The sequence below is a fragment of the Solanum verrucosum genome, unplaced genomic scaffold (assembly GCF_900185275.1).
Source record: "Solanum verrucosum unplaced genomic scaffold, falcon-dt-bn FXZP01000229.1, whole genome shotgun sequence".
Taxonomy (NCBI): Eukaryota; Viridiplantae; Streptophyta; class Magnoliopsida; order Solanales; family Solanaceae; genus Solanum; species Solanum verrucosum.
This window is the reverse complement of record NW_026020011.1, coordinates 3,485,558-3,629,736: the sequence shown is the minus strand read 5'-3', so window position 1 is coordinate 3,629,736 and position 144,179 is coordinate 3,485,558. Positions and strand designations below refer to the sequence as shown.

Sequence of the window (144,179 nt, the reverse complement as noted above, 5' to 3'; positions counted from 1 at the left end):
TCTTGACAAACTTAACCTTTTAAAATTATTTATGATAATCCTTTATATACTTAAATAATTTGTACCTCAAAAAAAAACATTGACTTAGTAGTTTATATGTGATTATTACTCAACTTTCACATATAGCAAACATAAAAATTATATTTATATGTTATAGCTATAATTTGCATAATTGCGCTCCATAACAAATTTTATGATTGTTATGGAGCTTTTGATTTGTATAATTCGCTACAAACATCCAATTTTATACAAATTGTTCAGTTTTGTATAAATTCATTTATATATTGTAATTTGTATAATAAGATCTATATTTATATAATTATAAGTGTATAGGACGAAAATATATGTATTTGTATTTGTCTATACACTTCTCTCTCCCTTTATACAAACACAAACACATTTTATACATTTTATACCGAAATGTATAAAATGGCTAATTGTATACCAAATCAAATGGCAAAAAAGGAGATATTTACTGCGAATTACAATTAAAATAAACTATGACTATAACATTTAATTTGAATTAATAGTTTGTTATTTCATATAATTTTCCCTTATTACTTCCAACAAAACTACTGATTTAAAAATAGATTTGGGATTCTTGTATAAAGGAAAATATTAAAATAGGTTTAGATTTTACTTATTTTCTTATGTTTGGTATGTAAGTATAATATATATATTTTTTTAAAAGATATATCAATTACTAATTTAAACAAATACTATAAAAGGTAGAGTTATTAAGAGCAGGGTTGTGGGGCTGTGGCGCGGGCTATACATGTGGAAGTGAAGACGATGTGTATTACAAGGTAAATAACACAATCAATATAAAATATCCCTTCTCTACTTCTGTTTTTTTAGGTAGAAAAGTCATTTTTTCTGAAATTATTTTCCTTAAAAAAGAAAAATTCCACAAATTTAAAAGAAAAAGTTTACATCATTCATTCCTTATTTCCTTTCTCATTCTATATGAAACTTTTTAATACTCGTCAACTTTATATTTGACAGGCTCAAACTTAAAATCTTTGGTTCAAGTTGAAAAATTACTTTATCACTCCATCACGATCTTATTAATTGGTAAATTACTATTTTCTTCTAATGGGTCTGACTATGATGACTAGAAAAATTATTGGAATTATTTATTCTTCTTTCTTTTTTTTTTCCCCCTTTTTGGTCTCTAATTCTTTGTAACAATGAGTAGTACATATTTGGCTTATATTTCGAAATTTAGGTAAAAAATCAACATCAAAGGTATATTTAAAGCAAAATTTGGTAGGTTAGGTCATTAACAGTCTGCTTGCCTAACCATAATTCATTACTTCGCACACCTAAGTTACACACCATGCATGTAGTCATATTTTAGTTTTTGGCCCATATTTGGCAGACCAATAATTTTGGTATAACACATTGTTAGTTGGTTTATTAGCTTAGTCTGTAATTATAATTGATTGAAATTTCGATCCACACGTATTTTCCTCTGGGATTCTTACAATTTTTGGACTTAGTAAGAATAGTTACATCGATGGAACTGTGGAAGGGAGATTGTTTCTTCTATATGACGTACAAGTATTGGCGGAGCCACATTGAAGCAAGGGGTTTCAGATGATATACCCTTGCTCAAGATATTTACTTTTAATACATATATATTATAAATCAAAATAATGAAATGAATGATAAATACGAGAGTTGAATTTTATGACTTGATACACAAACATGATATTGGATATGTTCAGTAGGTAGGAAAGCAAATTTCACTCAGAATTATTGTTTCGAAAAACAAGTTACTTAAAAAACGCGGGAGACGACTTCTAAAACTAGGAAAAACAAGTTCTATACCAGCGACATTCCATATTTGTATTCTCCTAACACACCATCCCCTACCCCCTCACCCCGTAGCCCCCATCCCCAACACTTATAACCCCTACTTCTCATAATATTTGTCTACAATAAATTGAGTAAAATAAAGTAAAAACCATACATCGACTTATTGATGAGCTATAGTAAACGTTTAACAAGTCTAGTCAATTTAAAAGGACATTATATTGTTGGGAGATGATATTAATTTTTTTTCTCGTTAGTGATATATATGATCAGAGTGAAGCGATATTTATTTATTTTTGGTTAATTTGACCCTCTTTGGAAAAAGTAATTTGGTACTAAAAAGTAAAATTGTTGAAGTTTTAAAATTTGGTCAAGCTTTTAATTTGACTTAATTCATTGAAAAAGGATCAATTTGGCCATAAAAACTATTACCCCATTCGTCTCATATTATGTGACACTGTTTGATTTGACACGATATTTACGGGAAAAAAACAATTTTTTTTTGAATTTGTGCTCTAAAACAATCTTTAGATATTTGTGTGGCGATAAATCATTTTTGTTAAGGATAAAAGTGAAATTTTAAAATTAGATTGTTTCTATAAAAAAGAGTGCTACATAAAATGAGACGGAGGGAGTATTTACTTTTTCTGGTATTTGATAATAAAAATTTCAAAATCAACTTGAATTTGTATATTAAATTTGAAAAATAACTTATAACTCATTTTAATTTAATTTCTAAGGTTATATATAAGTATGAATATATATATTTGATTGTGAAGTTATCGTCCATCGTTTGTTTCCTTTTCTAAAAATGTATTTTATACAAAAGAAGAACAAATTGTTCGAAAAAGATCTAAATATATCTTTCATGTATTTATTTTGGTAAAAATAACATCTTGTTTATATTCTTGACTCATTTATATCCTTTAACTAATGGCCAAAATTGAATTTTAAGAAAATTTATTTAATATGTACGTGATATTTTAGTGTGGTCCCATTATTAGATTGTGACCCCAATTGAATAACTTCACTTGCCCAATATTTTTTTAATTATCCAATCCAAACTCTTACATGACTTTTTTTTTACTTTTTTTTATGCTTATTAAATTTATTTTTTGCGAAAAAAATAGACCTCCGAAAATCGAAAGAAATCGTGAAAAGAAGAATATATTTTAAAATTATTTCTAACTTAATCGACCTCTATGGGTAGATTTTTTTTGCGCCAAGAGCCTCAAAAAAATTGCAAATCTACCTCTCAAGGTCCATATATTTTAGAGCCAAAAAATGAAGAAAAAGAAATGTAAACTGACCTTTGGAGATCGATTATCGACTTTCAAATGTCGATTGTAGTGTTCTAATAATTAATTTACTGATCAGAGTTTAAATTGGACTAATAATACAATATCACGTAAATTTTAAATATTTTTTTAAAATTCTATGTTGATCAATAGTCAAAGGACATTAATGAGCGAATAATGTAATCAGAGAGATACTTTTAACAAAATATGTGAATGAAGGATATGTTTATTGATTAAACAATCAAAAGGGCATTAGTGAGCTATATAAAACATAGCCATAGGAGCAACAAGGACAAGAGTGAGAAATAATAACATCAATTTTGTAGCAAAAATTTCCATTTTCTTGTGACTAAATATAATGCATAGTGTGTATAATCTTGGTCAAGCCACTTGGCTTTAATTGTGTTAGTTACCACTTGAGCAATTTGACACAATTTATAGCCAAAAATTTAAATTAGTATTTAGTATTGAAGGCTAAGACGTTGTTATTATAATTGACAATTCAGAATCATTATTATACCTTGACATATACGTAATCTAAGAGAAGTATTGTATCCATATTTATCACTTGACGTTAGGGATTAATGATCTTTTTAATATGATTTGGATAATTTTTATTTATCTAATTTTTAGAATTGAGTTAGGTTCAAAATTCATAACATGCATGATATAAAAAGCAAAATCCAGCTCAATTTTATTTTTCGATATTAGTCTCACATATACTAGTCCTAGGCGTGGGGAGAAGGGATGGGGTAAGAGTCCCGCATATCGGGCCTTTAGAAGACGATTACTGCGATATTGATCTTTTGAATATGATGTGAACAATCTTGACCTCTCTCTATATATATACTTTCAAATATTATGTATTTTATCATTAATTAAGAGTTTTCTATCATATATTATAAGAATATATAAGTACTTTTGCTACCAGATACACTGAAAATAGGAAGAGAAGCGAGTGAGATTTATTATGTATTTCAGATACATGTGAATTCACTTGAATAAAATATATCTAAAATAAATTACATCTAATTTTAACCTCACGTATTCGAGATATATATATATCTGAATGTATCTGAACATATCTAGACACCAAAATCTAGTAAGATATATAATATTATTGTAAACTAAAGTGTATCTAAATAATTAGCTCCTAAACTAGTGGAATTTATATAAGCTCTCCTTAATACTGTTGTAAATTGTCCACACATACGATGCTAATATTTGACTAGATGAAGGGCAGAAATCAGAATAATAAATAGGAAGATTTTCACAAATAGCCAATATAATAAAGTTAATTATGTTTCATACTTATAGTTCGCATATTTCACGATAAACATTAATTTTAAAATTTATTAAATTGTTGCTTTTTATTTTTTTTTAATATAGAAAACTGCTGAGTAAATATCTTAAAAGGTCACTCAACTTTGAAGAATTATGTTGTAAAGTCATTCAACTTTGTTTTGTATCAATAAAATCACTCAACTTTGAATATTTCTTTTATAAAATCACTTTATCAAATTTACCATAAAAACTTTTTAACATGATAAAATAAATTAATTGCTCTCCCACAAATCTCAATCTTTTATATGTTTTTCTTCTTTTCTGCAATAATTACAAAAATAAATAAATTACTCTCCATTTTAAAAAATTACGATCATGGATCAATAAAATCAAGTGTAAGATATGAATTTTTAGAAAAATTATTGGTGAAATTATTTTTAATATAATACGAACAATATAAAATGGGAAGAGATGAAAGTCGATAGCTCAACATTGTCAGTTTTCATAAGTTCCCTCGAATGGGTTTGATAGATGATTAGCAATGACATTTGATTAATATATTAGTTTAATTAATTAAATGATTCATCTGCCTCTAATAACAATCTGCAATCAAAACACATCAAAAAGAGATTCGACACGCTCCACAAATTTACTAAAAAGTTCAAAATTCATGTCAATTGTTTTTAATTTCATGACTTATAAATATTTCAAGAAGTTTTTCACAAATATATATACTTTAAAAAATAATGATTTTATCTTGTAAAATTATTTTTATGGTAATTTTGATTGAGTGATTTTGTAAAAGAAATATTCAAAGTTGAGTGATTTTATTGATATAAAACAAAGTTGAATGACTTTACAACATAATTTCTCAAAGTTGAATGACCTTTTAAGATATTTACTCAAAAACTGCTATATCAGATTGACAAACCCACATCGACAATTTCCAGAGCAGCCGTAAGTCGGTCCAATTAATTCGTTGTCGTAGTCGTTTGGTAGCTGATACTAATTTAAGATTGCGAGATTAATTTGGTTCGATTTTAAAGTTTATCGATTTGAATTATTGAGAATATTTGTATTCAAGAAAATAATTATAGAATTATTAAAATATTAGCCTATTAATTTATCAATTATTAATTATTATTGGTTTAGTTATTGATTAAATCGTTAAGATTTGATATAAAAATTTATTAAAAATCACTTAAAAATAAAGTGACAAACTAAATAAATTATACACAAGAGTTGACATATTACATCTTGCTTAAAAACAAATACTGACACATTATAGAATAATCAAGAGTGTCTGACAGCTAGAAATAAAAGTAGGAAATAAATTCTAAGTCAGTGAACTTTTTATACCTAGTGATATAAATATGATTTATTAAGAAAAACTTACATAGGTATATAATATTAAAAAAATATTTATCATATATAACAATAACATTTTTTCACTAGACACTTATAATACATTTATAATATAGTTTTAATATATATTATAGAGAAAAAAATTATAAAACACATATAACACAAGTTTTATTAATTATATGTAAAATTTAAATCGTAAAAAATCGATAACCTAACAATTTAAAAAAACTAAAATTTTCACCGAAATCATTAGACCAATAACTCACTATTGGTAAACCAATACTTTTTTTTCAATTCAAATTATCAATTTCAATTTGATTTTGAACAACTTTAGATACTATAATGATAAATTACTTGAATCATTAAAAATTATTATCGAGTGATAAGTATTTTTTATTTTTCAACAAAAAATTCAAATTCGAGCTATATATAGAGAGAGTATTTCATAAAGAGCATTTTGTTCCGAAGATGAGATTTTTTTATTAGTAAAATTTAAATTAATCAAACTTCAAAATAAATAACAAACGCTAAACAAAAAGAAAGAAAAGAAAAAGCTTCCTCGATGTACGTAACTGCTTTGTAGGGGATTGATCATCGTCGACGTGGTCTTTTCTTTTTGCTTCTTTTTTTTGGCCAATGGTGCACGCCGAACACTTCTTTCTTTCTAATTTGTTTATTTAGAAATAAAATATTCTTAGCTCACAATTTACGTGACACATTTTACTTATAAAGATACATATTATATAAATTTTGATTAATATTTATAAATATTTTTATGCGATTAAACATGATAACTTATAACAATTTATAAATACTAAAATTATTGACAACTCATAGAATTGACAAAAGTATCAAATAAATTGGAAGAGAGAATAATATCTTAGTTTCACTCAAGTATAAAATATATTTAATAAAAAATTACATCAAACTAGTGAATATGTGACAAGTGTTGTATTTAATTAATTAATATATATTTTATTAAATCAAATTTAATGTGACCACCTAGATTTTTACCTATATATAGTTTGTTTGAGTGGCATATGAAGAAGTGTACTGTGGGTGAAATTCATTTCAGAAGAAAGGATGTATTAGATTTCTTCATGAATAATCTGTAAGTTCAACTAACTGATTTCTCTCTTTTTCTAAAGTTTGATTTTAATTTGTTGTTATGGATGACTCAACTTCGGAACGTAAAGTTAGGATTTGAAGTTTATCAGACATTTAATATTTTAATTATTTAAAGATATTAAGTTCTAAAATAAATATAGAATTTTCGTTAAAGTTTACGATCTGGAACCCGTACTTTAGCTTCTAGCTCCACAACTTCCACAGATTGTCTAAAAGACTATGTCTTTTGGTTTATTAAGCATATCTGTTGCTTGTCCTTTCGACTCGCCTGTATTGTTTGTTGCGATAGTAAAATAAGAAACTTCGTTAGAAATGTTCAAGATTTGATATATATATATATATTCAACACTTTATTTCATTGAATTATATTCTGCGTAATCTCAATGGTACTTGTACACTTAATAATAGTCACGTTTCACTTTTTCGTACAAAGTTAAATAGTATTAGTACACTTAATATATATATTATCCATTTATATATATTCAACACTTTATTTCATTGAATTATATTCTGCGTAATCTCAATGGTACTTGTACACTTAATAATAGCCACGTTTCACTTTTTCGTACAAAGTTAAATAGTATTAGTACACTTAATATATATATTATCCATTTATATATATTCAACACTTTATTTCATTGAATTATATTCTGCGTAATCTCAATGGTACTTGTACACTTAATAATAGCCACGTTTCACTTTTTCGTACAAAGTTAAATAGTATTAGTACACTTAATACCAGGCACGTGTCACTAAAATATGTTGTACGAAGGATTTGATTTCACTTTGCAGTAAATATAATATCTAAGCACAGCTCTTATGATTTCACTTTGCAGTAAATATAATATCTAAGCATTGCTCTTAATTTGATTTTTGTTGATATTTATATTTTTCAATTTCGGATATGCTGACAGGGGTGTATCTAGAGGGGGTGTCGGGTTCACGTGAATCCATGCTCCCCTTTCTAGATTATATATAGTAGTGTTATATTTTTTATAAAATATTTAAATATAGATGTGTGAACCCACGTTCAAAGTATCATATAATAATACGACGATGATTGGGTGCACCCATCTAAGTGAAGATATAAATTTTAATCTTATATCTTTCTTGTCTTTTACTAACACCTCTCTAAGTGGTTATTGGTTACACATTTGGTGTTTCAACTAATTATTCTTTTGTTTTTTTCCTTTAATCTTTCAAAATTTTCAAGTGTGTTATATTGAAAATTCCTAAAAAAATTAGCACTGTAAAATTTTTATATAATTAAATCAAATGTGTATATTAAAATTTAAAACTAGTAGCATTATATGTTTTAAACCTATAATTTTTAAAATTTAATCGTTCATATTAAAAATCTAAAAGTCAAACCGATCAAATTTATATTTAAGATACATTTTTTTTGTAATTGTGCACCCATCTTGCGGAAATCCTAGACACGCCTCTGGACAGGCACAAATAAACACATCATCATGGGTATAAAGTTAAATAAACACTTCAACATGTGCATAAAGTTAAATAAATAAATAGACGCAAGCTTCCTACTTGACACTTTGCTTCGAACATATAGGAAAGCTAAGAAACCCAACTTAAATGACACATATATTTACTTTTGCAGTATTCCTCTTCACAAAAAAGTCATAACAATCTCCAAAGAAATAATGTGCAGGGTACTTGTGAAGAATGAATTTCAAATACATTATACAACTTAAAGAGGGAAAAATAGGCATATAAGTCACCCTTTAGTATATGTTCAAAGTAGAGAAATAACTTAATCATCATCCAATGGAAACAAGAACAAGGATGAATAATTAGTTTTATTAAACGAATTTTGCAGGTTCCTCTGGTGCACAAGCAAGGCTTTTCGACGAATACAACGATAATCACTAGAGGAAATTCAGGGTAACTCTCTGTTGTCCACTAATTATGTGGGGTGCTGGAAGGTCAGACATCTCATTCACTTTTGTGTTTTTCTTGATACTAGCTATCTGTATTTGGCATAATGCAATATATTGTTAGTTAGAAAAAGATGAAAAGAGGTTTAATTTGTCACAGCAAATTTTGTGAGGTAATATTTACATTGTCCTCCAGCTGTTTCTTTTCCTCTTGCAGCAGTTTTCCCTGCAATAACTAAAGGGTATCATGTGCAGTCTATTGGAAAAATTAATATGATATTAAAGATATCTGATGAGAACTGACTATTGATTATAAACCTACATAGAGCTGTAGAAAGCATGTAAGCCTATTAACTCCGTCGACTTGTATGAAATTTGAACAAAAGAGACGACTAGTTTATAAGTCCGGTAGTCAATTAAGTCTTAACATACTTTAGACCAGCCTATCAAGAAATGGACGAGGACAAGTGGATGTTTTGTGCCTCCTTTTCCACAATAAGCTAATCGACTATATCAAGATTACATAATTTGTGGTATCAACATGGCATGCAAGCACTAGTGACTAGTACTAGTTGAAACCAAGGATGGTGTGTCCTATAACCCCGGAAAAGAGGAAATGTTTCAACTACAGAATTGTACATGTTGCTCGGATCCTTCAATAATTTCTGCCGCACTCTTGTCAGATCCTTGAAAATGCATAGTTTTTGAAGGACTATCTTTGAAGAGTTTGAGCAAACATAGGATGAAAAGAAGCTATTTTTTTCTGATGTATGAAGGTTTGAATAAGATAAATCTAAATCCAATGCATCTAGATCTGAGAGTCAAAGTTCAGGGAATCAATGCCCTGCTGCGTAGAGAGCTCACAAGACAGAGACGGATAAACCAAACTCAGGACTTCAGGAGAAACTAGCAGTGGAAATGAAAATTTACCTTCTCATGAAGATCCTTAGCACATTCAAGCATCAAATGTGTCTGCACAAAACAAAACTATTTAGTGTTGCTTCATTCTGAGGTACTAATTGATAACCAGATTATAATACTGAAGTCGGAACATTATTTTAAAAAAGAAATGTGAATTCTTGTAGAAGACAGAGCAAAAGTAAGAGGTGTAGCCAGTGGCGGAGCCAAGATTTCCAGAGTTCCGATTGATGCAATTCCTATAGGGGGAAGGTACAGAGGGAAGTAGAAAGACCTTTCTAGATCTGACTTTTATTAGAGCAGTTTGAAGTTCGTTTTCCAAATGCATAAGGTCAGTCACAGTGAGACCATCAGCATTTGTTTCCTCGAGTTGCCTGTCGAATTGAGACAGCAAATAAGTGGTATAAGCTTTAAGAAACAAAAGTGAAGAATAAGATTGGTACCTTTCTGTTGTTTGTAGCAGTTCTCCCATTGTTGTGAACCCTGAGTATTTCGAGTGCTATTTCCACCTCAAAATGATTGGAAAACTTTCAGCGCAAACAATGTAAGTATGATTGTCCAAGATAATATTGAATAACACCCAAATGATTATTGTGGATACATTGCGAAATACATGATGAATCGAGGATAAGTTACTAATCAACCGTAATAACTTAACATGAATGAACAACTATTCAGAGCATGCTTCCAGGATTTGATGAAATACTATGCATGTCTAGCATAACTCATTTTAGTCTAGCAACACTGAGAATTTTTTTGATAGGTACATATACATTTTAGTTGAACAACAACACAAACTTTGATGCACTATGATGAAGAGTAAGCATTATTATAATTTGGCCTTCCCCATTCAGGGAGGTGGAATACCAAAACTATCGTGTATGTATAAAGATTCTATTTGGCCATAGATTTTGGGGGTAGAGTTTCAAAAAAATAATAAATGAAAACATTGCTTGTTCATGAAATTTGTCTTCAATTTTTTTTCAAGTTCCAAAAACTGGTCTATAGCAATTTTTGGATGAAATTTCACTTCCGCTAACAAAACTTCGATTTTTTTTTAAAATAAAATGCATCTTCAATTTTTTTTCAAGTAAAATGTCCATACACAACTTTAAATTCCAAAATTCCAAAAAACTATTTTTCAACAAACTTCAAAAACTCATTTCTTTCAAGTTTCGACTAAATCTATGGCCAAACACTAGCTTAGATCCTGTTTGGATGGTCTTCGTTTTAAGTGCGCTTTTAAGCCAAAATATATTTTAAGTGCACTTGTTTTTAAGTTAAAATAACAAATAAGCCAAAAATCACAAGTCAAAGATTCCTAACTTATGGCTTATGTTTATAAACCATAAGTTATAAATCCATCCAAACAGAGTAACTTCGGACCTCTGGAAATAGTTCCGTCTAGATATTGATCAGTTCCGGAATAGCTCCCCTTTTTTTCAAGGATGCAAGTTCAAAGTTACTTAACATTAGACGGAGGTAACCAAATTAACTGAGAACTTGAACATAAGGACAAACAATGCACTTATTTCATGCATCAAGAAAGGATTCTAATTCATCAGAATATAAGTTGACAGCTGTCAACTAATCAAATACCTCTGCGACCTGGATTTCTGCATTGATCTCTTTTTCGGCATCAACATGACTTTCATATCGTTGAAGCATCCCTGACAGACTGGAAAAAATATTATCAGATATGCTTGTTAGTTGTTGGTGGGTAAGTACAAGGAAAATATCACAGGGAGCAGATCATGTTGTATAGGTTTAAACTTAAGAGTGCACCAGAAAACAAACATATTTTATGGTGTTCATTTTCATTGGGCATTAGGCACTAAACCATCCAAAATACCTTCTTGATGAACAAATAACAAAAGGGAAGCCCTCTTTTAATTAGTAAGATATAGGTGGCGGGGGAGGATTCAAAACTAGGTTTCCTAAAAGCTGAACTACATGATCGCGCAACGGCCAAAAAGCCGTTGCAGCTTGTAGGGTCTCAAATCTTTCTTCCACTTTCAATACCTGTCTCAAATCAGATTCAGTTAGTTTCTCCCTTCGTGCAAGCACTTGGTTCGCCCTTGTTTGTGTTGCATTTTGTGATCTTTTACTTCAATCTGCATTTTCCGGATAGCGGAGACCCAATGTTGATATTTGATTTGAGTGTAAGCTCTCATTTATTCATTCATATGAGATTAACTTTGTATCCAACAGCTTGGCACTATTTGTATATGTAGCTCAAATTAACCCATGAGAAGAATTCTTTTTTACGATATTCTTATAAGAATTCAGGTGTTTGATACGGGTGTGGATCTAGAGGTTTGATCCTCTATGATCTAAATTTTAAGATTTGGGGGTACGGATCCAAGTGTTGGGATTCGGCTAAAAATAAAACTAAGCATATGCCTAAATTGTGGTGGACTAATAAGAAGGAAAGCAATGCACAAATATTTGAGAGCAAGTTTGAATATGTAATTATTAAGTACATATGCATGTCCTTGTTTTTTGGTGTAACATGGTCATTGCAAATGATATAGAGGTCATGATAGACTTCTTGAGTTCATTACAATTACGCAGTGACATTTGACTTGTAAATATCTTTAAAATCACCTTCTGGTCGCGAACTTTTTAATACAAATGTCTTTTTAAGGATAAGAAGAACATATCCCTAAATTATGATTTACCACCCCTAGTTTTTTTTTTTGTTTTTTTTAGAGAAAATGGTCAAAAGCCTCCCTAATCTATATCCAGATTTCCAACTACACATTTTAACTTTATGAGAGTCCTATCACCCACATGAACTGTTTATAACTGTAATAATTACCTCCCTAAATGCTTAGTTGGCAATGTGAGTGTATTTCACTCTCTTTGAGAGAGTGAACATAAAAAACTATTACTAAAATTTTATTTTTAATATCTTTTTTTAATAAATATATGTATAAATATTTATTTTTCTAATTTATTTTCTTTCTTCTCCATAGCAATATAAAACAAATCTCTCCATCATTCACCACCTCTAAATAGGTGTTGCCACCACCATAGTCGTTGCTGCCACCCCATTTTTACCGAATTCTTTATTGTTAATTCCAAACAAATTTTTGAACTCATGTAATACTCTTGCAAAATCAATCTACCTAAATAAGTAGAAAGAATTAGAGGAGGAAAAAAATCATTGGATGGTGGAGATGATGAAACTAATGGGGTTGGAAATCATGAACAACTTGGAGATATTATAAATGAAGATGATAAAGATGTGCTAAGGTGTTGGATTTCGATGTAAATTAGGGAAGTGATAAAGATGGAGGTGGAGGTGGTAACAATGATTTCTCATATGACAATGGTGAAAAGGATGGAGGCCCAACGAATTCACCTTGTGAGGAAGATAAAAAAATAAAAGAAGACCCACAATGTATCCCCTAATATTTTCCCCAAATCAAGCTTTCACAAAAAAAAGTTAGGGCTGCAAAAAGATTGAAGAAGAAAGGATGAAGAAGAAGGAGAAAAAACTTTTTTCAAAAGTTTAATTGGTGAAACACACGTGTCAAGCGTGTGTGCCTCACCACAAGGCAGATTACTGGTTATCACGTTTTAAGGGGGTATTTAATCCATTTTAAAATAGTTTAGGGGGGGGGGGGGGGGTAATAGGACCCCCGTAAAGTATAAGTGTGTAGTTGAAAATCCGAATATAGATTGGAGGGGTATTTGACCATTTTCTCTTCTTTTTTTAAATATTCAGAAGACATTATATGTCTCTAATTTCTCTATCGACTTTGGTCAAAGTACCCAAAATCTATTGACCACACTTGGTACGAATTCCACACCCGCATGCACGTCGTGTCGACACGGGTGCGACACTAAGAATCGGTGCAGTTTAGCATTTAATCAAACAACTACATATGTTTAGTACAAAACTAATAATTATAAGCATGAATGACAAATATATGAAAAAAGAAATTGGATAAAAATTTACGTTAAAGTGAAATATCAATTGTCGTCTCTTCAGAAGAGGCTCATTGTAATGGAAAAGTATGTCTTAGAACCTTAGTGACGATACTAAATCACACATTAGGCGAGACAAAGTGATCAACACGTTTTGCGCCTCGCATCGGGTCTTACGCGCGCCTTTGATAGCACTGCAATTAAGGTATTTGTAGAAGTAATGTACTATATTCTTATGTCGTATGTTGATGAATTTATTATCTTAGTTAATGGTTATATCTCAATATTTGATGGTAATCATCTAAATTCAAGTGTAAAAAGAGGTTTATATGTATTATTTTGTGTTATTTTAACCAAGGGAATTTGGTGTGGCCTTCATTATGATTTGCCTAATATTTTGGTTTTTTCTTTTGATGTAGATATGTTGAGGTCGAGGACGAATCCATTTCATGAGTAAAAAAGTGATACGATTTTAGAACGTCAAGAATAGTCGAGAAGAATGTTGACCCATGCTAAAATCAAAAGTATTCACGGATTGTTGCAAGTTGAAGTGACTTCAAGATATGGTTAAAAGATGCTTAAAGAGCCATATTGAATAATTTTGCGATCTCAATGACTCAACTGAAGATTGGGTTGGGGGTTGGGGGATCCATGGCCTTTGAAACTCAAGTCTAGTACATTGCATTGTGGCTTTGGTTGTGCCCCTTTGTGATGTTGTCGAAGCACCTAAGAGGTACTTGAAAAACTAACGTAGGAATATGAGGCACAAAACTCGAATAAAATTAACAATCTAACTTTGACGCGCCGAGAAATTTATTGAGCAAGTGCGACATGTTGGCATGCTGGCAAAGTGTTGTAAGTGGCTTGAACTAACGCATGCATTAAGCCACATAAATTAAAGCTTCCTAAAATAATCAACTCAGCCCCACACGTTGTGAAAAGTTTATCAAGCAAGGGGTGTGCTAGTCTAGCAAATAGAGGAGAATTTTAGTTTGGAAAGTTTCATCTTTTCTTAGAATAATAGGCTTTATATATGTGTTTGCGTGTGTGAGAGCGAGACTCATTTTTGGGAGGAGATAATTAGATTTTGACGATTGAGAAACCCATTAATCCAGAGGTAAGAAACTATTTATCCTCGAATTAAACTTAAGTGTGTACTTTTATGACGGTGATTCCTTCCATTCTACATCTTTAGGTTCTATTATGATTCTCTTGGTTGATTGACTTTATTAGGATAAACACGTGTTTATCAAGTGGAGCCAAGACTCGGGTTAGAACGGTTGGAGGTGACTCAGAACATTTCCCAGTTGAGATGGGGCTGCACCAAGGATCAGTCCTTAGCCCTTTTCTATTTGCTTTGGTGATGGATGAGTTGACGCGGTCTATTCAGGAGAAGGTCTCATGGTGTATGTTATTTGCGGATGACATAGTACTGATTGATGAGACGCGGAACAGAGTTAATGCGAGGTTGGAGGTGTGGAGACAAACGCTGGAGTCCAAAGGGTTCATGTTAAGTAGGACCAAAACAGAATATTTGGTGTGCAAATTCAGTGATGCGTTGGATGAGGCAGATGTGGAAGTGAGACTTGCCACACAGATCATTCCTAAGAAAGAAAGTTTTAAGTATCTTGGGTCTGTAATCCAAGGAAGTGGCGACATCGACGATGATGTCACACATCGCATTGGGGTTGCTTGGATGAAATGGAGGCTTGCCTCTGGAGTCTTGTGTGATAAGAAAATTCCACCTAGACTTAAAGGTAAGTTCTATAGAGTGGTAGTTAGACCGGCCTTGTTGTATGGAGCGAAGTGTTGGCCAGTCAAGAACTCACATGTTCAAAAAATGCATGTTGCGGAGATGAGGATGTTGAGATGGATATGTGGGCACACTAGGAGCGATAAGATTAGGAATGAGGTTATCCGGGAGAAGGTGGGAGTGGCCTCTATGGTGGACAAGCTGAGGGAAGCGAGACTGAGATGGTTTGGACATGTAAAGAGACGGTGCGCAGACGCCCCAGTGAGGAGGTGTGAGGGGCTGGTTGTAGAGGGTACGCGGAGGGGTAGAGGTAGGCCTAAGAAGTATTAGGGAGAGGTGATTAGATAGGACTTGGCTCAGCTTCACATTACCGAAGACATGACTCTAGATATGAAGGAGTGGAGGTCGCGTATTAAGGTCGAAGGCTAGTAGGGTTAGCGTTTGTAGTAGTCCTAGCCTTGCACTTGCAGTTCTTGTTTGTGATACCTATAGCCTTATGTTGTTTTCTGCGTTTCACTTCTTACATTATTTTATTGATGTTATTGTCTCCTTTGTTGATTATATATTGTCTTTCTTATTGGATGTTATGTTTTATACACTGTTTTCATCTCCTTTTACTTGGATTTGATGTACTTGAGCTAAGGGTCTTTCGGAAACAGCCTCTCTACCTCCAGAGGTAGTGGCAAGGTCTGCGTACACTCTACCCTCCCCAGACCCCACCTAGTGGGATTTCACTGGGTATGTTGTTGTTGATGTTGTTGTTGTACTCAAATGTTATGATTAGATTTAGATTATTTCATTATTTGAATTATTTATCCAATCTCATCTTATAAAGATTAGGTTATGTTAGTTCCTTAAGTTTAGGAGAGTTAGTTGCACTCTTTTGATATTTAGGTGAAAGATATCATTGAATAAAATTCATTCAACTTTTGCTTATATTCTCATAGGCTAAGCCTATCGATCAATTACTCTTATTACCACAAACATTCAATTGAGGTAAAAGATCTTTCTTTTTGGTAAATATCCATTGGAATGTTATCTTATTGTTTTGAGATAATGGTCAAAGCCACATCTAAACTATCACTTTTTCTTGAGTTTCACACCCTAACTATCAGTTGCTCCTTTTTCCTACTTGAACTATCATCATTTGTCTTAAAACACACCTCAACTATTTGTTGATGATGATAGTTTAGATAGGGAAAGGGAAGATCTGGTAGTTAAAGTGTGTTTTAATGCATAATGGTGATAGTTCAGATAGTAAAAAGGAACACCTTATAGTTGTAAAAAGTTGATAATTCTTGTGTGTTTTCGATCATTAACTCTTCTATTTTTATTAAATGATTAGTGTGAATTCTATTTATACCATCAAACTACTTCACCTCAACCAAAGTCTCTCATCAATTGTGGCAAACTTAACTACTTTTGGAGATTGAAGTGAAGTTTGTTCCAAATAGGATTGTCTTATCATAGTTATACATCCTTGAGATACTATTAGAACTAGTTATGGTTGAGTGCAAAGGGATCACCACATCCATATGATCAAGTTCAACATCGAAGCAATTGGTGGTTCACCCTTAGGATGCAATGTTAAATCGTGCACACTTGATATGTTGCAATACATATCTTTCAACACGTTTTGATATTTCATTTGCATTAAACAAGTTATCCCAATTCATCCATGTCATTGAAAGGCGATAAAAAGTGTTGTTCGAAACTCAAATCGACAACAACCTCTTGTCTACTAATGCTTCATCATCCTGATATGAACTTATATATGTATGCCAATGTTGACTACGCGGACGATCCAATTGATAGAATCTCCACTTTAATGTGACTTAGGCAATATGCACTTGAGCAAGATGCATCTCAATTCTCATTTTTGATATTGGCCCACCATATTAAATTGTCCATGCACCAGCCAGATGTTCAACCTTGAACGTAAGAGGGTGGATAGTTCCACATCAGCCCTTAACTTTAAGAGATGGGTGGTGTCTTTAATATGGTTTAGACAATCCTGAGCTAACTTTGGATCTAACTTTGGAGGTTGAGTTAGGTAGCCCAAAATCCATTCCTTTAACCATTGTTATTAGGATTAGATTTAGTTTGATTATTTGAATATTTTTTAATCTAAGCTTAATTATCTATAAGATTAGATTAGGTTAGTTCCTTTAGAGCCTATTTGGATGAGCTTATAAAAAGTAATTTATAAGTCAAAAGTTAAAAATCACAAGTAAACTACTTTTTACTTTTGACTCATTATAAACTTTCCAAACACCTCTTAAACTACAAAAAGTGCTTAAAATCCAAACAAGCACTAAATTTAGGTGAGTTAGTTACACTCTCTTGTTTTTAAGTGATAGTTATGATTGAATAAAATTCATTCAAATTGAGGTAAAGCTCATTGTTTTTCCAAATAGTATTATGTTGACATCATATCACATGCAAAAAATGTAAACTCTCTTATGCAGATCACTACCAAAAACTGCACCGCCAGAAATCACACAGTTAATAAACGTGTCAATTTACAAACTATTCGTCTTCCTAACAGATCAACACGATAATCGAGGAAAAATTGATATGCATATCTGATTATTAATAAATCAAAACCTGTTATTGCTGGAGAATTCATGGAGCCTGCCACGATTCGAGATGATAACAACCGCAACATCGACATCGCAGAGAATGGAAATTTCTTTTGCTTTCTTCAATAAACCTTTTCTCCGTTTACAAAAAGCAACTTGCCTGCAGTTTTTATCTTGGATTCGCTTAATTTCTACCTTTCTTCGCCCCATTTTTTCGCTGATGAAAAGCCCTAATCCACAAATTTCATATCTCTAGAAGTTTTAGTATCATCGCCGTTGCTCCCATCCAGCTCTTTCTTTTTGTTTGTGTGTGTGTTGTTACAGTTACCATTTTTGTTGTTTTACTCTCTGCAGTCTGCACTCCAATTAAATCTCTTGGGTCCCTTTCCGTCCTCCATTTTTTTTTTTTTTTTTTGACTTATATCAGTTACTAACACTTTGTTTGGATCATTGTTACTTATTATTTCATAATGTATTGTATTGTATTATACTATATTGTATTGTGTTATATGATAGATATGATGTTTGGCTAGACTGTATTGTTTGTTATTGTTTAATAACATTTTAATTGTTTGGTTTAATTGTATCGTACTGTATTGTAATTTATAAATTTACTAAAATATCTTTAATTAGTTTAGAGTAGGAGGTTTGACTAGAATTAAATAATATAAAGTAAAGGGTAAAATAGTATTTTGAAATATTATGTAAAAATATAATTGGAAAAAGAAATTAAGTAACAATGGGAACACATCAAATCGGTTGTTCCATAAAATAGGAGTTTTCATTGTTACGTAACAACGAAATTTAACAATATAATACAATACATTTTAAGTAACAATCAAAACAAACGCTGTAGGTATAATAACGATACAATACAATACAATGGATAACAATGATCCAAATCGAGTGTAATTGTAATAATTTGGTGCAAGGCAAGGGGAAATTAGATAACAAAATGACTATTTAAGCTAACACTGGGGTATGAGAGGGAAGTAATAAAAAATATCTTGACAGAATTTATTTATTTTTTTGGAAAATTTATACAAAATACACTCTAATTTGTAATATTATACGTCTTATCGGATTTTAAGGTGTTCAGATACATCTAGATCACATCTATTTCGAAAAATATGAGGTCAATATTACATTTAATTTGTTCTAAATATACTTTAAAATTTAAACCAAGTGAATTCGCATATATTTGAGACATATAACAATTCTCGCCTGCCTTCCTTCCTTCTATCTCGTTAACCACTCTCTATGTACTATATTTCTCATATAGTAGAAAAAAATATTAATAAGTGATAAGATACATAGTATTTTAAAAATAAAAATCTATATCTTCATATTATTATATATTCTATGTATCTAGGTGTATCTTTCTCGTATATTTTGATATTATTATATAATTTAAGTTGAGTCGTTTGATTTCTATAAAATTTATGTTAATTATGAACTTACAAGTTATATCTTAATTTTTTATCTTTAAATATAAGTTGCGGAAGATAATATGTTTTATATTTTAGACACTACATAATTTAAACTAAATATATTCTAAACTTATATGCAAAAAATAAACCATAACCATGAATATCCCAACCCACATTTTTTTATTAAAATAAAAATAACACTAAAAGTTAAACATCACCCAAAATGGATAAATCTGTTCACAAACTTAAAGATAAGTATGTGATTGGCTAACGTTAGTTTTGTACTGGAAATTGGGACTGCTGCAGAAAAAAAGACAGTACTTCCCTGAATTACAGCTTATTGGATGGAATTTGGTCCAAAGAAAGAGAAAAAAAAGACAATTGAAAGTACTTCATCCGTTACATTTATTTTGTCCTTATGCAAAAGTAATAATTTTTCGTCTCAATTTATATGAATTTGTTTGAGGTGAAAAATGACAAAAATATTTTAAATTTTTTTGGCTTAAAATAAATCATAAAAAATTATGTGGTTATGAATCATCTTCCTAATCCTAATAATATTTTTTTCTATATAGATTTTGTTAAATAAATTTCTATAATTTAGTGACATTTTAAGATATTAAGTCGTAAACATCTGCATTTAAATTAATTTATGAAGATTTGTGATCCAGAACAAAAGTTTCGTACGAGTATAATATTCATAATTCAATTACAAAGCAAATGAAAGAAAATTGCGAGGGATGTATGGTTTGCAAGCTATTCATAGTATAGGAGATTTACCCAATATACATAAAATGCTCACTTTAAGGATAAAAATTGTGACAAAAATTACAACGTATATGAATTATCCTGAGGTTAAAAAAAATAATCAAATCTTTTACATAATTGACTAACTTATTAACGAAGGATATATCTTTTTTCCATTTTGAATAATTTGTTGCCTAAATATAATTGTTTGTAAGATGACATTTTCTCCACGAACATTCAATTGTTCTATGCGAGCTTGAACAATCATGCATGCATCCCTCTACATGAATACGTATACAATTCAGTCGCAAGCATGCATCCCTCAACATGAAAATGACAATATAAATACGTTTGAGATCTGAACTAATTCAAATTCAAAATCAAATTTTCATTTCGAAGAGATAATCACAATAAGTTAAGAATATGTTGATAGTACGTAAATAAAACAAGAAGAGGTGTTTAATGAGTAAATTTTTTAAAAAAAATTAGAGTTTATTATTCTCTTTGTTGTATTTTAGGATACTCTCTATAAGAAATTATTTATGATTTTATCTTATAACAATCATAAATAGTTATTCTTTTGAACTACAAACTTCATATAAATTGAGATAGAAAAGTATTACTCTAGTAAAAGTTTTAATTACAGGATAATATTAAAAAAATACTTTTAATTGCTAAATAAACAAGGAAAAAAATCATCTCACATGGCAAATAAATTGGAAGCATGTAACCCAACTACAGTGGACAGTAGTCATCCTCCAAGTTTGTGGACGAATTGCATTTATTTTGGAGTAATATTTAATTTTATATTATTATTTATTTAATAAAAATGATCTAATTAGATGTTTTTTTTAATCTGACATAAGTTATATATACTCTATCTAAATTCATAAAATATAAATTTTAAAAGTTTTTGTCTTCTTCGACACAAATTTTAAGATACAAATAGATTATTATGTATCATAAGACATGAGGGTGTTGGATTGGTTTAAAAGTTGGTTAAACATATTTTTAAGTCAGTTTATGACTTCTAAAAGTGTGACAAATATAAAAAATAACTTAAAATAAATTATGAAGTGTTTGACAAAGTAAAAATTGATTTAAAATAAGTCAGAAATCAAAAGTAGATATCCCCTCTTTTTATTTTTTGACTTAAAAGTCATTTCAGTTTGACTTCTTATTTTTGATTTAAAAGCTATTTTTTTAAACCAATTCAAACGAGCTCATTAACATGTCTATTGAAATTAAACGATATAATTTGTGTTATATATAATAATAATAATATATAAAATATAAACTTTACCTTGCAATATATTTTAGATCATTTGTTTATCGACCACCGATTTGAGGGGCGGCGTCATAGCCCAGTTTTGCCCCCTCTATTTATTATCCATCCTTACGTAATAAAGAAAAGTCCTAATTTATTTAACGAATCAATTTTTTGTATATATATATATATATATATATATATATATATATTATTTAAATTGTTAATATGTAAAATTATATAATATAATTTATCTAAACGTTATATTAATTTTCCCTCTTGCATTTAAAAAACAGAGAGAAGAGGAAAAAGGATGGAGGACGAAAAGGGACCCAAGAGATTTAATTGGAGTGAAGAGAGTAAAACAACAAAAATGGTAACTCTGTAACAAAACACACACACACACACACAAAATAGAGCTGGGTAGGAGTAACGGCGATCATACTAGAAACTTCTAGACATCTGAAATCTGTGGATTAGGGCTTTTCTCCGGCGAAAAAATGGGGCGAAGGAAGGTAGAAATTAAGCGAATTCAAGACAAAAACTGTAGGCAAGTTGCTTTTTGTAAACGGAGGAAAGGTCTATTGAAGAAAGCTAAAGAAATTTCCGTTCTCTGTGATGTCGATGTTGCGGTTGTTATCATCTCCAATCGTGGCAGACTCCATGAATTCTCCAGCAATAACAGGTTCTTTTTCTGATTTAGTTATGTATAATTTTCATAGACTAGATCCATTTTGATACGTGTTGAGTTGTTAGGAAGACAAATAGTTTGTAGGTTGACACGTTTTGATAACTATGAGCTTTCTAGCGGTGCAGTTTTTGGTGTTGATTTTAGTGATATGCATAAGAGAGTTTACCTTTTTGCATGTGAAATGCAGGATGTCAACCTAATACAATTGGGAAAATAACGAGATACCTCAAAGAATATAAGCAACTCTTTTAGGAGTAATAAGTACTTCATAGAGCCTAAAAGAGCTTGAGAATATAAGCAAAACTTAAATGAATTTTATTCAATGATAACAACAACAACAATAGCCCAGTGAAATCCCACAAGTGAGGTCTTGGGGGAAGAATGTATGCAGCCCTTACCACTATCTCGTGGAGGTAGAGAGACTGTTTTCGAAAAACCTTTGACAGCTCAAGTGCAACAGAACTCACAAAACAAGAGAAGGAGACAATGAAGAGAATATAACTAATAAAGGAGAGTGATTACAATCGTTAAAGAAACGGAGGGAACTCGCAAAATCTCGTTCAAGAGATGAGGATTGCCAAAACTATATTAAAGAAACCACCCATCCCGTGAAGGGTCGATGTGGAACTCTACTCTTCACACCCTCTTACGCCTAGGGCTGAATATTTGGTACATCAACAATTTAATATGGGGGCCAACATTAGAAATGAGAATTAAGATGCGTCTTGCTCTGATATCATGTTAAAGAAATGGATCTTGTGCCTAACGCAATCCTTAAGCTAGCTTAAGAGGCGAGGATTGCCTAAACCGCATTAGAGTAAAGATTCTATCATTTGGATCGCTAGTGGTCAACATTGGCATACACATAAAAGTTAATGCCAAATGACGAAGAATTGGTAGGCGAGAGGTCACTAACAATTTGAGATATCGAATACCCTTTTTAACTGCCTTTTAATGTTTCATGCTTGGGACATGCATGAATTGGGATGGTTTGTTAGTGCAAATGAAATATCATGACGTGTTGAAAGATATGTATTGCAACATACCAAGTGAGCACCGATATAGCATTGCATCGGCAAGGGGTGAACAATCTATTGCTTTCGATGGTGAACTTGAACATATGGGTGTGGTGATCCCTTTGCGCTCAATCGTATCTAGTTCTAATAGTTTGTCAAGGATGTATCTTGTCTATGATAAGACAATCCCATTGGGAACATACTTAATTTCAATCTCCTGAAAGTAGTTAAGTTTGACACAATTGACTAGGGATTTCAGTTGAGGTAACATTATCTGATTGTAGAATATATAATCTGGGCTACTCAATTAATAAAAATAAAAGAGTTTATGATCGAATATACACCTAAACTATTGGCATTTCGCGACTTTTAGGCCTTAACTATCTGTTGTTCCTTTTTTCTACTTAAACTATCACCATTATGCATTAAAATGCACCTCAACTATCACTTGTTCCCTTTTCTTACCTAAACTATCACCATCATTCATGTATAGTTGAGGTGTGTTTTAATACATAGATGATGACAGTTTAAGTAGGAACATGGAACATCCGGATAATAATTGATATACACGTGTTTATCCTAAGAAAGCCAACCATCCAAAAGAATCATAAGAAAACACCAAATATATAAAGATGCAAAATGGAAGGAATCATCATAAAAAAAAGTATACTAAGTTCAATTCGAGCGATAGATATTTTCTTACCTCACGAAGGGCTTCTGAATTATCAAAATATTATTATCTCATCCCAAAGATGAGTGCCCCCCCCCCCCCCCCCCCCCCCGCAATATATACAACCCTAATTATTCTAAGAAAATATGAAATTTTCCAAACTAATATTCTCCTCTTCGCGAGACTAGCACACCACTTTAGCTCGATAAAAATTTCTTAATGCATAGGGTTGAATTGTTAACTTCAGTAAGCTTCAATTTATGTGGCTCAATGTCTGCATTAGTTCAAGTTACTTGCAGTGTTTTGCCAACATTCTAGCACGACACACTTGCTCAATAAATTTCCCCAGTGCGTCCAGTTGTATCAATTCTAGTCAACTTTGAGTTTGTGTTCATATTCCTACATTGGTTTTTTAAGCAGCTCTTTGGTGCTTCACCAACATTAAAAAGGAACACCAAAGTCAATGTAATGTACTAGACTTGAGTTTTTACCCAAAGTCTAGGCAATTGCACTCCCCCTCCCGCAACCCAATCTCCAGTTGGTCATTGAGATCGCAACATTATTCAATATGGCTTTCTAAGCATCTTTTAACCATATCTTGAAACATGTAACAACCCATGAATACTTTTGATTTTAGCATGAGTCAACATTCTTCTCGACTGTTCTTGACCTTATGAAATCATATCATTCTTTTTCTCGTACTTCATAAAAAAATATCATTCTTTTTCTCATAAAAAGGATTCATCCTCAAGCTCAGCTTATCTACATCAAAAGGATAAAAAACCAAAATATTAGGCAAATCATAATGAAGGCCACACCAGATTCCCTTGATTGAAATAACACGAAATAATACACATAAGCCTCTTTTTACACTTGAATTTAAATAGTTACCATCAATAAATATTGAGATACAATCATTATCTAAGATAATAAAGTCATCAACATGCGACATAAGAATATAGTACATTACTTCTACAAATACCTTAGATGCAAAGTTATCAAAGGTGTGCTTAAGCCTCGAAACAAGGCTCAAAACGTGTTGAGCGCTTTGCCTCGCTTAATGCGCTTTAGTGTCGTCATCAAGATTTGTAAGACAATACTTTTCTCTTCCAGTGAGCCTCTTCTGAAGAGGTGACACTATACATTGATATTTCACTTTATTGTAAAAATAATTCAATTTCTTTGTTCATATTATTTGTCATTCATGGTTATAATTATTAGTTTGACTAAACTAACATATTTGTATTTTTTCTCCCTTTGCGCCTTTCTTCATTAAAGCCCACACTTTATTTGCGCTGAAACCCAACAAACCTTAGAGCTTTTTGTACTTTTTGATTTTGATAACCACGACTTAGATGTTCAAGGAATCTCAAGCATTATGATGAACCAATTCACATTATAATCCAAGGCTTCCTAAATGAGATTCAAGCTCCATTTCTCGTTCGTGCTACCATTCCAACAGGTGTGTAGCATGAGATGAACTCTTTCGAAGGTTCATTGAATGATTCACACTTAATAAAAAGTAATCAAAGTGCTCGTAACTTCTTTGTTTAGCTATGAGTGGTTTTTTAATACCTGAATATTTGGTTTGATACCTTGCTACTAATTTTTCTTCTGCTTCTGGTAAATCAAAAGGTAATCTTTCATACTTGTCCAGAAAAGAATTTTTTTTTTGATAACCGAGAAATCCGTCTGTGACCCGCCCTTTGGACTAATCACAAACTTCTAAACTCGATGGATAATGGGCCCGCCCCTCAACCCTTCTCCACTTAAATACCGAGCTTCGCTTTGCATGGTGTGGGGCTTGAACCTGCGACCTAAGCCACAAATCCTCCACCTTTTGCCACTTGAGCTAGGCTTTGGGGGCATCTAGAAAAGAAATTAGAAAAACGATAAACCTGATGGGTTACATAAATTCCACCCCCAAAAACCATATTTTGATTGTGCTTCCACTATATTAACTATACTTGAACTGTTAGATAATCATAGTCGATTATAACATCACTGTGCCCATCGCTATTACAAAACTATTTGTGAGATTTTCACCTCATACGGCTCCTCAGAAGTCACAAATAAATCTAAGGGCCCTTCCCTATTCTTCCTCTTGATATGTTTGTCAGGTAGAGTCAAAATCTCTCCTAAGATCCCAAATTAGACCATGGAATTATGTCTGCTATATTTAAAACTAATAAATAAGTGTTTTGGAATTCATTTCAACTTTTAAGAATTTTAAGTTTGCTTTGTGTTGTAGGTGTAGTAGTGTCGGTTTGGGTTATAATCCTCCCCTTAGAAGAAATTCTTCATTTTTACAACAAAATGAGGAAGTCATGCACAAGAGAATCATTAGGAAGATTTGTCTTAATTATAAGCATTATCATTAATGTGCTCATTAGCTTAGAAGGGGCCTTCTACAATAAAGAGACCGTAGAAGCTTGTTTTTTCTTCTTTGTGGAAACCTTTCTCTCAAGTGAATCTAAAATTTGATCATCAGGTTAAAAAATAATTCCCTTTGTTTGTTTGCTTTGGTATTTGTTTTCTCAACTTGCTTTCTAGCAAGTTGCGGAAATGAAGATGTTGCGATGGATATGTGGGCATACCAGGAGAGATAGAATTAGAAATGAGGATATCCAGGATCAGGTGGGACTTGGGTTAAAAAAGAATTCCCTTTGTTTGTTTGCTTTGGTATTTGTTTTCTCAACTTGCTTTCTAGCAAGTTGCGGAAATGAAGATGTTGCGATGGATATGTTGTCATACCAGAAGAGATAGAATTAGAAATGAGGATATCTAGGATTAGGTGGGACTTGGGAGTAGCTTTGTGGAGGAAAAGATGTGGGAAAGCAAGAATGAGATGGTTCGACATGTGAAGAGGAGATGCACTGATAGCTTAGTGCGGAGGTGTCAGAGGTTGGCCATAGATGGTTTCATGAGATGTACAAGTAGACCAAAGAAGTATTAGGGGGAGGTGATTAGACAAGAAATGAGTTACTGGGTTGTACTGTGCAAGCAACTGATGAGGTTGATGATGTTGCCTTGATACTTCGTACGGAAGGTAGTCATTATAGTTTTCTCCAATTAAAATGATAGATTAAGATGATCCATTCCTGACATCAGGTGTAGGCAGAATACCATCTCCATTATGAGCCACATTTGTTATGTGTCGAGGACGATCGTTATTGCATGAAGGCTTACTATGAAGAAGCTCGCATTCCTCTCTTACGTGGCCTCCTGTGTTACAATGAGTGCAATGTAAGAGGACAAGCTGACAATCCTCTCTTACATGTCCTCCCTTATTACAATAGGTGCAACGTTTATTGTTCCTCCACTTTTCTTTTCTGTATCCACCTTGAAAATTGTTAGTTTGGACAAGCATGATAGATGCATTATAGGAATTTACCTCTAGTGGTGCAAATTTGATGGGTAGAAATCTTGCAAATACTTCTTCCAAGGTAGGAACATATGGGCTAGGAAGGATTTGGTCACGAACTGAGATTAGGTCTCCCACAACCCAATCCAATATTATTACTATTTTTGAGTAAGTGATCTTCAAATCCTTGACCTATGAACCACAATTCTACATAGGCTTCCCAAGAGGTGTAATTACCACTACCATCTAACTTTATAGTAGTAATTACATGAGATAGTGTAGATGAAACAAATGACTTAACATTTTCAGAAGTCTGATTATCAATTTATCTATAACCCATTTTTTTCCCACAAAAAAAAGTACGGAGGAACCAAAGAAGTAGAGTCTTTAACAAATATGAGAGTTTGACATTTGAGAATCAAAGATGTAATGAACCAGATGTAAGAATGATTTTTTTCCTTTGAACGAATATTCAGAAAAAACAAAGAGAACCAATTATACCAGAATAAGAGGAGAAAAGGAAATATAGGAATTTGGATAAAATTTAAAGGACACGAAGAAAGAGAGAGTTGAGACTCGACAGCGGTTTGATATGGTTGTTTTAGCAACAAGTTAATCGATTCCTCCGTTTTTTTCTCTCAAATTCTTTTACCAAAAAAGATATGAACATTCAGAGAGAAGGCTAAAACCAGTGCTCGGATACCATGAGAAATTAGAAGAATAAGAGGTGATATTGAAAATTGAATTAATTGATTATTCCCTTAAGTTAATAGGATTAAATAGTTGTTACAACTTACAAATAATGTAAATAAGGAAAGAAACTAATAAATATTAGACAATGTCCTGACTGCCTAATTATAGAGATTAGAGAATATTCTCATATCTACACTATCTAATTATATCATATTTGAATATTCTCATATTTGCATTATCTAATTATACCTTATTTAATAAAATCTAATATCAACATCAAGTTTCCGCTATCCGAAAAATGCAGACTGAAGTAAAAGATCACAAAATGCAACACAAACAAGGCCGAACCAAGTACTACTTGGTCAAAGGGAGAAACTAATTAAATCCAATTTGAGACACGTAGGGAAAGCAAAAGAGAGATTTTCGACCCTACAAGCAACGAGATGGAACGGCTTTTTTGCCGTTGCGCTAACTTGTAGTTTAGCGATATAGTAGGGTTGCCATTTCTCAAACTTTTCTATAATATAGGGTATACTTTTAGGGAACCTAGTTTTGGGTTCCTCCCCCTTCAACCTATACCTTATTAATTAGAAGATGACTTCATTTTTGTTATCCGGAGGTATTTTCGATGGTTTAGTGCCTAATGCCAAAGAGATTGAACACCATTAAATATGTTCGGTTTCTGGTGCAGTCTTAAGTTTAAACCTATACAAATTGATCTGCTCCCCATAATATTTTCCTTATATCTGATAATATCTTTTCCAGTTTGACAGAAATACTTCAACGATATGAAAGCCACGTCGAAGCAGAAAAAGAGAACTCTGCAGAAATTCAGGTGCCAGAGGTATTTGATTAGTTGACTGCTAAGTGCTATCAACTTATGTTCTAGTGAATTACAATCCTCTCTTGATACATGAAATAAGTGCACTGTGTGTCCATATATTTAAGTTATCAATTAATTTGGTTACTCTGATGTTAAGTAACTTTGAACTTGCATCGTTAAAAAGAGGGAGCAGCCTTGAACTGATCAATATCTAGACGGAACTATTCTGGATAAACTTTGAAATACATGTAATTCCTGCTTTATTAAAAGGTCCAAAGATACTAAGAGTTTGTTTGGATTGACTTAAAACTTATGACTCATAAGCATAAGCCATAAGTTAGGAATCTTAACTTATGATTGTTGACTTATTTTTGTTATTTTGACTTAAAAATAAGTCTATCCAAACAAGCTCTAAGCTAGTGTTTATCCATATATTTAAAAATAGTTTTGGAACTTGAGGTTGTATTTGGACAGAGAGATTTGAAGATGCATTTTTTTTGGAAAAAATTGAAGTTCTATGAGTGGAAATGAAATTTCACCCAAGAACTGCTCAAGACCAGTTTATGGAACTTGAATGAAGACAGATTTTCTAAAACTGACCAAATTTCAGGAACAAACAATGTTTCAATTTATTTTTTTCTGAAAATCTACTCTAAAGTCTATGGACATACGGAAGCTATATATACATGTTAGCTTTGATGTGCCACCTCCCGGACTGGAAGGTCCAAATTATAATAATGCTTACTCTTCATCAAAGTCATGCTGCTGTTCGACTGAAATGTACCTACCAATAACACTCAATAGTATTTCATCAAATCGTGGAAGCATGCTCTGACTAGTTGTTCATTCATGTAGCTAATACGGTTGATTAGTAACTTATCACCAATTCATTGCGTATTTTGCAATGTATCCACAAAATCATTTGTGTGTTATTAATGTTAACTTGGATAATCATACTTACATGTTTTGTGCTGAAAGTTTTCCAATCATTTTGAGGTGGAAATAGCACTCTAAATACTCAGGGTTCACAACAATGGGAGAACTGCTACAAACAACAGAAAGGTACTGATCTTATTCTTCACTTTTGTTTCTTAAAGCTTATACCATTGATTCTCTGTCTCAATTTAACAGGCAACTCGAGGAAACTAATGATGATGGTCTTGCTGTGACTGACCTTATCCATTTGGAGAACGAACTTCAAACTGCTCTAATACAAGTCAGATCTAGAAAGGTCTTTCTACTTTCCTCTGTTCCTCGCCTGGTCGCCCCTATTTGAATTGCATCATTTGGAACTCTTGAAAGCTGTCACAACGTCATGTGTTCTAATGCTTTGTTTCATGATTTATTTTCTAATCCAAATAGTATGAAACCATAATTATTTGTTAATCCCTCCAGCTATATCCGGGGACGGAGCCAGCTTGGGCCTATGGGGTTCATCCAAACCCCCTCCGGCAATTTTTTTTACTATTTATATATGGTTAAAATTATTTCTATGTATATAAGTAGATGTGAACCTTCTTCAGCTAGTTCGTGTGATTACTTCTTCACATTTTTAATACAAATCTTGGCTCTGCCACTGGCTATACCTCTTATTTTTGCTTACTTTTGCTTTGTCTTTTATAAGCATTTGCATTTATTTTTTACATAATTTTCGACTTCAGTATTATAATCTGGTTCTCAGTTAGTACCTCAGAATGAAGCAACTCTTAATAGTTTTATTTTCTGCAGACACATTTGTTGCTTGAATCTGCTAAGGGTCTTCATGAGAAGGTACGTTTTCATTTCCACTTGCACATCCCACTGCATCTTCAGGGCAGCATTGATTCCCTGAACTTCGACTCACAGATCAAGGTGCATTGGATTTACGTTTAGCTTATTCAAACCTCATCTGTCAGAAAAAATGTTGCTCGAATTCTTCAAAGGCCGTCCTTCAAAAGCTAAGCATTCTCAATGATACGACAAAAGAGCGGCAGAAATTTTTTGAGGGTTCGAGCAACATATTTTCATTCACTAAACTGTACAATTCTGGTGTTGAATATTTCCTCTTTTCCAGGGTTATAGGACACACCATCCTTGGTTTCAACTGAGGACTAGTCACTAGTGCTTGCATGCTATGTTAAATGTCACAAAACATCCATTTGTCCTCATCAGTTTCTTGATAGGCTGGTCTAAAGTATTAAGTATGTTAAAGACTTAATTGACTACCAGACTTGTAAACTAGGCTTCTCTTTTGATTAAATCTCATACAATTGTCCCCGCTCCTTCAAGTAGACGGAATTAATCAACAGTCAATTCTTATCAGATATCTTTAATATCATGTTAATTTTTCCAATAGACTGCACATGATACCCTTTAGTTATTGCAGGAAAAACTGCTGCAAGAGGAAAAGAAACATCTGGAGGACAATGTAAATATTATCTCACAAAATTTGCTCTTCAGTTCTTGTATGATAAATTAGACCTCTTTCATGTTATTCTAACTAACAACATGCATTATGCCCATAATGCAGATAGCTAGTATCAAGAAAAACAGAGAAGTGAATGAGATGTCTACAGATTTCGCCGACTTTCCAGCACCCCATATAATTTGTGGACAACAGAGAATGACCCTGAATTTCCTCTAGTAATTGTCATTGTACTTGTCAAATAGCTCCTTGTAGAGGCCCCAGGAGAATAATCTAGGAAATGAGCCAAAGTCAAGATGTATCCGGAGATAACTAATACTGTGCAGCGTCAATAAAACTAATTATTGTTTCTATTTGGATGATGAACATTTAGATTTGTACAATCACTTTGTTGGGAACATTTAGATTTCCTCTAAGTAATGCTCGTCTTAAACTTCAAACAAAAATATCGGAAATTTGGATTTGACAAGCCTAACATCAGCAAATATTATCAAGGTTTTCCCTTTTTTTTTTAATGAAGTACTCTTCCGTCGCGATCAACATGGCAGTAGGGAAGGATTAAACTTCTTGCCTTCAAAGTGAAAAAGTATATCAAATGTCTTAAGTTTGGCTTTGACAAGTTAAATTTCAGGCAAAAATGTCTTAAGGTAGACTTAGCTTGAAGAGTAAAGAAGAATTCTCAGGCTATAATATTAAAGGCTTTTTAAAAAATTGAAGAGCAATACTGCAAAATGAATTCAAAATTTAAAATCCTTCATATATTTATATTTGATGACACTTGGCTAGTATCAAGTGTACCAGTACTATTGTACTTCACTCATTACTGTACCAAAAGTTATTGGAGGAAAATCTCCTCCGCTGAGAGTACGTAGGATATAATATCTAATCTAGCAAATCACTAGATGTGAATGCAAGGGTTGGAAGCAGTGGCGGAACCACCTTACTGAACCCTTTGGCGGAAAATTATATTGTACATGGTTAAAATAATTGTATAGGTATATATAGTAGATGTTGAACCACCCCCTTCGGTTACTTCGTGTGTCTAATTTTTTAGATTTTGAAACCCCCTTATTGAAAATTTTGGCTCCACCACTGGTTGAGAGTAGGGGTCCACGGTCAAATAGTCAAGGGTTGCGAAAAAGACTGTACTTAGAGCCCGTTTGGATTGGCTTAAAAGTTGGTCAAATCTACTTTTAAGTCAATTTTTTATTTCTGGAAATGTTTGGCAAATATAAAAAATAATTTAAAATAAGTTATGAAATATTTGACAAGGTAAAAAATGACTTAAAATAAGTCAAAAACCAAAAGTAGGTCTCCCTCTACTTTTTATTTTTTGACTTAAAAATTATTATTTTAAACCAATCCAAACGGGCTCTAATTTTCTAGAATGTTACTTAGTTTGTGAAACTTTTTTTTTTTTTTTTTACTTTCATAGAGAAGTCTTTTTTTATTATTATTTTTATAAAATTTGTTTTTTCTAGAGAATATATTTCAAAATAGTTTTATTAAACAAACATAATTTAAAAAATATCATTTCAAAACTGAAAAGCATTTTCCAGAAAATGCTTATATATATATATATATATATATATATATATATATATATACACCTCTTAAAATTTACAAATTGGAAGCAGTGGGCAATACATTCAAACTGGAATGGAGACTTTGATGGACGGCCTTATAACCTGAGGTAATGGTGGAGAGCTAGAGGCCAAAATATATGATAAAATATTAATTTTTAGAACTTAAAGACTCAATAACTAAAATCTTAAATGGATAAACTTCAAATTCCGACTCTGCTTCTTTTGTTTCAAAGTTTAATCATTCAGAACAATAAAATTCAAACTTTATAAAAAGAACGAGAGTAAAATCAGTTCGTTGAACTTACATATAATTGATGAAGAAATGAAGAAATGTAATGCAGCTTATCTTCTCAAATGATTTTTCCACTATTTTAGACTTTCCTCTCACTGTGGGTTTTCCGTACAAAATACGATTTTTCTTATTGAGAAACCATAATACACTTATTCATGCGCCACATATATAGGTAAACGTGAAGGTTTTTTTTACATTAAATAATAATATAGTTTATTATATTAAATTAATTTAATTTATATATATATATATATATATGTCATGATGAAATGTAATTGTGTTTTGGGTGTAAATTTGAGTGAAAATAGTTATCAAATATACTCTTTACTTGTCACTTTTAACATATAAAAAAACAAGTACAATATATTTTCTCCCTATTTTATATTCGCATTAGTTACTTATTCATCAAATTATTTTTCAGATAGGCTAATATTAAATATCAATTAATAAAGATAGTATGGTAAAATAGTCATATTAATTATTATTTTCTTAATAGACACATTAAATTCAAATGTGATAAGTAAAAATGCGGAGAGAGTATTTGATATTTAAGTGAAATTAATCTATTCTATTAATTGTCAATAATTTAAAATTTAAAAATTAATTATTATATATATATATGTCATGATGAAATGTAATTGTGTTTTGGGTGTAAATTTGAGTGAAATTAGTTATTAAATATACTCTTTACTTGTCACTTTTAACATATAAAAAAACAAGTACAATATATTTTCTCCCTATTTTATTTTCGCATTAGTTACTTATTCATCAAAAAAAATTTCAGAAAGGCTAATATTAAATATCAATTAATAAAGATAGTATGGTAAAATAATCATATTAATCATTATTTTCTTAATAGACATATTAAATTCAAATGTGATAAGTAAAAGTGCACGGAGAAAGTATTTGATATTTAAGTGAAATTAATCTATTCTATTAATTGTCAATAATTTAAAATTTAAAAATTAATTAAAATATTATAATTTATAATTTTTATAGTGTAAAAATACATTGTAAAATATTGATTAAAATTTAATAACTTTAATTTATTTGATTTAAGAGATATACTCTAGATACTCCCTCCGTCCACAATTGTTTGTCAGGGTAAGGTCATGCACACCCCTCGAGGAAAATTTAATACAAGGTGTAATTTTGACTAATATAATTCTACTATACCAAGAATACCAAAAGTCCACATAACTTTTCAATTGAACTACACTATCATTAAGGGCATAATTGAAAAAAAATGACTAATTATTTCTTGATTGTTTAAATTGATAATTAATTTTAGACATCTATTTTTAGTATATCTGTCAAACAATTATGGACGGAGGAAGTAGTTCATAAATGGCAATAAAGATGAATAAATTTAGAAAGAAACAAGTGTTTGGCCTTCGGCGTGCACCTTTTGCCAAAAAAAAAAGAAAAGAAACAACACAAAACACCACGTCGCAACTACGTATATCGAGGAAAACTATCTTTTTTTTTTTCATTTGACGTTTGTTATTTGTATTGAAGTTCAACTAATAAAATTTATATAAATATATTTTATTTCAGAAATAAAATAACTCCTTATGAAAAATGAATTTCATATTTGGAGTTTTTTTAAAAAAATTTTTACTTTAAATAACAAATATTTATCACTCGATAGCAATTTTTAATTATTCGAGATTTCGAGTAATTGACCACTATTGTATGTGACACGTAACAACTACGTAGACAAATTAATGGAGACTTAGCACTACACTGGAAATTGTCAGTGTGGGTTCGTCTATCTGACATAGTAGTTTCCTATTTATTCTTTTTAACAAATTAGTGAGTATTAAAATTAGAATAATTATTGCAAATTAAAGCTTAATTACTAAGTATTATTTCTAAATACTACAAAACTTTATTATTTGAATGGAAAAGAGAATTTAAATTTAAATAGGTTAAATTTGAATGGTTAAAACCGTCTGAATTCTTTAATTTGCATAGAGGTTATTTAGGCCGACTCAAGCCAACTTTTAGATGGATAAATTAGACAAATCAAAATAAATTGAATTAACAAACAAATAGATTATTAACCTGCTTAAATTTGAACGAATTAAATATTTTATATTTTTATGAACTAATTTTATCACCTAAAAAATTATGTTATTCATTGAGAATTTATCCTTAATTAGTCTTTGATGAATTATAGTTAAGTTAGTTTCATCTTAAATAGCACTAAGCCTACTGGGTGATACATATATAATTTATATATTTGGACCTGACAGTTTTAGCTCATAATGAATGGTCACATGTAGAGTTGCAGGCTTACAACAGTGTGAATGTGTGATAATCAGTGACGAAGTCAGAAATTTCACAAAAACTATCTTAAGAAAGGTGAAGATAAAATAAAAATTATTGCTAGTGAGATTTGAATACATGAATATCCATAGCATTAGCTCTTTCAAGGCATCTAAAATCACGTGGCTACAATACACTGTTCTGTCAAAGGTATCCAGAATATGTTATTTAATCACTTCGTATATCATTTTACTTATATTTATGCTATTATTTTCCGACGAACACTATCACATAGCTATACCCCTGGTGATGATATTAGTAAACACAACTTAAACGGAGTTAATATATATATTATTTTTGTTAATACAACTTATCAAACAGCCTTTAATAAAAATATTAAACCTTACATTAAATCCACAAAATTTAAATTCTTGTTATAAAATATTATAGTGTGGATGTCCACCACACCAAGAAATTACGCTCACTCATTATCTCCATTGCTTTCCTCCATTATGAAAATAATCATAACTTTCGTAACCTCCAACTTTATAATCATTATTCTTGTAACATTTCACTTTCATAACCTCCTCCATTATATTCATGTTAATGTCATGTTTATGACTAACCTTTTGTATGCCTATATGTTACACTATAAATAGAGGCATAAGGATTCATATTGTATACACTTGAAGAGTTGGAATAATAAGAAAAACCTTCATCTCTTGTCTCCCTATTTTTATTGCTTTCATCTTTTATATTTCTTGTCTTATTTTTCTTTAGTTTTATCTTCTATTTCTATTGCTTTCATCTTTTATATTTTTTGTCTTATTTTGCTTTAGTTTTATCTTCTATTTCTATTGCTTTAATCTTCTATATTTCTTGTCTTATTTTGCTTTAATTTTATAACAATTCTAAATTTGTCTAATTTGTGTTTGTTGCTTGCGATTATATAAGATATTTTCTTATAATAAAAAAAACCCTGAAAGAAAAGAAGTTATTCTAAGTACGTAGTAATTAAGGACAATTATCTCCAAAAAAAAAACTACCATTCATACGTTGTATATACAATGTGTTATGTGTGTATATGTGTTGCATCTTAATTCTTATGTATCAAAATGTATATACACTACTACATATCATATTATATACTTAAATATATATATATATATATATATATATATATATATATATATATATATATATATATATATATATATATAATGAAGAAATGAAAAAAATTCTACGGTGGCTTGGAGGAAAAAGGTTTTAAAAATATAGAAAGAAATTTGAACTTCTTAAAATTCAATACAAATATATGTTGCTTAATCTAAAGGAATAAAAGTCTGAAAAATATCCCAACGTTGGCCGAATTTGTTGTTACGATACCAAACTTTTATGAGGACCTATTACCCCCTGAACTATTTAATAGTGTATTTTTTACCCCCTGAGCTATTTGATAGTGTATTTTAAAGGTATATATGTGCCCACGTGGACACATTACTATTTATAATTATGCAATATTTTTTATGTCCACGTGGGTACATATATATGTTTAAAATACAGTATTAAATAGTCTAGGGGGTTAATAGGTCCTCATGAAAATTTGGTATCGTAACAGCAATCTCGACTAAAATTAAGGTATTTTTCAGACCCTTATTCCTAATCTAAAGTGAAAGTAATTATAAGACGCTATTTAAGGTGTAAACTATATGATCGGGTAATGAAGTTGTAATATTACCTTTACATATGATTTATAACCTAAATTAAATAACATTTATTAAGAAATTTTATGTACATCATTTCGCGTGACATAAACTTCCTCCGTCTAATAATACGTTTGTTCACTATTGACTTTGCACACTTTTAAGAAACACTTTTAAGAAACTATAAATAGAAAAGTACAATTGCTCCTTTTCTGACCCGACACAACCTTTAGTTGTCCCTTTCACTAATTAATGATATTCAGCTGCCATTCAAATTGATGATTTCGTGTGTTTATACATTATTATATTCAAAGTATATATATTATTTATATTTATACATCATATACAAGATAACCAGTTAATACTTTTGCTCACTATAATTTTGGAGGCTGTAAAACAAGCAAAGATTGGAATAGAACACATGAAAATGCAAGACAGAGAGATGAGTCTTGTAAGTGCATTTTCAGTCTTAAATATGTGATTTTCTTTTAAATGGACCTTATTTCAATTCTTATCAATTTTATTTTGTAAAAATTACTCCCTCAGTCCAATAATGATTGTCCACTACATTAAAAATAGTTGTCCAATAATACTTGTCCAATTTAGAAAATTAAGAGATAATTTATCTTTTGTGTCTATTTATCATCTAACACATTTCTCAAAACATTAAATTTAATAAAGTCAAAGGATAATATAGTAATATTACCCTTATTATTTATTATTTCTTAAGGGGTGTGTCAAATCAATAGTGGACAACTATTTACAAAGTCAAAAGATAATATAGTACTTCCTCTGTCCAACAATATTTGTTCACTATTGACTTTGCACATTTCTTAAAAACTAAAAATAAAAGGGTAATTTTACTATATCATCTTTTAAATATAATAAATACAATGTCATGAAAAATGTAATAAAGAAATAACTATAATTAATTATAAGGGTAAATTAGGAACTAAGTGTAAAATTATCCGTTGATTTCATAAAGTAGACAAGTACTATTGGACATCCCAAAATAATATAGTAGATAACTATTGTTGGACAGAGGGAATAATATTATTCCTATTATTTATTGTTTCTTAAGGGAAGTGTCAAGTTAATATGAACAAATATTATTGCACAGAAAGACTAATACTCAATTTCTTTTTATGTTTTGTTTTTTTCTAGGAAATTTGCACTTTCAATCCTTTGAATATTGATAAAAAAATTTTTTTAAAGATTTGCAGTGTCAATTTGATTGGAACTTGATTGAGCTGGATTTGGTGATTATTGAAGGTGAAAATTCACAAATTTGAAGGTCACCACTGTAAAGATCTCGAAGCCTTGTGTTATTCTAGATATGTAAATCAACATTGAAAAATTGATACCAAGGAGTCCCCCCCTCCCAAAAAAAATAATAATAATAAGGAAAAAGGTGGCTTCTTTGCTCATTTTTCTGAAAGAAAAAGAAATCTAAAACACCCAGAGTCGTTTGATGAAAAGACTGAAGCTATAAAATAATAATCTCAGGAATAAAATGTAGTGCTAAAAAGTGTAAATTGAAATTCAGATACACGGGATAGAAATTTTCCTTTTAAAAAAAAGTGATTCAAGTAACTACTAGCATATGCAAGATTGTGTGTTATGTAGCACAGGAGAACTAGGGTACTTTTCCTACTTCAACTGTGAGTAATCAAGATTTATGTGAAAAACTAGTCTGAAATTATATGTATGTAATTTTAAAAATATTTTATATATAAATATATTTTTTGTGATGTAACTATAAATATTTCTTAAATTTTTTACACTAGCGAATCGAATCGAAGGAAGTTGGAAATAAAGCGAATCGAATCGAAGAGTTGTAGGCAAGTAGCCTTCTGTAAACGCAGAAATGGTTTAATTAAGAAAGCAAAAGACCTTTCCACTCTCTGCGATGTCGATGTTGCTGTTGTTATAATCTCCAATCGTGGCAGCCTCCATGAGTTTGTAATCATTTAAAATTTATTTAAATATAAATTTATTAAATTATTCAGATTATATTAAATTCATGAATATATTAGTCCAAATAAATATTATGGATTAATATAATTGATTTAATTATTTAAATTCAATAAATATGAATTTAATTAAAGCCCGCTCCATAAAGCCCATATGCCATGTCACTTAAATCTGATTGGCCGGGGGGAGTCCTCTTCTAAACACAATTCCTCTATTTTAAAACTATAAATAGGGGTCCTCATAATTCATAATAGAGGACCCAGAATTTTAACAAGAAGCTAGAGAAAGCTCGTGGATCAAAAGCTGCAGATTTCTCTACAAGTTCAAGAGTTCAAGAATTCAAGCATTCAAGATTCAAGAACATTCAAGTCTCAAGAACGATCAAGATTAAGAACGATAAAGATCAAGAACGATCAAGATCAAGAACGATCAAGATCAAGACCGCCGGATTCAAGATCAAGCTCGAAGCCCTTGGATTCAACTAGAAGTCAAGATCAAGATAAAGTTCAAGTCCAAGATCAAGATCAAGATAGAGATCAAGATCGAGATAAATCTCAAGTTCAAGATCAAGCTCAAGAGCCCTTGAATTATATTTGAAAAGGCGAATTCAGAGGAATAATAGAGATTGTAACACTCGCACCTAAATCAATAAAACGATTGTTGCATAATTTTCCGTTCTTGATTATTGTTTTCTCGACGCGAATTTTATTGTCTACAAATTCTGGCACGCCCAGTGGGACAATCTCTACCTCTCATCTCAACTTTTCAAGCATCAAAGAATATCGAGATGACTTCTATGAAGAACAACTCCCGATCAACTGCCTCTAAGGCTACTAGCTCCAAGTTCTCTAATGAAGTTGAAGGCATTTTGGGTGTTACCTTTGGAAGTTTCGGAGCTGTTACAAGAAGCAAGGCTGCTACACTAGGACAACAAACACTTCAAGTGTCATCCGCATCAACTCCAATTTTTGGGTCTACTACTCCAAAAATATCAAGTGTCCCCGCAAACGCTTTGGAAGGAGGAAGCAGTGTTACTGAAAAGATCAAGAAGACATTGTCTCTCCTTGAGCAATCTGGTTCCAAGAACTCTACCACAAGGGAGAGCTATGATTCAACGAACGAGTCAGCTCCACGTGCATCGCGTAATGTGAGTCCACTAAAGATCAACTTACGCGACAATCCATGCTACTCTCCTACATCTCCAATAATCATGCAAACAATGGTGGCTGCTGCTTCTTCCTCTGAGGAACAACTCGCAAATCTGACGAAGTTGGTTGAAGGATTGACAAAGCATGTACAACACCAAGAGTCTAGAATCGATAAGTTGATAGATCGAATGGAAGGACTTTTAGATGGAGAAGCGAGTCATGCGCCCGGAAAATGTGTTGAAGTTCAAGAGATTGGAGATCCTGCAAAGAAAGCACCGATTGTTAATGAGATGCCAGTTTCTTCTGAAGGAATGATCCCACTCGATCGCTTGAAGGAGTTCATTGAAGGCACTATCAAAGATAAGTATGAAGTCTCCACCAAGTCTTCTCATATGTATGCTAAGCTATACACTGCAAGAATTGATAACTTAAAAATGCATGCTGGTTATCAACCCCCCAAATTTCAACAATTTGAGGGTAGAGGAAATCCAAAGCAACATGTTGCACACTTTGTGGAGACATGTAATAATGCTGGAACATATGAAGACTATCTTGTCAAGCAGTTTGTCCGGTCTCTAAAAGGAAATGCCTTTGATTGGTATACAGATCTTGAGCCCAATTCTATTGATAGTTGGGAACAACTAGAGCACGAGTTTCTCAATCGATTCTATAGCACGAGGCGTACTGTAAGCATGGTAGAACTTACGAATACTCGCCAAAGGAAGGATGAACCAGCCATAGACTTCATAAATCGATGGAGGAACGCGAGCCTGAATTGCAAGGATAGGCTTAGTGAAGCTTCTGCAATAGAAATGTGTATCCAAGGGATGCACTGGGAGCTTCTTTATATCTTACAAGGAATAAAACCAAAATCCTTTAAAGATCTAGCTACTCGTGCTCATGATATGGAGTTGAGCATGTCCTCTACAGGAAAGGATATGACGTTTGTCCATGACCCTCGCAAAGGAAGAGACAAGCAGGAACCTAAGAAATGGAGCAAATTTGTGCCCAAGAACGACAACAAAGAGTCAATGAATGTTAACGTGTCACCTGTAAAGTTCACTACGAAGGAAGGGAAGAAGCAAAGTGTGAGAACAAGTTCTCAAGCGCGTTCAGACCAAAAATCAATCCTAAGGGAAATGCAAGAAAAAGAATACCCCTTCTTGGATTCTGATGTTTCTGATATTTTCGATGAGTTGCTTGAATTAAAGCTCATTGAGTTGCCAGAGATGAAGCGGCCTGATGAAGCTGAAAAAGTTGATGACCCAAATTATTGCAAATATCATAGACTTGTGAGTCATCCTCTTGAAAAATGTTTTGTCTTCAAGGATAGAGTGATGCGATTGGTTAGAGAAAAGAAGATTGTCCTTGATGATGAAAAAGCTAGTTCTAATCAAATCTCCATCACATTCGGCTCGCTCAATCCGATCCAAATACATATCGCTAAAAAGCATGAAGAAGAGTCATTGGAGCTAGACAAATCTCAAGTTGATATAGATGGTGATGAAGGCTGGATTCTTGTGACTAGGCGAAGACGCAACAAGTCAAGCTTTCAAAAAGACTCATGTGAGAAACCAAGTAGAAAGAAAATGGTGAAGAAACCGGTGAAGCAGAAATCAATCAAGCGCCCAAAGAAGGCGAAGGTAGAAGTGCATCACTACCAGAAACCCCGACATCCTGTAACTCTAGAAGAATTCTTACCAAGTTGGTTGCGCACAAAGTCTACTCAAGAAAATGTTGAGGCATCATGTTTTAATGCTGATAAAGAAGAAACAATGAAGGTGTCTCCAAGTGACAGAGAAGGAACAACGAGAGAATCCTCACCAAAAGTGTCTCCTAGTGGCGAAGAAAAAGCAACAAGGGAAATCTCGTCAATGATGGCTCCTTCATCTTCTGAAAAGCCTATTGAACCTTCTTCCCAAGAAGCTTATACATGTGATACAAAAATCACATTCACAGATAACGATCTTCTGTTTGGTGAAACACTACACAATCGTCCTTTATATATGGTTGGTCACGTGCGAGAGAAGAAGATAAATAGAATCTTGATAGATGAAGGATCTGGAGTTAACATCCTGCCCATCCATACATTGAAGGAACTCGGCATCACGACCGAAGAACTTAGTGAAAGTCGTTTGTTGATACAAGGATTCAATCAAGGAGGACAGAGGTCTATAGGCTCCATTAAATTAGAAATTCACATGGAAGATTTGCGATCAAGCGCATGGATGCACGTGATCGATGCAAAGACTTCATACAATATATTACTTGGTAGGCCTTGGGTACACGAGAATAGAATTGTCTCATCTTCTTACTATCAATGTTTGAAGTATCTTGAAGAAGGGATTGAAAGGAAGATAGTTGCAGACGATAATCCTTTCACCGAAGTTGAGACGCATTTTGCCGATGCAAAATTCTACTTGAAGAGTTATGTTGTTAAAGGGACAAAATCTAATGATGTCAAATCAACCAAGTCTGACAAGATCACAAGCAAAATAATCGATACAGCTATCGAAAAGGTAAAAGTTGACACTAAAGTACTTTGTCCCAATCTCAATGAAGGGAAGACCATGTCTTCAAAGAAGAATCTGACTTCTAGACTTCGCTATGTTCCAAAAGTAAAGAAAGAAGAAGTCAAATCATCTAACCTTCAAGAAGATGCATTAAGAGGACTAACTTTTCCTATCAGACGGATTGATGCAATAAACTTGCCTTCAAAGCTGTCAATAAAGACAATTGCTCAAAATCAAGTGCGAGATATAGCACTCCCTACAAAACGCACGGGAGAAGGTTTTGATCCTAATGCTTACAAGTTATTTGCGAAGGCTGGATATAACCCTAATGAGCCATCAATGTTAGGGAAACTCCCATCAGTTGATAAAACCAGGCAAACACGTGAGGGCATAGGCTATAACCAACCACCGCCAGTTCGCATCTCCATAAGAAGAGCAAGTAATAATCATATAACTTTTGAAGATGATGTTGCTGCTCCCAATGGAAAGCTTTCCGTCTTTGATCGACTCGGAGAATCGACTGCAAGAACTTCTGTGTTTAAGAGATTACGTCCATTGAAGAAAAACAAGAATCTGAGAAGTTATTTAAAAGTTACAACGCCTGCTTCACAGTTGGTTCGAAAGGGCTTCAAAAGTTTAATTCCTTCTAGAATGAGGCGACGAGTGGAACTTGTAGTTTCATGTAAAGAGGAGCTTAAGGCAAAGGTTCGCACCGTGGTTTACACCAAGGAGCGCGAGGAAGATGAAGAAAGTGTAGGCTCCTCAAATCATGTTACAATCCAAAATGAGTACGATTCTCTGCCTCAAATAAAGATTGATGAAGAGTTAGAAGATATTGTCTGGTGTTGTCATATATCTGTCAACGACAATGATCCTTTAGAAGAGGAAGATGCAGGAGATGCTCCACCGGAACTTGAAGAAGGAGTAAAGACCACAATAGACCCTTTGAAAGAAGTTAACATTGGCACTGATGAAGACCCAAGGCCAACTTACTTGAGTGCCTTTCTAGAAGTTGATGAAGAAATCGCTTATATGAATATACTAAAAGAATATAGGGATGTCTTCGCTTGGAGTTATAAAGAAATGCCTGGATTGAATCCTAAAGTAGCGGTCCATCAGTTGGCAGTCAAAAATGGTTCTCGGCCCATTAAGCAAGCTCAAAGACGCTTTAGGCCAGACTTGGTTCCATTGATAGAAAATGAAGTTAATAAACTCATTGAGGCAGGCTTTATTCGTGAGGTTAAATATCCTACATGGATTTCAAGTATTGTTCCTGTGAAGAAGAAGAATGGTCAAATTCGAGTATGTGTTGACTTTAGAGATCTTAATAATGCATGCCCTAAAGATGAGTTTCCTCTTCCCATTCCAGAGCTGATGATTGATGCCACCACTGGATATGAGGCAATGTCGTTCATGGACGGTTCTTCTGGCTATAATCAAATCCGCATGGCTCCAAAGGATGAAGAACTCACCGCATTTTGCACACCTAAGGGTATTTATTGCTACAAAGTGATGCCATTTGGTTTAAAGAATGCTGGTGCTACATATCAAAGGGCTATGCAAAATATATTTGATGACTTGCTTCATAAAAATGTTGAATGTTATGTTGATGACCTGGTGGTAAAATCCATAAAGAGGAGTGATCATTTGAAAGACTTAAGAATGGTGTTTGAGCTGCTTCGAAGATATCAACTAAGGATGAATCCATTGAAGTGTGCCTTTGGAGTTACTTCTGGAAAGTTCCTTGGCTTCATTGTGAGACATCGAGGAATTAAAATTGATCAAGCCAAAGTTGATGCAATATTGAAGATGCCTGCACCTCAAAACATTCATGAGTTAAAAAGTCTCCAAGGAAAGCTAGCCTACTTGAGGAGGTTCATCTCAAACCTAGCAGGACGATGCCAACCATTCGGTCATCTCATGAAGAAGGGCGCCCCTTTTAATTGGGACGAAACATGTAGCGACGCCTTTAAAAGTATCAAGTCATATCTAGCAAAACCTCCAGTTTTGGCAGCTCCTATACCTGGAAAGCCATTGATACTCTACATTGCGGCACAAGAAAGGTCCGTAGGAGCCCTGTTAGCTCAAGAGAATAGCGAAGGCAAAGAAAACTCTCTTTACTACTTGAGTAGAACGATGACACCAAATGAGCTGAACTATTCATCGATTGAAAAATTATGCTTGGCGCTAGTCTTCTCAATTCAAAAGATGAAGCATTATTTTCAAGCACATGTTGTTCGTCTTATTTCTAGAGCAAATCCCATCAAGTTTGTTATGTCGAAACCTGTCCTTAGTGACCGACTAGCAAGATGGTACCTCCAATTCCAACAGTTTGAGTTCGTGTACATCCCTCAAAAAGCTGTGAAAGGACAAGCATTGGCGGATTTCTTGGCAGACCATCCGATACCGAATGATTGGGATTTAACTGATGAGCTTCCTGATGAAGATGCAATGTTAATTGAAGTTCTACCTCCTTGGAAAATGTACTTTGATGGAGCTGCACATCGTGGCGGAGCTGGTGCTGGTGTAGTGTTCATTACTTCACAAGAAGAGATCCTACCATTCTCATTTTCTTTGAAGCAATGTTGCTCCAATAATGTCGCTGAATACCAAGCGTTGATACTTGGACTTGAGATGGCTGTTGACATGAAGCAATTAAACTTACAAGTCTTTGGTGACTCTCAGTTGGTGATCAACCAACTCTTGGGAAGTTATGAGGTGAAGAAGCCTGAATTGCGTCCTTATCATGATTATGCTCAAAAGTTGATAGGATGGCTTGGAGATGTAACCCTTCAACATGTGCGTAGAACGGAGAATAAGAAAGCTGATGCATTGGCTACTCTAGCTTCAACACTAACCCTTCCTGATCAGATGCAAGTGACTATTTGTCAAAAATGGATAGTACCACCGCCAAATGAAGAAGAATGTATAGAAAATGAGTTTAATCATTTCGTCGCCGTTTCTGAAGCCGCGATGGAAGAGTGGAGACAACTCATTATTGACTACATGTGTTATGGGATACTTCCAGAAGATCCAAAGAGAAGGACTGACATTCGTCGTTGTGCACCTCGCTTCCTTTATTACAAGGACACATTATATAGAAGATCATTTGAGGGTGTACTATTACGATGTTTGGGAGAGGAAGAAACAATTCAAGCTTTACAAGAAGCACACTCGGGAGTGTGTGGATCACATCAATTTGGACCAAAACTCCACTTTCACATAAGGAGGATGGGGTATTATTGGCCAACCATGGTGAAGGATTGCTTAGATTATGCTCGGAGGTGCGATGCTTGTCAATTTCATGCGAATTTTATACATCAACCGCCCGAAGTATTGCACCCAACTATTGCATCTTGGCCATTTGACGCTTGGGGACTGGATGTTGTGGGACCACTACCAAAATCTTCCGGTGGACACTTGTACATCTTGGCTGCAACAGATTACTTCTCAAAATGGGTTGAAGCTGTCGCTCTTAAAGAAGTGAAGAAAGAGAATGTTGCAAATTTTATCCGAGTGAATATCATATATCGCTTTGGCATCCCTCGCTACATTATAAGAGACAATGGCAAGCCATTTGATAATAAGTTAATGAACAAAATTTGTGATCTCTTTAACTTCAAGCAGCGTAAATCTTCTATGTATCATGCTGCCGCCAATGGTCTTGCTGAAACATTTAATAAAACTCTATGCAACCTCCTCAAGAAAGTTGTCTCCAAGTCCAAGCGAGATTGGCATGAAAGAATGGAAGAAGCTTTGTGGGCATATAGAACGACATACCGCACTCCAACTCAAGCAACACCATATTCACTTGCTTTTGGAGTTGAAGCAGTCTTGCCACTTGAGCGTCAAATACCTTCCTTGAGACTCGCTATTCAAGAAGGGCTCACTGAAGAAGAAAATGCTCGACTTCGTCTTGCTGAGTTAGAAGCACTTGATGAAAAGAGGCTAGAAGCCCAACAAAACCTTGAATGTTATCAAGCTCGTCTATCTCGTGCTTTCAATAAGAAGGTTCGCTTGAGGTGCTTCCAAGTTGGAGACCAAGTTCTCGCAGTAAGAAGACCCATCATTACTTCGCACAAGTCTGGGGGCAAATTTACCTCAAAGTGGGATGGACCATATGTCGTACAAGAAGCATATTCACATGGTGCTTACAAGCTTGTTGATGCAGATGGCGTAAGGATCGGTCCTATTAATGCAAAATTCCTAAAGAGGTACTACCCTTGAAGTAAGATGATGCTCCTTAAGGTACGAGCTTAAACTGCATGTCACTCCTGGCCCGCAAGAGTATAAACTGTGTACGGCACATAAAAAAAAAATAAAAAAATTCACTCAATCCCCCAGAACTACGTTGTGACTTGATCCTCTTCACTGAGGTACGTAGGCGCTTAGAATATATCCTAAGTTCAGTTGCATGAGTGTCAAAAAACCACATGTTCCCATTTGATCTGTCACATGACAATCAAAGCGGTAAGTATTTTGTTTTATCTTTTGTCCCATCAAACTTTAGACTTGTACGAAGTATTCATTGGTCAATAGATGAGGCCAAACCTTTAAAAAAAAATGATGAGTTCGGTTAACAACATGCTTGAAGTTTCTTTAAAATTGAAGTCTTCAAATTCTTCAAGTCTGCAAGTTAAAGTCTTCAAATCCTCCAAGTAAGCTGAAGTCTTCAATTCTTCGAGTATGCAAGCTGAAGTCTTCAAATCCTCTAAGTATGCAAATTAAAATCTTCAAAGTCTTCCAAGTATGCAAGTTGAAGTCTTCAAATAATCCAAGTATGCAAACTGAAGTCTTCAAATCTTCCAAGTGTGCAAGTTGAAGTCTTCAAATTCTTCAAGTCTGCAAGTTGAAGTCTTCAAGTCGGATTCTTAAATCAACCCAGCCAGTAAGTTGAAGCCCTCAAAAGTCTTTCAAATTGAAGCATTAAAATTGCAACATTCGCAAGACATATTCGAATGAGTAAACTTAAAGAAATGAGGAACTTCTATTCTTATTGGCATGAATATGGATGGAGTTTGGATTATTCAATCTTGCAATCAAAGAATAAAAAGCAATTGAAGAATGCAATTAAAGATATGTAAGATGAAACAAAAGAATACATTATCCTCATATATATATAAAAAAAAATCGTCTAACATATCAACCAAACTCTAAATCAAATAAATAGATAAATAAAAGCTAATCCAAGCATAATTTGTAATTGATCAGTTCTTGACGCATGGCCTCCAGATGCTCTCTCTTTTGTCCTAGATCATTCGTCAAGTCCACATCAAAACATGCATCAAATTCCTGGGTTGCAAACAAGGTTGCTTGGTTGGCTCCTTCAACTTCACCCTCGGCAGCTGCCAAACGGGCTTGCAAATCTTGCGCCTTTTTGCACAACGCTCTTATCTCCTTCTTCATACTATCCAGCGACTGACGAAGGGAGGACACCTCCTCAACTTTATCTTGCTCTTCGAACATAGAATTTGTGAGACGTTCTCCCGCTGCTACAAACAACTCTTTTCTAGCGCTTTCCACATCCATATCATGAAGGGTTGATCGTGCTTGATCATATGAAGCCGCAAAATCAAAGAAAGAGTTCAATAACTTTTTCAAAGGCGAAACGTCCACGTCCTTGCAGTCCATCTCCTTGATAATTACTTGAATTTCATCTCTAAGAGAAGATGCAGAATCTACGTCACTTCTTGAAAGTTTTCCCTTAATAACATTCCAAAGTGCAGAAATAAAATCTTTCTGAGCATCTAAGATGACTTTCTTCCCATCAAACACGGACATAGCAGGTGGAGGATGCTTGTGTACGTCATACCCAGAGTCGTTTTTAACCTCGTCACAAGAGACATGAGGTGCTCTTTTCACTTGAGTCATAGAAGGTGGTTTCATCAAATCTGAACGAGATATAGACTCACCACTATTTTGTGACTCTTCTCGTTGTGGTGTCGCGACATTGTTCTCCTACATAAAAAAGAGAGAGGGGTAAATAGTCAAGTAAAATAAAAAAAATACTAAGAGATAGTCGATAGAGCAAAGGTCTTAACCACACCTTATTGAGAGAGACTGTTATAGTTCTCGAAGTACTGCTTGCGTTATCACACGACTCAACCACGGGAGGGGTAGCATCATTTAATACCCTTAATCTCCTAAAAAAGACTTCCTTGCTACTACTTTCACTCTCACCCTCAAGCAACCTCTTGGAAACATAATCGGTTTGAGTAGGTGTCTTTCTTTTTGATGCTACCGAAGGCAATTGAGACTTTATTTTACGTTTCTGGGGTACCTTAACACCCAAAGAAGAAGGCATACCAGCATTAAGGACTTCGTTATTTACTTCTGCAGAACCCTCTAAATCTACGAGGGGAATTGGCCTAGCAGCATCCACTAAAGCTTGCAAATGATCATCAAGAAATTTCCCATGAGTTTTTTTCCACCAAGCTTGATAGTCAGATCCAAAAGACTTTCCCGCATTAGGTGTGATAGAAGGAAAAGTTGCTCGTGACGCAGATCGACTCATAGTGCAGATTCTCCAAAATGTAAGACCTTTGTCCAAAGAGGCACTACGAATATCATTCTTCATGATACCAGGGATGTTTTGGTAGAATCCAAATTGACGACCAAAGCGATGTGGGCTATATGGCTCAACAATGAATGAATCTCTACATCGAAGAGGAAGATAATTAAAACGAATACTCATGAAATAGCTCGAATCCTCTTCTGATGCATGATTATTATCCACATAAAAGTGAGGGTACATTTTATCCAACATAGTAGATGTCCAAGCAACATTTTCCCCACCATGAATGCGTTTTCTCGCGTCATCGCTATTAAAATACTTTGAACCACCCTCTCCAGAATATACCACCATAGTGGGAATGAAGGGCCCATTGGAAAATGCATAATGAGTCCTGAAGTAATGAGCAAGCCAACCATAAACATAGTGGATGGGGAAGCAGACTTTAATTTGATTAAGTTGTGATAAAGTCGATATCTTATTTAAACCATTGTAGATGCTGGCTAATACCGGAATCGCAAGGCTGATCTTCCTCCCACTCGCCATAAAGCTTGCCATCTTGAAAGTCCCTGGACGAATAAACTCACCCTCCTTATTAGGAAGGACAAAAGCACACAACCAACAAGATAAGAAAGCGGCTAGATAAGTCTCATCTCTTTTGTCAACTTTCACTCCAAGTCCAGAAAACATTCTTTCTTCGACACGTGACCATCCGGTTGTATCAGGCAAAACCCCACTAGGATTATGGGTCGATTTCGAGCGAGCAGACTTTTTTTCCTCTCTCGGTGGAGCAGCTTCATACCTTTGAGGTTTCTTACACCAAAAGCTTATCCACTTGCTAAAAGGTACTTCTTGATTAGCCCCCCGAAGATGATGAAATGCCGCAAACAAATATTCAAAAGTCCGAGGAATGTACTTGGTCCTCTTCTCGTCGGAGCCCACAAGTTCCTTGACCTCGGGCACTATTTCTTCATAAAGAGAACCCCAAATCGGTAAACCTCCAATAACATGTAAATCCCATAAAGAAATAGATAATTCTCCGACAGATGTAAGAATGTATTGGTTTTTGGACACCAAGCTTCACAGAACGCTTGTAAAATGTTTGAGTTACGATCATAAGTGAATAGAGATGCATAAACGGCATCATAAATTTGAGTCGTACCCAATACCTCTTGGCTCCTACCAAGTATATCCTCGGTCCACTCCCAATACCCTGGAATGTGACGGTACTCTCCCTCAACTGTCATTGTATTCCCCCATCGTATCTCACCTTGAATTATGCGACGACCTAAACTTGGAAGAGGAGTTGCAATATTATCATGATGATGATCTGGCGCTTGAAGAGACCACGATTTGAGCAAATTATTGGAAGCATGAGTGTGTACTGAAGTTCAATTCGCCATATGAAATGGATTTTTCAAAAAAGGCCATTGATTTGCATATTGACCGACTAATGGAGCATGAGTCAAAAATCGTGTTTGCTCTTCCCCTTCTTCAGTCTCAACTATAAGATGCCTAAGTCTGGTGGAGGGAGAGATGTATTGCCTGAAAATCGTCATTTCCTCAAACTGCAAAGTATAAAAGGAGGTTGTTAGTGACAAACTTGGGCATACAATAGCAAAAAAAAAAAAGGGTAAGAGTTGTTGTCAAGAAAGTTTTTTTTTTCTATTCTTAGGGCGGGGATGCGTATCCATCCTCTTTTCGCCTTAAAGAATACATTTAGATTACCTTTCTTAGGGTGGGGATGAGTATCCATCCTCTTTTCACCTTAAAGAATACATTTAGATTACCCTTTTTAGGGCGGGGATGAGTATCCATCCTCTTTTCGCCTTAAGAGAGTACCTTTAGATTACCTTTCTTAGGGCGGGGATGAGTATCCATCCTCTTTTCGCCTTAAAGAATACCTTTCTTAGGGCGGGGATGAGTGTCCATCCTCTTTTCACCTTAAAGAATACATTTATATTACCCTTTTTAGGGCGGGGATGAGTATCCATCCTCTTTTCGCCTTAAGAGAGTACCTTTAGATTACCTTTCTTAGGGCGGGGATGAGTATCCATCCTCTTTTCGCCTTAAAGAATACCTTTCTTAGGGCGGGGATGAGTGTCCATCCTCTTTTCGCCTTAAGAATACCATAAATTACCTTTCTTAGGGCGGGGATGTGTATCTATCCTCTTTCGCCTTAAGAATATCAGCTGCATGACAGAATTTAAAGTTAACTTCAAAAAAATCACCTAGAAAGATTCTGAAGGTATTAAACCTTGAATTTCGGATATGTTGTAGAACTTTGTGTATAGATTCTAAATAATCAAGCGGCTTGTGATTTCGTCGTTCCTACATCAAGACACAAGAGTTTTAGTAAAGCCACACAAGTCTGCAATTTTCAGCATGACAGAATTTAAAGCTAACTTCAAAAAATCATCTAGAAATATTCTGAAGGTGTTAAATTCCGAATTCTGGATATGTTAGAGATCGAGAAGTCTAGTTTCTGGAAAATCAAACCGTTCTTGATTTCGATTTCTCTACAATGAGATATGAATTTTCTACGACAAACATGTCAAGCTGTAAAAAAGGTGACGAAAATCAGAAAAAGGGAGGGAAACTACCTTGAATTATGCCTCTTTCGTCACAGGCTCGTAGCTCACAATCTGTAATTGAAGACAAAATTGTGGATATAATGTGTCTATTTATAGATGTCATGTGATGGGAATAAAATCCTTCTCCTAGTTCAATTACAATTCTTTTTGGCTAGGACAATAGAAAGGGAGATGAACTTGAAATTGAGTAGGATTACAATTCCTAGTTCAATTGCAATTCCTTGTGGGCTATGCTAAAGTAATTGACGGAAATACTCTCCTAGTTGAATTGGTTTACCTATTGCCTTGTAACAAGCGTTTATTTGTCTCCTATCCTGATTCTAATTGATTAGATATATGGTTAAAAGTGACAGGTAAGCCACATAAGATCAAATACTCACATTCCCACTCCAATTACATGTATTGGAGTCGGGCAATGCCTAAATTAAACATTACATGGGCTTGACAAATAAATTACCATTTAATTAATGCTTCAAGTCTAGTCTTTAAATGATAAAATATTTTGACAAGCCTTGAAGCAGGGGGCATTTGTAATCATTTAAAATTTATTTAAATATAAATTTATTAAATGATTCGGATTATATTAAATTCATGAATATATTAGTCCAAATAAATATTATGGATTAATATAATTGATTTAATTATTTAAATTCAATAAATATGAATTTAATTAAAGCCCGCTCCATAAAGCCCATATGCCATGTCACTTAAATCTGATTGGCCGGGGGGAGTCCTCTTCTAAACACAACTCCTCTATTTTAAAACTATAAATAGGGGTCCTCATAATTCATAATAGAGGACCCAGAATTTTAACAAGAAGCTAGAGAAAGCTCGTGGATCAAAAGCTGCAGATTTCTCTACAAGTTCAAGAGTTCAAGAGTTCAAGAATTCAAGCATTCAAGATTCAAGAACATTCAAGTCTCAAGAACGATCAAGATCAAGAACGATAAAGATCAAGAACGATCAAGATCAAGACCGCCGGATTCAAGATCAAGCTCGAAGCCCTTGGATTCAACTAGAAGTCAAGATCAAGATAAAGTTCAAGTCCAAGATCAAGATCAAGATAGAGATCAAGATCGAGATAAATCTCAAGTTCAAGATCAAGCTCAAGAGCCCTTGAATTATATTTGAAAAGGCGAATTCAGAGGAATAATAGAGATTGTAACACTCGCACCTAAATCAATAAAACGATTGTTGCATAATTTTCCGTTCTTGATTATTGTTTTCTCGACGCGAATTTTATTGTCTACAGAGTTCTCCAGCACTAACAGGTTCCTTTTTTCCATTTTTTAAATCATTTCAGGATTCGAAGATATTTCAGGATTAAGTTTGAGATTAGATTAGTTGAAGAGATAAGTCTATCCAGTATCCCATCATATCTGGTTATTTATCTGGGGACACGTTAATCTACTTTTTCTAAGTGGTGCAGTTTTTTGGGATTTATCTCTGATGAGTTTATATTTCTAAGGTTTTTTTTTTTTTTTTTTTTGCATGTGATATGCAAGGATGTCTTGTATAATATGATTGAGAATGAGGACATCCAAATAATTTGAAACTTAAAAATCAATTTTCAACACACACACTATTTTTTTCCAACTGTGGTGGTATTGAAATATTAATTTTAGGAAGATAGATAGAATGTTTGAAAAACAAGCAGTAATGATCGAATCAAATTAGAAATCCTAATCACTCCTAATATAATCAAACTCGAATTCAAGGCAATCAAAATCTCCGAATTCATAACAAGCAGTAATGATCGAATCAAATTAGAAATCCTAATCACTCCTAATATTATCTTTTGTGTCTAATTATCATCTAACACATTTTTCAAAGTATTAAATTTAATAAAGTCAAAGGATAATATAGTAATATTACCCTTATTATTTATTATTTCTTAAGGGGTGTATCAAGTCAATAGTGGACAACTATTTACAAAGTCAAAGGATAATATAGTACTTCCTCTGTCCAACAATATTTGTTCACTATTGACTTTGCACACTTCTTAAAAACTATAAATAAAAGGGTAATTTTACTATATCATCATTTAAATATAATAAATACAATGTCTTGAAAAATGTAATAAAGAAATAACTATAATTAATGATAAGGGTAAATTGGGAACTAAGTGTAAAATTAATTGTTGATTTCATAAAGTGGACAAATACTGTTGGACATCCCAAAATAATATAGTGGACAACTATTATTGGACGGAGGGAATAATATTATCCCTATTATTTATTGTTTCTTAATGGGTGTGTCAAGTCAATAGTGAACAAATATTATTGGACAGAAAGACTAATACTCAATTTCTTTTTATGTTTTGTTTTTTCTTTCTATGTTTTGTTTTTTTCTAGGAAATTTGCACTTTCAATCCTTTGAATATTGATAAAATAATTACGTATCTTACCATTAATTAAGAATTTTTTTACCATATATTGAAGAAAATACACCTAGATAATGTATTCTTGCTACTAGATACACTAAAATAGGAAGAGAGATGAGGAAGAGAGATGAGCGAGATCGGGAGGGAGGCGAGTGAGATAGTCACATATCTCAAATACATACGAATCACACTAGATACAAACATATACTTGGTACTAGATACATAGGAGAGTGGCAAACAAGATGGGAGGGAGGCGAGGGAGACTAGCGAGATTTGTTTATGTATCTCAAATACGTGCAAATTCACTTGGATATAGCATAACTAGAACAAATTTATCATACATATATCTAGGCGTACCTGGACACACTAAACGAGTAAATATCTCAAAAGGTCACTCAAGTATGTGAAATTATTTGAGAAAGTCTTTCAACTTAGTTTTGTATCAATAAAGTCATTCAACTTATGGATTATCTTTTATAAAGTCACTCAAATTAAACTATTTCTTCTACAAAATCATTATAACCAAAAGATAAAAGAGATAATTACATAAATCATCCTTCAAGTTTAGTTTTTTAATATTTACTTCCTCTATAATTTATAATATTATGTTTATCTCTCTTATTTATTTATTTTAAAATAATAATTATCTTAACTTAATTAATAGGGATATATTAATATCATTAATTTTATTTTTGATATTTTTACATTTAAATATTAAAATTATGGAACAGGAACTTAACAACGTTTTTGATTAGCTTATTAACAGTACTCTTACAAAATATTTTCCCTTTAAATTAATGTTTTCTTTTATATTTTTTTTAAAAAAAGACTACAAAAGAATATTTTTTGTAGATATTTTCACGTTTGTAATTCTAATGCATTTTCTATTTTCCATTCTTATTATACGATTCTTTCAACAGTAATAATTTTTTCTTTTATTTTTTTATTTCTCCATATAATATTTTAAAAATACATTTACGAGCACAAAAGGTGATTAAATAATGTACAATATTATTATTTGAATATAAAAATAGAAAATGAAATCAATGGATTCTAAGATTTGTAGGGAATATCTTTTCTTACCAAAGTTAAGAAATTATTTGATCATAATTTATTCACTTAATTATGATTATGATATTGGTTAATATGATATAATCTTGACCTTTAAAATTTAAACAAGACACATTTCTCTCATCTAGATGTGTATGTGACTAGAGGAAAAGAGTAATGAAGGGGAGCCAAATCCGTATTTTTATATTCATATTCATAATAATTAAGTTAAGAAAATAATTATTAATAACAAAATAAGAGAGGTAAGTATAAGATTATAAACTAAAATGAAAGTAAGTATTACAAAATTAAATCAGGTGGTTTATGCAATTATCTTTTTTATCTTTTGGTTATAATGATGTTTTAGAAAAATAATTTAATTTGAATGACTTTATAAAAGAAAATTCGTAAGCTGAGTGACTTTATTGCTACAAAATCAACTTAAATGACTTTTTCAAATAATTTCACAAAATTGAGTGACCTTTTAAGATATTTACTCCACACTAAACTCTAATAAAATTCGTAATATGGCTTGCCGTATGTTGAAGTAGCGGTGCAGTCTTTTTGGTATTTACATCTGTTTACTGAAACGGTTGTTGCTACGTATTGAATCCAACTTGTCATCTAATTTTTCCCCTCTTTTGAGTTTAGTTTTACCAAATTGCTACTCATAACTAAAATCAGAATCTGAATAGAAAAAGGCAGAGAGAAAGCATGAAAAGATGTTGGAGGAAGGGACCCATGGAGATTCGAGCGGGACGAGCAAAACAACAAAAATGGAAACTCAACAATGGTGGTGGTGGTAATGCTACTGAAAATATAAGAAAATTCTGGAAAAGTATTCGATTAGGGCTTCGGAAAAATAGAATGGGTAGAAAGAAGTTGGAAATAAAGCGAATCGAATCGAAGAGTTGTAGGCAAGTAGCCTTCTGTAAACGCAGAAAAGGTTTAATTAAGAAAGCAAAAGACCTTTCCACTCTATGCGATGTCGATGTTGCTGTTGTTATAATCTCCAATCGTGGCACCCTCCATGAATTCTCCAGCACCAACAGGTTCTTTTTTTTTAATAATTTCACGATTCGAAGATATTTCAGGATTAAGTTTGAGATTAGATTAGTTGACAAGACAAGTCTATCCAGTATCCCATCTTATCTGGTTATTTATCTGGGGACAGGTTAATCTACTTTTTCTAAGTGGTGCAGTTTTTTGGGATTTATCTCTGATGAGTTTATATTTCTAAGGTTTTTTTTTTTTTTTTCTTTTGCATGTGATATGCAAGGATGTCTTGTATAATACGATTGGGAATGAGGACATCCAAATAATTTGAAACTTAAAAATCAAGTTTCAACACACTCTTACTTTTTTTTTTTCAACTGGTATTGAAATATTAATCTTAGGAAGATATATAGAATGTTTGAAAAACAAGCAGTAATGATCGAATCGAATTAGAAATCCTCTAATCACTCCTAATATAATTAAACTCGAATTTAAGGCAATCAAAATCTCCGAATTCATAACAAGCTGATAAAAACAAAGTTAGGGTTTACAATATCTACATTAAGGATAGAGTGCTTAATTAGATACCCTAATATAAGAGAAGTAGGCTCTAAAGTGTCTAATATTAGCCACTTTTGGGAAGTTTAATTTCTGTCCAGTTATCACCACTTCATAAAGAGCAATCCAAGTGCTTGTAGCTTATTTGCTTGGGTACAAATTGATGGCGTTGTAGTTATAGATTAGGGGTCATCATCCTCCCATTTCTGCTCTCGGATTTTTATTATTTACAACAAAAGTAGATAAATCATTAATGTTGAACATCCATCTTAAACATGTTACCTAATGCCTATTAGCCATTACATTTTAGGCATTAGTTTGAGGGTGACAAGTAGTATAGAAGGTGCCCAACTTAGTCCATAACCCTTTCCAAAGAGTTAAGTAACATAGAATTCCTATCACTAATAATTGTATACGAAGCCCATGTAATTTAGACACAAAGTAAATGTCAAGAACATCGGTAACATCATCACTTTTATGATAAGAGTATGAAGTGACTCAAAAAATCTATCAACTACCACAAAAAATACTTTCTTCTCCTTTTTTTTTTTAGGTTAAACCAAGCACAAAATTTATGAAAATATCAAATCAAGATGTATTGAGAGTAGGAAGGGGAGTCGAAATTTATGAAAATATCAAATCAAAATGTATCAAGAGTAGGAAGGGGAGTATACAAACCATGAGGTTGTACATTACACTGTGCATGGTTAGTATCAACACAAGGACGACAAATCCTTTCAACATTTTTTTCATCTTAGGCCAAAAGAGTGTTCTTGAAGAATAGCTAAAGCTTTAGGTATACCAAAATGTCTCAGTAAACGCTCACTAGCTATGTGTTTCTCTAATAAGTAACTCTCTCCAAGGATATTGAGGCTCACACACTTTACCATCTCTAAGCAAGTAACCATATCTTAGGAAACCTTCTTTGTTCACTTAACTTTGCTATTTATCTATCTTTTTCTTCAATGTTAACCATGATTACCTAATTTTCTTTCACATCCACTTTTTACCTCTCTTAACATGCTACTCTTCTCACTTCTCTCTCTCTATCTTGCTCACTTTTGCCGTTTTCCTCCGTCCCTTAATTTTCTTGTAATCCTGACTAACTTTAAATAGAGTCGAAGGTAAAAGAGTGAATTTTATGACGATATTTAACATGAGCTCGTCGCACCGAGTTTGCCTAGTGCGGGTTACCTCTCCTATGTGTTTTGCGATCTATTGCATAGGAGCGGAGGTTTTACCCTGTGCGCACCCAAAGGGTAGCGGATGCGGGTTTCCCTTGTCATAAAAAAAAAGTATTGTTCCTAGATTGGTGTTTTTTTCTACTTTTAGTCCCCATTCCTATTCTCAAGTTTGCTTGATAGTCACCTTCCAAATATTCATACTTGTGCAATCTCAAAGGAGAAGAAATTTCTTTGTTTAGCCTCGCAAGGAACCTTAGAACAATGAGGCTCTATTTATTATCAAAGTTAGCTTCAATCTCGTCCTATGAAACTCTTCAAATAAATCATCAACATTTTAAACCCCCTCCCCCCACAGTGTAGAATTTGGGAAGTATGTTTTCTTGAAAGTAGTCTTATACAAATCTTCTTTTCATGACACCCTTCACTTCATTCCATTAAGTAACAAGCTCAAGCATCGTTGGTTTCTTAATTTGTCTCTTGTAGGATTCCCACCAAATAGAGGCAAACTTTTCAAATTGACGGTGTTCGACTTTCTTTTATATTCATCATGGTCGTATGTGGGTTTTCCATAATCTTATCAAAGGTTCTAATCTCATTTCATTTTGAGCGTACCTCTTCAAGGTTGATTGGTTCTTCTTGTGGTGGTTGAGTTCTTGATGAACAAAACTCGTTGCTTGCCTTTTGGGTTATTGTCTTCGTCTTGACATGGTTATTGGTAGGTTGTGCATGTAATGGTGTTGGTTTTTTGGTTTGCTCGTAAGGTTATTATTAGTGTGTTTCTGGTCATGGATAATTGATGGTAAAGGAAGGCTTAGGTAGCCTTAGGGGTATGTCTCTTAATCATGGGTGGTCTGACTTTGTTGCAACATTCGATGTAGTTGGTTGGGTGGTAGTGGAGTGGAAAAAATAGTCTATTCCTGATATTCGTACTGGATTTGAGCAACTCGAGTGTGAACACTGTATCGCTATGCCCCTAAGCAAGGTTATTATTAGTGTGTTTGTGGTCATGGATAGTGTATTGATGGTAAAGGAAGGCTTGAGTAGCCTTAGGGGTTCATCTCTTTAAAATGGGTGGTCTGACTTTGTTGCAATATTCGATGTAGTTGGTTGGGTGGTAGTGGTGTTGAATAAATAGTCTATTCCTGATATTCGTACTCGATTTGAGCAACTCGAGTATAAACATTGTATCGCTATGCCCCTCTCTTAGCCCCGCTTTTTGGTTTAGGATGGATCCGGACCGGGACATGCTTGTGCCAACTCCTTGGTTTTGTTGAAGAGCATTGGTACTAACCGAAGGAGTAACTTCTCTTCCTTACAAATTGATCACCCTTCGATTCATGTTTCAAACTCTCCCTTCAATTTTACAAGAGCTCTTATAACATCACTTGTGGATGGTTCACCTCTAAAGGTTGAGTTTTTCTCTCCACCATTCTTTATACTTGAGTAAACAAATAAGTAATAACAAGTCCATACCAATAACTCCCTTAGTGCATATACGTCACTTCGACTCCAATCAATCACTTGTCTATCACTCTTGCAAATCCTTAGGAAAATTCAAAGTCAACTCCAAGATCACCTTTGAATCTTACAAGTTAAATCTCCAAATTCATAATAAGCTTATCAAAATAAGCTAGGGTTTAGAGTATTAAGGCTAAAATATTATTACATAAAGTGCCTTGACTAAAATAACCTTAATATCTGCCCAAAATGTCATTAGACACTTTTGTAAAGTTTAGCTGCTGCCCAATATGGGTTCCCATCATCATCATTAATTCTTGTAGATTAAAGTCTTAAAGAAGAATTGGTCTGTTGTAGCAATTGTAAGTCGGGAATAAATGTATTTAAGGCAAAACCCTCTCTTTCCCCCTTATGACATACATGACCTCCCGTTCGATGTTTTCCCCTCTTCTATGAGCCTATGTAATCCATGTTTCATGAAATGCTATGAGTTCTCTATTGGATGTATCCTTCATGACTATATATTTCTTAGTTGTAGCTTGTATTTCATGTGCTTATCATGCCTCCATGTCATTTTCATACATACCTCTTATGGAAATGTGTACGTCATGATGTTAAAAACGGCAATTGAGGTAAGAACTTCTTCCTAACTTCGTGCATGAGCTTATACTAAGAATCCAAAACTTATTTTGAGGTCGGGACTCACACTAAGAATCCATGCATCGTGGGGTTTTTGAGCATTTTGGTGTTTGAGAATTACTTGGTTGGCCTTGTAGGAGGTTTGTGTGTTATTGTACGTTGGCTAGGGGAAAGGATGGGTATGGATAAATCCATTGTTTGGGGGTTTGAAGCTTAATGCTCATTGGGTGTTTGGTGGATATGATTCGGGCTCAACATTTAGGTGCTAACATAGTGGTCAAATGTATCGCTATCGCGGTAATCTACCAGAAACACAAAATCTACAACTACTGATTATTGTCCAAGGCTTCCCAAATCAGTTCCAAGCTCCATTTCATGATCTTCCTTCCATTTCAGTAGTGTGTAGCCTAAAATGGAATCCTCTAAGGGATCATTAAACACTTTCCACTTCATAAAAAGTAGTTCAACTACATGTAACCTTTTTGCTTGGCCATGCGTGAATGACCTTGAAGGTGTAGGTATAGGTCCGAGGTCATCACATGGCAAACAACTGAATACCCCATAAACTTCACTTGTAATGTCTATTAGATCTTGTATCTCAATAAGGGGTTATAGAGATCAAATCCTAGAGAAGATCTTACACATTGGGTTTTGTATTCTATGATTTTTATTACCTTTTGAGTTGATGTTTGCTAAAGCTTATTGAATGGCTTCCTTTCTTGTCCTCACAATCCAAACCTGGCACCTAGGTCGTAACAAGATACCCGGTGATCTGCTACTCATAAGGTGAACCCTCTAAGCTAAAGCATATGTGTCTGTAATATGAAGTGCCGGAAGTAAAAGTTAATCATAAGTCTGCCCAACAACCCCAAGTGTACAGGTCATGGAGCTACTAATATCTGGAATACAAGATATGAGATGCAACTAGATAAAAATGAGGTACTGAGTCTACTCCCGCTGCACACACAAACAACAACAAACGTTAGTCTAAAGATCCAGCAAGATCATTGACTCGCCGTCTTTGCTTAATCATGGGGAAGTCTTTAGAAATCGTTGGTAATTTATAATGGCATAAACAAACCAGTACAAGTATTAATAATGATATACAAGTTATAAAGAAATTGAACTGAAATCACTGATACAGACCGTAATTGAGCATAGGTGCATGACTGGTCCGTCCCACTAGGGGGTCCTGCTTTCTCATAAATGTTCTCTTGTCGGCTTTCTAGATTGAGCTTTGTCGATGTTAACTTTGAGTTTCCTCATTTTGTCATCAGATCTTCCCTTAGCCACCACTTCTGAGTTAGAAGTGGCCCTCCCATCTGAATGGGACTGCTGTTGGAGTTTGTTGTAGTAGCTGGGTCCTTAGCATTTCCTCCCGTCTCAACTTTTTTTATCTTGTGCCACTTGCTGATTCTTAGTAATATTCCCAATCAATGTGATTCTTACTCTTAACACTCGCACGCCCAGACTGCCAACTGGAGCACGGATAATATAATATAGGGGTCCAAATAGGGAAACACTTGATTTGACTCAACCCTAAAAGCTAGTTCAGTCCATATAAGCGACCAACAGTTGATTCCAAATCAATGTACTCTAACCTACTCTAGCACCACTTCACACGCCCAGATTGTCACTGGAGTGTGGATAATATAAATGAGCTCAAATAGGGATAGACTCGTCTCTAATATCATGTAAAGATGTGACACTTGAGTCTAACTTACTCAACCCTGATAGTCAGCTTCTGAGAGGAGGATCATCAACTGCCATATCAAGAGACCAACAATCAATGTGTGGATTCCGAATTATAAAAATGGTATATACACAAGTCCATCACTTGAAACTTGAAAGACAACTTCATATTACTATAACATAAAAACGGGATTAATAACTTGAAAATAAGTAATATTATGTATTATAATAAGGGATGATGCATAGAAACACATTTAAATTGTCAATTACACACCTAAACTATGCGAGTCTTGTCAACCCCCTACATAAGAGATTGAACACCATAAAATATGTTCAGAATTTTCTGAAGCACTCTAGTTTAAACCTACACAAATTGATGTGCTCATAACATTTTCCTTATAATTTACTTACCAACAATCGTATCTGACATTATATATTCCAGTCTTACAGGGATCCTTCAACGATACGAAACGCACGTCGAAGCAGAAAAAGAGAACTCTCCAGAAATCCAGGTCACAGAGGTACTTGATTGGTTTACTCTAGTAAATTAGATTCCCTCTCTGGATATACTTGAAATAAGTGCACTATCTTGCATAAAGTTATCAAGTTAAAGGTCTCGATAAATTTGTTACTCTCTGCCTCGCTCTGAACTTTTATAGTACAAAAGAGAAGAAAAAAATGAAGCACCCCTGAACTGGTCAGAGATCAATATATAGCTGGAACTATTTCTGTGAAATCCATGTAAGTTCCTACATTATAAGGTGATTCTTCCCATGTGTCCTAGCCTTGGTGGACTGAGTTACCTGGTACATGTTGCTGATGGGAGGTGGCAGGTATCCCATGGAATTAGTCCAGGTGTGCGAAAGTTGGCCCGAACACCACGGTCATTAAATAAATGTATAGTATATTGGAAAATCCTGGAAGTATGCTGACTAGTTGTTCATTCATATAGCTAATAAGGTTGATTAGTAGCTTATCATCGATGCATTGCGTATTTTGCAATGCTCCGACTATTCAATGTTGTCTTGAATAAACATACTTAACATTTTTGGTGCGGAGAGTTTTTTAATCATTCTGAGGTGAACACAGCACACTAAATACTCGAGCATGACAACGGGAGAACTGCTACAAGAAACAGAAAGGTACTGATCTAGTACTTCACTTACATTTCATAAAGCTTATACCACTGATGCCCCGCGCAATTTGACAGGCAACTCGAGGAAACTAATACTGATGGTCCCGCTGTAACTGACCTTGTCCATTTGGAAAACGAACTTCAAACTGCTCTAATGCAAATCAGATTTAGAAAGGTCTTTCTATACTATGTACCTTGCCCTAAAAGTACCAGCTTCCCTTCTTAATGCCTCTAGCTTTACTCATCAATGTTGTTTGCATTCGCAACTCTATACGATTTCTTTGTTTTTTTAAATAATGTTGCGACACTTCAGTATTATAATCTGATTCCTTTCGAGTTAGTACCTCAGAATGAAGCAACTCTAAATAGTTTTGTTTTGTGTAGACACAGTTGATGCTTGAATATGTTAAGAATCTTCATGACAAGGTACGCGTTTTCATTTCCATCCGCGCGTCCTGTAAACTAGTTTTAGGATGAATTAGTATTATGTTGAACCCTTAATTATTGCAGGAAAAACTGCTACGAGAGGAAAAGAAACAAATGGAAAAAAATGTAATTCTTACCTCACAAACTCTGCTCCTCTGCTATAAAAATAAATAAATTAGACGTCTTCGTGTTTTTTCTAACTAACTAATACGCATACAGAGAGCTCGGATGAAGAAAAACAGAAAAATGAATGAGATATCTGACCTTCCACCACAGAGGGTGACCCTCAATTTTCTCTAGAGACTTTGCCTTTGGTTCCTGTATTTAGTAGTATCATTTTCATACGTTGAAATAAGTATCAAGATTGTGTGGTTTCATTAAAACTAATTATTCATGACCGCGAGAGCGGTACCAAATCAAGGCAAACTCTGAATACTAGTTATGACCTTAAAATTTTATAGGTGAAGATCTCGATTGTGTTTTACTATATATTCAGTTTTCGTTGTACGATCATAATTCATAACCTTATTTTTTATTTTTCTGTAGTTGTATTATAATGTTCAGCAAGCAATAAATAACAACAGTGAAATCTACTAAGATTAATTCAGTCATTCAGAACAACAAAATTCAAACTGTTAAAAGAAAAATAAACAAACAGAGGAAATTTGTACAGTATTTTTTAAAAAAAAGTGTAGAATCGATCAAATAGAGTTGAAAACTCCGAAACGAAAATCGAGAAAAAAAGAGAACAGTCGGAAAAAAAAAATCAGTTAATAGACCTTACTTATTCATGAAGAAATTTGATTTTTCTGTTCATTATCTACTCGAACTTCTCCTCCCCTTTCAAATAAAAAGAATGGATATATATTGTTATGAAAAGTAAGATTTCAATTTTTATTTTTTTTTATCTATATCATTAGTTATGATTTATAGTTGTACTAGATACAAAAGTTCGACAAGTTTGAGCCCAATATATATTATTCCATTTGTTTTTAATTATTTATCCACTTTAAGAAAATAATGATTGACATAGTAAGTTTACTATTTTATTTCTATTAATTATGAAGTGGATGAATTAAAAACTTAAGATTTTCAAAAAGTTCTACCTTTTTCAAAGTAATTAATTGACGGCATAATAGATAAAAAAAAATTGGCATTTCTTGATTTGTCAAAATGGACAAGTAATTAGGAACAATTAAAAAAGAAAAAGTGGACAAGCAATTAGGAACAGAGGGAGTATATTATTTGTTTTAATTTTATAATCTTGTTGTCAATTATATTTATAATATTTTAAACATAATATATATAATACGTATAATATTTTAAGAGTCCTAATTTGTAAGCAATCACAATAAACCTAAAATGACTAAATTATCCTCAAATGTAATGGATATTTTCAAGAAGCACACACATCGATTGAGACGTGTGTGCTTATTCCCTCTTATATATTAATAGTGGATAACTATTTTTAAACTAGTTACATTATATGTTATAATAATAGTTTTTTATTTACATTTATTTATCTGATTTTGATTTAACACAAAATTAAAGATGAATTTGAGGTATGTGGTGCGGATTTTCTAAAACTTATATGAAGAAAAAAAGAATTACTCTTATTATAAATTTAATAACAAAATAGTTACTTGATGGAGCTCATAAGAAGTTCATGTGCACAAGCTTTTGTTCTGCCCATCCCAAGTGCACATGAAAATCGGATAAATTTTCACGCAATTCAATTAATTTTACTAAACACATAAAAAAGCTTCAGTAGAAAGAAATGTAAGCAGTAATATTTGGAAACAACAGATTCAATGACCGATAAAGCTGCCATGTAACGTACTACAAATTCTAATTGATTTTGTCATGGAAACTTTATAGTACTAATTATTTCCACTATCCCTAATTACTTATCCACTTTTGAATTGACACATCTGTTAAGAAAATAATTATTAATAGTGAGTTTATCATTTTATACTCATCTATCTCAACACTAACGCCAAAGAGCAAAACTTATATTCCCTCCTTTTCAAAAAGCAAATAAAGATTTTTTTTAAAATTTTTTAATTCTAAATTAAAGTTATGTTGAATGTATCAAAATATTTTTAAATTTTGGAGCCATCTGCGATCCCTTAAAATTGTTTGCATAATTCACTTAAGCACTTTAATCATGACTTGTACCTATTGAACACCTAAATTATTTAAAACATGTCTCTATTAAGCACAAAGTATTGATGTGGTAAAATAAGTGCATCTCACCGCATAGAAGCACGTGAACATGTCCCAATTTTTTATATATATTTTCTGTATTAATAATAAACTTGTACCTTTTTTCCTTCTAATGACACTTGGCATTGCATTAATTAAAATAACTAAAAATAAACTTTTATTCAAAATATAATGTCTTATAATACTCAAAATGAAAGCAAACCCACCCCACCCATGTAGGCTATACCAGCAATGGTCTTCTTCTTCGCCTCATTTTAATCATTTTAAACTTTGTTTTGGTTCTTCATTTTTGTTTTTCGCTCTTTATAAAAAAAAAATTGAATTTGCTAATCAAATTTGCAAGAATGAAAAAAAAATCGGACATCGGAGTTATAAAGGCAACCTTCGCCCATCTCTATTTTCGGTCACTTCGATCAACAAACATCACCAGCCATTAAAGTTATAAAATAATATCAGAAAATGCGATATAATTCATTTGAATCCTCATGATTTCTCTTCGTCATCGATTTTGAAATAATTTATCAACGTCAACTTATTTTTCACGAAAATCTCAATAATCACTCCATTAATCTATCATGCTTCATAATTTATTTCATTATTTGCATTTGACTTAATTTCCACAGCTCATAATTTATTATAAGAAGAAAAACAAAAGTGAATCTCTTCGGAGGAATAGAAAATGGTGGGCCACATAAATAAAAAAGTTATTCTTTTTAAAATAGACTAAAAAGAAAATTAGGTTCATTATTTCTTAAACGGACGGAGTATTATGTTACTCTACCATATATATATACTCTTCATATATACCACATACTTATATGTCACTGTATTATAATGTATCACACTTTTATTTAGTGAGATACATGTGATATACTGAAATACAATGATAAAATTTGTGCAGCTTCAATTGTTCAGTTTCTATTTTGAATTTTCTTTTATATAATACTTCTCTGGTTTAATTTATTTGTATGGCATTTTTATTTTTATTTTATGGTATTAAACATGTCGCACAGAAAGTCAAAATTAAAGTGTTGTTAAAAAAAAGGGCAAAAGAGATGGTTATTTGTGATTTAAAATAAGTCATAGGATAAAATGAACATTTTAGAGTTAAATTGTTATTTTCTTCGTCCAAATTCATATGCTATTGTATAACTACAGAAAATTTAAGAAAGAAAGATTTTTTTTAAAAAATTATGGTCTAAAATGAATCATAGTTGTTTGTGTGATTATATATCATCTTATTAAAGATAAAATAAACATTCTAAAATTAAATTCTATTAAGTAAATGTATCATTCTTTTTTAGACTGACTAAAAATAAAAAATATATCATATAACTTGAGATATAAATAGATTTAAAAAAAAAAACTTGAGATATAAATATTTATCTTACATCGATTAATTTGAATTTGCATAGAAAATCTTATCTTAAAAATTAAAGTTCTCAATCAAAAAATACTTTTACATCTATATTCACATTCGAAATCTTTTATTAGTATAGTATCAGCCACCCAACGACTACGTGGGAGAATTAATTGGACCGACTTTACACTGCTGGAAATTTATTCTATTGGTTCACAATGTGGACTCCTCCATCTGAACACACTGTAATTTATATAAATATATAATTTTTTACTAAACAAAAGTTTTAAAAATATATGATCAGAATTTCGAAAATTTTAACGTTCAAAATGTACTAGTATACAATTTGAGACACAGAAAGTATAAACCTCCGTATTAATATGATGAAAAAATATTGCTTAAGTCATAGGCGAACTCAGAATTTGAATATTTCGGGTGCACTAATATTATCTTAGCTCAAATATGAACTCTAAGATAAACTTAAAATAAAAACAATGAAAATAGGGGTCTAGCTGGATTCGAATTCAGGTCTCGCAAGTGATACCTTTGGCTTGTACCAGTAGCACACCATCACTCTTATACTCTTATAGGTGCATTGTTAATTATATTTTAATTTATGCCAATTTCTCAAAATAGATATATATACATACAAATAATTTTTTTTTTTGAAATTAACGAATACACGTGCATCCAGGTGAATCCGCCTCTTGCATAAGTTGTCACGAAGGGAGTGGTTTATTCGGTTTAATAAGCGACATAGTCTGTAATATGTTTTGTTCTAAAATAAATTGTCCACTTCATTTCGATCTAAAAGAATGTGTAAATTTTTAAAAGGACGTTCACATTTTGATTCATGAACAATTTTATAAAAATATTATTCCCTCTGTTTTAATTTATGTGACTTACTTTCCTTTTTAGTCATTCCTAAAAAGAATGACACATTTCTATATTCAGTAATAATTTGACTATAAAATGTCTATTTAACCCTTTAATAAAATGATTTACAGTCACACAAATTTTTATCATTATTTTGAATCACAAGTTTTAAAAGTCTTTTTTTCTTTTTTAAACTCCGTTCCGAATCAAAGTACCTCACATAAAATGGGACGAAGAGAGTATAAAGTGAGAAATGACAACTGTCTAAGTCTGAAGACTCATTTTTAAAAGTAAACCATTCTATTTAGAGGATGACTTTATATTCAGATTTAAAATCAATTTTTTTTATTAAGGATGAAGAAATACTTATACGAGTAATTTACTAATATTGTATCGGCCATTTTTAAAGGAAAAAATTTAAAACTATTTTTTGTGGCTATATTATAATTTAAAACTATTTTTTTTTGGATATATTGTAATTTAGTTTTTGTATTTGAAGAAAAAAATTGGGTCATCTATAATAAATTTTAGAAGAATATTAACAAAATTTAAATAAATTTGACCATTAAAATAATAAATCTAAATTAGTCATTGAAACAAAAAAAAAGTTAAAAAATAATAATATATATTTGAGGAGGATTAAATATACCCATATTCATTATATTTTTTTAAAAATAATTAAACTAAAACTATTTTTTCACTTCCGGTAAAGGAAAAGGGTATATGTGAGTCATTTGTATAACAGTAGGAGTATATATGAGTCACTTTTATAACGAGAGATATATCAGCTCTAAATGACAAAATTGAGGGTATATCAGACCATTTTTCCTAAAATTTAAGTTCACTTTTTGAACTGTATCTGCACACTGCACACTGCACACCCACTCAACACGTTACCTAATAATTAAGCATTCTCTCCTTATCTATTACCTTGACTTGACGTACTACGGCTTCCACGTGTCGATAGACACTATTAGAATTTACGAGATTTTATATTTTTTTTCATTCTAATTTATATAAGTTAATTTTATTTGACATATATAATTTAAGACAAAAATAAAAATTTTAAAATTGTGATCTAAAATAAGTTATAGATTATTATTATAGTTATAAATTTTTTTAATAAGAATAAAATTGACATTTAAAATTTAAAATGGTTATTAAATATACAGATATATCATTCTTTTTGAAACTAACTAAAAAGATACCTATCTAGTCTTTGGAGATAGAGTTGAGAGGTTCATTTAATGTAGAAAAACATTATTTTCTGTCCCATTTATATGATTTATTTTTCTTTTTATCCGACTCAAAATGAATGATATAATTTATATTTAATAACAATTTTAACTTTTTAAAATGTCAATTTTACATAACTTATTTTAAACTTTGCGTAAGTTAAATTAAAACAAAAATATTATTAATATATTATTAATTTTCTTTGACTTCTTTTTCGTACTTTTAGTAAAATTTTAACTGTCACCGTGCTTCGTAAAACTCGTACTGCGAATGTTCAAAATCTGTTTGATCTCATATTAATTAATTCTAAACAAAAGCGACTCCGTAATCGAAATTTATCACTCCACCACAGCCACCACAGCCAACGTGATAAATTTCACTATTCTTTATTTATATAATATATACATATGAAGTCCAACAACTGACTCTCCTTTATGTACTGCTCACTGCCTCCAGTTTTGTGAATTTATACACAGCTGAAGCTTACTGATCATTATATACAACTTCAGAGACACAAAAATAAGGTCATGATACGCAACGAAAAAAGTTGAATATATATATAAAATACACAAACATGTGGGCTGAAGATCATCTTCACCCTTTCAATTTTAAGATCATAATTAGTATTTAGACTTAGCCTGGATTTGGTATTTCAGGTACAAATGATACTTTATACAGGGTGCCGCCGGTTATTCACCTGGAGCCAGCCACTGCAAAGGCTATTTTATTTGACAAATACAATGATAAATCACTAGAGAAAACTCAGGGTCACCCTCTGTGGTGGAAGGTCAGACATTTCATTCACTTTTCTGTTTTTCTTCATCCGAGCTCTCTGTATTCGTATTACTTAGTTAATTAGAAGGAAAAAAAAACATGAAAGATATCTATTTTTTTATATCAGAAGAGCAGATTTGTGAGGTAAGATTTACATTTTTCTCCAGATGTTTCTTTTCCTTTTGCAGCAGTTTTTCCTGCAATAATTAAGGGGTATCAATAATCAGAAGCGGAGCCAGAATTAAGAGTTTGAAAGTTCTAAATTTTAGGACAGAAGAGAAAAATATTGTAAAGCATGTTGATAGTGGGGTTTCATACCACCCACAACACTAGTGGTCAGAAGTATTTTCACTTACCATTGAACTGTAAATTAATTTTGTTAGGGATTTACTAGTTAATAACATATATATGTATTTAATTTTCTGATATAAATACAGGGTCTACGATAAGCTAGTGGGTTCGTCCGAACCCATGAACCTCCACCTAGCTCCGCTTCTGTGTATCATGACACATGCGATCTAATGGAAAACTAGTTTTCAGGATGTGCCGATGGAAATGAAAACATACCTTCTCATGAAGAGCCTTAACAAATTCAAGCATCAAATGTGTCTGCACAAAACAAAAACTATTTAGAGTTACTTCATTCTCAGGTACTAACTAACTGAGAATCAGATTATAAAACATTATAATTTAGAAAGACCTTTCTAGATCTGATTTGTATTAGAGAAGTTTGAAGTTCGTTTTCCAAATGGATAAGGTCAGTCACAGTAAGACCATCAGCATTAGTTTTCTCGAGTTGCCTGTCGAATTGAGACAGCGGATCAGTTGTATAAGCTTTAAGAAATAAAAGTGGAGTTTAAGATCAGTACCTTTCTGTTTCTTCTAGTAGTTCTCCCGTTGTCATGCTTGAGTATTTAGAGTGCTATATACACCTCAGAATGATCAGAAAACTTTCAGCATAAAAAATGTATTTGATTATTCAAGACCACATTGAATAACACTCAAATGATAACTGTGGCTACATTGCAAAATACGCAATGAATCGATATGATAACTTACTAATCAACCGTATCAGCTACATGAATGAAAAATCCAGGATTTGACAAAATACTAAACATGTCTAGCATAAGTCATTTTAGTCGGGCAACAAGATCCTTTTTTTTTATAGATATATTTAGTTGAATAGCAGCATGATCTACGATGCACTATGATGAAGAGTAAACATCATTTATAATTTGGACCTTTCAGTCCTAGAGGTGGCACACTAAACCTAACATGTAATTTAGTATCTTCGGACCTAGTAAAAATGCAGGAAATTACATGTATTTCACAACATCTGGAAATAGTTCCAGCTAGATATTGATCTCTGACCAGTTCAGGCAATGCATCATTTATTTTTGGGTAGAATACAAGTTCAGAGTTACTTAATACTCATCAGAGCGAGGCAAAGAATAACCAAATTGATTGAGATCTTTATATATGCAAGATAATGCACTTATTTCAAGTATCTAGAGAAAATCTAATTCACTAGAATATAACTGGATAGCAGTCAACTAATCAAATACCTCTGCAGCCTGGATTTCTGCTTCGACGTGAGTTTCGTATCGTTGAAGGATCCCTGTCAGACTGGAATATATATCATCAGATATGATTGCTGGCGGGTAAGTATAAGGAAAATGTTATGAGCAGACCAATTTGTGTAGGGTTTTAAACTAGAGTGCTTCAGAAAATTCTGAACATATTTTATGATGTTATATCTCTCATTGAGCATTAGGTACTAAACCATCGAAAATACGAGACCCTCTGCATGGATACCAAAAGGGAAGCCCCTTTTAGTTTAGTAGTGTATATCATCAGTCACTTCCACTGGAGAGAGAACGTTAGCTTTCTTTCTACCTTTCCCCTCTTTTATTTTCTTCTATAGGACTCTAATGGTAACATTTAGAGAACTGATTAGTATGGATCTCTTCGTCCAGCCTCCCGACCATCCACTGGCACCCCCTGACCCACCCAATGCTCTAATGCAAGCTTTCGTCCTCTGGTTCAGCAAAATTCCCAATCCATGATTGGCCTAACTCAGCAAATTGGGAATAGTCCCTAGTGTTGATAACACTAGGTGTCGAGGAAAAAAGTTTGTTTACAGCACAGACCATATGACCTAGTGGATGGAAAACCAGTGGTCCGTTTCACGGAGGAGGAACACGCAATGCTTGCTGAAACGTGTCGATGGATTGTCATCGGTAAGCTCCCAAGAAGAAAGAATCTTTTTGGATTTCCGTAGGACCATATCCCTCTGTTCAGATAGGGGACTAGGATCTCAATCACTTCTTGATTGACTTTGCACTAGAAGAAGACCATAGGAGTGTCTATAGTAGGAAGTTTCTCCTAATCCTTGGTATGCAAATGAAGATCTGAAATGGACTACAAACATCCAATTCAATGTGGAAACCATCTTAGTTGCAATATGGATTAAATTTCTAGACCTGAGATGGCATATTTTTGAGTGGGATGCTTTGTGACAAGTTGTGCTTCAATAGGCATACCCATTATAATTGATAAAGCAACACTCGCAAAAACAGGACCTGCTACAGCTAAAACAAAAGTGGAGATTGATATCACCAAGGCCACTTATCTACGAGGTTATGATTGATATCCAAAATGAAACAATACCTGAGATTGGAAAAAGTGAGATACGACATGCACATGCAGATACTAGGAACCAGACCATCCAGGAGACCAAAGATAGGAAAAATAGTAGTACTATGGCAATCAATAAGTATAACCAAGAAATGCAGGCGGACAACAACTTGGGGAATATCTCAGGTAATAGTCAAATAACTACTGTTGGAAAAGGGTAAGGAAAGAAGAATAGGAATATTACTATGAATCAGCACATGGCACAAGAGAGTGATACTCAAACCTCCCCAAAATAAGATAAAAAAAGTTGAGACAATAATAAGTGCTAAGGATCCATCTGCCACAACGAACTCGAACAGTGGTCCCATTCAAATGAAGGACCACTTCCAACTCAGAAGTGGTCGCTAAGGGAAAATCTCATGACAAAATGAGGGAACCCAAAGTCAACATCGACAAAGCTATATGTGTTTCTGTATGTGCATTTAAACCATTTAATTCATGCGAGTGGACAAGCATGAGCCAGGTCAGATAGATTTGGAAGTATTTAGTTGGACCACGAGGGCCGCTTTGTTTGTTTTTGCACTGCTTGATACTTCTTATTGATATGAGCATGTTGTGATGGTTAATTAGATGTTCAGCATTTATCATCACTTGATTGAGTATGCACTGATAATGCTTGGTAAGAGGCTAGTTAACTTGTGTGGAGGATACCAGGTAAGACGGGATAGTTGTTGCACTGCTCGAGATAGATAAGTTAGGAACCTACGCACCGAAGATGGGTATGGACGGACAAGTCATGCACCTATGCTCAATAGCAGTCTGTATCGGTGATTTCTGTTCAGTTGCTTTACTTGTATATCATTATTATACTTATTTATTTTGTTTTATGCCTTTATGAATTACCAATGATTTCTAAAGACTTGCCCAAAGAGTAAGCTTAGAGGCAAGTCAATGATCTTGATGGATCTTTAGTCTAACGTTTGTTGTTGTTTGGGTGTGTGCAGGGGAGCAGATGGTGGTGGTGATCAAGTGGCCGATCAATGACTCCAATGTTGATCAGTCATTCCAGTGGGAACCCACATCCTTAGGAGGAGGTGCACGTGCATCCGCTAACGTTGAAAAAATCATATATATATATATATATATATATATATATATATATATATATATATATTTTGAGAAACTAGCAGAACCTAAAATATAGTGAACAATGCACCCATGAAAAGTATAGGAGTATCCTTGTGTTGTTGGTATAAGCTAGAGAAACCACCCTTGAGATCGGGGTTCAAATCCCAGCTAAAACCCTTTTTCATTATTTTTATTTTAAATTTAGCTTAGAGCTCATATTTGAACTAAGGTAATATTGATGCACCCGAAGCCTTCAAATCCTAGGTTTGCCTCGGATTCCAGTCGAGATGAGCCTCCAATAGATCATGGAGGACTCTTCCTCTTAGTAGACTTAGCACTTCATTATTATATATATATATATATATATATATAGCCGGTTTAAGACTTTATTCCTCTTTATTCTAAGTTATCACATGTTTTAACTTAAGAGGGTTTCACCTTATGAGTAGTATCTCGTTGGATGTCTTACGGCCTAGGTGCCAAATTTGGATCATGACAACAAGAAAGGAAGCCATTCAATAAGCTTAGTAAATATCAACTAAGGTGGTGTAATCATAGAGAACAAAATCCAATATGTAAGCCATTGTGATAATCTTAATAGGATTTGATCTCTATAACCCCTTGTTGAGATACAAAATCGGATAGATTTTACAACTGAAGGTTTATGGAGCATTAAGTCATTTGCCATGTGATGACCTCAGACCTACACCTACACAGTGGCGGATCCAGGATTTCTGTGGAGGGGGTTTGAAATATAAAGAAGTAAACATGTGAAAATTGCAAGATGAAAAACTAAGCGAGATAGGAGGAAACTAGTAATCTGAATCCAATAAGTTTAACTTGCCTTATCATGCCGCGTTTCATATTTTTTGCTTTTACCCTATTTCATTGAGTTTTTTTTAAACATAGTTTTTGTGCTTTTTTCTCTTTTATATTGCAGTGTTCTACTCTATTTTTTGAATTTGTTTAAATTCAACCACTAAGATATTATAATATATATTCATAAGCTAAATAATTGACATCATCGATTTTTTAGTTTATTTAATTCAATTTACTAGGTTAGTCATTCATGAAAAAGACAAATGATGAATAGAACAAATAAGTTTAGTTTAGTTTTCATCTTTTTAAAATTGAACTGAAAAAAAATAAGAAAGAAATACTATAAAATTAAGGGGAGGGGGAATCAATTAATTATATTTTATTAAAAGATTATTCACGACTTTTAAATTTCTTCATTCGATTAACTTTAATTTAATTTATTTTATATAATATTTTTTGTAAATCAATTTTAAATTTAATAATAATTCATCGTTAGTCATGGAAAGAGACTTATGTAGAAATAAAATGAGAAATATAATTAAGAAGAATAAAAGACAAAAGTATCTAAAATATGTCTAATAAATTTAAACAAAGATAAATTGAGAAAAATAAATAGCATTGAGAGAAAAATAATAAAACTTTACATTGAACCAAAAATAGTGAGGCATTTCATTGAGTTGGGATTTGAGCTCGAAACCAGAGCTCATTCCGCCTTTCAAAAACAAAGAAATGGAGTTGGATTTGATCCCAAAACAAGAGCTCATTCAGCCTTTCAAAGCAAAAAAACAACAAATGGGAAAATGTTGCACGTGGGAATGGAACCCAAACCCTCTCGGTCAATGTTGAACCCTTAGTCGTTGAGCCATGTTTCTCTTTTGTTTTGAGGGGGTTCATTTTAATATATGTACTCATAAAATCATAAATAGACCTTATATATACCTTGTAATTTTTCGACGAGGGGGTTCGGGTGAACCCCCTGACCTCCACGTGGGTCCGCCCCTACACCTACACCTTCAAGATCGTTTACGCATGGCCAAGCAAAGGGGATAAAGTATTGGGACTATTATAAATGAAGTGGAAAGTGTTCAATGGTCCGTTAGAGGATCCCATCTTATGCTACACACTACTAGAATGGAAGGAAGACCGAAAGTGGAGTTTGGAAATGATTTGGGAAGCCTTGGACAATTGTCATCAAATGTAGATTTTGTGTTCAGGTAGATTACAGTGATCAAACTCAAACCACTAGTAGCGAGAAACTGGGCATCGTGATCACATCGTCACAGATGCAAGTAAGTAAATACTCCAAGTTGACTTTCTGGCACAAAAGCATCACGAACATGGAACTGCACTAAGCACGAACGCATAAAAGGACCTTATATCACCATATCATGATCTCTATACATTTGACCACTATGCGTTAGCAACAAAACATAGAGCCCAAGTCATATGGGCAATCTACCGAACACATGATAAGCATCAAGCTCCAAAACTCCCAAACAATGGTGTTTCTCTACACCAATCCTTTCCCTTAGCCAACAAAACACACAAACCTCATGTGAGGCCAACCAAGTAGTAAATCCCAAACACCACAATCCTTAAAACAACCTACACGTCTCACATGCAATGGTGTCCATGAGGACTCTTGGCTTTCGATCACCATCTCATGAGTCTCGACCTCAAAATAAGCTTTGGATGCTTAATATAAGCCCATGCAGGAAGTCAAGAAGAAGTGCTAGCCTCAATTGTTATTTTTAGCATTCATGTAGTTAGACATTTCCATAAGAGACGTATGAACTTGACATGGAGTCATGATAAGCACATAGGAATGAAAGCAACAGCTAAGAAATACATAGTCATGAGGGATACATCTCATAGAAAATTCATAGCATTATATGGAACATGGGTTACATAGGCTCATAAAAGAAGGGAAAACATCGATGAGGAAGTCATGTCATAACGGGGAAAGTGAGGGCTAACCTTACATACCTCAACTTTTCTCTTAAAATTACTACAACGGATCAATTCTTCTTTAAGGCTTTAACCTACAACAGTCACCCATACTTGGTAGTAGTTGAACTCTCCAGAAGAGTAATGACACTTTGGGGATAATATTAGGATTATTTTAGGCACTTCATTGAATAATTTTGCTTTAGTATAAATACCCTAAACTCTAGCTTATTTTGATAATCTTGTTATGAATTTGGCGAATCATCTTGTGAGATTTAGAGGTCATCTTATGAATTTTTCCAAGGATTTGCAAGAGGTTAGCTTGCTCTTATGGATTTTAGTAGGTTTTGGTGCTTCTTTGATTGTATTTATAAGCTAATTGATTAAGATTTCTTATTCAAATCATCACTAGCATTTTATCAAATATTGTGTCTAGCTATCTTTTGTTTTCTTAGCTTAAATCTTTATAGGAATTGATTATATGAAGGAAAAAATATCGTTTTTTAGTTTTTCAAATTTGAGTAGAGTTTCTAAAAGATTTTTGGGAGATTTGCTTGTGGATTGTATTGATACTGCAACTAATTTGTGCAAGTAGTTGATTTGTTTTTTGCTAGTAATTTGAATTTGAGCTAGAAAATTGCCAAGACCACCACTATTGAATGCTTCAAAGTTGGTTTGACTTGAATTCAAGGTATAGTGTGGGATTTGAGTGGTGTAAAAATTGGTTGGGAACATTTGTAAGAACTTGTATCCAATGTTTATAGTTGATTGGAATCCATTTGAATCAAATTTGGGTTAAGAAATCTGAAGATGAGACAACTACCTAGGATGACCTAAAGTTACAAACTTGATAAACTTCCAAGATCGTGACATTCAACACCGTGATTGTGAAGGCCAAAGCTTAACTATGGTCTTAAGTGTTGCTACAAAACATTTCGTAGTGAAAACGAGTATCTAGATTGGGTGCCCAAAATTCAAACATTGTGACAAAAATCCAAATTGTCCTCAAAGCGATTAGTTCTCCATTGCCACGAGAAATATTCCACGGTAGCGGAAAATAAATTCCAGCATTGCTGTGATCACATAAGGCAATTCAACACACTATTTTTGGTTTCAAATATGTGATTTCTAACACTTTTTTCAAGTTCTTTGGTTATTCTAAGCTATTAACACCTGGGGGTCATTTGGTACAAACATAGATAATGGAGGGATTAGTAGTGCATGAATTATTTTTTGTCAAGTGTTTGATTCATTACTTTCCACTTAATCTTCTGTTTCATTTAAAACTCTACAAAATTTATTTCCTATTATACCCTTGTGTTATTATAAGATTGTTTATTTCATGTAATTGGGTCAATGTAGATATTATTATTTTTTGTAGGATTTTATATTCCATTTAACTAGTTACGTCAAATATATATATATATATATATATATACATAAAATTATTATTAATTTTAAGGTGTGATGTACAACTAAGGAGATCATTGATGGCACGGTATATTTCTAATTTTTTGTTGGTCAAGTATATCTTAAACTTAACATAGATTTAAGACTACTTAAATTGTTCAATACCTAAAGCTTATTTAAAAAAAAAACACAAATAGTTCAAGTGGTTAATCGACAAACTATCTTGAATAAAAAAAATGGAGAAAAAAATATTAGTAAAATCATTAAATTACACAAAACGGATTTGGAGAATTAAAAAATAACATTTATAACCATTCCAATATAAATAAAAAGGAAATTAAATTACAAAAGAAATTTAGGAAAAGAAATAAGGGGATAGTTTAGTGATTTAGGGGTCTTATCCAAGGTTTGTTAAACCTTGGATTAGTTATCCCTCCATTTTGTAGGGATAAGATAAGACCACATATGGTGAATAAGCAATGCATGGATTAAATTAAATAAAGTAACCAAACAATGTATTAGATGAACTAAATTTTAATCCATGGACTATTCTATCTAATACCGCCTACCAAACGGGTCCTTGGTAACTTATTTCTACTTGTGTTTAACTAGTTCTTCATGTGAAGCTTAGGGCTTGGAAATTTTAGGAGGCAATTTTGGAAAAAAGTCTTGAATGAAGATCCAAAGAGTGAAAAAAAAGTCAAAACTGAAAGAGTGATAGATGAGTGATTGATTGAATCGAATCGGTGTATATGCACCAAGGGGGTAAATGGTGAGGATTTTTGTCTACTCACTTCATACGTATAACTAACGGTGGACAAACCTCAACTTTTAGAGGTGAACCATCCCCAAGTGATGTTATGAGACCTCTTATAAAATTGAAGGGCGTTTGACAACATGAACCGGGGGTGAACAATTTGGAGGAATGAAAAGTTACTCCTTGGGTTAGGTACAACGCTATTCAACAAATCCAAGGAGTTGGCACAAGCATGACCCCGACTATTTTCCCTACCAGCTAGCCAACTACATCGAGTGTTGCAACAAAGGTCAGACCACGTATGTTAAAAGAGATGAACCCTTCTAAGGCTACCCAAGTCGCCCTCCACCATCATCACACTATCCATAACCAACAATCTATGCTGCACTGACTCCCCAAAAAAATTTGTCGCATCAGGTCGAATCCTCCACAAAACACTACTTTTGGAGTATCAGACATGCGCACATCGATATTTTTTAAAAGTCCGAGCAACATAGCCAACAATAACCATATGAACAACCACAATACCAACACCATTACAGATAACCCTACTAACAACTATATCGAACACCAAAACAATTACTTTGAAGGCAAGCAATGGGGTTTGTTCATCAAGAACCTCAACTAGCACAAGAAGAACCAATCAACCTTAAATGAGTAGAAGATAATGCTCAAATATGAAATGAGATATCAAGTTTAACCAAGTTATGGAAAACCTAGGTACAACCATGATGAACATAAAAGAGGGTTGAACAACATCACTGTCACTCAACTATGTTGACTTTGGAAAACACTACCAAATGTGAGCAAGTTGAGGCATATAAGAAATGTAATTAGGCTATATGAGCATTACGTTAATCATGATAACATTGAAGGAAAAGAGAGACAAATAGCAAAGGTTGGTGAATAAAAAAGGCTTTCTAAGATTGATGGTTATTTACTTATAAATGGTAAAGTGTATGAACCTCAATATTCTTGGATAAATATAACTTATAACTAAAGAGGCACATAGTGAGGGTTTAATGAGACATTTTGGTATACTTAAGCTTTAGCTATTCTTTAACAACACCTTTTTTGATATGGGATTTCACTAGGTTTGTTGTTGTTATGTTGAAGTAACAATGCTCAATTTAAGGTACAACCTTAAGGGATTGTATACACTCCCCTTCCTACTCACAACACCTTACATGTTTGACATTTTCATGAATTTTGTGCTTGATTACCTAGCAAGAACAAAAAAGGGAAGAAAGCATTTTTGTGGTAGTTGATAGATTTTTGATCATCATTTCATATTATGTCATAAAAGTGATGATGTGCTCCTAATGTCCTTGATTGCATAGGGTTCATAACACCATTAATAGTGATAGAAATTCTAACTTTCTTAGCTCTTTGGAAAGGGTTATAGATTAAGTTGGGCACCGAATTGAAGTTCAATACTTCTTGTTACGCGCAAACGGATGCCTAAAATGTATTGGTTAATAGGACATTAGATAACATACTTAAGGCCATGGTAAGGGTAAACTTAGTTCTTGGGAGAACCACTTACCTATAGTGGAGCTTGCTTATTATTGTACTATTCATTCTTCTATCGATATGTCACTATTTGAATGTGTGTATGGTTTTAATCTTCTCTTCCCTTCGAATTTGTCTCGAAAAATTATTGTGAGTTTAGATGCCAAGAAGAGAGTTGAAACCATGAAGAAAATTCATGAGAATGCTAGAAGGCAACTTGAGAAAATGAATACCAAAGCAAACAAATTAAGAAAGAGGATAATAGAAGTTTTGACCAAAGTAAGTCACTATTCAAACTAATTCACCAAAATAATATGTTTTTTTGAAAATTTACAAAACTAGACTAAACGTATTTGGTAGTAACATTTTAGGTATTATTTTATTCAAAAACAATCAATGACAAAAAGACAAAATTCTGACAGAGTAAACATATATAAAACATTACTATCAAATACGTTTTATTGATTCGTTATTGACAGTCACGTTTTAAGGCTAAAATGTTACTGACAATAATGACTCTTTAGAATCCAATTTACTCCATTAGTTACTGTCACCACTCTTGTTAAATAATCTCTAATATTCAGGAAGAACGTAATTCATTTTTTCAAGCGCCTCTTTCTTGTTAAATTTTGAATCTTTATCTATTTAAAATTGAGTATTCATAGTAATAGCATTAGGGTTTTGGAGTGAGGATGTCCATCTTGAAGTGCAACGAGAACGTTTGCTTCTTGACCTGCTGTGACACAAGATTCATCGATAGTGAGATTAGTTGGAAAATTACTGAATGAATCTTCTACAAATTTCGATACTCATTCTAACTCTGCTACATATCATCACTCTGTAATGAAAAAGCAGAAAAAAAATGGTACTAAAAACAATAATTTCTCAACACATGACACACAAGAAAATTCTATACTTAATATCAATTTAAGCTTTTAAGATTGAATTGATGTGGTGAATTCAACATGGTATATATAGAAATACACTTTTATTTGGTCGTATTTTAAGTACGGTTGAATAAAGAAGTCTGAAAATTCTTAGAGAAACGCAAGGTTGCCTTTGAAGTCGTCGTCGGAATTGGAAAGAAGAGCGTCGTAAAAATTGGTAGCGGAGTTGTGGGAGTGAGGTTGGTGGTGGCAGACGGGGTGCTATTAATGGAGAAAATTTTGTCATTAGAGAAATCGAGAACGTTTCTACTTAAAGAGTTGTTATTGTCGATAACGTATTAGCTTTAAAAAGTGACTGTGAGTAATGAATTAATAAAACGTATTTGACAATAACGTTTTATATCTGTTTACTCTGTCAGAATTGTCTTTTTGTCATTGATTAATTTTGAATAAAATAATACCTAAAACGTTACTACCAAATACGTTTATTCTAGTTTTGTAAATTTTCAAAAAAACATATTATTTTGGTGAATTAGTTTAAATAGTGGCTTACTTCGGTCAAAAATTCTGATTTTTGAACCCGGAAAATGAGTTTGGAGTCATTTGAAGGGAGAAAGGTTCCCACAAAGAAGAAAATAAGCTACTACTAAGGGAAGAAGGCCCTTCCAAGTTCTTGAACACATTAATGATAAACGCTTGTAAGATTGATTTTCCTAATGAATTTCCTAGGGCATGATTTATTCAAACATTAGTGATTCATCTACTTTTGTTGCAAGTAATACAAATTTGAGGACAAATTTGGATGATGACCCCTAATCTATACCTACAATACCATTCATTCGTACCAGACAAATTAAGAATATACACACACTTGGTTTGCTCTTAATGTAGCAGAAAGTGTTCAATGATGCTTAGGAGGATTCCATCTTATACTACAAGAGTTGGAATGGTAGGAAGACAGGGAAACAAAGCACCATATCGCGATACATATAAACTGCAATAGCAGTGATGATTAGGCAACAATTGAACTTTCCAAAAGTGGCTAATGACACTTTGGGGCCTATCTTAGGGTTATTTAATCAAACACTTTATGTTAGGTGTTTGCTTGATTATATTAGGGATGATTAAGATTTCAGATTCGAGTTATTACTCCTGGTGTATCAAACATTGTTGTTCTATATTTTACTTGTTTTCTGACATTAATAGTTGAAAGTTAAAAATCGATTTAGTTTCAAACAATTTCAGTGCGCGCAACACATCTTTGAATATCACATGCAAAAATAAAATAAAATACAGAATAATAATGAAGAAGAACCTGTTGGTGCTGGAGAATTCATGGAGCTTGCCACGATTAGAGATTAAAACAACAGCAACATCGACATCACAGAGAATGGAAATTTCTTTTGCTTTCTTCATTAAACCTTTGCTGCGTTTACAAAACGACATTTGCCTATTACTCTTCGATTCGATTCGCTTTATCTCCAACTTCCTTCGACCCATTCTACTTTTTCTAAGCCCTAATCGAATAATAATTTTCCAGAAATTTTCATCACCATTGCTCCGGCCAGTTACCATTTTTATGCTTTTACTTGTCCCGCTCGAATCTCCATGGGTCCAACAACTTTTTATTTTTTTCAGATTCTGACTCTTTCTGTTTTTTTTCTTCAGATTCTGACTCTTCTGTTTCAAATTATCAGTAAATTTGGTACAAATACAATGGACACAAAACTATGCTTGAAACGGTGACAGTTGGCTTCAATACGTGGCAAGGTGCCCTCATGAATACGTGGAGACAACCGCATCAGTTTAAATATAAAAAAACTGCACCGCTTAAAAAATTACTTCCAACATACAAATTAATATACCCCTCCTTCCCATTACCATTTGTTTAGAATTTGTGGTCTAAAATAATTCGTAGATATTTTTATGGTTGAAAATTATGTATTAAGGATAAAATGATATTTTGAAGTTAATTTATTTCTAATTATAGTAAGATAACATTCTTTTTAAAACGGACTAAAGAGGAAAGGGTGTAGTATAAAATGGAACGAGGGAGTAATATAAGTCCAAATTTTGATGGTTAAAGTTTTTTTATTTTGATGATGTAGTCGAACATTATTTGTATTTGTACAATTTAGAAATCATATAAAATATAGTATAACTTTCTGTGTTTTAATTTATGTATTACTGTATATTATTTAGGTATTAAATTTACTAAAGAGAAGAAAAAAAATTAAAAATTATAATCTACAACACTTTTTAATTATGAGCAACTTTCACATATAGCAAACACAAAATTCATATTTGTATGTTATAGCAAAGTTTGCATAATTGCGCTCTAGCAAACATAAATATGTATATTTCGCTATACAAATACAAAAGAAAGCAGTTGTATAATCTGTTTTGGTATACATATACAAAAAGATCAATTGTATAAAGTGAGAGAGGCGAGTGAGCAAGCGAGATCTGGGAGAGGGGAGAGAGGGGAACGAAAATATATGTAGATATACAATTTTCACGCATTTTATACATTTGCGTTTTTGTATAAAGTGAGAGAGGCGAGTGAGAGAGCGAGATCTGGGAGAGGGGAGAGAGGGGAACGAAAATATATGTATATATACAATTTTCTCTCGTTTTATACAAAGTCAAACACATTTTATACAATTTGCGTTTTTTGTATAAAGTGAGAGAGGTGAGTGAGAGAGCGAGATATGGGAGAGTGGCGAGCGAGATCTGGTAGAGGGGAGAGAGGGGAACGAAAATATATGTATATATACAATTTTTTGTCGCTTTATACAAACACAAACACACTTTATACACTTGCGTTTATATAAAAACGAGAGAGGCAAGGGAGAGAACGAGAGTGGCGAGCGAGATTCACCAGGAGAGGGTGAAATAACAACAGTATGCTATGAGGTACAATTAAATCAAACTATATTTATAGCATTTAATTTAAATTAATAGTTTGCTATTATATACAATTTTCCCTTTAATTATTTATGTTTTTATAAGTAATTATATTAAATATAAAAAAAATTGAAATAAAATCATTTTCAATTACAAAAGGCCAAGATTTTTTTTTGGACGGAACTTAAAAAAGAAATTGGCATATAAATGAAAGAGCATACGAATAAAGTATTGTAAAAAGCTTTATGTTTGATTCGATATCTGCAAAATATATTACTACCTTCACTTTTAATCGTTTCCTTTTTTTTACTCAAATTATAGAACTTTAACTAATATTTTATGATGTATTTTTTATCATATTGATATGCAAAAAATTGCATATAATACTTTTCATATAGTTTTTAAATATTTAAAATATCAAATTAATATAATCTAATTTAACTTGAAAATTAGTCAAATTAACTTTTAAAAACACAATAATAACAATTAAAATGGGCAAAGGGGATATATTATTATAACCTATCATATATTTGGATGGTAGGAAGTAACATATGCAATAATCTTTCTCAAATAATGTATCGAACGGTAAAAAAAAATAACCTTTCATATTTTATAGTGAAAATATTCTAGTCAATAAATGGAAGACTGATGATAAACAGTTTTTACAGTAAACAGTATTCACATTTGCTATTTTTGCATTAATGGTTAAGATTTTGTTATTATTAATTATATAGAGATTTTAGAAATCAAGTTTGTCTTTCTGAAAAAAAATATGAATTAATTGCGGTTGTGTTGGTTTAGGCGTGTAATCTACTAATCTATAATAATTCATTCGAATAATTTTTTTTTTCCTTCATATTGTATGCTTTGCTTATTCAAAGAACACAAAGTTAAAACGGAAATGAGAAACATAATGCTCTCCATAAATAAACAAAGAATCCCGTAATAATATTTAACAATAAAAATATAATACAAATAAATCAATCAATAGCTGTAGTGAAACTATATCTAAACCATAAATAAAAGCGTGAACTCATCAATTCCGGCGAATGAAAAAAATGCGAAATATCTCACAGATCAGAGATTTAAAGCATCAAAGCAGCAGCAAAGACAGCAACAACAGCAGATCCGGCGACGGCGACTCTGTTCAAGGAAGCAGAGTTTGGAGATTCAGTAGGAGAACCTCCGGGAGCAGCGGCGATTGATGGAGGAGAAGCAGCACCGGAAGGAGACGACGACGGAGTCTCAGTAGTTGGTGGAGCTGGTGGAGATGCCAATGGAGAAGATGCAGTAGTAGGAGCATTTGCAGGAGCAGAGACAGGTGGTGTTGATGTAGTTGAAGGAGGAGTCGCCACTGGTGACGGCGAACTCTTCGGAGAAGCTGCCGGAGATGCTCCCGGTGCTTGTGCGAAAGCAGATCCGGCGATAAACGCCAACATTAGAGCAATGATCACCTTTGAGTATGCCATTTTTGCTTTTTAAGAGAAAAGTAGAAAAAGCACAAACAGAGAGGAGGAAATGGAAATGTGAGTTGTGAATACTTTTGATTTTGAAGAAAGAAGAAGAGAAGAGTGTATTTATAGGTGGGAAAATGAATATTTAGATTAGTAGTAAGTCGGTTTAGAATTGAAAATAGCACTCGTAACAACTCAACGACAGAAGATATGACCGAGTCCAAGCTGGTTACATTTTTGTTTTGCGTGTGAAGAGATAAATTATTCTAACAAAAAATTGTTTGAATATTTCTTTGTACAACTACTTTTCAAATTTTATTTCTTATAAAATTTCGAATCGAAATTATTAGCAAACAGATATGGTTTCCATTACGATTGGTTTTCTTTTCTTCAAAATTTCACCATCGAGAAAGAGGGATAAGATTGTGCATATATTATCTTGGAAAAATGGTCAAAAATGTCTTTAAACTATGTGAAAGAAAATAAAAATGTCCTCCGTTTATAATTTTGATAAAAAATGTCCTTACCATTAATATTTTAGTTCAAAAATGCCCTTAAACTATGTGAAGGATCAAAAATGTCATTGATTTGTAGTTTGGTTCAAAATGCTCTTGACGTCAATATTTTGGTCCAAAAATACGCTTATTGTTATTTAATGGGCCAAAAATGCTCATTTTTCAAATAAATATATTATTATTTTCTTTTTAACACATTCTTTTTCTAATAATATTTTTTTAAAAAAAATTAGCAAATGTTTATCTTATTTCAATTCATAAAAAAGTAAAAAATGAAAATATTTTTTATCTTTATATAAATATAGATTAATAATGGATATACTATGATCTTATATATATGACATATATTATTTGTCGAAAGGGTACATGAAGTTATTCTATTTTAATTGCTAAAATGTGATTAAGAAGAAACAAATATTTCCTACATTTTTATTTGTTAAAGTGATTTTAGAAGAACAAGAATAGTATTCTTTAATGATATTTTTATTATGAAGAAGTTGTGTTTAACAAGAAAAAAAAATAAAAAATAAAAAATAAAAAATTTTTTTATATATATATATATATATATATATTTATTCGAAAAATGACATTTTTGACCCATTTTACAACTGTAGGGACATTTTTTACCAAAGTATTGACTGCAAGTGCATTTTGAACCAAAATATTGACGGTAAGGGCATTTTTGAGCCAAACTATAAACATAGGACATTTTTGTTCCTTTCACATTGTTTAATGGCATATTTGATCTTTTTCATGATTATCTTCTTTAAATTTTACTTATAAATTATAAAGTTAAAATTCATAAATACACTTAAACTATCTTCATTTTTTAGTTTTACACCTATATTATTTGGAGCGTGAGAAACACACATGAAATATCACTCATAATGAGTTAACGAGATTACTTCAGAAAGAGTGAACATGATGCATATATGTTATTACTTATTAGTGGAAGACATAACACTTATTGATGAGACACGGGACAAAGTTTATAATAGGTTGGAGGTTTCGAGACAAATTTTAGAGTCCAAAATATTTAAGTTGAGCATGATCAAACTAAAATATGGATACAAATTCAGTGTTGCGGTGGATGAAGCTGACATAAAAGTAAGACTTGCCACACAAACTATTTCTAAGAAAGAGTTTTAAGTATCTTGAATTTGTAATTCAAGAAAGTAGGGACATCAATGATGATATCACACATTGCATTGGGGTGACATGGATGAAATGGAGACTTGTCTCTAAGTCTTGTGTGATAATAAGATACTACCTAAACTTAAAGGTAAGTTTTACAAAATGATGGTTAAACCGGTCTTTTCGTATAGAGTGAAATGCTTAAGATGCATGTTGTGGAGATGAGATGTCAAGATAAATGTGTGGATATACTAGGAGTGACAAAATTAGAAATAAGGTCATCTAGGAGAGGGTGGGAATAGCTTCTGTGACGGACAAGAAGTGGAAAGTAAAACTGCATGAGATGAAATAGACATACGCAAACGCCCAACATGGTGGTGCAAGAGGCTGATGTAGGAGATACACGTAGGATTAGAGGTAGACCGGAAAATATATTGAAAAAAAGTATTTAGATAAGACATGATACAATTTCATATTATCAAAAACATCTAAATAGAAAGGAGTAAAAATATCAGATATTAGCATAGAAGATTAGTAGGGATAGAGTTTGTATCGTCTTACTTTTATCTATTGTCATACTCATATATTGTGTATTATATTTTAGGGAAAAGGGTCTGATATATCCCTCAACTTTGTCATTTAGAGCTGATATACCCCTCTTTATGAAAGTGACTCATATATACCCCTGATTATATTCAAATGGCTCACATATACCCTTTTCCTCTAACGGAAATGAAAAAAATTAATTTTAGTTTTATTTTATTTTATTTTTAAAAAAAATAATATATATATATAACACCATAATGGGTATATTCTATCCTCCTCAAACATATTTTTTTTGACTTTTTTTGTTTCAATGATTAATTTAGATTTATTATTTTGATGGTCAAATTTATTTATGTTCACTAATCTTCTTGTAAAACATGTTATAGATGACCAATTTTTTTTTTAAAATACAAAAATTAAATTACAATATAGAAAAAAAAATAGTTTTAAATTATAATATATCCAAAAAAAATAGTTTTAATTTTTTTTCTTTACAATAAGGAATGAAAGAAAAAAATAAAATAAGAATAAGAAACTCAAATAATGATAATCAAAAAAGTCAAAAAATAATTTATGTACGAAAAAGATTAAAATATACCTAGAACTTTGCTAGAAGAATCATATATACCCCTAAATAATTTTTTTAAAAAAAATTAAAAGTCAAAAATATAAATTTAAAACTAATTTTTTCACTTCCGTTAAATGAAGGGTATATGTGAGCTCATTTTGTAACGGTAGGAATATATGTGAGCCGTTTGTATAACAGTAAGGGTATATATGAACCACTTCCATAACGAGGGGCATATCAGCTCCAAATAGCAAAGTTGAGAAGTGTATCAGACCTTTTTCCCTATATTTTATCATACTATTTTATTGTTGCTATTTTACTTTCTTTTGGTTATGTTAATAAATTCCTCGTAGCTCAAAGAGGAATAAACAGAGGGGCGACCACACAAAACAAAGTACAACGAGGAAATGAAAAAGAGGAAATCATAATCATAATGCTTTCCATAAATAAATAAAGAATTCTACTACCTCCGTCCACAATTAATTGTCATGGTTTCCTTTTTTAAAGTCAAACAATAAGAACTTTGACCAACATTTTACGATGTATATTTTCATCATATTGATATGCAAAAAATTGTAACTTATAGTACTTTTCATATAGTTTTTGAATATCTACTTTTTTTAAAAAAAATATCGAATTAACGTAATTTAATTTAACTTTAAAAATTAATCAAATTGACTTTCGAAAAACGCAACATGACAAATAAAAGTGGACAGAGAGAGTATAATAGTATTCAACAATAACAATATAATACAAATAAATCAACTACACTAACTCCATCAATTCCGGCGAATGAAAAATGCAAAATATTTCACAGATCATAGATTTAGAGCATCAATGCAGCAGCAAAGATAGCTACAACAGCAGATCCGGCAACGGCGACTCTGTTCAAGGAAGCAGAGTTAGGAGATTCAGTAGGAGAACCTCCGGGAGCGGCGGCAATAGATGGAGGAGAAGAAGCACCGGAAGGAGACGACGCCGGAGTCTCGGAAGTTGGTGGAGCTGGAGGAGATGCCAATGGAGAATCGGATGCAGTAGTAGGAGCATTTGCAGGGGCAACGATAGGTGGTGTTGATGTTGTAGGAGGAGGAGTCGCCACCGGTGCCGGAGAACTCTTCGGAGAAGCTGCCGGAGATGCTCCCGGTGCTTGTGCGAAAGCAGATCCGGCGATTAATGCCAACATTAGAGCAATGATTACCTTTGAGTGTGCCATTTTAGCTTTTAAGAGAAAAGTAGTAGAAGAAGTACAAACAGAGGAGGAAATGTTAATATGATTTGTGAATACTTTTTTATTTTGAAGAAAAGGAGAAGAGAAGAGTGTATTTATAGGTGGGAAAATGAATATTTAGATTAGTAGTAAGTCGGTTTAGAATTGAAAATAGCACTCGTAATTAGTAGTTGACAACTCAACCACAGAAGATGTGACTGAGTCCAAGCTGGTTACGCTTTTGTTTGCGTGTGAAGAAAATTATTCTAACAAAAAATTGTTTGAATATTTCTTTGTACAACTACTTTTCAAATTTGATTTCTTATAAAATTTTGAATATAAATTATTAGCAAAAAAATATGGTTTTTTGTTATAAAATATTATAGTGTGGATGTTCACTACACCAAGAAGTTACTCTCACTCATTATCTCCATTACTTTCCTCTATTATGAAGATAAACATAACCTCCAACTTTATAACTATTATTCTTGTAACCTTTTACTTCCATAACCTCCTTCATTATATTCATGTTAATGTCATGTTTATGACTAACTTTTTGTATGCCTCTATGTTACACTATAAATAGAGGCATAAGGGTTCATATTGTGTACACTTGAAGATTTGGTGAATACTTTGAAGAGTTGGAATAATAAGAAAAACTCTCATCTCTTGTCTCCCTATTTCTATTGCTTTCATCTTCTATATTTCTTGTCTTATTTTGTTTTAATTTTACAACACGTTATCAACACAAGTAGCTCATTCTCCGTCAAGAATCAATGGTAGATATTTCTTGATTTTTATGAATTATCCTAGTAATTCTTCATGCAAGGTATACTTCATATCCTATATATTATTTGTACTAAAAAAGCTTGTTTTGTGGCTATTTTAAAATGGTTAGTAAATTATGTTAAATCTTCGTAACAATATTGAGAAGGATTGTTAAAAGGTTTTAATTCATTTTAACATGAGACTTTTACATGATTCCAACTTGTAGTTCTAATTAATTGATTTTGTTCATTTTTCTTATGTTTTAAGTCAAATTCAGATTATATTTATGGGTTTCGATATTTATTTTTTGGTAATGCTTTGGTTTATTAAGACAATGATTGAGCGTAAGATGATGAATTCAAGTTTCATCGCACCAGGTGGGTAAGGCATTGAGTTAAAGTCTCGGTGCATCATGATAATAATATGTTGGGTTCAAGTCCCATTGATTTATGGGCTAAGGCTTCTTTATATGGACAAGACATTGAGTTTAAGTCCTAATGCACTATAGTGATAATATGATGATGACTAAGGCAAAATGATGAACTTTTGGTGAAAAGTCATGAAATCCACCCAATTGATTTGCTCTATTCTCTTATGTGAATGTGATAGCAGTGTATAATATGTCTGAAAGATGACTAGTGATTTAATGTATGAATATAGGCGTGGTAAAATGTTAATGGTTATCATGATGGTAATTAAAAGGAAGAACAATATGGGTTCTTAAAATGATCCTTCAAAATGTGAAGGTAATTTTTATCCATTAAAGTGGTATGAAAAGTTATTGGCCACATTATTGTTGGTGCAACCTAATTTGAAAAGTTTTGTAAACCCTCCATCAAAATATAGGAATACAAAGTGGTAGTACATTTGATACATTTGACCTCTTAAAGTGATGTTGAGGTGAGTCAGATAAATTTGATAAATGTGAAAGCATGACAATGAGTTTCTAATAAAAACTTATGGAGCATGTTCAAATGATTATGGTCCATTTCTTAAAGAAAATGTGACTTGTGTTCTTATGGATAAGAACATGTTCATATATTGTTGGATAAATGTCACATCTCACCTCTACAAGAGGTTTGAGAGATTGAAAATAAATATTTTGACATAAATGGTCATTTAGTCATATACTTTAAGTACTACACAAATATTGTGGTATGTTAAATTATGAACTATTGAAGGACAAAGAAAGAAATAATTCCTTCCTATAAAGGTTGTGACCATGACCAAAATAAATATTGTTGTCTGGCAACACAAATTTGTCATTGGTTGTCAAGAAATAAGTCTTGCATGTGATAATTTTAACCATGACAATAATAATAATTTTCTCCTTGAAGGAGATGGTCACCATAAGAATGGCGTTGTGAAATTTGTGGTAGTACACAAAATTAATTGAGAGCTCTGCAAGGGATAATTTGTTACTATCCGGAGGAATGAAATTGTTCATAATATTGGGGTTGTATTAAGTCTCAAAAGAAACTTTTTAAGTTTCGGAAGAATTGAAAATATTGAGACTAGAAATTATGAAAAGATTTAATATCTTCAAATTAGTACAACCAAAGTGGGTTATAAATATTTATGTATAAGATTATCCATTTTTTCCCGTTGTTTGTTGTATACAAATATGGGCACGATGATGGAATCACATGCAAAAGTAAACTAGAAGTTTACTAGAATAAATATCAGTTGGCATAATCGGTTGGTCATTCCGATTCAAATGTGATGCAAAAGAAATTGAGAATTCATGTGACTATATGTTTGAAGAAATAAAATATTCTTCAAGAATTCTCTTGTGTTGCTTGTTCTCATGATAAAATGATCATTGTACCAGCTAAGCTTGGGATTGTATCCCCTGAAATTATTTGAAACATGTAAAAAGGTGAATATAGGTCAGTTCACTTGCCATGTGGACCGCTTACTATTATGATTTAATAGATGCATCTATGGTTTGGTCACATGTGCATTTGTATCAACTTACAAATTGGTTTTTGTAAGGTTGTTTGCTCATATTGTTAAATTAAGAGCACAGTTCCAAACTATAAAATTATGTTGATAATACTGGTTGATTTAGCAGAAATTGTTTGCCTCCAATTATAGCTAGACCACTGATTATGAGATCAAATCTCTCAAATAAAATTTGGTATGAGATGAATTTATTTAACATGTATGCATCAAGCCAACAAGGTTCCCCCATCATATTTGGTTCAGGGTCAGGAACCAAATAATTTCCATCTAAAAATTTGATGTGTACACATGATTTTATTGCTCCACCATGCACAAAGATGGATCCCCAAATGAGGTTGGGGTAAATATTAGATTTCCTAACATTAGGGGGAGATATGTTTAGCAGCTGAAAATTATGTGTAGGGTGAATTATCTAGATCCTCGTTAAAAAAATGTGAACTTGAAGTTCAAGAGATAATTCATTTACAAAATGTTGCAAATAATTTAACAGATGTATTTGTTGACCCAATATTTTAATTAAGCTGCAAATGCTACAATAAATAGTCCTTGAAGCACAGAGTCTATGGTACACCAGAAGCGTGATAGACCAATCGATTCCAAACGTAAAACTCTTTGAGGAAGGAGATGAGCAAATTATTAAAATGGTTATGATAATGAGGTAAGTGTTTTGAAAGAGCACTATGACATAACACTTCATAAAACCTTGGTAAAAGTTCAGGTATATGAAAATGATGAAAAATGAAGAGATCTTGATAAGTTATGTCGTATTGAAATCGATATCAAAATGACCATCGACGGTATCTTTGATATGAAGTAGCACACATTGCTATAAATGGTTACGAGGATCTTAAATTTGAATTTGTCATATAGTGTGGACAGATAAATGATTGGCACTATTCAAGTATATTTTGTTTCACTTAGAAAAGTGATGTTTTTGATCTTATAGTTCATGGATCAAAATATAATGTCAGCGTGGTACAAATGAATCATTGTGCGAAAGTATAATCGTAAGATGTAAAGTGCAGTTTGTGCCTTGGGGAATAAAAGGTTTTCACAAAAATCCCGACATTATTAAATGGAGATATATTCTCCAGAGGTGGATGCAATGAGACTTGTTTCAGTCTGGCAATAAATGAAATACTTAAATATGCATAATGAATGATTATTATGTCCAACTAGACGATGAAGGTTATATGAAAATCCTTAAAGGATTTAAAAGGTCTTAAAGCAATTCCATTGAGTACCCAATGGTTTTGAGACTGCTTAACAAAGAGAAAAAAATCTTTTTGATCTCATGAAAATGATTTAAAATGTCATGTATTAGTGCAATTGGTGCACTTACAGATTGTTGGTTATACAAATACTAGAAGATTATTTGATATACATATCGAAAGTTATGTGAAAGGATTGTCATATTATCATTTACGTTATGACAAGAAACTAACAAAGCAAGTGACTCAACACATAAAAGATGTGTGATTTTCTTTCAGAAGAAAAGATGAGTTGCAATAAAATTGAAATGGTCAATCCCCGAGTCAGAAATGATTTGATTATGTAGATGCAGAATATTTATTTGATTTGCATAAAGCTCGATCGGAAATGGATTATTATTTACAAATGGAGACACAACAATATCTTGAAAATTCAAAGAATCACATTAGTAACCACTTCTTCAAATCATGCAGAAATAATATTGATCTATGAATTAAGTTGGGAGTGCGTTTGGTTGGAATCATGATCTATCATATTCAGAAAATATGTGATTTTCTTTTTAAAAGGATATTTCAGCCACCATATTCGAAAATAATATATAGCTCAATCGAAAAGAGGATACAATCAAAAGAGATCGGACAAAGCATATTTCACCAAAAGTTTTTTTCACACATGATTTTCAACAAAATGGTGAGATTGATGTTCAAAGGCTCATTCAAGTGATAATCTTGTAAACATATTCACTAAGGATTGCCAACATCAATATTTGAGAAGTTGTGATACAAAATTGGAATACATCATCTCCAAGATATCAAGTAAAATTTTATCAGGGGGAGAAAAATACGCGTTGTACTCTTTTCCTTAACCATAGTTTTATCCCAATTAGGTTTTCCTGGTAAGGTTTTTAACAAGGCAACATTCAAAGCGTATTAAACGATATGTGTACTCTTTTTCCTTCACTAGGATTTTTTTCCACATGGTTTTTTCCTAGTAAGATTTTAACGAGGCATATTATCTATGGACATCCAAGGGGAAGTGTTATAAAATATTATAGTGTGGATGTCCGCTACACAAAGAAGTTACTCTCACCCATTATCTCCATTACTTTCCTCCATTATGAAGATAACTATAACTTCCATAACCTCCAACTTTATAACCATTATTCTTGTAACTTTTCACTTCCGTAACCTTCTCTATTATATTCATGTTAATGTCATGTTTATGACTAATCTTCTGTATGCCTTTATGCTACACTATAAATAGAGGCATAAGGGTTCATATTGTATACAGTTGAAGATTTGGTGAATACTTTGAAGAGTTGGAATAATAAGAAAAGCTTTCATCTCTTGTCTCCCTATTTCTATTGCTTTCATCTTCTATATTTCTTGTCTTATTTGCTTTAATTCTACAACAGTTTTCGTTATGATTGGTTTTCTTTTATTCAAAATTCACAATCCTGAAAAAGGGAATAAGACTGCGCATATATTATCTTCTTCAAATTTTACTTATAAATTATAGAGTTAAAAGTCAAATATACACTTAAGCATCCATGTTTTTTGAGTTTTACCCTACACTGTGTGGAGCGTGAGAAACACATATGAAATATCACTCGTAATGAGTTTAACATGATTTATTCGGGAAAAGTTAACATAACGTATATATGTTAGGAGTCAACTGGTGTGAGGATAAGAATAAATAGTCCTGTGATAAAATTTTGGTGTCTTGTTTAGTTGTCATGTTTAGGGTAACTTATCCCACCATTTATACCATAGTGATGGAAGTTCTCCCATATACATGGTGGGATAAGTTATCCCAAGATAACTATCTCAAGATAATTAATTCTGGAATAACTTGATCCTAACTAAACGATTCATTATTACTTATTAGTTGATGACATAACACTTATTGATGAGAGACAAAGCTTATGATAAGTTGGAGGTTTGGAGATAAATTTTGGAGTCCAAAACATTTGAGTTGAGCATGACCAAAATGAAATATGGAGTACAAATTAAGTGTTGTGTTGGATGAAACTGACATAGAAGTAAGACTTGTCACATAGACTATTTCTGAGAGAATTTTTTAAGTATCTTGGGTTCGTAATTCAAGAAAGTGGGACATCGATGATGATATCACACATTACATTGCGGTAACATAGATGAAATGGAGGCTTGCCTATGAGTCTTGTGTGATAATAAGATATCACTTAAACTCAGGGGCGGATCTATAAGTATGTGTGGGGGTGCCACGACACCCAGTGATCTCGGTTAAAACTTCGTATATATATATATATGTGTGTGTGTATATGTATAAGAAATTGTTATAAATTAAATTTGCCACCCATTGAACAAAATGGTGATAGGTACCGTTGGCAAAAGAAATGGATTCCTCACCCGCAATGTGGGTTCGATCCTCACTCTCAACATTATTTTGTGGATTGCTCTCGTATGAACTGAAGGGCTTCTTAGCTCTTTCTTCTTCTTTTTTCCCTTGTTTTGTCTTTTTTTCCATTGGTTCTTATTTATTTGCTACTATTCTTTATTTATTCAAATTGATTCTCTCCTTTTGTAATTAGTTCTTAATTTTTTTTAATTTTCGCTTTCACTAATTATTGATCTCTTGATATGAGTATTACGTGTGTATTCTTTATTAATTAATGAGTATTGTATTATGAACGTCACATAAATATTACTACGAATATATTTAAATTGTATTTTGTTTCAAAAACATAAGTAATAAAAAATGATGAATATTATTATGTTAGAGTTCTTTTAATTTTAAGGTTCTTCCGATCTTCACGTTCTTGATAAGTAAGATGGTTGGGTTGAAACAATTTTTTATTCTTTCTCTACTATATATATGCAACAACACATAAAGACAATGAAATATGAATATATTAAGTTAACACTATTAGATGGTTTATACAAATTCAAATTTTAGTGAGAATTTTTTTTCCTTGAGAATAAGACCTCTAATTAAAAAATATAATAAACTGAATTGCTTAGTTATCTCTAATCTCAGAATGTCTAAAAGAAATTATTACTAACATGCATGTTTAATCAATTTGTTTTATAAAAATTGAAAAAGATAAATAACTCGAATTGTAACCCAAAATTAAAGGAACCGACCCTTTTGTCTTATTTGGGCGATGTGGCACCCACGACCTCCATATCCTAAATCTGCCTCTGCCTAAACTTAAAATTAAGTTTTACAGAGTGATGGCTAAACCATCCTTTTTCGTATAGGGTGGAATGCTTACCAATCAAGAATTTACATGTTCAGGAGATGCATGTTGCTTAGATGAGAATGTTGAGATAGATGTATGGATATACTAGAAGCGACAAAATTAGAAATAAGATTATCCGGGGGGAGGTGAGAGATGGGAGTAGCCTTTGTGGCGGACAAGATGTGGAAAGCAAAATTAAGATGAATTAGATATAAACAGGAGGTGCGTAAACATCTAATAAGGCGGTGCAAGAAGCTGATGTAGGAGATATACGTAGGATTAGAGATAGACCAAGAGTATTGAAAAAAAGGTAATTAAATAAGACATGATATAACTTTATATTACCGAGGACATCTAGATAGAAAGAAGTAGAGTTTGTTTTGTCTTAGTTTTGTTATCTATTATCATACTCATATATTGTGTATTATATTTCAATTATTGTACTATTTTATCGTTGTTATTAGGGGTGTCAAATGGGTGGGTTAGGTTGAAATTGGAGATATTAAAATGAGTTGAAATAGAAATCGGTTGGATCTTGACCCGCCCAAGTTTACTATGGGCTCAAATGGGTTGGGTTCAAATGGGCTAAAAAACGGGTTGGGTCTTGACCCGCCCAATTTGACTCGATTAATCTCAATAATTTTAACATGGTGATATTTAACTTTTATAATCACAATTCGAATTTCCGATCAAGATTTTTTTTTAAAAAGTAACAAATTGATAGGTAAATCCTAAAATATGTTAAATAGATAATAATTGATACTTTTAATATAGAACATATCTTAGTAAAGAGTTTTAAAACGGGTTGAAATTGGAGATTGAATTGGGCTCAATTGAGGATTCTCTTAGCTAGCGTTTGGCCATAGATTTCCAAATATTTTTGGCAAATATTATTTGGGTGAAATTTCACCATGTGTTTGGTCATAGTATTTGAGAAACATATTTCAGTTTTTTAGAAAAATATGATTTATATCTGTAAGTTTTAAAAACTATCAAAACTAACCATACATTTGTATTACAAGTCAATTGGATCTTCGTTGCAACAAATAATAAGTAGTGTCCATGACACTGGAGCAATGTGGTGGTTTGGAGTGAGTGCAACAAGCATCATTCCATACATTATGATGAGTCGATTGTTCATCATTTTCATCAACAATCATATTATCACTTTCATATCCACTGAATATTTCATCACTATGTTGATGTTCACGTAAAAAATTATGTAATACAACGTAAACAACTACTATAGAATGTATTTTTGTAAAAGATAAAAGTTTGGTGTAAAATTTCAATTTTTAACAGATCCCAAATAATGAGATTTGACCAACTAGAAAAAACTTGTATTTGGGAATTTGGATATTTGCCAAATAATGACAAATTGTATGGACAAACACTATTTGTCAATTTTTTCTCCAAATATTACTTGAGAAATCTATGGCCAAACGGGTCCTTAAAAATGTGTTAGGCTTGAATGGATTAAGATTGAACCCAATTTAAATTATTTTGAATCCAACCCTTAAAATTTTAGACCGATTATCTAAGTTTGGGTTATTTTTGACACCTGGTTGTTATTATACTTTCTTTTGGTTATGTTAATTGTGGTTAATAAATTCCTCGTAGCTCAAAGACGAATAAACAGAGACGAACACTCGCATAGTCGCGTTTGTGCTTGCTCAATTCAAACAAAACAAAGTCCAACGAGGAAATGAGCAGGAGGAAATAATAATAATATAATAATAATAATAATGCTCTCCATAGATAAATAAAGAATTCCGTAATAGTATTCAACAATAACAATATATATAATACAAATAAATCAACTACACTAACTCCATCAATTCCGGCGAATGAAAAAAATGCGAAATATCTCACAGATCAGAGATTTAAAGCATCAAAGCAGCAGCAAAGACAGCAACAACAGCAGATCCAGCGATGGCGACTCTGTTCAAGGAAGCAGAGTTAGGAGATTCAGTAGGAGAACCTCCGGGAGCAGCGGCGATTGATGGAGGAGAAGCAGCACCGGAAGGAGACGACGACGGAGTCTCAGTAGTTGGTGGAGCTGGTGGAGATGCCAATGGAGAAGATGCAGTAGTAGGAGCATTTGCAGGAGCAGAGACAGGTGGTGTTGATGTAGTTGAAGGAGGAGTCGCCACCGGTGACGGCGAACTCTTCGGAGAAGCTGCCGGAGATGCTCCCGGTGCTTGTGCGAAAGCAGATCCGGCGATAAACGCCAACATTAGAGCAATGATCACCTTTGAGTATGCCATTTTTGCTTTTAAGAGAATAGTAGAAAAAGCACAAACAGAGAGGAAGAAATGGAAATGTGAGTTGTGAATACTTTTGATTTTGAAGAAAGGAGAAGAGAAGAGTGTATTTATAGGTGGTAAAATGAAGATTTAGATTAGTAGTAAGTCGGTTTAGAATTGAAAATAGCACTCGTAATTAGTAGTTGACAACTCAACCACAGAAGATGTGACTGAGTCCAAGCTGGTTACCCTTTTGTTTGCGTGTGAGGAGATAAATTATTCTAACAAAAAATTGTTTGATTATTTCCTTGTACAGCTACTTTTCAAATTTGATTTCTTATAAAATTTTGAATCTATATTATTAGCAAAAAAAATATGGTTTCCTTTTCTTTTCCTTAAAATTGATGGAATAAAATTGTGCACATATTATCTTCTTCAAATTTTATTTATAAATTATAGAGTTGAAAGTTAAAAATACACTTAAATTATTTGTATTTTTGAGTTTCACACCGTCAATATTTGGATAGTGAGAAACACACATGAAAAATCACTTATATTGAGATAACGCAATTTATTCAAGAAGAGTTAACATGGTGTATATATGTTACTTATTACCTATTAGTGGATGGCATAACACTTATTGATGAGACACGAGAACAAAGTTTATGATAGATTGAAGGTTTGAAGACAAATTTTGGAGTCCAAAACATTCAAATTGAGCATGACTAAAATGAAATATGGAGAAAAAATTCAGTGTTGCATTGGATGAATTTAACATAGAAGTAAGACTTGCCACATGGACTATTTCTAAGAGAGAAAATTTTAAGTATCTTGGGTTCGTAATTCAAGGAAGTAGGGACATCGATGATGATATCACACATCGCATTTGGGGTGATATTGATGAAATGGAGGCTTGTCTCTGAGTCGTTTTACAGAGTGATGGTTAAACCGTCCTTTTCGTATAAGGTGGAATGCTTACCCGTCAAAATTACATGTTTAGGAGATGCATGTTGTGGAAATGGGAATGTTGAGATAAATGTATGGATATACTAAGAGCGACAAGATTAGTAATAAGGTTGTCCAAAAAAATGTGAGAGTAGCCAATGTGGCACAAGCACTACTAATATAAATTAGATTGTAGATATTGAAATTTTGTAGGACTCTACAAGACGTGTTCAATTTGAGTTGGGACTCTACAACGTGTGTTTAATTTTAATTAGAATTTTAGGAGACTACTCAACCTTAAACTCCAGTTCATGCCTATATAAATGGTACTATATTTTCTTGAAAAGGCATCTCGAATATCTCAAATATTCCACAAACTCATGGCATATTCATAAAGAGATCAAATCCAAATCATCTTAATTCGAGAAATACGCCACTAACGATCCTCGAATTATGAATATCAAGTCCAAATCATCCTAATTTGAGAAATACGCCACTAACAACCCTCAAATTATGTAGATCAAGTCCAAATCATCTTAGTTTGAGAAATACGTCATTAACGGCCCTCAAATTATGTAGATCAAGTCCAAATCATCCTAGATAGAGAAATACGCCACAAACGACCCTCGAATCAATGGATAAATATCTTATGAGAGAAGATCAAGAGATCAACAGAATTGTACCTGCAATCTTGATGAATAAAATTATGTTTCTTCATTTTTTTGTAATTGTAATTTATTTTCTATCACTTTAAAATTTGTTGCAAACATAGACATACGAAGAGGAGGGCGCGGAAACACCCACCAAATAAGGCGATGCAAGAAAACCCAAAAAAAGTTGAAAAAAATAAGATAATTAGACAAGACATGATACAACTTTATATTACCAACCACATCTAGATAGAAAGGAATAGAGAGCGCGTAGGCTAGAGTTTGTCTTGTCTTACTTTTGTTATCTATTGTCATACTCATATATTGTGTATTATATTTCGTTTATCATACTATTTTATTTGTTGTTATCATAAGGTCTTTTGGTTATATTTATTGTTGTTGTTAATAAATTCCTCGTAGCTGAAAGAGGAATAAACAGAGACGATCACTTGCATAGTTGCATTATGCTTGCTTAATTCAAACAAAACAAAGTCCAAAGAGGAAATCATGATCATATTGCTCTCCATAAATAAATAAAGAATTCCGTAATAGTATTCAACAATAACAATATATATAATACAAATAAATCAGCTACCCTAACTCCATCAATTCCGGCGAATGAAAAATATTTCACAGATCACAGATTTAGAGCATCAAAGCAGCAGCAAAGACAGCTACAACAGCAGATCCGGCAACAGCGACTCTGTTCAAGGAAGCAGAGTTAGGAGATTCAGTAGGAGAACCTCCGGGAGCGGCAGCAATGGATGGAGGAGAAGCAGCACCGGAAGGAGACGACGCCGGAGTCTCGACAGTTGGTGGAGCTGGTGGAGATGCCGATGGAGAAGATGCAGTAGTAGGAGCATTTGCAGGGGCAACGATAGGTGGTGTTGATGTCGTAGGAGGAGGAGTCGCCACCGGTGCCGGAGAACTCTTCGGAGAAGCTGCCGGAGATGCTCCTGGTGCTTGTGCGAAAGCAGATCCGGCGACAAATGCTAACATCAGAGCAATAATCACCTTTGAGTATGCCATTATAGTTTTTAAGAACGAGATTTTTGAGTGAGAAAAGTGGAAGTAGCACAAACAGAACCTTAGAGGAAATGGAAATGTGAGTTGATTGTGAAAAATTGAGAAAGAAAAGAATGTATTTATAGGAGTGAAATATGGGGAGTCGGTTTAGCAAAAAAAGGTAAAGTGATTTAATTATAATTAGTTGACAACTCAAGGACGGAGGAAGAAAACAGGAAATGTGACTTGAGTTTCCAGCTGGGTTGTATATATTTTTTCTTAGCGTGTAAGAGTTAATTTTTTCTAGAAAAATTAAATTGTTTGAATGTTTCTTTTGCAAGTAGTACTTTTTATTATTCTATTTCATTTTTTAAGATTTAAACTATTTAAGTTTGTTCGGAAATTAAATCTTCAATTTTTTGAAATGAAATTTATATATTTATAAAATAATAAAAAATTCAAAATATTTAAAATAAACTCTTGTAAAAAGATTTTTGAATATTTTTTCGGAAAAAGAATCTGAAGGACAGAATTTTAATTATTGGTAAACATTATGGTTACCGTTATGATTGGCACGTTCTAGTCTGGCTAGCGGCTATTCGTTGGCCACCTAAAAAAGGCGATGGAAGATGTTTTGATATATTTTTTAGTTTAATTTTAAGATTCAATTTAATAAAGCGTTAAGATAAATTATACAAAAAAGGAAATATTAATTTATCATAATAAAATGTTAACTATAGGAATTAGGAAATATTGCGCTCATGGTTTTATGAATTCAGTCTTTTAATATTGAACTCACTAAAGGTTATCTATTATACAATGTCAACCACTTGTTGATAAAATGTTAGGAAGAATCAATTGTTGGACCACCAAGTTCCTAACTTATGCAGGAAGGGAAGGGAGTTGCTAATCAAGTCTGTCTTGTTCTACATACAAGTGTATTGGTCACAGACTTGCCAGCAAACTAGCAGAGCTTAATTACTAACCCTAGAGCTCCTTTTAACTTCTTTGGTCCAAGTAGATCTTGATGTAATGGTTGGAAAACTTGTTAACTGCTTCGTTGTCATACCAACAGTTTGTACGGAAAGTTCAACACTATCAAGGGTCGTTTGGTGTGAATCGTGTGATGGATAAAAGGAAATAATTTCGGGATAACTTTTAAGTGACCTTTAATACATTATTTGGTTGCAAAGGCTAAGATAAATTATCACAACATTAACAATTAATCCTGGGATAAGTTATCCCTCATTTGAGGTGGAATAGTAATCCGAGGATAACTTATTCTGGGATAAAGAATGTGAAATAACAAAAATACCCCCTTAAACTCTATTTTATACACCACTTTAATGTAAATTAACATAATTTCTAACAACATTCACAACCTTAATTATTCGTTGTTCTTATGATAATATGTTTTTCGATTAAAAATTGGGATAAGGTTTGAAAAATATCCCAACTTTGATCGGATTTGTTGTTGCGATACTAAACTTTTATAAGGACCTATTACCTCCCTAGGCTATTTAATACCGTATTTTTTACCCCCTGAGCAATTTAATAGTGTATTTTAAAGGTATATATGTACCCACATGGACACATTACTATTTATAATTTTGCATTTTTTTTTGTCCACGTGGGCAAATATATATGTTTAAAATACGATATTAAATAGTCTAGAGAGGTAATAGGTCCTCATGAAAGTTTAGTATCGCAACAACAAATCCGACCAAAGTTGGGTATTTTTCAGACCATTATCCCTTAATAATTACATTTTATAAATAGAATTTTTATTTATGAATATATGACAAAAAAATTAAGCTAAATAAGATGAAAATTTTATTTTAAAAAATGAATAACTAAAATTTTCAAAGAAAAATAAACTAAATAAAGTTGAGAATATTTTTGTAAACAACCAACTTATTCTTAAAATTTATGCAATGAATAAAAGTTTGAATATGACAAACCAAACAAGCAATTAAAACTACTCTCAGCATAACTAATTACATCATAACTTATCTCAATATAATGTATCTCAACAAAACTAATTCCAGCATAACTTGAATTCAAATCAAATAACACCTTAACATTATAGGTGGTTCAAATCTATTATTTAGTTAAATTTTAATTTTTTTTTATATACAAATTTACGCTTTAAATTGAAAGTTATGGATTTAATAATACATCCGTGCCTGATTATTTCTCGTTTAAAAAAACATGTTTAAACCAATAGAATCAAGCTATACCAAAAATTGATTATTAAATTATTAAATAAAGTTGTAGATTCTTATATAGATTTATAATCATTTTAAATAATTAGAACACTTTTAAATTTTATACAAACATTACAAATAATATATTTAACTATATTATATAAATTTATGTGTAAAATATATAACAATAATAAATATTTAATGTAGTTTATGGAGTGAGCATAATCTAGGTAATTAAAGTCAAGAATTATGGTAAATACTACATATGATAAAATAGTTTTTAAAAGTAACCACACCAAAAAAATTGTGATAATCAAAGTACAAAATATGGTAAATAGTAATCGAAATCAATAGACATCTACAGTTGCAAGCTACAAAGTATTGAAAAATATTGTTTACGGTATGATTATTTTATTATTTTAGTACACATTTTTTGAGATCCATATTCATTAATATCATCGAACCAAAAGTTCATCAAAAGTTAGAAATATAGGAATGATATTCATAAATGTGAAAGTATTTGCCTAATTTCATAGAGTCATTCGATGCTCTTTATTTTCAAAATAAAATAAAATTCGGAATTTGAGAACTCTCAATAAATAAAATAAAAATTCCCGTAATAATATTTAACAATAAAAATATATAGTACAAATAAATCAACAGCAGAACTCAAAACTCAAAAAGAATTGGTAACAAAAACAGTGGAAAACAAACCCTAACTAATCAATTCCGGCGAATGCAAATGCCAAATATCTCACAGATCAGAGATTTAGAGCATCAAAGCAGCAGCAAAGACAGCTGCAACAGCAGATCCGGCGACGGCGACTCTGTTCAAGGAAGCAGAGTTAGGAGATTCGGTAGGAGAACCTCCGGGAGCGGCGGCGATGGATGGAGGAGAAGCAGCGCCGGAAGGAGACGACGACGGAGTCTCGGCAGTTGGTGGAGCTGGTGGAGATGCTAATGGAGAATCGGATGGAGAAGATGCAGTAGTAGGAGGATTTGCAGGGGCAACGATAGGTGGTGTTGATGTAGTAGGAGGAAGAGTCGCCACTGGTGGTGATGCTACCGGTGCCGGAGAACTCTTCGGAGAAGCTGCCGGAGATGCTCCTGGTGCCTGTGCGAAAGCAGATCCGGCGACAAACGCCAACATTAGAGCAATAATCACCTTTGAGTATGCCATTTTAGCTTTAAGGAGAAAGGAGAGTGGAAGAAGCACAAAGAGGTTTAAGGGGAGGAAATGGAAATATGAGTTGTGATTACTTTTGATTTTTGAAAAATGGGGAAGGAAAAGAGTGTATTTATAGGAGGGAAATGTGGGAAATTTTTTTATTTTTTTATTTTAGCGAAGTCAGTTTAAACCAAGTAACGGAGTGATAAGTATTTTTTTCTCCTTAATTAGAGATCAAGTTAATTTTTAATTTTAGTGAAGTCGGTTTAAACCAAGTGATGGAGTGATAAATATTTTTTCCTCCTTAATTAGAGATCTTACATTCAAGTCCTCAAGAGTACAGGATCACTTCTATTACGGAGTGATTTATCCTCCAATATGAAATATTTTAAAATAAATTTAAATTTAATCTAATTTTAATAAAAATATTAGATATCAGATGAAAATTGTAAAAAAAATGAATTAAAAATAAAAAATAATATTAATTTGAAATAAGAGTGTGGACTAATAATTAGTTGGCAACTCAACGACGGAATATTAATAAGAAAAAAGGGGATACGATTGAGTCCAGAGTCCCAGCTGGTTTGATTACTTTTGTTTGAATGTTTCTCAGATTACTTTTTAATAATACCATCCTCCGTCACCCGGTTCAATTTATGTAATGTAATTTAATTTAATATAATTTAAAAAATATAAAAGATTGTAATTTAAAATGAGGACAGAATTTTAATTATTGGCAAACACTATGGTTACCGTTATGATTGGCACGTTCTGGTCTAGCGACTGGGAATTTAAAAATTCGTATGTGTTTGGCCACCTAAAAAGCAGAGGTACCCTGGATTAAGAGAATGGAAAATATTTATTCATTTTTAAAACTTTTAAAAAAATTATTTTTTAAATTTTGACTTAAGGCAGAGTTTATTGAATCATGTAAAAATTACATATAATATATTAAAATATCTTTAAATTTATTATTTTTAAATATGTCACGTGAAAGTTAGAACTAAAGAGTTGTCAAATAAAGAAAAAAATTACTACATGTTTTTAAAATAAATTTAAAAGGAAAGTAAAACAAACAAATTAAAACAAAGATAAGGGTATGTGCGCACTTAATTATACTATCTCCATTTCAAAATAAGTGATATTTTTAGTCTGACCATACTTTAAAGAAATTACTCATTCCTAAAAAAGTTAGAGGTGTTTTTACTAACTTATCTCTAATTAAATGTCTTGATAAAAGAAGTAGTTCTTCAATAATGTAAAATTCATAAATTAAAACAAGAATAATTTCAAAAAAATAAGATTAATTCCTTCTTGAAAACCTAAAACAATTTATCCCGAAACAAAATGTAAAAGGTTAAAATACAATTTCTTCCTGATCAGAGGGAGCATCAATTTATTACTTTTCCATTTCATATTAATTGTCATTTTTCATTCACACACTCTTTAAGAAATCATAACCTCAATCCTTTTAATGCTATCAATATTATTTACTTTCAAACAATTAATTTCGAGTAGAGTTAACAATTAATATGCGACAAAATATATGTTATTTTTCGCTTTTTAAAATTCAAATAACACTTAAGATGTATTTCCACTATATTATATAATATTTCTCATATAATTGTTGAATATTTAAGTTTTTTAATTTGAGAAAGAGATTCACTCTCACCAATGATGACTTCCAACGGGAAACTACAGAACATTGATTCATGTGCTGTATAAATTAGTGTTGTTTATTAAACCTAATTATTATGATAACCTATTTTTTAAAATGTAATTAATAATTTATTGTGGGGTTGTTCTAGCTTTGCTTTTCCAAATTCAAGTGACATGTTAAGACTTTTCAATTGTTGAACAACTAAAATAGGTTGTAATTTTGATTGCCAGCCTTTGAAAAATTAACGTTTCTTTATCATACATGAGATATATTATCCTGTAACGTGATCATGTAAACGACATTCTAGATATATTTATGCTTTGAAAGTAGGGGGTGGATTTAGTTTCTAAATTATGATTCACGTGCATTTAATTGAATAGAACTTTTACTTACGAGTTCGGAATATGAAGAAGTAAACGCATGAAAAAGTTGAAAGGAGTTCAACAAATATTATATATACATAATTTTTTTAAAACTAAATATAAATAATGTAATTCTTCATTTAAAGAACTCCCTCGATCTTATCTGGCTCTGCCACCAATTGAGTTGTTACTATATATCTTAAAGTAACAAGAATCAGTTTTCACTTAATACTTTCTTTTTTCACCGTTCAAGTAATAAATGAAGATTAGAATAGTATACTAAAATGCTAATTAATTATGATTATTATTTGTTCCATACATTTGACTTGAATGAGTGTTTTCGTAGATTACAACACAAGAATCAGATCTTAGATGGTAAGGAAACTCGAAATAAAAATAATCAATAGTGAAATTATATTTACTCAACTTCATTCATACTTCAAATTATACTCTTCATCACATGGCTAGAGAAAATATATTGGGTTACATTATCCATTTTTTTGCCTAATTTTTTCACTTTCTCTCTGTTTTCCCTTTTTTTTTAATATAAAAAAATAAAAACTGTCCGTACTTAGGGAACTAGTGAATTGATCATTTTCTTTTTTTAAAAAATGAAATAAAGCGCAAGAAATCGCTTGGTGGGAGGTATAAGAGAAAATAATAGTGATTATTAGCTTTGTTGTTATTGCTTTTGTTTGGTAGTGTTATTACCTTATTCAATATTTGAGGTTCCAATTTATGTTATGTTGTATGATTTGACCTGTAGCTTAAGAAAGAACTATTTATATTTTAAAATTCGTAATCTAAAAATTAAAAAAAATTATAGTAAATATTTATGTAATTATAAATTATTTCGATGAAATAAATATTTTAATGGAACACTTGTGGATTGGCATTGTCAGGCTCACAGTACCTACCATTTTGTCTTTACTTCTCTTATTATAAGCTCCCATGCATTTACATGTGTGATTATCAAAGTTGCATACGAAGTCTTTATGTTTCCGTTGGTACAAATATATTTTTTTAATTTACTACTACGATGTTATTTAACTATTTAACGCTTAAATAATTTATTTTTTTAAACTTTTGTGATCTTAGGGGTCGTTTTTTGGTGTAATAGAGAAAAGGAATTAGTCTCAGGATAAATTTTAAGTATTTTGTATTTTCTTGTTTGGTTATAAAATTTTGGGATAAATTATCTCATGATCATGAATTAGTATCGAGATAAGTCATTCCTCATATTGGGTGGTATGGTAATCACAGAATAATTTAATATGAGATAAAATAGATAAATGACAAATATATCCCTTTAAACCCTTTTTATACATAATTTTTCACATTTATGTATATTTACATTATTTTTAATACCATATATGGTAATATTCACTACTCCTTATATTTATGATAGTTATTCATATTTTTCTATAAGAAAATTACACAACATATACATATAATTTTTATTTATAAATTTATTTGACTAATTCTTATGTTTAAAATATATTTTGATTTCTCATAAATCTTTTTCTCTTTAACAAATTTAAGAGGAGAGTTCTATTTTTAAGCTAAATAAGAAAAAAAAGTTTTATTTTTAAATACATATGGTACTTATCGTGAGAATACATAAATAAAATATTTAAGCTAAATAAAATAAAAGTTTTATTTTTAAAAATGAAAAACTGAAGCCTGCAAAGAGAATATAAAAAAAACTAAATAAAGTGAATGATAATTTTATAAACAAACAACTTGTTCTTAAAATTTATCAATATATATTATTTTGAATACAACAAATCAAACACTCAACAAGAAATTATCCAAACACGAGTTATCTCATCATAACTAATCTCAACATAACTTATTTTATTATAACTTATATTCAAACCAAACGAACCCTTAAAGTAAAAGTATATTGATATTAAAATATTATTTAATTTTATAATATTAAATATGTTATGTGAAAATTAGGGTTAATACCTCAAAAGGTCACTCAACTATTCACTTTTACCTCAGAAAGTCATTCAACTTTTAATTTTCACTAAAAAGTCACCATGTGAGTAACTTTCCGAGAAAAGATTGGATAGTTGAGTGACCAGGTATTAACCCGTGAAAATTACAAGTAAAAAAGTAGTGTTGTCAATCTCATAACGTTACGAAAATCTCACGAATAAGATAGTCACCAACTTCTCAACAGCACTCTCGAAACCTACAAAATTTTGTCTTTCTTGAAAAGTGCCTCTAAGGGTTTGTTTTTTCTTTTTAATAAAAAAATAAAATTATTTCCCTATTTGAAATTAAGTGGACCAAAATTTAAATTTATATTGCATATGACTAATTAAAAAAGAAATTAACCTTCGCTATTAAAATCTAGTTTTTCTATTTCTAAGATTAGAATTAGGGTTCGCTCGATACAAATCATAAATATAAAAAAATAAACAAGCTTTTCTATTTATTTTCTTTATGTTCGAGGTAGGTATGTAAAATTATTATTTTAAAAATATTTGTATATAATTTAACTAAATATTATGTGAGGTGGGGGTGGGGAGGTGGACATGGAATGTAGACACAATTAACGTGGAATGTAATTTATCAATATATATTATTTTGAATACAACAAATCAAATACTCAATAAGAAATTATCCAAATACGAATTATCTCATCATAACTAATCTCAACATAATTTATTATATTATAACACATATTCAAATCAAACAATCCCTTAAAGTCAAAGTATATTGATATTAAAATATTATTTAATTTTATAATATTAAATATGTTATATGAAAATTACAAGTAAAAAAGTAGTGTGTGTCAATCTCATAACGTTATGAAAATCTCATGAATAAGCTAAGTCACCCAACTTCTCAACAGTACTCTCGAAACCTACAAAATTTTGTCTTTCTTGAAAAGAGCCTCTAATAGTTTTTTTTTTTAATAAAAAAATAAAATTATTTCCCTATTTGAAATTAAGTGGACCAATTAATTTAAATTTATATTGCATATGACTAATTAAAAAAGAAATTAACCTTCGCTATTAAAAATCTAGTTTTTCTATTTCTAGGATTAGAATTAGGGTTCGCTCGATACAAATCATAAATATAAAAAAATAAACAAGTTTTTTTATTTATTTTCTTTATGTTCGAGGTAGGTAAGTAAAATTATTATTTTAAAAATATTTGTATATAATTTAACTAAATATTATGTGAGGTGGGGGTGGGGAGGTGGACATGGAATGTAGACACAATTAAAGTGGAATGTAATTAATAGAACTTGTTTCATTTGATAAGTTATTTTCTTTATTTTAAAGAATTTATTTTTCACCGAAAAATATTTTTCAAAGTATGTAACCAACTGAATATGGATAAATAATATATTTAATTTAATATTTTAAAATTGTATGGCTAGAATATGAAAATGTATAGACGTGCTTCCATGAGTTTTAAGAAAACGCGGATTAAGACAAATTCAATGTCTAAATATTCAAATAGTGAATGTTGAATTTAACAAACGTCTTACGCCGCGTGGGTCCGATGTGTGTTATTTTCTCCTTTTATTGTATAGAATATTATTATTATTTTATTGATGAAGATTCAATTCTCCACCTTATAATCTGTTGTCATTTTTTCTAACCTTATGCTAGTTTGTTTTTTATTAGGGCTATATATGTATCGGTCGATTTAGTTTGATTTTGAAGTTTATCGGTTTTACTTATCGGTTATCAGTTTGTAGACATGCCAACTTATCATAGAATCATTAAGATATTGTATTATTGATTTATTGGTTATCAATTGCAATCGATTCAATATCGATCGGTTTAACCTTCAAGATTTTACAAAAAAAAAAAAAAACAATTATTGAAATTCACTTAGAAACAAGGTGACAAACCAAATGAAACATGCACATGAGTTGAGAGATTGCATTTTGCTAAAAAATAAACGTTGTCACATTATAGAATAACCTAGAGTTTGAGACAACTAGAAATAGAAGTATGAAACTAAACTATAAGTCAAGGACATTATATACAAAAATGTATAAATATAGTTATTTTAATGACTATCGGGTTATTGGTTAGCCTGTTAAGAAAAAACTTCAAATCATTAAAAACCGACAACTCAATAATAATAAAAATCAAAATCATTATTGAAATTGCTAAACCAATAACCTATTATATCAATAAATCAATAACTTTTTTCCAATTCAGGTTATCAATTTTGGTTCGATTATGAACAACTCTACTTCTATTGGACCAACAATAAACTCTATTAATCGTTTCTAAATCCTTTTCGTTATATGTTCATAAGATTTTTCAATACAAACACAAAATACATGAAAAAGTTACTGAATTTCTGAGAACCTATAACCGGGATCTTCCCTAGCTACCTTCTAATGTTAAAAATTAAAATAAAAAAAAGTCTATACTTTCAAGAAACTTGTTTTCTACTACTTCAAGTTTGAACATTTCCCCATTTTCCATACAAAAGTCGAAACACAGCTAAGTAAGCTTCATTCAACTTTTTTGGCTTGACTTGTATTTGCTTTCCATTCACTTGTAAGGTTTCCTCAAGTCAGAGAACCCTAGGGTCGATTTAAGAGTTTAAGTTTATGAATTTCGAATCATATTCTTTTACTTACTTGATTATAGTAATGTACATGTATTAAGCGAATTTCTCCTATAATCTCGAGCTTGGTAAATAAGGCCGTGGAAAATTCTTTTATTCTAGCCTTATTGTGATAAGGGAAGTCACTCTTACGTTCTCTCTCTTTGGGTAACACAAATAAAGGGGTTGGCTATAACATATACCAAATCCTTAAACTTCAATTTGTAACTACGATTATAAAACATTTACCAAATTCCACAAAAAGTGAGACTCATGATTAAAAACGAATTTTGCATAAAGAAAGCAAGTTCAGAAATATATATCTAACTCTCTCTCTTTCTCTCTCTCTCTCTATATATATATATAATGTTTGAGTTGAAAATCATGATTTCAACCCGATCACTTGTGGAAACTTTCTTACATCAGGGCAAAGCTAGAGGGCATGCAAGGGAGCCAATAGATATACAAGACCAATTTTCTTTTTAATGTGAATACAAGTAATATATATTGGATCCTTTTTGACTTTTACGTGTGTTTGTCTTTTAAATTCCCTTAGTAAAAATTCTGACTTCGCCAAAGAACTTAACATATTGAAATATGAGCAATATCTTATTGGTTGATGCACTTCAAAGGGAAATAAGGTCCTAATCCGTTTATTTCTTGCAGCCACATAAGCTAAAACTTTAGAAAAGACATAATATATAAGCTCACATCTATGTCCTTCAATTTTGGGTGTGCTCAAATACAGTGGCGGACCCAGGATTTTCGTTCAGGGGGTTCGAAAAATAAAAGTATAAACGTGTAAATAAGCCTTTAGAAATGGGATCCTTGAATTCTTTTGGGTTTAAAAGCACACTTTTAACACGTTTTTTAAATTTTTTTTAAAAAAAACTTGAAAAACAGAACTGAAAATAAAAAAAAATAAAAAAAATTGGAACTAAAAAAGAAAAAAAAATAAAACGCTGTCACAGGGAATCGAACTGGGGAAGTGATGGTTAATTTCCAGGGGACTTGCCACTGAGCCATCAACTTCTCTTTGTCATTGAGGGGGTTCAAAATATATATATCTACAAAAATACATAAAATTTACCTTATATATACAGTGTAATTTTTTGCCGAGGGGGTTCGGGTGAACCCCCTGGAACCAACGTGGGTCCGCCCCTGCTCAAATAGATTCTTAAATTTGTATAAAATTGAACAACTAGACACACACATCCTGTTAACTTATGATATTTTGAATAATGACAAGCTGAATTCATATTGCAGGGAATCAAGAGAAGAAACACGAAAATCTAAAGGATCGCACCAATCAAGGAATAGATTGAACTCACAATCTGCAGCAACCATGGAAATGGATCAACACACAATCAATCTAAAAGATTGTTTCAATCATCCATCATTCAAAAAAGGAAAACAACACCAGGCAATCAATCAGAACAACAAGCAATTCACACTGAGTAATCTACACAACAATCAGGAAAGAGAGATCAACTCGGATGGCAAGGGATCTCCAATCAATCTGCACAACACTTGGGAACGAGCAAATCTGTCCAGATTGCGGATATAAACCAAGATGCAAGGAAAGAGACAGCTCCTTAATTCATTAAGGAAAAAGTATATTCTGAAGATTACTGATAGCAGACAAGATTCTAGGAGATCATTAGACAAATGAAGAAATTGATTTAGTCATGCACATATCTGATATGGACATGACTCAGCAAATCAATTTAGATAAATCAAGGAATCAATCATGGATCCTTGATTTAAACTCCCTTGGGTTTCCGTAAAAGAGCATTCCTCCTCTCCTATAAAATCCCCTCTAGGCCTTAGTTGTGAAGTACGCACTTCACTTGAACTTATATTGTAATCTTCTTTTATCTTTCATAAAACTTTGTACACTTGAGTGAACAATTGAAAAGAAAAGAGAAAGAAAGATCTGAGTGTAGGTTATACAGGTAGAGGTTGTGTCAAAGAAGAAGGTCTGATTTGCATATTAGACTGGGCCTGTCTCTCAACTGTAACATTCTGCAACACCCAAGTTCTGAACAAGCTCTAAAGGAAACCCTTGAAACCCAAGGGGACTGGACCAGACACCACATCGGTGTTTCAAACCAGTATAAAAACTATTTGTGTTATTTACTTACTGCAATATTTATTACTGTTTATTTATTCTACTAACGTGCAGGTGAGTCGACCATTAACTTCCTGAAGGAAATTTTAATTCACCCCCCCCCCTCTTGACTTTCACGTCCTACATGACAATACGTGTGAGATACACATAAACTAATTTGTATTATATCATGTAGGACGTGTGTGTCTACTTGTTCAATTTTATACAAGTTAAAACATCACTCCAAAGTTGGAGGACATAGATGTCAGCTGATGTCAAATTGAAGAGCACATTCATGTATTATGCCTTTAATATATATTACCTTCTCAAACAAAAAGAAGTTTTGAATTATAGCCAAACTAACCTACTATCACCACGAAGTAAGAACTTCAATATGCTGGACATTTTTGAGCTTCAATATAGAAAAATGTACATGAATTAGAAGAGCGGAGGGCGAAAAATCTCCTTTATTTACCTCAAAATCTTCCCAAGTTGTGAGCAAGACAACAAAAAGGATTCTATATAGTCGACGAACCATCAACAGTTAGCATGCTTTTCAAATTCCATAATGCACCTGGGAAATATCCCTATTTAACTGAAAAAAATGCAGAGGCTGCAGAGGCCTCGGCGATTAAATAAACAGGTTGACGAGCCTGCAGGCAAGCACCTATCTCGAAATGGCGCAGGTCAGATCCATCATATAGAAGATTTGCACCAGGGTGAATCAATTCTTTACTGTCAGTATCATCTTGATCAACTTTAGTAGTTTTTGAAGGCAGTTCCTCAGCCTCGTAAATAGAAGGCAGGGCATATGATCTGCAAGTTCATTTTAGAAACCATGATATACATTAATTTAGAAAACGGAAACTTTCTGAGATAATAACTATTAGCTGAGTGACTATCTGAGAATCAACTTTTGAAAGTCTTGGTTGACACCACAAAATTTGATCAGGACATACCTCAGAATGTAGCCATCAAAACTCAGAACTTCTGTACGACATCTTTGTCGATTAGCAAGTTTCAGCCTCTGGCTTTTGCTAGTGGGACAAGAAATGGGAGAAGAAGGATTAGCCAGGGGGTTCCACCTTCTACTCGCATAGGTCATAAGATGCCGGGATGCTGCATCTTTAGATTGTTCTTTCTGGTAAAGGAGTTTTGCGGTTGGACCATTGGCTTGATACTCAGCACAAACGTCTCGTAGTCTCCTTCTTAAGTCTTGCATTTCATTATGATGCTCTGTGAATAAATCCGTTTGGAGTAGCTGCGACGAGACTACTCTCTTACATATATTATTGCACAATTTTGGACTAAACAGTGGGATACCAAATTCTACGCTTAGTGGAACCCATTCATACATCTCATGATCATCAGGTGCAAGGTTTTCCAAGAGTCTACCTTTGTGAAGTCTTAATAGACGAATATAACCAACGGTCCAAAAGCTCATTTTGTTTCCTAAACCAGATAATAATGAGTTCAAATTCAACATCTCTTTGTTGGACAATCCTAATTCCTCTCCTATCTGAGGTGTTGAACCGTCCGAGTTTTTCAAGGGCAAGGGGACATCCAAAGTAACAACTCTTCCAGCCTCATCAAGATCATATCTGCTGAGTGGCTGTACAAGAACAGCTGAATGATTGAGAAGTGAATTTACACAATGTAAAAGTATACTTCCTTTCACTAAGTTCCCTTCTGACTTCTTCCCCGAACCTCCAATAGAAGATCCATCCCATGACCATACAAGTGCTTTCTCACAGCCAGCTAATGGTGCAGGAAGCATTCTTAAACATTGGCCTTTCATTAGAACAACAGAGAGAGGTCCACTAGCCATAGCAGAATATAGCACCAACTTCATCCAAGGTGTCATAGACAAGGGTGAGGGCGGTCCAAAATGAGCAGGGCCTTTAGCTCCTGGCAAAACTGAAGGAGGAATGGGAACCATGGATACGACAATATCATAGTCACGCTGAAATAGACGATCTAACGTAGCCGGTGATAGAGCAGCCAAGCTTTCAATACGGAGAATATCCACACGATGATTCTTCTGTTTCTTTAAACCTTTCGCGATATCTAAATCTTCAGTACATACCGACTTCTCATCAGTCTTAGAATATATATTATCACTGGAAGAATTACCAGATAGATGTTTTCTGTCATCAGTGCATTCCTTGGGTGTTCCAGAATGTACCGAATTCTCATCATTTATCCCAAACTCATTTATAGCAGAATCTCCCGAGTTTTCAGTAACAGAAATGTCCATCAAGGAAGTAGTATCATCACTTGCACGAGAAATAATAGTGGTCTTTTTGACTTCTTCAGCTTGAACCCCTCCTGATGTTAGACATTCCAGAACATGCCGAAGGCTAAATGCATGATTCGCAAACTCCTGCAGTTCGCCTTCAAATACTGCCCCCTCAAGTGTGCTCAAATCATTACAAAGATCTGCAATGCTAGCATGACCTAGTTTTCCAGCTTCATATAACGTCACCGCGTGAGATTTCAGACCTGAAGAAGAAAAGGGATGCTTCAAAGCACTATTGGGAAAGGATCCTATAATATCCTAACAGCTGAATGGGATATGCGGTATACCATATAACGTTCGAACATATTACAATTGAACAAGAAAGAAAGTAGCCTTTTTTAAAAGTACTCACTGTAAAACTTTTTTTCACGCAAGTATAAGGCGATACTTAGTAAGTCTTAATGTTCATTTGGTAGTAGACTTGAAAAAGTTAGAAGAAGAAGCTATACCTGGTGATACAGATCCCATCATAAGATACGAAGTAATATTAGCATCAACAAGGAAAGCAATTCGACCATAACCAGACCCCGAGATATTATTTTCTGCCCATGGAATTTCTCCATGCTGAAAAGCATTGCCATCAGTGGATGCATTTGCAAAGACCAAACTAGCATTTGAACCATCTTCCTCGTCGCTGAGGAGACATTTAGGTGACCCCGGGACGTTAGAATCTTGAAGAATAGAAGATGGATCGATTAGTTTGATAGCCCATCCCAATCGGCAAGCAAAAGAAGCAGCATCTTGCAATTGAGAAAGATCAGCTTGTAATGTTGTCGATAACTCAGCAACAGTTGAATTCTCACTTGAAACCACAAAAACAGCATACAGCAACCTGGATAATGAGGTTTACATATTATATCTTGACCACAATCGATACAAGAAAAGGGCAGACCGGTGAACTAAGCTCCCACTATGCACGGGTCCGGGGAAGGGCAGGACCACAAGGGTCTATTATACGCAGTTTTACCCTACATTTCTGCAAGAGACTGTTTCCATAGGTCAAACCCGTGACTTCCTAGTCACATGGCAGTAACTTTACCGGTTACCCCGAGACTCCCTTCTATTGACCACAATCTATTTAATAAAGAAATATAATATGATAACTCCTTTGTTTAAGAGAAATGCCTTACTCCTCAATGGGATCTTCATAAGACTGCTCTCGGTTTGAAACGAACCCTTCAAGCCTGGAAACTGTAATAGACTAATAGTGTGTATCAACACCATAATGTCTCAAATAAAAAGATTTAACAGAAAGCATAAGTGTGCAATAAGGCCAGAAATCTTTTTGATATATGTAAAGTCAAGACAATTTTTATGTTAGATGAACATGTTATAGCAAATAGCTAGCTAGTTATTTTGAAAATGAAGACGTGGATAGAGCGTAAGAACGAAGACTAATATCCATTATGTTCCAAGTATAACTACTAGATGATGATGATCAAATATGATTATCAGCTTTCATTGAAATGAGAATGAATATCGTCAAGCGAAGAATGACTAATCAAGATAAGAAAAACTTGATAGTTAAAACTGTCTTAAAAAGTAAAAGATGAAACAAGTAACAAAAACACTTCTAAACCATATCTGAACTTACGAATTACCTTTAAAGCGATCATCAGCATAGACAGGAACATCAAAATACACTAGTCCATGTCGATGTAGACATCTTATAATTTCAGGATTAAAAAGAATGAAAGAATTTGCTTCCTCACAGATTTTATCTATTGTTGCCATTTCTTCTTCTGTCAATTTCTGTAAGAAGGAGAACAAAGAGCAGGAGATAAACCTCTCAATCACAAAGGAAGCGAAATGTTACGTTTTATGGAGGAATGTAATGTCTATGCCAACTTGCCTTAAATTCTTCCATAGTAAAGTTGACTAGACAAACTGCCCACCATGGCTCAATAACAAAGTCCACTGGCTGTGTGGGCAACAGTTCTTTCGCTATTGATTTGTTCAGTTTCCACATAATTTTCTGCCAAGCTCCAAAATTATGAAAATTAAGTTAGATAAACAACAAAAGAATTCACTCATCCCAACACGAGCAATCGAGCTTAGCATGCTGATCAGATTGTGAATATATCTCCAAGTTGGATGCTAACTACTTCGAATAAAGAGCCAAAGATGTAGAGCAATAAAGAAACTAAAGGAACACCAGTAGCATGATGTTCAACTAGCACATTATACTTGCTTGATGCTTCTATAGACAAGAATTGTATACTCCCTCCATCCCAATTATTTGTTTGTTTGGTTTTGACTTGACACAAAGTTTTAAGCAGAACTGTGACTCGACAAGAGTTAGTATCAGTCATTTCGAAGAGCTGGTATATCCCACCTAAGAAAGTTCCTTCTTCACTAATTGACCGGTAATATTGAGAGATTTTCACATATTCAATGTTGGCATTAAATTTGCACACAACACGTTTAGGCCATGTAAACCAAGATTAGGAGAGTAAGTTACATGGTACTGCATAGAAGCATCTGATGTGCGTAGAAGCAAATTTTCTATTCCAACTGTAAGTGAAATTGATCCCTTGGACCATGACTAAAGAGTTGCACAAACTATTATCTTATATATATCATAACATGTATTAGAACAGTGTAGCAGTTAGCATAACTTTTTTCCGTACAATACCTTAGACTTGCACTTATTCATGATATCGATAAATTCATTTCTTCCAACTCCAGTGAGCCGTAAGGCATCAGCAGCACTAAAATTCGGGATGCTGTCATAAGGTTGCTCTGCATTCATTATAGCAGAAGGTCAATAAACTAATTGAGAGAAGAAAGAAAGAAATGAGGACATGTAGCAATCCATACAAATTATGACGCTGAAACAGTGATCAAACACGGAGAACTTAGCCATTTGGACAATTTGGAAAAGGTATAGATTTATTTCTTAAGTGAAACAAACTCTTAACTTTTAAGTGAAGAACATTAGAAACACAATCCACTCAAGCGATAGTATCAGAACTATCTGTGCTAAGACTTTTCTGTTTCAATAAAAGGAAAAACATGGACATTCTTAACGAACAAATATAGCCTATTACCATTTTTCATGACCTCAAATAACATCTCGCAGTAGTATTTGAAAGGAGACATCCTCATGACACGGCAAAAATAATCCGCTAGGTGATATGGGAAGAGCTGCAGGCACAAATTAAACATATTACGTTATTAACTGAATTTTGTAACTTGTAAGATAACGATTCCAAGGTACAAGTCTCAAAGAATAATTTATTAACATAGAAATCTTAAGTAAATAACCATATATTAGTTGATAAAACCTTTCTTTCCTCCTTGTCAACATATTTTTATAAACATAACTGCATAATTGTAAGCAAATTATGCTGCTTGCAGATAAAAACATTTGTATTACAAAATATCAGAAATGATTTTCAAGCAATACTCACCGCTAAATTCCTTCGTAGATAACGCAACATTTCTTCATAGTATTCACCTTCTTTGCAAACTTTACTAGCAAAACAAGTGTTCCACTGGAGTCTCTTTTTTATGCAATGTTCAATTATCCTACATAAACACTAGTTAGTGGAAAATAGAAACCATAGTTAACTTGAATGAATAATCATGAGCAGAGAAAAGATTCATACTGAAATATTACATTAGCAGTCATTTTTGGAGGATCCGAGTACGGATGCAACAACATAAATCGCAATCACATAAAAGGTCACTCTAATAGTGCTTGTAGTAGTGTGAGCTCACCAAATAACTAAAAACCGGAACCTTGTACACGTATTGACTACATTCATAGTTGAAGAACAAGTTGGTAAATATAAAATATACCATGCCAAGTTCTTGTTATACATGTGTGAAATAAAATTAGGAACAGATCAAAGGTGATTACACATTTAATTTTCTTAATAGAATGCAATCTTTTATACTAGTACGCCATTTTGATGGAGAAAAGCAATAAGTTGTGTCTCTAGTTTAACCGAAGAATTTGAGCATTCAATCTAAAGCCTTAAGGGGGGAAGTGATTAGGCAGGATATGACACTTGACAGGAGGGTATGGAGGTCAAGTATGAGGATAGAGGGTTAGTAGGTTGCCGAATTTGTATTTTTTTCTATCCATACTACCTGTTAGTTTCTTCCATTTCGTTTATCTTATCATCTTACGGCTGTTGATGTTGCTCCCTTTTCATCTCTTTTTAAGCCACGAGTCTATAAAAAATAGCCTCTCTACCTTAAGGTGATCTGCATGCACTCCACCTCCCAGACCCCACCTGTTGGAATAATACTGTTGTTGTAATCTATAACTTAAGGTACATATGAAGTGGTGACCTTGACCTTCATATACCCTATGTTGGACATTATACAACTCAACCATTGCACAAGTAGTATTTTACTAAAACATAACAAAACAAACCTTTTATGCCATTCTTCTTTGGAATTTAGAGCGGCTTGAAGCCGCTTTGGGAGATCCTCCCAGTTGTTTTCTTCTTTGATTGATTTTACTATCAGCTGTTCTTCAACATTTGCCAGTACGTGCATCATTTTAATTCCTCGCACGCTATGCAAGTACTAGTACCTGGAAGATATATATATTCAATTGAATCTCCTTCATCGGAAAATTATAAAATGCAAAAAGAGCTAAAAACATTTTTTCTATTATATATAAACTTTTGAATCCTCTCGACACATGGGAAAAGTCCTAATGTAGTAGTGATCATAAAGGAGTTTCAAATGTCGTTTTAGATCATAGGTTGAAATTCCAAATATGAAATTTTGGAATAAATTTCTGATTCCGCTACTGATTAATTAATTAAAGACGGTAACTTACTGGTCAATAGAGGCGAATACAGTTAAATTTCTGATTCCACCACAACAATGCATCAAATCATATTCAGAATTTTTAAGAAAGATTTTGGTTTAGAGAATTCTGTGAAATCAAAATTGAGAAAAAAAAAAATGAAGATCCGAGAAGGAGGGAAGCTTTGAATTTACCAAAATGGGACTCATTCTTTTCCTTTTTGCTCGATGTGGTAGTTAGTTGGAGTTAGATTGTAACAGTAAAATGTAATATGATGATCCCAATGAATGTTGGTCATTTTTTAAGTAGGAAATTCACATACCTGATAGTTAAAGTATGTTTTGATAAAATAGTTGATGATATTTTAAGTAAAAAATTCGTACATCTTATCTTTAGCTTAGATATGAAACTCAAAAAATGAATTACTATATATGCATATTTAGACATCTGAACTTATTTTTATAATGTTAATTGAACACTTTGACTTACAAAAATAATTATCTAAACACCTTTAAAATTTATATGCCTCAAGCGTCAAACGTAACTCTACGGAATACATTGAAGAGTTGGAATATTTAGTTGTTCCTTACATGAGACTAAGGGGTGGTGGATCTAAAAAAGGTCCAACTTTGAATATAATTACTTGCCAATTGTGGCTTATAAATTTGAATATTATTCATGTATTATGCCTTGAACTTATACTAATCAATATTCGCATGAATTCCAGTCTTCTTCCCCTTTTTCTTCCAATCGAAATCCTTCTCATGTCCAACATGCTCTATTCCTACGCTGAAATTTGGTGAACCGATATAATTACACAAATATTTTTATCATATTTATTAATTTTTCTTATAGTTTGAAATAATTATATTTTATCTAACTATTTAATAATTTTATACCTGATTTCAAATCAGATACATCTAGATAAATATTTTTTGCTACAAGATACACTGAAATAAGGAGAGAGGCGAGCGAGAACAAAAGGGAGACAAGTCAGATTTGTTTATGTATCAGAGATACATGTGAATCCACTAGATACACACCAGATATGTATCTGTTGTGATTCACATGTATCTGGGATACCAGCTACGCGAGTGAGATATGAGAGTGGTGAGCAAGATGGGAGGAAGGCAAGCCAAGTTTTTCTATGTATCACAGAAACATGTGAATCAACTTGAATACAATGTATCTAGAATAAATTGCACATCCTATATGTATCCTGAGATACATGTATTTAGACGCATCTGGATGCACCAAAATATGGTAAGATTCGTAATACTGCAAACTAGTGTGTATCTAAGTAATTTACTCCTGAACTAGTGGGATTTCTGTAAGTTGGAAATTTCATTTATTAAAGTTCAAATATTATAAAGTAATTGTCCTGAAATTTAAATTCACATAAGTGACCAACAAGGGCTGTGGTGGAGTGGTAAGTACTCCTTCATTCTAAACCTGGAGGTTTCAGGTTCAGTTCCCTTGGGTATAGAATCATCTTTGTTAGGGATCGCTTTATCCCCCAATAGAGACTTTCCGACACAAATTTAAATTCATTTTGACTTTAATATAGATATCGGATACCGAATAAATTTAAATAATGGACCTTGCCATTTGACTTGAAGTGAAATTTTGAAATACTTCCACTTGTAATTTCTTGACATTTTCATTCATATGTTAAAAATAAAAATAAAAAGGGTTAAAACTTAAATGTACAATTTAAGCGCCTAAATAACCCTTATATAACAATAATTTAACTTTTCACCTACATAGCAATAGTTTTTTTACAAAAACAAAATAAATAAAAAATAAATAAGAAATACTCGATATAAATAATACAACAATACACATTCCTATATTAAATAAAATTTCATTCCTTATTTTTCTCGTATTTTGTTATTTACCTTCCACAAATCTCTCAATAATTAATCCCTCAATATTTTTATTTCCTTATTTTTGTCCCCTTTTCTAATCTTCTTCTTAAAATACTAAGCAAATTGATTCTCTTTTTCTCTCCGCCCTTTTTTTTTGAACTCTGTCTTCACTCGTCTCTTTCTCTTTTTTTTTTTTTTCTTTTTACCTCATTTTATTTTCTGAAAAATTTCTTTGTTTTTCTTTAGTTCTCTCCCTTCAATTTTTTTGTTTAAATCTTTTTTTACACCAATGTAGTTGGAACATATAACCAATATGGATTTGTTTATTTTAATTTATTTGGTTATAATTTGGTATAATTTATTCATTATGGTAAAATTAAAGTAGAATTATTTGAACTTGACACCAAAGTTAAATCATATTGTACACCATGCAAATTAATTTAATGATACTAAAAAATTGGTATATACTTTATTAGATTATGGTATTACGTATTATAGGGTTGTTACATAACTAAAATCAACTTTACCATCAATTATAAATCAATATCTTTTATAGTTCTAAACCAACATATCACCAAAAAATTAGTTATACCATACATCAAAGTATATATATACTAATAATACTATAACATATTGCAACTTTAAATCAACAAATTACCATTATTTTTTAACCAACAAATCCATCAATTATTTTTAGTTGTTATAGTTATTAAAATTTGAACTTGACACAAAGGTTACACCACATTGTACACCATGTAAATTAATTTGATGATACTAAAAAGTTGGTATATACTTGATTAGATTATGGTGTTATGCATTGCAGGGTTGGAACATATAACTAAAATCAACCTTACCATTAATTATAAATCAATTTCTTTTATTGTTCTAAATCGATATATCGCCAAAAAATTAGTCAGACCATCCATCAAATTGAAATCAACAAATTATCAATATACTAACTATACTATCCATCAAAATATATACACTAAAACATATTACGGTTAATAACCAACAAATCACCAATTATTGTACCGGATCAGCTACCAAAGTATATTCCTTAATACATATCACTATTTAAAATAACATATCATCAATAATTGTACCAAATTGACCACCATCCATCAAATTGAAATCAACAAAGTATCAATATTTTAACTATACCCTCCATCAAAATATATACACAAAAGCATATTACGGTTAATAACCAACAAATCACCAATTATTATACTGGATCAGATACCAAAGTATATTCCTTAATACATATCACTATTTAAAATAACATATCATCAATAATTGTACCAAATCGATCACCAAAGTGTACACAAAAAAATGTATTTGAATTTTTTTTGGATAATTTATGGACCACATGATACAAATCATATTCACTATGATAATGCGGATCTTCTTCAAATTAACAGTTGTAATTTTTGATTTTGAACAAACAATCAGACTCTTGACATCGATATAAGCCTTCATCAAACGAGGACTCTTTCCGGGAGCATTATCAAAAGCAACTTTAATTTCTTACTCATAATCGATTTATTCAAGAAGTAAAAACAAAATTGTGTTGTAAGAGATGATTTTGAAAAGAAACAAAGAGAAATATTTTCAAGAAGGAGTTTCAAAACTTTTTCTTGAAAAAGATGAAAAAAAAATGTGGAGCAATGCGTTTATCAAGGAAAAAAAAGAGTGTATCAATGGTATTTCTTCCGTGTAAGATTAACAAGAAAGAGAAAGTAAAATATTTATTAAAGAAACGTATCCAAATATAATTGTGATTGAGATTCTAAAAATTAATTAAAATAAAAGATAAAATATGACTTCCAAAAAGTTAGTTCACTTACCAATAAAATAGGACATAAAATCGTGTGGATTTTAAATTTATAATAAAATGTCATATTTATAATTAAAATGTTAATTTTGTAAATAAAAAGACTAATATAATATTAGATAAATTAAGGTCTTAAATAGTATATTCTTGTAATTTTTCCAAATAAAAATAAGTAAAGCTCATGTTCAATTACAAATTTACAACTCAAAACAAAATCTTATTTTTCTTTCAATTTCAAAGCAAATACTTTTTAAATTTCCAACTCTAAAGAAATAAAAGCAATTTCGTTGTTATTTCTATGTGTATGGGCTTTATTGACTGCTTTGCCAACTTTGAAGGGTGACAAAGTTTAGTGGTTGAATGAGTTGCCGTTGTTGGGAAAGGACGGCGCCACCTTAATTATTTTTGCTTACTTCCATATATTTGTCATCTTCCAAAATTTAAAAAATAAAGTCAATGAACATACTCCCTCTGTCCCACTCCCTCCGTCCCTAATTATTTATCCACTTTTGAATTGAAACACTTATTAAAAAAACAATTATTGACATAGTGAGTTTACCATTTTACCCCTATTAATTATAAAGTGGATCGATTAAAAATTTAAGATTTTCAAGAAATTCTACCTTTTTCAAAGTAATTAATTGAAGGTATAATAGGTAAAATTATTTTGTCATTTCTTGATTTGTCAAAATGAACAAGTAATTAAAGACAACTATAAAATGAAAAGTGGACAAGTAATTAGGGACAAAGAGAGTATCTTAGAGAATATTAAAAATGAAATAAATAAAATCAGTGATTTTAAAACGTTTTGTTTAAAATTTAAATTAAAAGTTTAGAGATAAGGAATTTAAACCTTTTTGAAAGGGGATATATTTCTCATTCGGTATCTGATATCCATATTAAAATTTAACTAAATTTAAATTCGCACATTAAACAACTCATTTTTGATGCGGTACTTTCTCAGGGCATGACTCAGAAATTTCTAGTAATTAAAATGATGGAATTTCAATTGTCCCGTGACCGTATAATTTTAAAATGGAAAATATATAAGAAATATGAAATTAATTATTATGGTCCAAAGTTATCATCACCGTCAAATTTCATATACCTATTTATTTGCCTTACGTTTTTCTCCACAAAATCTTGAAGTAGAAGTATTAAATAATAGCATGGGATATAAACTGTAACTTTTGCATTATATATATATATATATATATATATATATATATATATTATTTTATTACACATTGTGATAAAATAATTTAATATAGTGTAAACAAACAAGTATGTTTTCCTCTTCATCATTAGACTGTGCTTCAAGTTTCTATAGAAATTTAACTTACGTATGTCGATAGTCTCTACTAATAGTGTTGTTTAATTAATAGTCTACTAAAAAAATTAATTTTTATTTTTATCAAATTATTCATTATTTAATTTATATGCACCGACAATGAAGAAGTTTTACACCATTAATATATTTTAATTTTGTGTAGTAAGTAATGACGCTTTATATCTCTGCAAAGCGTAAGGATATTCATATTACAAATCTTACAATTTACCTAATTTTATATTGTTAATTCTATATATTTATTATGGACGTTTAGATCTACTTATATTTAGGAGGTAATTTTCACAATTAATAGTAACAAACATTGCAATTCCGATAATGTAAAAACTAGTCAATTATCATGAAATTTCAAATTTAAGAAAATGATATCTCTTGACCACTTACAAAATGAATAAAAGAAAATAATCCTTTCAAATCTCTTATGCCTAAAAATAAAAATACATCTACATAATTCGAAACTCCATAACAATAAAATTTTCAATCATCCTGAAAAATGATTGGCCCGCGCTACAATAACTTTTCAATGTATAACTACTCATTTAAGTAATTTGATAATATATATATTTTTTGTATATATTATCATGACATATATCAAAATTATTAGTCATAACCTAATTATGTAAATAGTTTTGCACCTACAAACCCACTTATTCCTACTTGGACCACTTTCCTTGCCTACCAAAAATATTGACCATTCTATTTTTAATTTCAATTTTCTATCTCTTTGTTTTGGGGCCACCTTTCCAAATCTCAACAAATGACAACTCGTCAGAAAAAGTCATTTAATAATACATTTTCATATTATACGAAACACACCATGAAATTCACATGAAATATCAACGAAACCACCATGCATCTTAAATGTTTCATTCTATATATATACTCTCTAATCCCTCCCAAAAAACGAAAAAAATTACAAATAAAAACCAAAACCATTATATTATTATGGAAAATAAATGGAGAATTTTCAAAAATCATCATCAACAACAAATCAACAAAGCAAAAAAGCCTAAAACAATTATCATATGCAAAAAACATTCAAAACACCAACAATCACCAGGAGTTTGTTCTATTTGTCTAAGTGAAAAGCTCTCTAAGCTTTCAAAAACTTCACGTATTATAAATACAACTTCTTCTTGTTCTTCTTCGTCTTCGTTGTCTTCTTTATCATCTTCATCTTCTTCTGATGTATCATCATGTTCTTCCCCTGCGTATCGAAGGATGAAGACTATGGCTACGTTGAGAAGTGGTGGTGGTAATATTAATGTACTTACAAAGAGTAGGTCACTTGTTTTTGTTACCACTAGGAAAGATGGAGAAATTGAGGAGATCAATGGGAAGAATAAGGATAAGAAAAGAGGACTTCTTTCTAAATTGCTCCATCCAAGGAAAAACAAGAACTAATAGAGACGGAGATAGATTCTAGATTTGAATTTTATTGATTCAAGTTCATGATTAATTGTGTCATAATTTATTTGATTTATTGGGTTTGAAATTGATTATTTATACTTATTTAGTTAATATTTTTTTTAATAAATATACAGAGTCTACCCGTAACAAAAGAAAGGGTGACAACTTGACTCGTCAGAATTACTTCAACATGAGATTCAAAAGTTTTCTTTTTCTTTAGTCTGTGAAATTCGTCATGTAATACCTAATATAATTTCGAAATATATTATGTATGAATTATGATTTACGGTAAGGAAAATTGTGATATGGCTATTAATATTCTTAATTCAAGATATGCTTGAGACAAAGAGATCATCAACTTGTATATTCTACAAATATTAATGTTCATACTTATTTAATTTACATGTTGTATATAACCTTCAAAATTAAGTTTGGGATTGTATTAATCCATTGTTTGGTTATTGGGGTACTATAAAAAATAAATTTAGCGACGGACAAATTTTGTAGCTAAACATTAAAATCCATTGCTAATCCTATTTAGCAATAAATTAGCGATATATTTTCATTAGGTACGAACAAACTAGTGACGGACCAGTGAGCAGTTCGTAGCTATATTAGCTAATATTGGTATAAATTTAATTTTATACGATCAAAAATGTTGGTATTATGTATTATCTATCACGTATCGGAGGTAGGATTATAATCCTAACCTTATTTTGAACCAAAGGGACTCTTAATAGTATATAACAATATGATTCAAATATTTTTGTGTCTAACATTATATATAATTGTATTATGTATATCCCAAACATAAGGGCATACAACGTAATGTACAAATTAAAATTATTATGTCTAGTTTTTCTAATTGATGAATTTTGACAAATACATAGATCCGAGTAACAAAAGGTCTATTGAAAGCAATTTTTTTTACTACATAATATAAAAATAAGATCAACGTATATTTCATCTCTCTTAATTTTTATTCGTAGAAATTATAGTGAATATGATATGACAACTTTTGAGATCTATAATATTGTTATACCTTTGTTTTTACGTACGTTGTAGAAGCATCTTTTTAGTACTTTTGTACGGAATGATGAGTCAAATATAATTATAATTCTGAGATCTAACACCACAACATAGATGTACTGTCTCTAGGTTGTTGTCATGCTGGTGAACAGGTAAAGTGTCGACAATGACTCTCCAAGAAACTTCATTAAAAGCCACAAGTTTACTTGTTTGATATTTGTATTCGTGTCGAAAAGTTAGGTTGCATATTGAAAATATAAAAAAAACTTTCAATCAAATATTATTTGATTGATTTTCAGAGTTCGAACTTAAAATCTCTGATTTTTAAAAATGAATTAGTACTTGTCATTTCACTATACTTTTATTAGTGCAACATGATTAATTTGTTTTTCTTTTGTTTCAATTTGTTTGACGTTTTTTATATTTCAGTATTTTCTTAATGGGAAGCATTTATAGCCACATAAATGTTTTAACTAGTTTAAATTCAAAAGTTTTATAATCATATACTCCCTCCATTTTATATTATTTGACCCCTATACTAAGTATAGATATTTCATTTTACTTGTCCAATTTAGAAAATTAAAAGATGTTTATTACTTTCTTCCAATACTACTCCTATTATTAAATATCTACATAAAATATCAATAGTCAAATTTAGATTTCTAAAGCATAATTAATAAGGCTAGTTTAGTAAAATAAACCCCTATGTAAATATTATAATTTAATCTTTCCATTTCATTTACTTGGCCTTATATAAAAAATATATGTGTCATTTTACTTGTCCATTTCAGCAGATTTAAGAAAGTTGTAATTTTTTTTTGGAAAAGCTATCTACTTAATCAACATTCGTAGTATATTTACTAATTCGCTCTGTAGTTTGAAATAGTTACATATATATTGTCTCACTAATTAATTTTTCATATCAAATTTCAAGTCAGATACACTTGTACATGTATTTTTTCTACCAAATACACTAAAATTGAGAGAAAGGCGAGCAAGATAGTTTATGTATCCTATATACATACAAATCATATTATATACATGTATTTGGGACACTTGATACATTGAAAAAGAGGTGAGCGAGAGAGTGAGAGAGGAGAGTGACGAGCGAGATAGGAAAGAAGCGAGCGAGAGAGAGTCAGATACATGTGAATCTACTTGGATATAATTATCTAGAACAAATTAAAATTAATTTTGACTCCATGTATCCGAGATACATGTATCTGAAATCCAAATTCTAATAAGATTCGTAATCCAAATTGGAAACTTACGTGAATCTAAATAATTAGCTCCTAAACTAGTGAGATTTGTGTTGTTTATCCTTTTTGTTTTGTCTCATACTACCCTTAGTACTCTCTCTATCCCTAATTACTTGTCCATTTTTTCTTTTTAGTTGTCCCTAATTACTTGTCCATTTTGACAAATCAAGAAAGGACAATTTTTTTTTACCTATTATACCCTCAATTAATTACTTTGAAAAAGGTAGAACTTCTTGAAAATCTTAAATTTTTAATTCATCTACTTCATAATTAATAGGAGTAAAATGGTAAACTCACAATGTCAATAATTATTTTCATAAACAATAATTAGGGACAAAGGGAGTAACAAATAACTATATAATGTAGTAATAGTCAAATTTACAGTTCTAAAATATCATTATTAAGGTTAATTTAGTAATACACTTCTAACTAAACTTTTTAAAGAATATATCAGAACAACAGAGATCAAATAACGCGAAACAACCGCAGTTGTTAATACCACATTTCTTAGAAGTCTTTTTTCTTTAGTAAAGTTTATGCTGACAAGTCAGTCATATACTAGGACTTTTAAGTATTTCATGATTTGTTTTTTCTGCAGAAATTAAACTTATTTATATATGAAATGTTCAACATTTTCCATGCATGCTTAGAAGAAATTTTCAATTATAATTATGGTAAGTTCTCAGCAATTTCCTATAAGATCTATTAAAGTTGAGTACTCTTGCACGCCTAGAAAAAGAAACAAGAAGAAAATCATGATGCCAATCACGCAGCAAATGAAATTGTTTACTATTTATTCTACAATGTCATTCTATAATCCAAACCACGTGTTCTCTTTTTCAACATTAATTAATTATGTAGGTACATTTTGTATAGAGATTTTTTTTTTTTCATAACAGGTGTATTGTCATCACAAATAATTATAATTGTTTTATATATATATATATATATATATATATATATATATATATATATATATATATATATATATATATATATATATTTATTAGGCATGAAAATAAAGTCTCTTATAAAATTTAAGAATATTTTTTTAATGGTGTGACTTGAAAAGATATGAATGTGAGTTCGAAAGTGATAGTACCACACACAATGTTAAAAATAGATTACATCATTTAATACAATTGTCTATTTTACCTTCACTGATAATGATAAAAATTGCGTAACACTCTATTTTTTTACATCTCACTTAATAGGATTTCACCGACTATGTCACTTAGGGAAATAATTCCACGATTTTGTCGGCGTATCATCTTTATTTCTTGTTATTATAAGTTTACTTGTTCCCCCAGAAAAGGATCTCAACTTGACCAGCATGCTTGGTAGGCTACCTCCTTTTCCTTTTGTTTCTCTCCAAATTGTGTTTTCTTTACATTTGGCATTCAACTTACTCTGTTCCAATTTTTTTAAAATTAAATTTATATATTTGTAAAGTACGTAAACAATATTAATATCTCAATAATAGACAATTCAGAATAATTAAAAGATACTGTCTCCGTCAATTTTATATTGTCATGTTACGCTTTTTAAAAGTCAATTTGATTAATTTTCAAAGTGAAATTAGATTACATTAATACGATATTTTAAACAAAAAATTTAGATATTCAAAAATTATACGAAAAGTACTATAAATTGCAATTTTTTGCATATAAATATGATGAAAAAAATACATTGTAAAATGTTAGTCAAAGTTCTTATCATTTGACTCTAAAAAAGAAAACATGACAATTAAAAACGGACGAAGGGAGTATATGAAAAATTTATGATCAAAGATGAACTTGCTGAATCTCAAAATCTGAAAAGTGTCACATTAATTGAAACGGAGGAAATACTATATTTGTACGTGTCCTGTTTGTTGGACAGGGAAAACTTAAAATAGGATAAATTTTAGGAATCACAGACTTTTAATATGAAATTACAATTTATCCCTCTTTAATTTGTAATTACATTAATTCCTTAAAAAGTAACACAAACTGGATACATAATATGTAGCTCGGATACATTAAAGATTATCTCAGATACATTATAACATAAACCGGATACATAATATGTAGCTCGGATACATTAAAAACTAGCTCAGATACATTATAAAATAAATCGGATACATAATATGTAGCTCGGATACATTAAATACTGACTTGGATACAATAATATGTAGCTCGGATACATTAAAGAAATAAGGGATTTTAGAGGTTTTTAGAAATAGAAGGGGATATTGGAAATAAGGAAAACATAAGACATGTATTTCAGTAATTTATCCAACTTAAAATAGTATGATAATCTTGACTTTATGAGGTTCCAACTTTCATAGTTGGGCCTAGTGTTTGTCATTGATGGGCCATTTCCACAAATATAACACAAGTTATGCCTTACAAAGCATAACAAACTTAGGTAGAAAATGATCAGAGACACTTTTATTGGGTAACTCGATAACTAAACCATTAATGATTGATAATTAATAACTCGATATCCGGTTTGATAATCAAAATTATATTAGTTCAATTATCAGTTTTTTCTGCTACAAACCTAATAATCGATCATATTTATGTTCAAATAGAACTGACCGATAAGTATTCTGATGTCCATAATGTGTCCATAATGTATGCATCTATAAGCAATTTTAGCCAAATAATATTACTTAGAAGGTTTTTTATTGATTTGGCCCAAACATAGGAGTGACAAAGGGAGGTTTAGGCAAAATCTATGCTAAGATAAAATGAGTTGAATCAGTAAATGAGTTATTACTCAAAAGGTTAGTTGGTTGAGTTAAAGTGAACTAATAATACTAGATGATAACATAGCTCTAGTCAAACTCTTTCAAATTTTGACTTATTTATTTATTTTTCTTAAAATTTATTTATTTACCAAACAAAACTAATAAATTTCTATTTTCTTTATAATAGTATATACCACATATATATCAAACAAGAAAGATCTATTAAAATATATTGCTAACATTTTTCATGGGTCAATTTGAATGACATATACTTATCCCAAATAGGTTAAATTTGGATCACTAATATATATTGACGCAACAAATTAAATGAGTCATATTTTCATGAACTAATTTTATGTTTCGTGTCTACACAAAAAAGGAGGTAAATTTGTTAGTTGGTTCATGTCTTCTACAAATAATTCAAAGTGAAGGCTTTTGAGGAAAAAATGAACCGAACTATTTCACCATTAATGATTGTTATTCATAAACTAAGTCCATTTGGCACTAGCATGTTTATTCTTCATTTCTTGGTGCTTTAATAATTAGTATATAGTTTAGGTTAGTTGGATATTCTTGTGGTTTGAATCTATTCTATCTCCATATAATTAGCACTAAGAATACCAAACTTTTAAGTGCTTCTTTAATATATTTTAAGCTATATATGTAATTATGCATAAGTGTAATTCTCCATCCTAAACCCATTTTTCAATTCCAACAACTCCAATATCACCTTTACTATGTCAAGTAAACCAAAAGGCCAAGTATATATTTGCCACGATTTTTTATTTTGACACTTTAATTATGACTTGCACACCTATTAGACACTTTAATATTAAATATTTGTAAAAGAACACAGTTCTTGCATTAAACTTTTATCTATATATATCAATCAATGGCACAATTGATACATTATGTATCAATTGTTAACCTATTGATATAAATATTATCTTCCACTTGTATCTCAATTCCATGAGGTTTGCCATTATAAGGACTACTATTTCATAATTAAATTTATAATTTAGTTGACTAAAAATATAACTAATCTTCGAATAAAATGGTAGAGATTCCATGTAAAATGGGAAAAAGATCACAATACCCAATCCAAAAAAGAAAATAAAGAAAAGAATCAAAATGAATCGTAAATATATAGCACAATAATAATAATAATAATAAGATAGAGTTTTCTTTTTCTATTCTTATATACTACTGGTTTTGAGTTTACTATTTTAAAATACATAATAAAATTATTATTTATAATAATAAGAATTGAATCTAATTAATAAGATGTTGATATTATTGTAAAAACTTTATTTATTAATATGATAATTTGAATTGTTTAGTTCTAAATTCTAAATATTTATAATAAATAGTAAATAACTTGTATTTTTTATATACATATATATAAATTAGTTTTTTTTTCATGATTTTAAATATCATTTTACACCTTATCGATAAGTTTTTTTGCATTAAAATATAACAAAACCTCAAAAGAAAAAAAAGTTTATTAGTAGACAAAAATTGGTGGTTAAAGTTGTAACCATTTTAACAAAATTTAAAATTAAATTTATAATTTGGTTGACTCAAAATAGAACTAATCCCTTATATCAGGTAGAAATTCAGGTAAAAAGGGAACAAAGATTACAAATCCTATATTGTGAAACACAAAGAAAGTCATTATTAGTTCATAGAGACTCATAAAAAAAATATTATTAGTTCATAGAAAAAAATATGCAGAAGAAGAAAAGAATGTGGAAGAGGAAGTTGGTGATTTTTCGAAAGTTGCTAAATTATGTTTTTGCCGTTAATGTTATAGCTTTTGTGACTCTGCTATGTATGCATGTTCATGTCCCTTCCACTGATATAACCATTAATCTTTGTAAGGTACAAAATTTAAAGAAAAAACTCTGTTTTTTTGTTCTGTTTTCTTGATCTTTCATTTAAGTATTTTTTGTCTCAATATTGATATTGGATAAGTATTTCTATTAACATTTATGTTTTGGGATTCTTGATATTGGAAAAATACTTTACCAGTCCTTTCTTTGTTTAAGATAAATTACTTTAAATAGGAAAGAGTCGATTTTAAGTATTAGGGTAGATTGTTAGTAGGAATAGAGGGTGTCTTGCTTAGATTTGTTAGTGTGTACTAGTCGTACACTAGTTTCTTTCTTGTAAACTTTACAATGTTTTTTTATTACTACTATGCTTTTCTTCGTTTATTACTTGAGTTTGATGCACTTGAACTTAGGGTTTTTGGGAAACACTTATTTACCTCTATGAGGTCGTGGTAAGGTTTGCATACACTCTACCTTCCACAGACCAATATAGTGGGATTTCATTGGATATGTTGTTGTTTTAAGGAAAATTACTGAATATTTGAATGAAATTGGCTCAAACTGAGTTGAATGGATATAAAGGATTCATATAGTCGTCCCAAACTAGCTTTGGGATTGAGGTGTACTTATTGTTATTTATGTTAATTAGGCTTTGATCATTGTGATTTTAGTATTGATCAGTGAACTGGTGTGTCTTCAATATTTGTAGCACAATGACTTTTCGTACCAAAGATTGAGCGGAGAGGGAATCTTGACTCAAGAACTTGCTACGCCCCAGTTGTCGAAAGCTCCAGTTACTGCTAGCAAGGTTATATGCACTTACAAAACATATTAGAGTTAATTTTTTTATATTTCATTATATGAATTTCTCGAGTACAATAGCTCAGTATTTTTGATACAAAGTACTAGTTATATATCTTTCATGTTTTCACTCCTTTAGATTTGACAGAATTGGACTGTGGAAGATTTATGGAAATCGCCCCCAAATATAGACTATGTTCACTGTGTTGCACCAAGTTCATTATATAAATGTGAGTCATTTCTTATGAAATTTTTAAAAATAGCTTTCATTCAGCCTTGTAGCAAACATATTAGGACTATTCTGTTGCTTATCATTCATAGTACATTTTAATCTCCAGCTCCTCCAGAGTCTCGAGGCTACTTGCTCGTTCATGCCAATGGTGGACTCAATCAGATGAGAGCAGGGGTCTGTATTTTTCTACTCCCTTATCCTATTAATCTGTCGATTTCTTTTTCCAAATTGAGAAAATTGATTTATGATCATAAGAACCAGTATTATGCCGATTCATCTCTTTCCCTTCCCCTTTCTTGTCCTGTTTCCTGCTTTTAACGTGTGAAATTGTTATATGTCCTTTTGAATGAATGGCATAATTTTGGTTAACAGAAATTTCGTATATGTTTCTAAATTCTTGTGATATAGTAACATTTAGTAGTTTCTATTTCAGTTACTTCCCTAAACGTAATATCATTCCATAAGCCAGCTTAGACATGTTTTTTCCTAAATCATTTCTGTCTAGCTAATCGTTTTTAGGTGAATACTTTTTTTCATTATTTTGAGCAGGCATGCTAAGTTTAGACAAGTTTGTGCATAATTTGTTCGGCTTTTCATTGTGTTTGCAGATATGTGACATGGTTGCTGTTGCTCGTATCATAAATGCTACTCTTATAATCCCAGAGCTTGATAAGGGCTCACTTTGGAAGGATTCTAGGTGTGCAAAATGATAATTCCTTTGGAATTTCACGCTGCATAGCGTCTTTTACATCCTTTTTTTTTTCGAATTAATCAGTTGTGTATGTTGATTGACGTACTAACGCCTTCCTCCTAAACTGCAGCAATTTCTCTGATGTGTTTGATGAAGACTATTTCATTAATTCTTTGGCAAATGATGTAAGGATTGTCAAAAAGCTACCGAAAGAACTTGCATCTGCAACTAAAGTAGTTAAGCATTTCAGAAGTTGGTCTGGTGTGGATTACTATGAGAAGGAGATAGCTAGCATGTGGGATGAATACAAGGTATTTCACACAGAGGCAGAGTCAGGATTTTTGATTTATGGATTTTGGACCACAATGCTTTTTATGTACAAGTTCTGAATAGATTATTTATACATATGAAATGAATTTTTTTGAATATAAATACAAGGTTTGAGCCAAAATTACTGAGTTCTACCGAGCCTGTAACTTCAATAGTGACTCCGCTCCTTTCTTCACACAAAGAAAACACAAACAAAAAAATGTTGTTTTTGGCTAATTTATCCAACATTTAAAATTTTAGGTGATTCGAGCAGCCAAGTCTGATTCAAGATTGGCAAATAACAACCTGCCTCCTGATATTCAGAAGTTGCGTTGTCGTGCTTGCTATCAAGCCCTCCGATTTGCTCCCCCAATTGAAGCGATAGGAAAGGTTATCATGTTGTTGAAACTTATTTTTTTTTGTTTTAGTACTATCTCCGCCGGTTAATTATCAAACAATCATTCATATCATATGCTTTTTTTTTTTTTTTTTTTTGCAGTTGTTGGTTGATAGGATGCGACACTATGGTCCATACATTGCTTTACATTTACGCTACGAAAAAGACATGCTTGCCTTTAGTGGATGCACACATGAGCTATCCCCAAAAGAAACTGATGAATTAAGGGCAATCAGGTAGGTTATTATGACCTGAAATTAGAACTCAGAAGCATGTGCTTCTGGTAAATGCTTGCACTACTCACTATTTTTCGTGTTGTTTAGTTCCTGTGGGATGAAGTTTTTAAGTCGAATACTCAAAATTTTAAGGATATAAACACGAAATTAGTTGAAGACTATGCATACATAGCAGAGTCACAAAATGATCGAGTCCAGAATTACTATGCAGAGACCATGGAGGCTATCCATGTTATATCAGTTTATGTTTACAGATTGATACTGATGACAGCTAAATTTCACCATAAGTACTCGTCATGTTTAATCATCTTTTCGACAAATGATGTGTGTACACATTCTTATTTGTACTGTACAATAGATGTATCGATAACATATGACCTAGAGTATTTGGATTTATTAGTGAGTTTCTTTTATTTCATTGCCTTGTACATTTGTAGGGAAAGCATCCCATGGTGGAAAGTGAAAGACATTAACCCTGTAGTACAGAGAGCCAAAGGCTATTGTCCGTTAACTCCTAGGGAGGCCGGATTGTTCCTTTCTGCTCTGGGGTTCACATCGAACACCCGGATTTATATTGCTGCTGGAGAGATATATGGAGGTGATTCTCATCTGTCTGATCTACAGTCGCGTTATCCCTTATTATTAAACAAGGTTTGTCTCTCTTTAATGTTTCGTGTTATTTCTATGAGCATAATTTCTGTAAAGATAGAGACATGTTTGCCCCTTGAAGATGCAGTTTTTATTGAACAGGACTCATCTTTGTTACCTAATTCGATATTTTTACCTCCATGTTCATGTCTACTACATGCTTATAAAAAGAAACAATTTCGTGTTTTTTCCATGTTACAGGAAAAGTTGGCATCTGATGAGGAACTCGAACCATTCAGAAAGCATGCATCTCAATTGGCTGCAATAGATTATATTGTGTCAGTTGAGAGTCACGTATTCATTCCATCCTACTCTGGGAATATGGCAAGAGCAGTTGAGGGACATCGTCGTTTTCTTGGGCATAGGAAAACAATATCTCCTGATAGGCAAATAAACATCTTTTTCCTTGAACATGCATTATCAGTATTAGTATTTCGTCTGCTACAAGTATTAGAATTACCTACTAATATTTAATTTCCTTGTATCTATCAGGAAAGCACTTGTCCGGCTTTTCAACAAAATTGAGCTTGGTACGATGAAGGAAGGGGAGGAACTCTCCAATCGCGTTATTGCTATTCATAGAGGAAGGTATGACAAAGTACAATTTGTTCATTGATGTTCTAACAAAGAAGCAACAATATGTTACCTAATCTCGTTCCTTTGGTTTTCGTTGCTCAGGCAAGGATCGCCTAGAAATAGGAAAGGACCTACTACAGGAATCAAGCCAATGGATAGGTTCCGTTCAGAAGAGGCATTTTATGTAAATTCGTTACCAGATTGCTTATGTCAAAGGGAGTTGTCGTACACAAACGATTCTCATGCTATTGTATAGTCTAAATGACACACCAAATCAATATTCTATGTCTGGAGAGAACAACCTGAACTTGTGTTGGTGGTGCAGTTGGGATCACCGCTCTATAAAAATGCTACCCTGCATCCGTGTCATATCCTTAAAAAATGTAACAATAATGCAATTGATGAAATAACTTAATTTTAAATTTTCTATTTACCCACAGTTACAAGGTTTTATGGACACAAACATGGTATAATTAAGATTACAAATCCAAAAAGTTTTCATTACCTGTTCAATTAACCAGTGCCACATAAAATGAGACAAACGAAGTAGAAATAGTCAAGCCCTCTAAAAGATCACTTGGCTTATCGCCCTTAAGGATCAAATGCATGTATTATATTTGGCTCTTGTCTGGATTTTCGACATGATGAAAGAAGGGACGGAACTTTCAAATCATGTTATTGATATTCAGAGAGGAAGGTATGTCAAAGTACAATTTGTTACCTTCAAGTGATATTGAATTAGATTGATGGCAATGCGAATGCTCTGTTTTGTCAATCATGTACCTTTTCCTCTTGTGTAATTGTGGAACAGGACGTGCTTAGACTGTTCCATGTTCCATGTCCGCGGCAAAGTGATTCAATGCCAAGCTTTGTTTCACTCGTATTACTTAAAAAATAGCCTTGTGTACCAAGATATTGCATTTTTTTACTTGAACTGAGGTCTGCATAATGTCATTGCTTCTACTTATAATAATTTTTTTGAAAACATATTGATATTCTAACAATGAACCGATATTATGTTAATTAATCTTGTTTCTTTGGTTTTTGTTACTCAGGCAAGGATTGCCTAGAAAGAGAAAAGGATCTACTTCAGCAACCAAGCCAACAGATAGGTTTCGTTAGGCATTTTATGTAAATCTGTTACCACCAGATTGCTATGTCAAAGGGAGTTGTCATACACAAATATTCCCATGCTATCTGTCTAAATGTTTAGAAGCACGAAATCAATATTCTATTTCTATAGAAAACAGCCTGAACTTGGGTTGGTGCTGCATTTGAGATTATGTATGTTAGCTCGATAAGTGCCACATAAAATGGAACGGAGGAAGGAGTAATAATTTTTTATTACATTTAACATATAGTTCTTGATTTGTTTTATACACTTGAGTTCAATTTCTATACATTAAATTTGCTCTGAAAAAATTCTTACCATTGTCGGTGCAAACTCTTGTGTGCTTATTAAATTGAAAATGACTTCACGACTGATCTGAGTACACAAATCCCCAAAAAGCATCATTTTTGGGATGAGGTGGGTGGTGTTAGTATAACAAGGAAGACGGACCGTAGAAGAAAAAGAACAATCCGGTACACAAAACACCTCATGTTAGTATGGTCCAAGGAAGAGCCGAACCCATTACTCATTGATCCTCATGAAGACAACTTTACGTTGCTCCAAGGCTCTCCGTCAAGAGGAAGATAAACAGTGTGATGATTAAAAAACAGAAGGATTTATTGATGTTGATTCTCTAACAGAATATTTGAAGTGTCACAGGTTCTACTGGATGATTAACAAGTATAAGAGTTGAGTAGAGATATTTGTATTCTAAGTTATATCACAAGTAAGGATCCTAAACAATTCACTCATTATAAGGTTACACTAAATCCATTAGAAAGGCAAAGCATTATTGATCACAATTTGTTCACAGAGAACTCTCCCTATTCATTTGAAAGTTCAGATGCAGTAGAGTTGGAACCAAAATATGCAGTTTACAGTGGTCCTGGAAAGGTGCCATTCTCCCTCTGCTCGTTCCATCTATCAATCTGCAGCCACAATTAAAGCAAAGCAGGTTATCGTCAAAAGGAAAGACCAAAAGAAGCTGAAAAACATGAGGAGATTGTCATGAGCATGTAAAGAAACACATTATCCCCTAATGTCTATGCCGCCTCTTTTCGAGGGATGAGACTTGAGAGGTCGAATATCACACGGTGACCAGAATATGTCAAACTTGCCAACAATTCATTTGCCCCTCAAAATAATAGACATGCTTTCATCATCTGTTTATTTCTAGAATAGGCACATTGGTTTCATCCGTTGCTGCCCCTAAGTACTACCCAATCACTTGATGATAGAGAGATTCATATCTTCGAACTACTGTGGTGTTGACTTGTTTAGTCTCAAAAATTATGTCAGAGCAGGGTTTTTGATTTGAATCACAGTTTTCACGCAATGGCAACCACACAGCTTGCTAAGCCAGATCTAACACAACCACAGCCCCAAGTATGGATGATCCAAGAACTTCGGAACTCATCTGCAATAATTTTGCCATGCAATTGGAACACCACTCTGCTAAAACCCTCAACCCGTCAGCAAATTATAATCAATATCAACACCAATACAAAGCTCTAGAAGTGATCCCAAGACATCTCTTAGACCAACTAAACTCACCACTACAGACCACTTTTAACAATACTCGACTCCACAGAAGTCAATACCCAATTGGTTTCTTTAACTCTCCAAATTTCACCTTTGTACTTCCATCATCTGAAAAGCGTTTCAAATCCTTTTCTTCAATGTTTTTGTATAAAGGGTTTGGTGTTGCATTTTGGGATTGAACTATTATCAAGAAAAAAAACCGAGAATCTTTATTGCTGACTCGCAAAATGCTAATAAAGCAAGTTTTGGATTCAGAATACTTTTAAAAGGTAATTATCAAAAACACACCTAAACTATCCCTTTTTCACGAGTTTCATACCTCAAACCATCCATTGTTCCATCAAACTACCTAAACTATCACTCCCTTTGTATTAGAACAAACCTAGATGCTAAGTTGGCCTACATGCACCTGTTATGGATTGGAAATAAATATTTGGTCAATTCAATATTGAGGTGTGTTTAGTTTAGATAGGTAAAGGGAACAATAAATAGTTGAGGTATGAAACTCGCGAAAAAGTGATAATTTAGGGGGTGTTTTTGACCATTAACTCTACTTTTAAACCAATTGAGAAATTAACATTTCAAAATTTAGTGATTTCTATTCTCAATTAATCAAATTTAAAATCAGACCATTACTCCACTTTAGAACCTCAAGGCTTCCGTCCAATCAAATCCAAGGGAGAATTGACATTATAAGTGAATTGGTGACTTCTACTTTACCCATATTTTCCCAATGTTAGTTGAACATTGGAATTACAGCATGCGTACAACCAAAAGCATATACATACACACACACACATTATGTATATACTACATATTAATATGTACATGGTATATACACACACACACATACTTACATAATCCAATCTTGCAAATGCAAAATACAAAACAAAACATACCCATTCACCAGGGCAAAGGGATCGGTAATACTTGGCAAACTTGTCACATTCAGGAGCACCTTCACCCTTTGCAGCTATGCATCTGAAATATAAACAAACCAAATATAGTTGATACTTCAGGGATAGATTACAAAATCAGATACAAACACAGAAGAGCAACATGCAGTACAGCTATGCGCCTATGTCTACTGACCGATGATATTCAATATATCTTGTGAAGCAGTGCCTTGTCTGATTTGTAGTAGGGAAGCGGAAGTCAGCAGGCGCAGTCTCAAGCTAGTTGACAGTCGTGACAAAAACCACACACAATCAATGGTTAAGATATAGCCCATAAACAAAAGTCAAAATTGATTGTCCAGTCAATCTAACCTTAATCTCAGGGGTCTCATCTGCGGATTCTTGATTCTCATTCTCAGAAGTATCATCTTCAGTACTTTCTTCACTGTCAGCTTCTACAGGAGGAGAGGCTTCATTGATTTCCGGTGCTGTTGAGTCAGAGGCTCCACTGCTTTCTTCATATGTGGCAGGCACAGCTTCACTACTCTCAACCGCTGGGGTTTCCTCAGTTTTTGGAGTATCTTCCTCAGATGGAGCAGTTGAAGAGGTCTTAACCTCAATTTCTTCCACTGAATTAGCCACTGTGGTGGATTTCTCTTCTTTCTCTTTCAGTAAATATTGCTGCACATTCAGGAGTTGAAGAAACAAATGTCATTTTCGATGAAAACATCTAAGAAAATCTCAGTGGAACAAACTAAAAAAAATAAATCAACTCTGGCGTCAATCCAATTTAGTGAGATCCGATATATGAATACTCTACAATCTACACATGTTCCTTTCAATTACAAAATCATCGCAGAGATGAATCATCAACTATCAAATGAAAAAAAAAAACACGATTTGACGACCAAAAAATCAATAAAAGATAATGAATAACTAAGTACCTCAGATAAAGATGGAGATTTTGAGTTGTCTACTTCAGCCATTGACGAAGGAAAATAGCTGATGGCGCAAGCTTATTGGTAGAAGTTGGAGTAAAGTGAGTGTGTAGAAGCTACGGGACAATGGAGGTAACAAACCGGGAGGCTATCAGTCGCTAGACACGTTGGAGATATGGCCTATGGGCTTTATTGGTTCGCCGTCGATAATGGGCTTAATGCTTATTTAGCTGGGCTTTTTAGTTTGTATAAATTATAGGAACCACATATTATACGTACTAAATAACATCCTATCCCTTCTAGTTTTTTATTTACCAAAAATCCCTTAAAAATGATGTTTGCGGGATACATTAGGTTTGATACATTCCACATAGCGGGATACATAGCGTTGTGCACGGGATATATTAGGTTTGATACAATCCACATAACGGGATACATATCGTTGTGCACGGGATACATATCGTTTGATACATTCCACATAGCGGGATACATAGCGTTGTGCACGGGATACATGCGAGATACATAGGTAAATAAGGAATTTTTGAAAATTTTGAAATAAGTAGGGATAAATGAATATTAAGGTAAGTAAAGGAGTGTAGTTAAGTAATTTGTCCTTTTAGTTTTTCTTTTAAGTGGGCTTATTTACGAAAAATAATCGTTTTTATGTGATCATTTAAATTTGTGGAATTTTCACAAATAGCGCTACTTTCTGCTGATAACCAACATGTAAATACCATGAAATAAGATTTGATCCTATTCATGAAGATTACGTAACTATTCCAAAAATGGAAAGTTCGACACGATTGCTACATACATAGCGATATTTTTTATAATTACGATACGTAACAGTATTACTGAAATTCGCGTTCTGTAATTTGTAGACAACAAAGGAAATGCATCTGTCAATGAAAGTAGTGGTCATTTTCTCAGATACAGTCGCAAGTAAATGTAGTGGTCGTGCAAGATTTGATGCCTCACTCAAATTCCATATGGCAATCATTCAACAATGAGCTCTGATAGAAATTGTACTTTGCTTTATAAAATGGTATACACTTTTAGTTTTGCACCCACTTTTTTCATCATAGTTTTATTTAAAGACGTGCAAAATTAAAAATATCAGAGGGAGTAATTTTTTTCTCTACTAGGAGTTCAAATTATACACACTACGTTTACTAATAGACCATACCTATGTATCATAACCAAAGTTAAGAAGGAAAAAGAACAAGAGAAAGGATCAAATGTAACAAGAAAGGTTGATTGCTGAGTTATCACTTTGACATACCATTTTATAAATTCAGTTCACAAATACAACTGAAATGCTTTCATAGAAACTAAGCACCAGAAAGAACCACATTAAAGTAAAGATGAAACAATTGAACATCAATATTCAAAGTTGTTCGTTGCCACGGATAAGAGAACGCTAAAGGGAAACTCAAAACACAGTAGAAAGGAAATAAAAAGAAGCAGCTTCTCCCAATAAAAACAACCAGGAAGAAGTCAAATAATAATCTGAGGACCAGTTTCCTCACTGTTGTTCATTGTCGGGTTTGGTTTCCTTAATTTCATCAGCACCATCATCCTGCAATCGGGACAGGTGTATCAAACACGTGACTCGAGTTATACAACTGATAGATTACAAGGAAACAACATAAATCAAAAGCTATTTAGAACAACAACTGAGTTAATTACCTGCATATCAGAGGTCCAGAGAGTGAGATTGTCACGAAGAAGTTGCATGATCAAAGTGCTATCCTTGTAAGATTCTTCTCCCAGTGTGTCCAACTCGGCAATTGCTTCATCAAATGCCTGGCCACGCAAAAGATAACAAAATGAAAATGAAGGTACTTTTTCACAGTCGAGATGAAAAAAAGAGATATTAATTTATCTATGCCTAATGAAACGCCCTTGTTTGAACTGAAAAACATAATTTGCAACTAAGAAATGACTGGGCCATATGAAGAAATTCTTACTTGTTTAGCAAGATTGCAAGCACGATCAGGAGAGTTCAAAATCTCATAATAAAACACAGAGAAGTTGAGAGCCAGTCCAAGTCGGATTGGATGTGTTGGGGCAAGTTCAGTATTTGCAATATCCTGCAGGCATTGAGACCAAAATGAGGACACATAAAGATCAACAACGTTTAACATCAAGAGGGAAAGAAATTTTCTTGGCTACTTTTTCGCGAAAGAATAACAGTTAACTTTTGTCGAGT

At 32.3% G+C, this 144,179-nt stretch overlaps 12 protein-coding genes and 1 pseudogene across 14 annotated transcripts in view; 3 read left to right on the top strand and 10 right to left on the bottom strand.

Moving 5' to 3' along the window:
* Positions 1-8,474: 8,474 nt before the first annotated feature.
* Positions 8,475-18,233, bottom strand: LOC125820227 (truncated transcription factor CAULIFLOWER A-like). The gene is made up of 7 exons (XM_049499656.1): positions 18,003-18,233; positions 11,306-11,384; positions 10,150-10,205; positions 9,981-10,080; positions 9,719-9,760; positions 8,973-9,014; positions 8,475-8,881 (listed from the first exon to the last, which is right to left on the bottom strand). Exons 1-7 carry the CDS (start codon positions 18,185-18,187, stop codon positions 8,780-8,782), a joined length of 606 nt encoding a protein of 201 aa, XP_049355613.1. The 5' UTR covers positions 18,188-18,233; the 3' UTR covers positions 8,475-8,779.
* A 3,523-nt stretch (positions 18,234-21,756) lies between these two features.
* On the top strand, positions 21,757-31,484 carry LOC125820225 (protein MADS AFFECTING FLOWERING 5-like). 2 transcript variants are annotated; one of them, XM_049499654.1, is made up of 7 exons: positions 21,757-22,106; positions 28,621-28,699; positions 29,685-29,740; positions 29,810-29,909; positions 30,407-30,448; positions 31,044-31,085; positions 31,188-31,484. In XM_049499654.1, exons 1-7 carry the CDS (start codon positions 21,922-21,924, stop codon positions 31,299-31,301), a joined length of 618 nt encoding a protein of 205 aa, XP_049355611.1. In that variant the 5' UTR covers positions 21,757-21,921; the 3' UTR covers positions 31,302-31,484. The 2 variants fall into 2 exon arrangements, with proteins under 2 accessions (XP_049355611.1, XP_049355612.1); XM_049499655.1 differs by having other exon boundaries at positions 21,898-22,106; positions 28,621-28,690.
* Positions 31,485-55,974: 24,490 nt separating this feature from the next.
* On the top strand, positions 55,975-63,495 carry LOC125820337 (protein MADS AFFECTING FLOWERING 5-like). Its single transcript, XM_049499775.1, has 7 exons — positions 55,975-56,159; positions 62,077-62,155; positions 62,724-62,776; positions 62,845-62,944; positions 63,154-63,195; positions 63,280-63,321; positions 63,415-63,495. Exons 1-7 carry the CDS (start codon positions 55,975-55,977, stop codon positions 63,493-63,495), a joined length of 582 nt encoding a protein of 193 aa, XP_049355732.1.
* Positions 63,496-69,644: 6,149 nt separating this feature from the next.
* Positions 69,645-82,264, bottom strand: LOC125820336 (agamous-like MADS-box protein AGL70). The gene is made up of 7 exons (XM_049499774.1): positions 82,080-82,264; positions 71,233-71,293; positions 70,537-70,589; positions 70,368-70,467; positions 70,235-70,276; positions 69,823-69,864; positions 69,645-69,725 (listed from the first exon to the last, which is right to left on the bottom strand). Exons 1-7 carry the CDS (start codon positions 82,262-82,264, stop codon positions 69,645-69,647), a joined length of 564 nt encoding a protein of 187 aa, XP_049355731.1.
* Positions 82,265-84,594: 2,330 nt separating this feature from the next.
* Positions 84,595-85,140, bottom strand: LOC125820153 (classical arabinogalactan protein 5-like). The gene has a single exon (XM_049499578.1). The coding sequence runs from the start codon at positions 85,138-85,140 to the stop codon at positions 84,757-84,759; it is 384 nt and encodes a 127-aa protein (XP_049355535.1). The 3' UTR covers positions 84,595-84,756.
* On the bottom strand, positions 84,595-98,581 carry LOC125820152 (classical arabinogalactan protein 5-like). The gene is made up of 2 exons (XM_049499577.1): positions 98,094-98,581; positions 84,595-84,703 (listed from the first exon to the last, which is right to left on the bottom strand). The coding sequence occupies exon 1, from the start codon at positions 98,528-98,530 to the stop codon at positions 98,147-98,149; it is 384 nt and encodes a 127-aa protein (XP_049355534.1). The 5' UTR covers positions 98,531-98,581; the 3' UTR covers positions 84,595-84,703; positions 98,094-98,146.
* On the bottom strand, positions 88,613-89,163 carry LOC125820150 (classical arabinogalactan protein 5-like). Its single transcript, XM_049499575.1, has one exon. It carries the CDS (start codon positions 89,099-89,101, stop codon positions 88,715-88,717), a length of 387 nt encoding a protein of 128 aa, XP_049355532.1. The 5' UTR covers positions 89,102-89,163; the 3' UTR covers positions 88,613-88,714.
* Positions 98,582-100,596: 2,015 nt separating the features above from the next.
* Positions 100,597-101,197, bottom strand: LOC125820151 (classical arabinogalactan protein 5-like). Its single transcript, XM_049499576.1, has one exon. The coding sequence runs from the start codon at positions 101,131-101,133 to the stop codon at positions 100,750-100,752; it is 384 nt and encodes a 127-aa protein (XP_049355533.1). The 5' UTR covers positions 101,134-101,197; the 3' UTR covers positions 100,597-100,749.
* A 2,719-nt stretch (positions 101,198-103,916) lies between these two features.
* Positions 103,917-104,565, bottom strand: LOC125820149 (classical arabinogalactan protein 5-like). The gene has a single exon (XM_049499574.1). The coding sequence runs from the start codon at positions 104,494-104,496 to the stop codon at positions 104,086-104,088; it is 411 nt and encodes a 136-aa protein (XP_049355531.1). The 5' UTR covers positions 104,497-104,565; the 3' UTR covers positions 103,917-104,085.
* A 9,220-nt stretch (positions 104,566-113,785) lies between these two features.
* LOC125820219 (uncharacterized) lies at positions 113,786-120,028 on the bottom strand. Its single transcript, XM_049499649.1, has 10 exons — positions 119,896-120,028; positions 118,922-119,039; positions 118,559-118,655; positions 118,144-118,250; positions 117,361-117,483; positions 117,110-117,260; positions 116,639-116,699; positions 115,958-116,340; positions 114,169-115,711; positions 113,786-114,025 (listed from the first exon to the last, which is right to left on the bottom strand). The coding sequence occupies exons 1-10, from the start codon at positions 120,021-120,023 to the stop codon at positions 113,797-113,799; spliced, it is 2,940 nt and encodes a 979-aa protein (XP_049355606.1). The 5' UTR covers positions 120,024-120,028; the 3' UTR covers positions 113,786-113,796.
* Positions 120,029-133,486: 13,458 nt separating this feature from the next.
* On the top strand, positions 133,487-137,736 carry LOC125820334 (O-fucosyltransferase 7-like; annotated as a pseudogene).
* Positions 137,737-139,193: 1,457 nt separating this feature from the next.
* LOC125820192 (phosphopantothenate--cysteine ligase 2-like) overlaps positions 139,194-144,179 on the bottom strand; it is a 429,006-nt gene continuing 424,020 nt past the window's right edge. The window contains exons 1-5 of one of the 2 annotated variants that reach the window (XM_049499622.1): positions 141,974-142,100; positions 141,402-141,710; positions 141,226-141,308; positions 141,033-141,114; positions 139,194-139,520 (exon numbers count right to left, since the gene is read on the bottom strand). In XM_049499622.1, coding sequence (XP_049355579.1) covers positions 139,467-139,520; positions 141,033-141,114; positions 141,226-141,308; positions 141,402-141,710; positions 141,974-142,015 — 570 coding nt within the window. In that variant the 5' untranslated portion in view covers positions 142,016-142,100 and the 3' untranslated portion in view covers positions 139,194-139,466. Of the gene's footprint in view, positions 139,521-141,032; positions 141,115-141,225; positions 141,309-141,401; positions 141,711-141,973; positions 142,101-144,179 lie in introns of those variants that run through there. The other variant, XM_049499621.1, reaches the window with a different exon arrangement.
* LOC125820201 (14-3-3 protein 2) overlaps positions 143,234-144,179 on the bottom strand; it is a 2,514-nt gene continuing 1,568 nt past the window's right edge. The window contains exons 2-4 of the mRNA XM_049499630.1: positions 143,938-144,060; positions 143,657-143,773; positions 143,234-143,546 (exon numbers count right to left, since the gene is read on the bottom strand). Coding sequence (XP_049355587.1) covers positions 143,493-143,546; positions 143,657-143,773; positions 143,938-144,060 — 294 coding nt within the window. The 3' untranslated portion in view covers positions 143,234-143,492. The remainder of the gene's footprint in view (positions 143,547-143,656; positions 143,774-143,937; positions 144,061-144,179) is intronic.

Excerpts from the sequence above, each read along its gene's own strand:
- LOC125820227 (XM_049499656.1), bottom strand. The coding sequence starts at position 18,187 with ATGGGGCGAAGAAAGGTAGAAATTAAGCGAATCCAAGATAAAAACTGC. Across the intron at positions 9,761-9,980 it reads TAAAAGTCAGATCTAGAAAG|ACACATTTGATGCTTGAATG; the intron begins GTCTTTCTACTT and ends TGTTTTGTGCAG. Across the intron at positions 8,882-8,972 it reads AGAAACAGCTGGAGGACAAT|ATAGCTAGTATCAAGAAAAA; the intron begins GTAAATATTACC and ends TGCCAAATACAG.
- LOC125820225 (XM_049499654.1), top strand. The coding sequence starts at position 21,922 with ATGGGGCGAAGGAAGGTAGAAATTAAGCGAATTCAAGACAAAAACTGT. Across the intron at positions 22,107-28,620 it reads GAATTCTCCAGCAATAACAG|TTTGACAGAAATACTTCAAC; the intron begins GTTCTTTTTCTG and ends TATCTTTTCCAG. Across the intron at positions 28,700-29,684 it reads CAGAAATTCAGGTGCCAGAG|CACTCTAAATACTCAGGGTT; the intron begins GTATTTGATTAG and ends AGGTGGAAATAG.
- LOC125820337 (XM_049499775.1), top strand. The coding sequence starts at position 55,975 with ATGGGTAGAAAGAAGTTGGAAATAAAGCGAATCGAATCGAAGAGTTGT. Across the intron at positions 63,196-63,279 it reads TTAAGAATCTTCATGACAAG|GAAAAACTGCTACGAGAGGA; the intron begins GTACGCGTTTTC and ends TAATTATTGCAG. Across the intron at positions 63,322-63,414 it reads AGAAACAAATGGAAAAAAAT|AGAGCTCGGATGAAGAAAAA; the intron begins GTAATTCTTACC and ends ATACGCATACAG.
- LOC125820336 (XM_049499774.1), bottom strand. The coding sequence starts at position 82,264 with ATGGGTCGAAGGAAGTTGGAGATAAAGCGAATCGAATCGAAGAGTAAT. Across the intron at positions 70,590-71,232 it reads CAGAAATCCAGGCTGCAGAG|CACTCTAAATACTCAAGCAT; the intron begins GTATTTGATTAG and ends AGGTGTATATAG. Across the intron at positions 70,468-70,536 it reads CTACTAGAAGAAACAGAAAG|GCAACTCGAGAAAACTAATG; the intron begins GTACTGATCTTA and ends TCAATTCGACAG.
- LOC125820153 (XM_049499578.1), bottom strand. The coding sequence starts at position 85,140 with ATGGCATACTCAAAGGTGATCATTGCTCTAATGTTGGCGTTTATCGCC.
- LOC125820150 (XM_049499575.1), bottom strand. The coding sequence starts at position 89,101 with ATGGCACACTCAAAGGTAATCATTGCTCTAATGTTGGCATTAATCGCC.
- LOC125820152 (XM_049499577.1), bottom strand. The coding sequence starts at position 98,530 with ATGGCATACTCAAAGGTGATCATTGCTCTAATGTTGGCGTTTATCGCC.
- LOC125820151 (XM_049499576.1), bottom strand. The coding sequence starts at position 101,133 with ATGGCATACTCAAAGGTGATTATTGCTCTGATGTTAGCATTTGTCGCC.
- LOC125820149 (XM_049499574.1), bottom strand. The coding sequence starts at position 104,496 with ATGGCATACTCAAAGGTGATTATTGCTCTAATGTTGGCGTTTGTCGCC.
- LOC125820219 (XM_049499649.1), bottom strand. The coding sequence starts at position 120,023 with ATGATGCACGTACTGGCAAATGTTGAAGAACAGCTGATAGTAAAATCA. Across the intron at positions 119,040-119,895 it reads AAAGAAGAATGGCATAAAAG|GATAATTGAACATTGCATAA; the intron begins GTTTGTTTTGTT and ends GTGTTTATGTAG. Across the intron at positions 116,341-116,638 it reads TATGAAGATCCCATTGAGGA|GTTGCTGTATGCTGTTTTTG; the intron begins GTAAGGCATTTC and ends CTCATTATCCAG.